Source organism: Pleurodeles waltl, chromosome 4_1 (genome assembly GCF_031143425.1).
Source record: "Pleurodeles waltl isolate 20211129_DDA chromosome 4_1, aPleWal1.hap1.20221129, whole genome shotgun sequence".
NCBI lineage: Eukaryota > Metazoa > Chordata > Amphibia > Caudata > Salamandridae > Pleurodeles > Pleurodeles waltl.
The window spans coordinates 88,878,498-89,022,676 of record NC_090442.1 but is presented as its reverse complement, the minus strand read 5'-3'; positions in this window follow the sequence as shown (position 1 = coordinate 89,022,676).

Here is a 144,179-nt window from a genome sequence, read left to right as displayed (position 1 = left end):
GTCGACCTCTGATGAGGTCAGCATGCCAACGTCATCAGATGTCACTGGGGATGTGCAGGGGGTGGGGTGGAAGGGGAAGCCACTCCCTCACGCTCCACTGTCAGGACATAATGCTTACATCCTCGGCACAGGAGCACTGTGCCGCGGGACGTAGCCATTACGTCCGCAGCACAGAACCGGTTAACTATATAAATGTTTATTTTTAAGTTTAAATATACATATTTTAAAAAGTAAATATATACATCAAATTCTATAAAAAAATGATAGATTTTCTTACAAACATACAAATAACTATTCTTATATTTCTAAACATGAACAATACAAATTAATTAAGACAAACTATTTCTAGTGCATACAAATAAAATGAAAACAAAGTATTTCAGACTCAAATTATAAAATTAAATATTCCCACTCCAACATATACTTTTTTTTTTTAAAAGCATAGGGGGGGGATATTTACTATTCCCACCCCAAACTGATTTGGAGAAGTGTTGGACACTAAACAGGTGACATTTACCATTCCTACTCCAATCTCAACCAATCTAAACTAATTTGGGAAAGGTGTTCGATACTGACAGGGTGTCATTTACCATTCCCACTCGATCCTATTCTGTTTGGAGAAGGTGTTAGATACTAATTAATGACATTTACTATTTCCACTCCAACGTAACTATATTTGGGGACCTTCATAGACATTAAAGGGGTGACAGTTACTATTTCCACTCCAATTTATGTCAATTTGAAGAAGGTGTTGGACACTAATGGGGTGAGAAATATTATCCCCACTCTAATTCAAAAACAATTTTGGAACAGTTATATTTAATATTCTCACTGTAATCTAGGCCAATTTGGAGAAGGTGTTCAGCACTAAACGGTTGTCATTTACTATTCCTACTCCAACCTATATCAATTTAAATAAAGTGTTGGACACTAAAAGGGTAACATTTACTATTGCCCCTCCAATTTATTGCAATTTGGCAAAGGAGTTGGGCACTACAAGAGTGACATTTGCTATTCCCACTCCAATTGAATTGTAATGGGAGAAGGTTTTGGACACTAAAAGGGAGAAATGTACTACTCCCACTACAATTTAACCATATTGAGGGAAGATATTGGATGTTAAAGGGGTGACATTCACTATTATAAATCCAATCTACCCTTATTCATTGAAGGTATTAGACACTGCAAGTGTGAAATTTACTACTGCCACTACAAATAACCATAATGGAGGAAGGTGCTGGACACTAAAGGGGTGGCATCTGCTATTCCTACTCTAGTGTGAGCCTATTTGAGGAAGTTGTTGGATGCTTAATGGGTGGCATTTACGTTTCCAATGCAATCTAAAACATTTTACACAAGGTAATACAAGTTAAATATTGGATATACATAATCAATACTCCATACTCACACACAATTGTGAAACTATAAAATAAAATAAAATGTAATCTAAAAACACACCAACTAAAGCTATCTATTCATGCTTAGCCTTTGTTTTAGGTGCATGTGCATAGTGTAATGTGTCTCAGTGCAGCATTCTTCCATGAGTGCTCATGATGCCCTCCTCCCCATTGTGCAGGTATTATTTGCAGTATGAGCTTTGTATATTTGTCTCTCAAAATATTGTGCATCCCATTGACCTTCCATTGTGCTGCAATGTAGGTGATGTTTGGGTCCAATGCAGGGCTCTTTCATGGGAGGGGTATTTGTGTTCCATGCAACATCCATACATAAGTGTCTTCAATCTGATGACATTCCCTGTCTTGTGTGCAGTGTGAGGGTGTCATTTGAATTATGTGTGATATTGATGTGGTGTTGCTGTTGTATGACATTTACACAGGAACTGGCCCCTCATGTATCTCAGGGACAAACAAAGCTTTAGCCTAATGACATGCCTATCTGCAAATTTGTAAGTGCAAGTCAAGAAAGCACATACAACAGCAACAGCAAGGCCATACATCTAGATGAAGTAGCTACAACGTACACACATCAAAACAGACATATGGTCAGTCAAATGCAAAGTAAGATAGCACAATTTAACACCCTCCATGTGTGGACAAACATAACTCTAGATTCCACACATGAGACAAATGTACAGTCTATATTAGGAGGACAAGTCTAACACTATACATGCTGACATTGGCCAGCACAAGATGAAATACTTACCATGGCAAACATAACACAATAAATTACACCCCAAATAGATTAACAAACATACGTCCATATAGTGGACGTTTCCCAACAACAAATGGATCAGAAATCAGGATGAAACACACAAAGCTATAGGAATGCAACATATGTAGCATATATAAAGGTCAAAAAGTAATTATAGGGCAAATGTGTACCCCACGAAACTACAACTTGGGTTTATTTGAGTTCAAATGTTTAAGAGCAAAGGCCATTGGCCAGACCACATGAGTTGATGCCCCACCAGAGTACCTCAATCAATCAACATTTATAATGCGTAGCTTATCACCCATGGGGTCTTATGGCTAACCCCCACAGGAAGGAGCATCAAGTGGGAAGGGGGCACCACAGGAATCATCCTTGGGTGGGGTCAGATTTTGGATGAGTAGGTTTGGGTTTGGGAGGGGGCTTTTTCTTTGGAGGGGTGGGCTTCTTCTTTGGGAGAGAGGTATGGGTGCTTGCAGGGTGACAGGTGTGACAGGGAAGGACTTAGATGTTAAAGGGATTAGTTGAGATGTGAGTGGGGGCCTCTTGGGTTTGGGAGGGGGCTTGGAGGTAACAGGGGAAAGAGGAAGTTTGAAAAGTAAACTCTCTTTGGGAAAATGGTTAGGGTAATCAGAATGGGTTGGGAATTTGGAGGTTGAGGGAGTGATGGGCGTGTCTGTGGGTATAGATGCCTTGAGTGTGTGAAGTAGGCTTGTGTTTACGTGGTGTTTGTTGGGTGTGTGAGTGCGGGTATTTGTGGGTGTTTGGGGCTGAGAGGTGGAGGTGCTGGGTGACGTGGGAATGGTGTGTGCATGGGTTGGGGTGGTGTCTGTGCGTATGGTAGATGTTATGGATGTGTGTGTTGGGGTTGTGTCTATGGGTATGATGGATGTGGGGGATGTGTCTGTGCATGTTGGAGTGATATCGGCGGGTATGGTTGATGTGGTGGATGTGTCTATTGGTGTTTTGCTGGTGTCTGCAGGTATGGTGTGTATAGTGGGTATGTCACTGTGCATTGTGGTGGTGTCTGCGGGTATGCTAGATGTAGTACATGGGTCAGTGGGGGTGCTGGGGTGGGATGTTGAGCTGGTGGCTGAAGTGGTGTCTGTGGCTGAATGTTGAGTGCCTGCATGCCGGTTTGTCTTGTGGTGTTTGTGTCGATGTGTGTTGCTTGTGTGTGTTGAGGAGGGTGCTTGCAGATGTGTCTGTGTGCTTGGGACAGGTTGGGGAATAGGGACTTTTAATCGGGAAGAGGGAGGTGATGGGGATGATTGTGGGAGCTGGATGGCTGCCATCAGTGAGGAGGCCAGAGCATGAAAATATCTCTGCATGCCAGACATGTCACTATGAATGCCTTCCAGGAAAACATTTGTCTTCTGAGGTTGGCTTGCCAATCCCTGGATGGGATTCACAAAGGCAGTCTGCCCCACAGAGATACTCCTCAAGAGGTCAATAGTGTTCTCACTCAGAGCAGCAAGGGTAACAGGGACTGGGGCTGAGGTGGGGCAAAGGAGATGCTCACCTTCGTGGGGGAGCTGGCACGGCCAACTGGATGTGGAGCAACAGGGTGAGTGGCTATAGAACTGGGCGTGGCGGACAAGGATGGTACAGGAGCACGTCCTGATGGGTCCGCCACCATTAGGGAGTAGCCCATGGAGGTAGAATCTGATGATGGCAAGGTTGATCCTATGTCTTCCATGGCACTCCCTTCACCCTGTGGGCCACTGGTTCCCTTTGCGTCAGTAGTGTCATGACTGGAGGTACCGGGGCCAGATGCTTCCCCGTTGTGCCCTGTCTCCTTCACTTGCCTGGGTTGATGCTGCAAATACAAAGAGGAAAAGGATCACCACATGTTCCTGATCACACAGTTGTGATTAGCAAATATTACCATGCCATCAAGTAGGTCCCAAAAACAAACTGCATCAGAGTGGCTCTTACATGTACCATCCTACATGCATGCATATCACATAATTGTCAACAGTTGCCCACAGGAAAATCAGGATCTCAGCCAACTCTAAATGCATGGGTGAAATTGTACAATCTCAGTAACCATTGAACAAGTAGGAGACCACAACACCTTCAATGATTTGTCTCATGGAGCATACATCAGTTATGTGTTGTCATACAATAGTAGGCCAATGCCAAGTTTCTTACCACAAACCCCACACATGCAGACATCTATTTGCCAAATACACAATAATACAACAGTAAGAAATTATGCTTCCAAATCCTACCATTTTGCTTACAGCACTACAGTAGCCTGAAGAATGTGACATGGAAATACTCATGTCACACCAGAAATATATCAGCAGTTCACCCTTCACCATTTGTAATTTGTCCTAATTTAGTCATGGAGGTAGCACTAACGTTGCTCAGAAATACTACACATTTGGCATGAAACTGTATACTGTAGACAATATATGCAAATTGACAGAGAAATATGTCTAATAAATCCACAACACAATGAATCAGCTAGCCCCAGGTTAATCACCACTACTGTATGGCATGCCTTACGATAGCATACTCTTATTGAATCAGTAGATGCCATTAGTCCTTTGTATAATAGGCCCAGACATTTGCAAGTACTTGTAGAAGGTCGTCAGCATATTGCCCAGTGGGAAGGTACATCACTGTCTCAATTTTGGTCCTGCAAACCCAGATGTCTGAGGATGAATGGGTGTACCCAACCACATGTCATTCCAACATAACTGCATATCACTCCATGATGCATGCTAACAGTCAGGTAGCAAACCTTCCATATTACACATGTGCAATGCACTTTTCAACATGCTGTGACATAAATGGCATGGGAATTCACATGGTTTGTAAAAACTATATTCCTACCTCTACCTGTCATGTCCCTCATTTATACTACAGTTGTACATTCCAAATGAGATGCAATGATGGGTGAGGGAATGTGTAAGCCAACAATCAATGATGATACACTCCTGTCTGCAGCACCACATGAAATTTAGCACCATTGCATATGTCCAACTCCAAACACAGGTTGTCATGCACATATATATGATGGAATACAGAGATCATCCCATGAACACCGGTAGGATATGCATGACACAGCAGTGTGCACATTTTGTCAAAAGAGAAAGAGACACATGCTAACCTGTCGGAACAAGGATGTTGGCAACAGTGATGGCTCATAAATCATGTCACTGGACATTCCCCACTTACCAAGGAAAAGTTTTGATCTGTAGCTGCACCCAAAGAACATTGTATGCTCTGTCACATGTATGATGCCCACTTTCACATGTCAGGCAGTAGTGAGGCACCAACACTCATGACACACTGCAGACAAGTGGCCTCTAGGGGGCAGATGCCAATTTACTTATTTGAACAGACACATGTCTGAGGACAGTGATCAATCACTTCTTTTTCTTTGCCCTGTAACATTACGGAGTAGTGCTCTGTTGTGCAGAATTTACACCCACTACAACAATAAACATTACTTGGTTGATTAATGTACACAGCAATGTGGTCTACCTGGAGAGCATTTTTTTTTGTGGATGGTACTCAGTTGTGTCCTAGGTACCTGGGTTAATAGGCAGGCACATCAGTATGCACCACATAGCATATCTACACAAACAGTTACTTATCTAGTGTATCACACATGGCCCATCCCCAGTTGTCAGGGGGAGATGTCAGAACCTAACACATCAACTTGGCTATGTGACAGGCAAGAATATGACCTGTACTTACCCCCTTGCGGCTGCTATGTTCCCCTCAAATGCCCATCATGGTCCGGGTACACCACAGCCCGAATGTGGGACATTAGGGGGAACAGGCTTTGACATGCACCCCACCCAGTTTGGGAGGACAGCCCCAGTTGGCCCTCTGTGATCTCCTGGACCCAGTGTCTCAAGTCTTTCCACCTCTTTCAACAGTGAACGCTCCAGGGTCAGCACCTTCCAGGCTCTTCAAATCTCCTTCTTCTGATGGGCATTTACCTGTATGGATGCGAGAGACAAATCAGGTGATTACAAACACAAGTATTTCCCCAAAAATTTGTGTCTCACACATGTCAGAACACCAAGCACACAACTGGCAATTTGTCAACGTACTACAATATGTACTGGGACATGACTTGTCGTTTTTGGCTTCATCCCCAGACTATCCCAATACCCTGCTCATGGTCTACAATGACTAAGCAAGCCTACTTACATCAGGTATCTCATGCTCCAGCAATATACTGTGATGTAAGCCACAAAGAAACACTTCACAACAATTTGACTTCTTAAGGGTAAACACCTTAGTCTTGTCTGACTTGACAAACACATTCACACTCTACAAGATTGACTCACTCTATACAGTCCCTACAGGCAACTACCATAGTACAGACTTCACCCTTACACTTGAGTGACAATGAAAGGTCTGACATGGTGGGCGCAGAAAGTGTCTTCCCTGTGAATGTGTGGACATGTTGTGGACCAAATGCATACTCATGCCACTTCAGGAGGGTTTCTATGATATGTACCTCTACCACAGAACACTCCTTTGGACAAATGTTTCTAATGTACAGTCCAATATACGAAGGTATATATTGTACAGTTTCTGCTATATAACCAATCTACTCATCAGATGTCATGACCTCCCAGGATTCCACACACTGTCTGCACTGTGGGTCATTCATTTGTGCAGTAAGCCTGTACAGGGCAAATATGACTTGTGTGAAGGTGACAACAGAGCTGTGGGAGTAAGTGACCTGTCATGAGTCAAAGACACACATTGACAATGATGCAAACTTCACATATGGACTAGTTCAGGGATTTACTTCAGTACCCATTCCTAATCCAGTCAATGGACAGAGGCATTCAGGGCAAGGCCACTAGAGCCTCATATTGGTAACCTGACAGGGTCTGCAGGTCTACAGGGAGAGGGCACAGTGCCACAGTTGCATAACCACAGTGACTCTTCCACAGCCTGTTCTATGTCCCATATCGGGAGATATATTTCAGGCCCTGGTCTTTGCAGGCTGAGCATACAGAACCTACACATTTCCATCACTTCCATGCATGACAGTACATCATGTGGCCACCAGCAATGTGGCTTGTGGCAACCTGAAGGGCACAGTGACTCATGATATACCTTCCAGAGAACAGTTTGGCAAGGTCAGATGTGGGGTCAAAGATCAGTGGTGCAACATATTGTTTCTAAGATCCTCAAATGGCTCAGACAAGGTGTATACACAGCTCATGCTGTCACGCACAAACGTTGTCTAACATTTACAATGATCATAAACAAAGAAATGTCATAGAATGGCAGTACAATCTCCTCACCTAGTTATATGCTTCTAACTCAAGGAGGATCTAGGACCCCAAAACAAATCACACAACATAATGTGAATGAACTCACCATACAGTCCTGATCACCAATACCTGTACTTCCCTGCTCCTCTGGTGAGGCGTAGAGCAGTTCATATAGTGAAGGACCTCACTCATAAGCCTCTCCAGCACCTCTTGAGGGAAGGCAAGGGCCCTTTCAACTGCTGGACATGACATGATTGCACCCAGAGGTGGCACACATCAGCTGAAGCGGTGGAGGTGTTGCTGGCAGCAGTGTCTGGAGTGATGTGACTGATTTTGCACAACGCAGCATACACGTCCACCATGTACTCAGTCATCACAACTGATGGACACAGCCACTGGTCTGCGACCGCTACAGGTAACAACGTTAGCCGATGGATGTGCCCACTGTGGTTTGAACTGCCTACTGCATAGATGAATTTCACCAGCGGCTGTGGTCAGTTGCTGATGTCCAGTGGAGTTGGTTCAGGCATGCTCCATTTCAGTGGCTTGGAATACTCTATATGGCCCTGTAAAATGTTTCACATTGACAAGGTAAGTTTAATATCTTCAGTCTGTCTTGTTGTGTAGGTCCGACTACACAACCACTAGTGTAGTGTGTTGCCTGCACAAATGGCATATGACGGCAGTGCATGGGCCACCATCTCTGATGGTATTTTTGGTGGTCAGAAAATACAGTCAGATTTCGAGGGGCAATTATGTAGCAGATAGTTGGGTGTTGCCCAAATCCATGTTGTAGACATGTTCACAACCATGGAGGTCAGATTTGACCCTTGTGTAGTTGCCAGCTGTGCTATGTACTAGGTGTCATGTCTATCCAGTCAGAAATGCTTTGTCACATGATATTGTTGGCATGCATCATCTATGTTGCTGTGGACACAGTGACGAATCTTCCAAATCATGTCTTTTCAAACATAGGTACCCTGGGAGAGGGAGGATGCAACAACCTCCTGTTTACTATCCATTGACAGACCTTCAGACCATGGAGGGATGCCACGTCATCCAGCTGTACCATCTGAATAGGCAAACAATGGTGGATTTATTCCATCAGTTGGATCCAGGTCCGATGTCAGATCACAGTAACCTATAGAGCATTCTACCCATTGTACAAGTCATATCAGTATTGCACTTTCTATCTACAGGGTCAATCCAACATACAGTGGTCCTATCTGCTGGTATGTCCCAATCTATGTTCAGTCTGGTTTTGAAAGATTTCCTATCAACTATGTTGACAGCATGTTGACAGCTATATCAGGTTCCCCCGATGTGAGGATTTAGCCAATGTGAAGGCTAACTTCTATGGTTTTGCCCACCTCCCACATGTGGTGGGGGTCATTGATTGCACACATGTTAGCTGGGTGCCACAGCAGGCCACTGAACAAGTCTATTGCAACAGAAAAATCTTCCATTCCATCAATGTGCAAGTTTCACATATGTGTGCTCGTTTTCCTTGAACAGCCCACGATTTCTTTATAATGCAGAACAGAATCATACCTGATGTCACAACTGCAACTAGAGAGGGCCTGGCTGGTTGGTAAGTCATGTTTGTCCTGTTTGTATGTGAGCAATGGCAGGTGCTACAATCATGAAGTAAGTGACTCATTGTTGCACTTATTTTCCTTTTCTTAACAGGAGACTCGGCATATCCAAACCATCCTTGGTTATTGAAGCCCGCTGAGGAATCCAACTATGCCAGGGGAAGTCCACTTCAATGAGGCCCATGGAAGAACACAGTGGGCGGTGGAGCAGGCTTGTGGGCTCCTGAAGGCCAGATTTTGCTGTCTGGACAGGACTGGTGAAGCCCTCCTCTACTCACCCGGGAAAGTATGTTAGATCACTGTGGCGTGCTCCATGCTCCACAATATGTATGGTTTCAATCTTATAATCCTTGTTTGCTGTACTCTGTACAGGTACCTTCACTATGACATCATCATGTGGGCATTTCAGAGTTGTTATATTGGCAGGTAGGTGATGCTGTTCTGACATACAAAGTGAACATGGATTGTTCCAGGTAATGTAGGTCACATAGTTTTGGTACAGTAGACGTGTCAAGATAGCTTGAACAGTGTTTGGATTGAAGTTCAGAAGTGCCCATTGGACTTGTTTTGTGTCCTGTGGTGGACCTGATGCATTATGTGTGTCATCATATGGTCATAAAATATATAGTCGTAGCTCAGTACCAAGATGTTTTCCATTAACATTGGCTAAACTCTCTTTTGTATGACCTGTATATAGCTGTAGATGTTTTTCATCATTGTAGACCACAGTGTCTGTTGCAAAACACTGACATTTGTTTGTGTCATACTACCTGATGCATGAGCATTGGATCATTATGGCCCTGTAATCAGGAACTGTTGTACTGACATCTGTCTGAATCTTGGATAATGTGATGTTGGATTACTTTGGTGTGGTATATTATAAGGCTCAAGCTGATGACATCAATCACTTCAATGCTTGCCTATTCTACAGGACAATGTCTTGCAAATCCCTTCCTTCCTTGGTCTGGAGGTCTGCATGAGACAATTGTTTAAGATTTCCAATAGTTCCAGACATATTGTCAACCCATGTGCTGAACACTGTAATATTTTTTTTTTTACTTTGACCAGACACTTCTATGTATGTGTTTGTATGATATAGTTGTAATCCTGAAGTGGAAACTGTACATGCAACATTTCCCATCTTAAACAAGTTCCTTGGATCATCATATCTACATGGCTAAATATGAACTCAAAATCAGCAGATAATGAATCAGTACTGGGTGATTTTATTGTGAAGCTATGAATAACATTAAATATATGTGACACGAATCAACCAAAAATATGTGAAGGAGTCAGTCATGGTGAATGAACTCATTGGAGTAGATGCCACACCAAAGTCCATAGAACTCCTCTCATATGAACTGGAATGTGGCTCAGGATCAGTCCACAGAGTGAATGTGGGGAACACAAAAGAGAGCATTAAGAAAGAGGGTTATTGCTGGCAGTGGTGGGTGTCTTACCATCCGCACCTCATGGATTCTTTTCTGGATGTCCCAGCTTACAGGGATGGGTGGGTGATCAGCTGCTGCAGGGGTGTCTGCCACTAGTTTTTCCTCTGGCAGGGCGTCCATACCTATGGCTGGCACTGACGTTAATGGGCTTGCTGTTGATAAGCCAAAGTGTAGGGTAGACTGGTTTTGAAAAGCCCTGCTCAGGGTGGTGTGTATATCCCTCAGCATCCCTAATAGGGAGGCCATGTTGGAATTGTGGGCCTCCATCTGTTCATGCATGTCCCTATGTATATCCCTCTGTAGCTGCTTGATTTCCTGGAGTTCGGTCAACACCTGGCCCATCATAGCTTGGAGCTCCTCATAGAACTACAAAATGTGGCTGATGGTGTCCTGGCCAAGTGGCCTCACCCTGCTGGCCCAAAACATCCCTCCCTTGCACTCTACCCCTATGGGCCTATGCCTTTGCCACAGGATGCCCTCTCCAACTTGTTCCAACTTGTTCCTGGACCCTCATTGTCTGAAGTGTTGCACTGCAACTCAGGATCTAGGACTGGGGGGCACAAGATGGTGGACACTGTTCTAGGGACACACTCTGGGGGGAGAAATGATTTCCTGTAACGTTGATGGAAGAGAGGTGGCAGGTGACATTGTGGGCACGGTGAGACTCACTGTTGCCGTCTAACCAGGTTGCCCAGATGGGCCAGAACTATCGTCCACGTCGCAAAGTCCAGGAGTGTTGTCATCACTGGGTGCTTCATTCAGGGGTGTAGTGATCCACCTGTTGATGAAAAACATACATTCTTACTGGTTGAATTGGGGCACCTACCTCCAAAGGTTTTGTTTTACTGTAAGCAGAGACCTTGGTCAAAGTTAAGTTGTAGGTACTCCAATTTTGACAAGTAACCATAGTATTTGGGGCCATATGTATGAACACATTTTCCCATAGACACAAAATGGGTAAAATCCTTTGATACATCTGGCCCTTGGTGATTTGACATGACTTGTGAAGCATGCCAACCCAATTTGACTCAAACAGCTGATGAGATGTGCAGATCAGTTGCACTTTGGATTTACCACCAATGCAGCCAACACAGTGGAGAGGCAAGATAAGCTTTTTACCATTTGGAGGCATAGGTGAGTAGGATGCAGACAAACCCAGGACTTTGTTATATAAGTCACTGGAGTCATCATGCGCACAGTGCTGTGTCAATGTGTCTGCTGCAGATTCCAATCTGATGGTACATCTTGAAGTCTTAGGAATATGTGTTGTACACACTGAGTAAGGTGTCATTCCTACTCACATTAGTTTCATCTTGGGTGAGCGAGTCAAGATGGAGCTTGGTAGACAGACATGTCTCTGATTTGAGCATGATCTGCATATTGATCACTCCCAGGTGAGTACACACACATTGAGATATTACAAACACATACATAGAGAGAGTACAGCACTGGGCTTGTGGTTCGAGTTACACAAACAGGGCCTATTGGGCTTTGCATTCAGGTTGCTCCCTCTACTTCCCAACATCTGACAAATGGTATTCTCCCAATTGAGTGAAGACCATTAAAGAGATTACAAAGGTGTATTTGGGCAAGTAACCAGTGGGCTGGTGGTTGGAGTTACAGACACAGGGTATCCTGGGAGTTGCTGTCATGTCATTCATTCTACTACACACTTTTGGTAAATAGTATCCTCCTAGGCGAGTAAACAGCATTTGAGAGTTAACAAACAGGTGGATTTGAGCAAGTAAACACTGGGCTTGTGGTTTGAGATACAGGAATAGGGCATATTGGGTGTTTCAGTCGGGTCACTCCCTCTACTTCCCAACACCTGACAAATGGTATCCTCCCAAGTGAGTAAAAAGCATTAACGATATTACAAACAGGTGTATTTGGGCAAGTGACCACTGGGCTAGTCTTTGCAGTTACAGATACAAGGCCTCCTGGGAGCTGTAGTCATGTCACTCCCTCACCTACACAAACTTGACAAATAGTATCCTCCGAGGTGAGTAAACTGCATTTGAGAGCTAACAAACAGGTGTATCTGGGCAAGTGACCAGTGAGCTGGAGTTTGGATTTACAGACACAAGACCTCCTGAGAGTTGCAGTCATGTCACTCCCTCTACTTTACATACTATACAAATGGTATCCTCTGGGATGAGAACACTCTATTGAGAGATTACAAACAGGGGTAATTGGACAAGTGAACACTGGGCTTGTGGTTGGAGTTTCAGAAACGAGGCCTGTTGGACTTGTTGTCAGGTTACTCCCTTTACTTGGCAACACTTGATAAATGGTATACTCCCAGGTGAGTGAAGAGCATTAGTGAGTCTACAAACAGGTGTATTGAGGCAAGTGACCACTGAGCTGGTGTTTGGAGTTACAGAGAAGGGCTCCTGGGAGTTGCAGTCAGGCCACTCCCTCTACTACATACAATTGACAAACAGTAACCTCACAGGTGAGTGAACAGCATTTGGGAGTTAACAAACGGGTATATTTGGGCAAGTGAACATGGAGCTGGTGTTTGGACTTACAGACACAGGTCCTCCTGAGTGTTGCTGGCAGGGAACTCTCTCTACTACACATACTAGACAAATTAGGAGTATTACGTATCTGTACTCAGACTGCACTTAGGTTTGGGCATACATTTACATGTTGAGATATACTATGAGTCCTGGTATTATGTTTTGATATTTAAAGACTTAGAGGCACCATTTGGACATATGGCATGTATTGGGTCTTCGTAGATGTGATGTTGGGTCCAACAATACACACTGACAGTGTTTACACTCAACTACTCTGGGTTTTGAGTGTTGGTTCAGTACGTGAGCAGGACAGAGGCAAAAGCTGATCTGTGAGTGTGCAGGACAGTTCAGTTTAATGACAGTTTTTGTGTTGTGACTTACCAGACTCCACTCCCTCAGGTATTCCTGTCAAGCCCTCAGAATGCAGGATGGCTAAGACCTTATCCTCCCAGGGAAAGAGTTATAATGGGGCACCCGGAGTCTTCTCATCCTGCAGCTGTTGTCTGGAGGTCAAGGCACACATCTTGCACCTCAGATCATTCCGCCTCTTCCTAATGTCCTCCTTGTGTGAAGGGTGTAAATTTGATGGTGAAAAAAGGGCTGCCTTATGACAAAAAATGTGTGGTCTGTCTTGCAGTGGAAATGAAAAGGATTGTAGTCTGTGGAGGGGTGTGTTTTATAGTGTGATTTGCAGGTGTCCACTGGACCCATGTGTGTCAGATGTGTTGTCTTTGAATTCATCCAATGTGCACTTTTCTGTTACTTTGGTGGATGCAGACTGCAGAGTTAAACTGTCATTGGCTGCCCGCCACGACGAGACCACTGTGTGTTTATAATATGTTCGGTGGTGGGTCATGTCACTGACAGCACTGGAGGTTGGACCACCTTGGTACAGGCCACCCGCTGCTAGCGGTCTGCATTTTTTGCTTGGCGGACCATGGTCCGGCCTGTATAACTCATTATACGGCAATCTGGGGACCTCCATCATGGCGGTCTTTTTAGGACTGCCAGCATGGCAGGCTGGCTGTCTGACCTCAATACTCGTAGTGAGGCCTATAGTATCAAACACACTACAATAAAAACTTACAAATAATATTACATTCAATAGTTTCTAAATCAATATTTTTTACAAGAATATAAAAAACGACATTTAAAGTGAAATCTTTTGATATTCCTGTTGATGATATTTATGATATCCCAAAATTCATGCTACAAATGCATCACAAGTATTTATTCCTGATATTTTGTCCAAATACCAAGTGTGAGCCTACAGTACAATCGGATTGTAACATACTGCCAAGAGTGAATTCAAAAATTGTTCATCACAATGCTTTCAGTAAAACAAGTAATTTATGCCAATATAAAATGCTATTTGTTGGAAAATGGGTTATTGGTAAGGGCAGGTAAGTACCTACACTTAGCAATAGGCCACTAACCTCCACTTAGGTCCAGTTAGGTCGCAGTAAATTAAACCCAGCTCAACCCTTGGTAGTTTGGCAAGGAGCGACACGGCTTAATTTAGGAGACAGAGTGTAAAGCATTCGAATATCACAAAACAGTAATTAAATAAAACACAGGAAACAGTTTAAAAATCCAAAATCAATTTACAAAAATAGGAAATATTTTAGCTTTAAAATGACACCAAGACGAGTAAAATCGGATAAGGGGAACAGGATATATGATTTTTTTAAAGAATAATTGCTTTCTAGCGCATAGAAACAAAAAGCGCCAATCTGGTCATCTGGTTGCACCTCGACCGGGGCAAAGTCAAAGTTTAAGGCTGACTGCGATGGAGCCCAGCTCGGCTACAGCCTGCGAGATGCCTTGGTCAAAAGTTTACCTTAGGACTTAGTCGTTTTTCTGGAGATTTTCTTCAGCGGGATGAACTTGCCAGTCCAATCCTACCTCCTGGAACTCTTTCTCGGATTTGCAGTGCGGGAGCCCTCGGTAGAGATCTTTACCTTCGGACGTAGTCATTTTTTCGAGGTAAAAATCCTTCGACCGAGGCAAACCTGAATCTTGATCCGACGTCCTTGGAGCCCTCTTCGGATACGCTGGCTGGGAGGTCCCGGTCAACTTCCTAAGTTTGGACGTAGGACTTTTTTGGAGATTTTCTTCACCGTGGACGAACCTGCAAGTCAGGCCGGGTCGCGGTTGAGGCAAGCCGGCTTGAGTTGCCGCGGCGGATCGGTCCCTCTATAGAGCTTTTTTCCAAAAGTTCTCCAAACTTCTCCAAACTTCTGGATCTTCTTCCAGATGTTCTTTTAAGGTTCTTTTGAGGTCCACAACTCACCCCAAGTTCCAGAAGCTCTGAGATGCTCCTTGAGGGTGTGGACTACAACTCCCAGAATGCACCTTGCACAAACTCCTTTTTGGCCACTGGACAGTGGTCAGCTGATTGGTTTCTTCAGGAGTTGGTGCAGGGTACTCTGGTTAGCAATTTTTCACCTGTAGCAAACAGGGAGTCCCTCCTTGAACCAGTTGAAGTCAGGCAAAGTCCTTCGTGTGGTGAAGCCCAAGTGTGCAGCTGGTGCAGTCCTCCAGAGTGCAGTGTCCAGGTGCAGGTCAGGGGTCCAGCAGGGCACTCCTTCTTCTTCTGTAGTTCTTCCTGGTCGGGATCTGATAGGGAACTGAGGTCTACCAGTTTTATCCTTGCTCCTGGGTAAAAAACAGTGGGGTCCTGGTTCTCCAATCAGGGGCAGGGTCCTCCCCACTGTGATGACCACTTCCTGGGAAGTGTGGCAAAAATCAATCCCAGGGAGCAACATTCCTCAAAAATCCATCATGCTGAAAGTGATTTTTGGAGGTTACATCTGGCTGAGCCCACCTACTGGTGGGGCTAAAAATCATAAACACACCCCTCTCCTGCCCTCTCCTAATCTAATCAAGGGGGCACCTAGTTGTCTGGGGTTGCAGGATGTGGCGGTGTATCTGGGTTGCTCCAAATGTCCTTCTCTGCCTTTGAAGACCAGTTTGGCAGCCCTCCCCCTTCCTGCCTTACCATCTGTTGAGGGGAGATCCCCTCCCACAGGCACATCTCTTTGTGTGAAGCCAGGCCACTTCACATGTCATCAATGCAGCCTGGCCAGGCTGCCAGAGGCTGGCCAATCAGAGCACAGCAGCAAAAACAATGCAGGGCTGAAGTTGGTAACTTTTCAGGTAATGTTTAAAACGCTTTACCTGAACAAGTTATATTAAATCCAACAACTGGAATTTGTGGGATTTATTATAATAATTAATTTAATCCCACATTTTTTGTATCTGTCACTTAAGGGGACTTTTAAAATTAAAATAAAGTCTCCCCATTCTAGCTTATGAAGTTCATTCACTTCAATGAGGTAAAAACTAATTTGGCTGTGTTTACCTCACCAGGGCTTACAAAACTATTTTTATAAGGTCTCTGCTTATAGTTACATGGCACACAGCCCTAGGGGCACATAGGGCACACCTTAGGGGTGATTTATATGTAAAAATAAGGTAGTTTAAGACTTTGGAACTACTTTTAATTCCAAAGTTGAATTTGCATATAACTTTAATTTAAAAGCAGCCAGCAAGGCAGGCCTGCCTTTAAAGTGACACTGGGAACCTCAGCATTGCACCTGCACTACCTATGCTGTGGTCCCTAAACCTACATGCCCTACCATATACTAGGGACTTATAGGTAGGTTGACTTAGCCAATTATAATTAGCCTAATTTGCATATTGATTTTACACAGAGTACAGGCCCCTGGACCGGTTAGCAGTACCCAGGGCACCGTCATAGTCAGGAAAACTCCAGAAAAAAGTGGAAAATGGGTGCAAAAAGTTAGGGGTTCTCTGCAATCAGTCCTGTTCTCTCACACTATTACACACGGACTACAACAAATTAGATAACCAATAGACATGTCCCAGCTGAAGAGATCTAGCGTTGCTTATTCCCTGTGACTCACCCACCCCTTTTTGTATTTTAGGGTCTGTTAATCAAGAAAATGTTCAGCGCTAATCTTCAGTTCTTACACAGTATATGTGATTGAATTTTTGCTACAGCCCCTCATCCAATCTGTGGGAATAAGCAGGCCATGGTGTCCCCTCTGCTTACAGTTTGCTGTTACTAGAAGTATGGTGTACCACATTTACTCCTGTACCACACTGGTTAGCAGGCTCTGGGCACTTTTCAGTGTCCTAGAGTGGCATACGTGTACATAACTTCTGACTTCAATGTAGATAGAGCTATGGATGTGGGATGTTTTAATTTAAATAAAGGTGAGTACTTCTTTCACTTTTCAAGCCAGCCATCTCATGTGTGTTAGTTGAGATGGCTGTAAAAAGGAAAACCCAGAACTGGATCAGTTTTATCCCAGTAACATGAATTAATCTAGTCACCCGCAAGTGGCTATTATTAATATGGCATTGTAGTGATTCCAGGCAGTCAATATGCACTATTTGAATATGAGAAAAATTAATAGACCTTACAGTGGAATGGATAACTTGATAAATGTTGATGTTCCATAGGTGAAACAAAAAGTCCAAGAGGGAGTCTACAGTTGTTTGAAAAGAGTTATGGAGGCAGGTGTCACAGATTGAGAAAATGTTAAATAATTTGTGAAAGTGACAGAGAGGTAGAGTGTGTAATTACATTCTCCACTTTGCATGGAATTTCAAGATTGGCTTCAGGAAGAATATGGACAATGTACACCCAGAGCATGGGGTCAAGGGGCCTGAAAGACTAATTACCAGTTTCAAGGGATTCTTGGTGTGCCTGGAAGTGAGACAACAGATGCACCCACAGAAGATGATTCGCTGATCGCGGATGTCGTCCTGTGAGCATCTGATATTGGAGACAACACAAACCTTGTCCATGAATCTGGCCCACATTTCCCTTCTCAGCTTCATTCATTTTCACTAGACCTGTGGTTCAAACAACTCGGGTTCAACCATAATTATTTCATCTACCATCACATTTAGCTCATTTTCTGATAATCTGTTTTTTTTCTTCCAGCCATGTTGGAATATTGTTGCCAAATAGATGATGCTGATAGGTGTGGTGAGTAGTAAATGTGATCTGAGGAGTGTTGTTTTAGTGGTAGCTGCAGGAGTTGTTCATTAGTTAATTTTGAGCAGGTGTATGTTGACAGATGCGTCCATCAACATTGATGGGTTTGTCTTTCATTAGAAATCACATCTGCAATTGCTGTTTTCCACCATGAGGAACACTCCATTCCAATGTGGCAACGTACAGCTCTAAACAATTCAGGATGGGAGAACCAACAATGGATGGCATCCAATGATCCTCCCACCTGTATGACTGATGGTGGTCCATCAGCCAAAACCCTACATATGACGAGTAGTAAACTTATGACCTGATAGACAAATCTGTTCTACCAAAACCGGAGTGCTAAGTCTTCTGTCAAACTCTAAGGCCCCAACTCAGAAAAGTAAAGTTAGACTATTGGTCTAAGTTTAGACCAAATGTCTAACTTTATGTCTTTTCGATATTCAGAAAGGTAACATACAAGCCATATCTTGGGGCAGAATCTCTGAACTTGGAGTGGAATCTGAACTTGGGGCAGAATCCACCCCAAGTTTGGGGATTTAGCCCCAAAGGCAGCTTTCTGCATACAGAAAAGTCATAAATTTAAACTTTTGGTCTAAACTTAGACCAAAAATCTTACTTTACCTTTGAGAAGTGGGCCCTAAATGTGGCCAATTGTCTTCTCATTCAATTAGTAGCAGTGTCAGGCAGCAACTATTGAATTTTATTGTATCATTATTGGTGTTGTCCCATGTAGAGTCACACTCCACCTGCAGCTTTTTCAAGGCTAAAAGAGGTTGAGGTGTATTGTAGAGTAGTGTTGTAATGATTTTGCAATTTAAAATGAAAGTAGTCTAAAGAGGAAAAGAAGCACATATTGGGCCAGATTTACAAGGACCTAGCGCCTCCTTGTGCCACACTAGCATAATTTCTTTTTACTCTAATGTGGCTCATCAAGCAGAAATCGCACCTCCATATTTTCAAAGTGGTGCATTGCACCACTTTGCGACCCCTTGGGCCACATTATGCATGGGCCAGGCATAATGTATGCAAGGGGGGCATTCAGGCATTAGGAGGCCCGCAAAAATGATGCAATGGAATTTTGTAGATTCTTGGCACCATTTTAATGCTTGCTCAAAGCAGACATTAAAAGGATGCACCCACTAAAGTCAATGGGCCTCCTTGCACCTTGCTGCACTAGCGGCAAAATTGTTGATGCTGGTGCAGCAAAGCACCACAATAGCATAAAAAAAATTGTTGGCCTAACATGAGCCATGGTGTGCAGTATTGTAAATACAGCTCACCCATGGTGTCGTTAGGTGGCGGTGGGGTGTGCGAGAACTCTGGCGCATCAGTACTGATGTGCCAGATTCTTGTAAGTGTGGCCCATAGTGTTTACAGCAACAATGTAAGAGTAAACATGTCTTGGTTTTGTGATGGGAAAATTGGAATAGGGTGCTATTCAAGGCAGTAGTAATGATAAAAAGATTACACAATGTACTTGCAGAGAACTAGATGCAGTTTGGCTGTTGGTATTTATTGGACCTGGCCCTTTCACAGGGTCATTCCCCAGACTTTTTACCTTTTGGCTCCTTATTTTACTGACCTTTGTTGGCTGACGTTATGACTCTGAACACTTTTTCATGCTAATCAGTGCTCAAGTGCACGTGCTCTCCCTTGTAAAATTGATATGATTGGCTTATACCTAATCGACTATAAGTCCCTTGTGAAGTGGTATCCCTATTCCCAGGGCCTGTAAATTAAATGCTACTAGTGGGCCTGCAGCGCTGCTTGCACAACTCACTGAAGTAGCCTTTCAAACCTATCTCAGGACAGCTGGAGCAGGGCCTGTGTGTGCAGTTTTTGGCCACAGGGACCTGGCATCTAAATTTACTTGCCAGGCCCAGAACTCCCCTTTTACTACATGTAAGTCACACCTAAGGTACTCCCTAGCAAGCCCTATGGGCAGGGTGCCATGTCTGTAGAAGGCAGGACATGTGCCAGGTTGCATGGCCTGTTCTGGTAGTGACAAACAGCTTAACTTGGTGTCTCACTGCTGTGAGTGCTGCCTTCTCATATGATTGCATTAGAATTGTTCTGCCTTATGTGTAAGTGGTGTTGTCTGATTTATGAGGGGTAACGTAGGCACGTTTAGTATGGTTGTAATGGTGGTAAGAAATGCTACTTACTTGTGTAAGTGTATTTTTTATTACTATTACAGAAATGCCACTTCTAGAAAGTGAGCATTTCTCTGTGCTTATGACTCTGGTGTTTTGCAGCTTGATTCCAATCCACGTCTGGGCAGACTTACTGTTGCGGCTTTGTGCATACTTTTCAGACAGCCTGTACACAGGGAAGGTAGAGGTGTCACAGAGGAGCATCTACATATTGTATGGTCTTCCTGTGCTGAGAGAAGGGAGAGGCGGGGCACACCTGCATTTGTTAAGGCTGTGCCCTTGCCTCGCACAATAGAGTGATTTACCCCCCACTGATGTTTGGAGCATGTGCTGGAGGAGAAAAGGGGCACACCCAGAACCAGTTGTAACTGGTTGAAAGCCCCTCTCCTCCTCATTGTAAGAGACACTGTAAACTGACTATAAGTACAGGGGATTTTTCCTACAATTTGGAAATTCTTGAATCTTGAAGAGACTTACCTGAAACTGGACACTGGACGCTGCTGGAAGGACTCACCAGGATCCTTGGACTGCTGCTGCTGTGCTGACCTCTGACCTGCTTGGTCACTAGGGGGAAATGTCACTATCTGCATCCCTGTGCTCCTTTTCACTCTTGTCCCCAGTGGCAGGGTGCCATGACCCCTGACCCCTGCAATTATCTCCTTCACGAGGAGTGTTGGTGTGGATGGGGAAAGCATCTAGAAGCACGCCTCCTTGTAGCCCTTGCTCCTCCTGCACACGGTTGCCGGGAAATCGAAACACCGCTTCGACCCGGGACCCAAGATGTTCCCCAGTGCTTTTCTGAAGCGCTCCGTTACTGCCTTATATCAGCCTGAGTGTTTTGAGTGCATCACGATCCATCCAGGGCACCAAAAGCAAGAAGACAGGAGCGAGCGCACTCTAATTGTGCCCCTGGGGTGAAGCGTGCTTCCAGACATGCCCCCGGGCACCAGCAGACACCGTCCTTGGTGCCTGCTCAGCGTTGCGGCCCAGGAAAAGGGCAGAAGAGCGGCTTGGTCACCGTGTCGGGTGCGGCCATGGAGGAGCAGGAGGGAAGCCTCATCGGAGGACCCTGCTCCACCTTACCTTTTTTTTTGCAGCCGCACCAAGGACAGGGGTGGCTGCCTGCACGACACAGGGCATGGAGCGGAAAGGGAGTTCCTTTCGCCCGGCCACTGCCTCAGGGGCGCGGTCGCCCCATTAACTTACTCTTGGCATTTTTGGTTGTCTCCCTTGGTAGTAGGGCCACTGGAGGCCTGGGATGGGGCCCAGAGAGCGTGGGCCCCAGCACGGGCCCATTAGGTGCAACGGAAAGGGTGCCGACTGCCCCTCTCCCCAGGAGGCAAACGCAGCCCCCGTTGAGCGCACAGGAGCGCTGGGGGCCCCACCTTACTCTTCCAGGTACTAGGAGTGCCTGTTTCTCAGGAACCCAGCACTTTTGGGGATACTGGGAGGGTAATCTGCTCCTGGCTTATCTTATTAATGCAATATATATTTGTTATATGTTCCTGTTAAAGGCATGACATGCAGATTTATGTTTTTTTTTTTTTTTTTGTCCTCATTCACCCTAAGCCTTATATAAACCTCCTTTTCTTTTCAACCAAGAGGAGAAGAGTTTTTCCTTGGCCAGGGGTTGCTCTTTCCTCTCAAACAATCCTCACACTGTCCCAGTTCCAGGAGGATTTCAGAGCAAGATATAAAATCATTGGACCAATAACAGAAATACACTTTCATTCAGTAATACTTAAACAAAAAAAAAAATTCTATACCTCAGTGTCCTGATTTCCAGTTCAATAATGGTGCCCAAAAGTTCCCCCATGTCCTACCCCACCCCCTGTCATTTGATCCAATTCTGCAGTACAAAAAAGGTCCCTAAGCCATTCTGAGTGGCCTGGAGGGGTCTTTGAAACCCATTTTCTGCATATTTCCCGCCTCCCCAACAGTATTGCGTAAAATATAAGCTTCTTATCTACAATTGTGTCTCGATCAGACCGTCCCTGCTGATCTTGATACTGACCAAAGATTATAAGCTGGAGAGAAGCTTCAATTTCCCGATCTAGTATACTCGAAATTGTTTCACATACTCTTTCCCAAAAATGTTGAATATCAGAACATTCCCAAAACATATGAATATCAGTTGCTTGGATTAACCCACACTTTGGACATCTTGCCTCCTGCCCTCCTTTCATTTTAGATAATTTCTCAGGGGAAATATAAACTCTATGTATCGTGAAATAATGATTTTTCCTAAGAGTGGCCGGTTTCACAATACAGAAAAGCATTTTTAGTGACTCTTCCCACCACCTCTTAACTTCCTCTTCTGAAAAAAAAATCCTCCACAAATCACTGGGAAGTACAAATTCGCCATCCACCCCTTCTAGGATCCCCCAGTACCAAGCAGACACTTCGTGGGAGCCTCCCAGTGGGCTCGGGGTGATCTCACTCAATGGATTGGACATACCAACACCTTCCTTAACTCCCTGAGCCCATTTTTTTATCTGTAAAAATTTCCACCTAGACAAGGAACCACCCGTCTTTAACTGCAATACTTCCCAAGGAAGAGGAACCCCCTCCGAATACAAATCTCCCCAGTGCTCTAATCCTGCTTGTTTTATCAGTAGAGCTAAAATATCTTTAAAGCATTCCGGGGTTCCCGGGGAGTCCCAAATAGGTGCATCGGCATTATAATAGGTAAGTTTTGCAGATTGTCTGATGTGGTACCAGCTTTCTGCCAGCCCCCGCATAATTTTCAGTTTTATCTTTTTGAAAAATTTGGGGTCTCCGAATTGAAACATAAAATTGGTTGAAGCGCTTTTGATATTAGAAGCCATTATCTTAAACATTAAACCTGTAGTCGTCGAGTCTGAGGCAAGAGACAATGTTCTAAAGTTTTTCAAAAGGAAGGCCCATGCATAATATTGCAGCTCAGGTAAAGCCAACCCGCCCTTATCCTTACACCGACGTAACTTCTTCCGAGAAATTCTAACACCTTTAGAACTCCAAATGAAGTCACTTATGAGGCGCTGCATTTTTTCTATGTATATTTTCTGCATTGGGAGTGGGGAAGTAGAGAACAAAAAATTCCACTTTGGAAGAATAGACATTTTTACCAAGTTAACTCTTCCGATAATCGTTAAGGGAAGGTGAATCCAGCTTTGTAGTAAACTCTTACATTCCAACATCAATTTTAACTGGTTCATCTCAGCTAGTTGATTAATATTTTGAGGTATCAAAATTCCCAAATATCTAATTTCCTTTTTACAGTAAACAGATTCATACTCCATATTCCAAGCCATAATTTCTGTTTTTTCCACATTCACTTGATAACCAGACACCTTACCGAACTCCTCAGCCAGCTTGAGAATCTCAGAGAATGCAGTTACTAGATTATCTGTGCACACCAGAAGATCGTCTGCATACAAAGCAAGTTTCCTCTCCCAGCCCTGACAACAGAAGGGAGAGATCATCCTGTTCTGCCGGATCTTCCTCGCAAATGGCTCCATATATAAGTTAAACAGTACAGGAGATAACGGACAGCCCTGTCTAGTGCCCCTTGCTATAGCTATAGGGCCAGTAAGATTCCCATTCACTAATATTCTAGCTGTTGGGGCCATGTATATCTGATTTATTACCCCACAGAGATTGTTTCCCAACTTAGCTTTTTTTAACAAGAGTTTCAAATAAGCCCAATTTACCTGATCGAAGGCTTTCGCTGCGTCAAGCGTGAAAATCCCTAAAGGGGAATCAAAGGATACTGCCATATCTATGGCCCCGACTAATTCATATGTCAACTCGTGCAAATATCTCCCTTTCGAGAAGTCCTTCTGGTCAGAATGTATTAAACTATTTGCTACTCTGCTTAGTCTGTCTGCCACTATTTTGGTAAACATTTTATAATCACTATTCAATAATGAGATAGGTCTGTAAGAAGAGCAATTAGTCGGATTTTTCCCGGGTTTCAAAATCAATGAAATCACTGCATCATTCCATGAAACAGGCATTCCTATCTCATTAGAAAAAATCTTACCAAATAGCTCGACCAAAATTGGAGTAATAACATCGCCTAATACTTTATACAGCTCCACCGGAATGCCATCAGGGCCCGGGGCTTTCCCTTCTTTATCCCCAACTAAAGCCGCCCTCACTTCCTCAACCGTAATAGGGCCATTAAGAAATTCCTGTGTCTGCTGCGAGATTTCCGGTAACACATCCTGAGCTAGCCAGTCCTCCACTGATTCTTCTCGCACCTCCAGGTGCTCCGAATACAGAGATGTAAAAAAATCCTGAAACCCTTGTTCAATATCCTCCCTACGGGATAGTTTTGTGCCAGTATCTCCCGCCACTATTTCCTTAACATGGCCCCTAACTTGATCTGATTTAGCTTTCCAAGCAAGCAGTTTCCCTGAACTCTCCCCATATTCAAAGTGTTTAAGTTTGCTAACCTCCCATCTCTTAACCGCTGATTTATGTTTTTCATGACTTGCCGTATAATTTTATAAGGTTCCTGATATAGGCCTTTATGATATTTTTTATAACACATGCATTTATGTATTTACTGTGATTCCTGACTACTGCCTATGTTGCAGAATCCTGAGTACTTACATGCTCTAATGTGGCAACTGCTTATTCTTGCAAAGTATTAGTAACTTGTGTAACGTTCTGACAACTGCTAAGGTAGCAGGGTATTACTGACGTGTGATGTTTGGTCTAATTATGTTTTGTGCAATACAGTTTATTTTTACATAGCTCTGTGTTATGTTTACTTTGTGGTGTATATCTTGCGCCACATGTGTTGTGTGTGTTGTGTAAACGCTTTACACATTGCCTCCGAGTTAGGCCTGACTGCTTGTGCAAGCTACCAAGGGGGTGAGCAGGGGTTATCTTGGATGTGTAACTCCCTTGCCCTGACTAGAGTGGGTGGATTCTACCTGGATTAGGTGCATACCCTAGCCAACCAGAAACCCAATTTCTAACAGTATTATTACACAAGTGCGCAAAGCTTGATGAGTAAAAAATAGTGGTTAATTTGTGGAGTCCCATGCAGTCTTCCTGTGTCTATGCCAGGCTGTGATCAGCTGCTGACTTCCACTGCTGAGTGTCCATATATACAAGGAAGGATTAACCAAAAATGATTAAGTGAAGGTCCATGAAGTCTGGTGAGACAGTGCTTGTCTTGTCTGTTGGTGAAAATGACAGTGGAAGCAGGGAGAGCACAGAAGCAATGCACTTATACATGATCCTATTGTCAGCCATATTGTAATTTCTTAGCATGAGAAAAGGTCAATAAAAATCAGTATATATAGATACCAAATATAACATTTGAAAGTTAGCTTGAAACTCACAAGATATTAGCTCCATTTGGGGCTTGTTGTAAGCATTGCAGAGGGATTTATCCTGCTCTTCTAAGTATCCTAGAGGACCTTTAATGAATGGTGGACAGATATGTAGTGAGTATTCTTATACTATTTGACCTGTCAATAGAGTTCAATATCTCCAGGAATGTCAATCTTCCTGTTTTCCCAACTATTCTTGAAGAACCATGTATCAATGGTACTACTAGTGAACAGAACATGGTTCTTTTGTAAAATGTCAACCAGCCTTGCTAAGACTCTATTTTGAATTCTAGTTCTTCAGTTATGCAGATGAAACTGAGGCAATGCTGCTTTTGTGTTCTTCGAAATTACGATGGTAATACCTAGCCATTGAAGGTAACAAACTATTTGGCAACACTGCTTTTCCTTCACTGAAAACATAAACATCATCTTCATCCCTTTGAACACAACCTGCTCTACACCAACTTTTATGTTCATCTTCGGTCACAAACCTCCTGTAATCTCTTAACCTCTTCCTAGGTGTCAGTCGGCACATTGATGTCACAATAAAGACAGCTGGTTGAGCTGGATTTTCTGAAACTCGTCCTATCAAAGACTGAGATCCTTTTAGCTGGCAAAACTTACATGGGCACTTTAATCTGCCTTCTTTGGTGCTTCCTCTTCCGCCATCAGCATAACAGAAAATCAATCTAGGATACATATTCACTGATCATGTTTGTTTTAGTTACCAAGTATTTGCATTTGTCAAAAAGGATTCTTCCAATCTAAGTGGATAAAAAACGCTTATCTTGATCAACTGCAAAAATCCCATTGTTTTTTGTTAGAAGGAACAATGTCAATGGTTTCTCCTTGGGCCTCCCCACATGCCTGATTAAAATACTCCAGTGACTGCAACATGCTGCAGGATGAGTGGATACAGTGACTCAACTGACATATGGCATTTTTTCAGTACAAACAACTAGCATTGCAAATATGTAGATATGCAAACTATATAATATTTCAAAATTAAACCATCATCGACTAGATAGCATGCTATAAACCTGGTTCTGATTAAAAATGATTTTACTCATTGATAAGTAGAATAATAATATTTCATTTTAGATCTTTTTTATTTTCTTATTATTTATTTATTGAGGTTAGCCTGATTCTGATTCCTTCTGCCTGAGGAGGATTTTTCTTCTCAGGAGGAAATAAAGTCCCTTTCTGAAGTGGGATTTAGATGCAGCTTCAAACCTTTTGACTTTTAAACTTTCACACGGACCAGTTTACTAGATGTATCTGACCCAGTCTCCATCATAGTCAGTCACAAATTGTGCCTCAGTACTGGTCTACCAGAGGTATTATCTTCATATCCACTTACTATGTTTTGGATTGTGTTGTGCTAATGTCATTTTGCTTACTATCTTTCCCCATTTTCATAAATTGGAGTGGAATTGCATTGTGCTGCAGTGGTTGATTATTAGCGATGCAGGACAGGATTAAGAGAAATGCTGTATGGATAACCCCTTGAAGAGCGCATGAAGTAGTACTGCTTCACAAACTCAGTGATGCGTTTGTGAACTGACCCCAACAAATTCAATTTAAGGATGTGAAATGCAAATGAGATGCTTCTGTCATTTGGTGTTGTGTATTGTTGTACCTATTGTCTTGTGTATCAAATTGATCCCGCTGTTGCTTTTGTCATATATAATAACTGTCCATCTTTTTTATAAGTTTAAGGATAGGTGGGCTAAGGGGTTTTGAAATTCCTCATCTTCCTGCCCTCTGTAATATCGATGGGTATTTGAGGCATGTTCGACTAAATGTGTAGTTCACAGATGGGTATTTGAGGCACGTTCTATTAAATGTGTGGTTCACATAGACCATCTTCCGTCTCCTCAGAGGATCTTTTAATAATACTAAGGCCCGTATTTATACTTTTTGACGCTAAACTGCGCTAACGCAGTTTAGCGTCAAAAAGTTTTGCGCCGGCTAACGCCATTCTGAAGCGCCATGCGGGCGCCGTATTTATTGAATGGCGTTAGCCGGCGCTAGCAGACCGGCGCTGCCTGGTGTGCGTGGAAAAAAACCACGTACACCAGGCAGCGCCGGCGTTGGGGAAAATGGCGTTAGGGCGTCTTAAAATGGTGCAAGTCAGGTTGACGCCAAAAAATCGCCTCCACCCGATTTGCGGCATTTTTAACGACGCCCAGACGCCATTTACATGACTCCTGTCTTAGTAAAGACAGGAGTCATGCCCCCTTGCCCAATGGCCATGCCCAGGGGACTTATGTCCCCTGGGCATGGTCATTGGGCATTGAGGCATGTAGGGGGGCACAAATCAGGCCCCCCTATGCCAAAAAAAAATATTAAAAAAATAAAAAATTATACTTACCTGAACTTACCTGAATGTCCCTGGGATGGGTCCCTCCATCCTTGGGTGTCCTCCTGGGTATGGGCTAGGGTGGCAGGGGGGTCCCTGGGGGCATGGGAGGGCAGCTGTGGGCTCATTTTGAGCCCACAGGTCCCTTAACGCCTGGCCAGACCCAGGCGCTAAAATCCGGCGCAAATGCGGGTTTTTTTGCCCCGCCCACTCCCGGGCGTGATTTTTGCCCGGGAGTATAAATACGACGCATTTGCGTCGCAGTCATTTTTTTAGACAGGAACGCCTACCTTGCATCTCATTAACGCAAGGAAGGCGTTCACGCAAAAAAATGACGCTCTTTCCTCATACTTTGGCGCTAGACGCGTCTAACGCCAAAGTATAAATATGGCGTTAGTTTTGCGCCGAATTTGCGTCGAAAAAAAGGACGCAAATTCGGCGCAAACAGAGTATAAATATGCCCCTAAGAGTTTGTCTAGATTAAAAGACACTTTCCTTTCCTTCCCAAACATCTAAGATAAAAAGAGGAGGGTGTTCATTACAGAATCAATTTACAGATATGTATAATACGTGAGCATGGCTATGTTCGAAAAAATGGCAGCACTTATGCAAAAAGATGCTTTAGGTCACCTGTGTTAATGGTCATGCAGAGTGACATTTTATTGAGAGGCCAGAGAACTGTGCTGCAGGGGCCCCCGTGAGCTTGAGGCTGTAGTGCTGTCCCCCCGGGTGGCACCATGTTAGAAGCAGAACCTGGGGGAGTCTATAGGTCCACCTCTCTGTCTAGTACCCCATTCGGCCATGCCGGACGTTGGGTGTGGATGAGGGGATATAAGAGCGGATGGACCAGAAAGGGCAGGGTCCGTTGAGGAGTGCATAAGGTGAAATAAAGATGTGTTACCATAAACTGAGGTCTGCGTCATCTTTCCCATTGTGGACTCTACTAAGGCCTCCCGGTACCGCGGGGGCAGCAGGGGCCATTGTTATACCACTGCTCTGTTCTATGACAAGTATTGCTTCCATATTTGTGGATGGAATGATAGTCTGGGATTCCTCCACCACTGGTAGTCAGCATTTGGGATCCAAGGCTGGTGCACGATCTGCATTGTGGGCTGTTCTTTGAGAATACATTTTCTTCTCTCACCTGGTCCTACGTTCGTCTCATCACCACAACTTTAGGTGACAATGTTGGGATCCCCTTGAGCCACGTAGCCCACCAATGTTAGAATTCTCCATTACAGTCTGACTTGTTTTGGCTCTTCTGAGACCAAGGTGGTGGCTCCCACTTCAGTTTTTACTTCGATGGAGAGAGTCAGAGGCAAGTGGTAGCCACTGGAGATAAATGGAGATCGCTGGAGTTTTTTTGGGCAATTTAGTTTGCCTGCCTTAAGCCTGACCAAGTTCACTGTCTCGTCCTGATATTCCCTCAACCCTACGCTTGAGCTTCAGTGAAACCTCAAACACAAGCGTCAGGAGCTCGTGCAAAATGGATTCTTGTGCTCCTGCACCTGAGAGGCAGTGACATCAGCAAGTTTTTGGTAACTAATATCAACACACACGCAGGCAAGCTGTATGCCGCGTAAGCAATTTTGGCTTTGGTGTTTCAGGTTACATGAACATGGTTTGTTGATTCTACTAACTGAAAGGTGATTGGATTCTCCAAGCAATCTATCTTGTGGCCGCTGGACTGGAAGCAAGGTACATCTTCCACTATAAACAGGTATTTAATTTAAAAAAAATAAAAAAAGGACAATATCCTAACCATCCACTGATGGATTCCCATCTTTCCCCATAGGTTGACCTATTCTAACTTTCTCAAAGGTTTCTCCCTCTGCAGTTGTGACTCCTGAAACTGTCTTGAGATTTCATGGCAAGTATTAAGCAAATCACACAACCACCACCTTTTTTATCTCAACCTGGTAAAATGCAAATAAGATGATCACAGTGGTTAAGGTTATTGGAAAACTATTTAGTGGCTATCAATGTGACTGAATATAGTCTAGCAAGAAAATGTGCCCTGTTGTTTGGCTTTTTAGGACAAGCTGCACAACAACTATTTCAAAACTTTCCCATCGCATCGCCACCTTAAGGTAATTCCAGTGATAGAAATTGGAATGTTTATGTTGCAGTAGTTGAAATATTCAGCAAACAGTACTCTGAAAAGCAGAACATCATACTTGAGAGACACAATTTATTCAAATGTAGGCAGTGTTCTGTGAAAAGCTAAAGAGCGTGTGTCTGCATTATGAGTCTTATCCTTTACATGTGGCTTTGGTGTGAATTTAGACACATACTTCAGGGATTCATTTGTGTTTACCTGCCATTCAAAGTAAATCAAGGAGAGATTACTGAGGTGTGGAAACTCATCATTTGAAGAAGTAATTGACTTTGCTAAGGCCATTGAGAGATTCATGGTTTCCACAATGATTTTAAATGCAGAGACAGTTTGTAAGACCCCAGCACCTGGATGATATTATGAGAGGTCAAAAGGGTTATAATACATCTGCAAGATGTCCTATTTTCTTGGATTTGGTCAGTCTTTCCACAGATAGGTGAGGGTCCTCAGGTGTAATGTGTTGTTTTTCTTTCCTTTCTAGGCCCAGGGCCAGGAGTCTTCCTACCAGTCCCTCAGAATAGAAGTAGTTCAAATGCAGGTAAGCTACCAACATATTATGGGGTAATTCTGTTATCCGCCACCTTCCCCATGCTTTATCGTGATGTAGCTCCCTTACTCAAGAACTGGGGAATAGTGCTCAAAAGTGCCTTGTAAATGTAGGAAAAATCCCACAAATAAAATAAAAATTAGCATTTATCTGCTCATGACCATCTTTATAGCCATCACCAAGTGTAAAGAACAAGAAGACAATAGTGTGATTATTGCGTAGTACTCAACTCCATAGTGCGAGGTCTCCCTTCCGCTTGCACCTCCCTCCCTTTTATTCCAAGCTCGAACCCAATCATTCACCTGCAGAGGCCATGCTCCTCCTTAAGCGTGGCTGGGACAGCATGCACACTGGCAGGTTTCTCCATTTGCAGGCTGAACGACGCCTGTTAATGTAGCACAACCAACTACTTCCTCTCTAGTGGACTTTGTCCATTGTCCTTTGCTACAGGGAAGCCGCCTCCAACCTCCAGGTTCCTTCCTTGTCAGTGTCATCTGGGCTTTCATCCAATGCACCTCATCCTCACACCTTCTCCCGTCAGTGACATGCTCCCTAGGTATCCACATGCCCTCTCAAACTGGTCCTGTCTCCTAGGCTAATAGTCAAACACCTGAGTTTCTGCCGCAATGCTCTTAAAGGTGCAGGGGTTAGCCTTTGGGAAAAAGGGTTTCTTTACTCGTAGGCTAGGTGTATGTGTCTTCCTCTCACACATTTGCAAGGGTAGTTACTTTGGTACTGAACAACACCTGGATGTGGTGTGCTCAATCAGTACAAGGAGTAAAAGTTGGAACAATACCAACAGAAAACGTACAACTACTTACTACTGATGTGGTTCCAAGAACATTATTATTAACCATCCAAGTTGTCTATCCATGGTTAAATGCTGTTTAGCTTGTGAAAAAACTGGTCATTTCCAGGCAGTGTGTAAAAACAACCAAACCTTCATGAAAATCAGCTGTGTTTATGTAGATGACATATGCAAAGAAAAACCGAGTAATGTAATTCAATTGTGGAATACAATTCTGTGTCAAATGTCACAGTTGTGAAAGGGACTGTGGCATGATGTAATGATTAAACACTTTCCTTTACAGGTGATTGCTGATTCAGGGTCAGAAATCACTATACTCAGTGACACTACATTCTTTGACAAATGGAAGGACATATTACTAAAACCAACTGATGTGAACGTCAAAGCATTCAGTAAAAAAGACATTGATATGCTGGTGTACTTTACTGCAAATTTGCAGTGTCTAGGCAGGGTAACATTTACCAAGGTTAAAAAAGCAATCAGTGGTGTAACAAAACTCCATGTGTTTTGCAGGAGCCCCCTGCAAAACACATAGAGGGCCCCCCCCCCAAGACTCACTCAGGCTAGGTGTTGTGCTGAGGGGGGTCCCACACACTGCAGGGGCTCCAGGGTTCTTTGCTATGTCACTGGTTGCAAATAAAGGAAGGGACATAATAGGTTGACAGGACTTAACTACAATGGGTCTATATCTTAAACCTGGTTCAGAAAGCCCTATATTTGTTGGTGAGATGCCAATTGCCTATATTGGCAGGAAATAAGAGATGATTGAAAATAGCTTATATGAGTTCAGTGATGTGTTCCAGGAACAGGTAGGCATAGTGAACGGATTGGAACATTACATTAAATCTAAACCTCAGACCTAACCTGTTTTACACATGGTCTGCCCTGTTCCTTTTAGTGTCAGGAACAAACTCAAGCAAGTTTTAGAAGATTTCCATGATCAGCATATTATTGCAACGTATTATTCTTCTCCATGTGTTGTACCTACAGTGGTACCTTGAAAGAAATCTGGCAAAATTAGGTTATGCACTGATTTTCTCACACCAAACAAAAAACTTGTGGTGAATTTTCACCCTCTGCCAAAGATTAAGGAATTGATTGCCAATTTGGCAGAGCAACATGGTTTTCCATAATTGACTTACGATGGGAGATGGATATTAGGCGCAATAAGTGCACATTTTCAACTGGAGAATTAGAGTACCTGGTCACAGTGTTGCCCGATCAGGACCATTAATGATACCAAACCAAGAAAGGGCAGAGTCACCCTTTGTTTGGTTCTCGGGCTAGAGGAATTCTATACATGGCTTGTGGAAGTTTATGCTCAAATTGCCGAACCACTAAGGGTTTTGCTGAGGAGGGCACAAAATGTTTATTGAAGAGTGAGTTGAATATTGCATTTGTTTAGACCTGTTGTTAGAAATTGGGTATTAGGTTGGCAGTCAGGTTGCCTTCTGTCCAAGCGGGGCCCTCACTCTAGTCAGGGTAAAGGAGAAACACACCTAGGATAACCCCTACTCATCCTCTTGGTCCCAAGCACTAATATCTCCAGACGATATGTGCAAAGTATTTGTACCAATACACACAGTAATACAGTGAAAACACTACAAAATTAACACCACACTAGTTTAGAAAAATAGTTATTATTCATTATATCAAACAAGACAAAAATGACAAAATCCAACATAAATAAAGCATTCAGAGTTTTACTCAATAGAAAACAAAGGAAAGTACCTGGTTAGTGTAAAAAGCAAAGCCGCAAGGGCGAGCGTGCATCTTAAAAGGCCAACGATGCATCCATTTCTGACTCACAAGCGGGACTGTGCGTCGTTCCTTTTCCGGTCTGGTCTGTGTGTGTCATTTTTCTCTCCCGCAGGAGAGCAATGCTTCAATTTCCCGATGGGCATCTCAGGTCCTGGCAGGCTTTGCATTGATTTTTCACACCCAGCGATGTTGCATTCAAAATACGGTTGCACGGTGTCAGGAATCCATGCTACATGAGGTTTGCATCATTTCTCCCAGCTGCGATGTGTGGAGCATCGATTTCAGCTGCGAAGCTGGTGGCGTGTCAATTATCATCCATGTTGCAGATGTTGCGACAGACTTTGTGTGGATTTTAGTCCTTTTCCAACAGTTCCTTTTTCAAGGGCCCAGAGACAGGTTAGGGCACCACTTGGCAGGGCAGGAGTCTCAGCAGAAAGTCCAGGTGCTGGCAGAGAGAAGTTTTCGATGTCCGTGAGATTTCAACAACAGGAGGCAAGCTCAGTTCAAGCCCTTGGAGATTCTTAACCAGTAATAAGTCCCACAAAAGTCAGTCTTTGTCTCCTCTTAGGCAGAGGCAGCTACTGCAGGCCAACCCAGCAAAGCACAGTCACAGACAAAGGGGTAGTACTCCTCCTCCAGCTCTTCAGCTCTTCTCCCAGGCAGAGGTTCCTCTTTTTTCCAGAAGTAACCTGAGTTTCAGGGATTTTGGGTCCAATACATATACCCCTTTCTGCATTTGAAGGTGGCAAACTTCAAAGGGAAGTCTCTCTTGTTTGCAAGATCCTGCTTTGCCCAGGCCAAGCCCCAGACACACATCAGGGGGTTGGAGTCTAAATCGTGTGAGGGCAGGCACAGCCCATTCGGGTGTAAGTGACCACCCCTCCCTTGCCCTGCAGCCCAGATGGCTCATCAGGATATGCAGGCTACACCCTAGCTCCCTTTGTGTCACTGTCTAGAGCAGATTCACAAACAGCCCAACTGTCATTCTGACCCAGACAGGCAATCCACAAACAGGCAGAGTCACAGAATGGTTTAAGTAAGAAAATGGCTAATTTTTAAAAGTGGTATTTCAAATACACAATCTAAAAAACAATTTAATGTATTTTTAAATTGTGAGCTCAGAGACCCCAAACTCCACATTTCGGTCTGCTCCCAAAGGGATACTGCACTTTAATTACATTTAAAGGCAGCCCCCCAAGTTAACCTATGAGAAAGATAGGCCTTGCAACAGTGAAAACCAAATTAGGCAGTATTCCACCTTTTAACACACACTGTACCTCTCCATGGGGCTACCTAAGGCCTACCTTAGGGGTGTCTTACATGCACACACAAACACTGGAGTGGCAGGTCTGAGACATGATTACAGGGCAACCTCTATGGTTGGCATAATCAGTGCTGCAGGCCCGCTAGTAGCATTTGATTTACAGGCCCTCGGCACCTCTACGCACTGTACCAGGGACTTACTAGTAAATCAAATATGCCAATCATGAAGAGCCAATTACACATACATTTTTACATATGAGTACTTGCACTTTAGTAATGGATAGCAGTAGTAATTTGCCCAGAGTATCTAAAAAAGCAAAAACAGAGTTAAGCCCACATCAACAACCTGGGGAACAGAGGCAAAAAGTTAGGGGAGACCACACAAGGGATGCAAAGCTCCCCCTAGCTGAAAATGGGGAGCAACTACCCAACCTCATGGGAGTTCTCATCACTAAGGCAGAAGAATCTGGACAGACCATCAGCATTGGCGTGTTCTGTGCCAGGGCGGTGTTCCACCGTAATGTCCATCCCCTGTAGGGAAATGGACCACCTCAACAGTTTTGTCTTCTCACCCCTAATCTGCATTAACCTTCTGAGTGGCCTGTGGTTGGTCTGAACCCGGAAGTGAGTCCCAAACAAGTAGGGTCTTAGCTTCTTCAGCGCCCAGACCACAGTAAAAGCTTTGCGCTCTATTGCACTCCGCCTACGTTTCCTGGGAAGTAACCTCCTGCTAATGAAAACTACAGGTTGATCTAGGCCCTCTTCATTAAGCTGTGAGAGTACTGCTCCTACATCATGCTCTGAGGCATCTGTTTGTACAACAAACTCCTTGGAGTAGTCAGGTGCCTTCAACACATGTGCTGTGCACATGGCAGCCTTCAGGGCTTCAAAAACGGTCTGTGGCATGCCTCTGTCCAGATCACCATCTTGGGTTGCTTCTTGGAAGTCAACTGATTCAAGGGTGCAACAATAGTGCCATATCCCTTAACAAACCTCCAGTAATAGCCAGTGAAACCTAAAAAGGCCCTCACCTCAGTCTGGGTCTTTGGTGGCTCCCAAGCCAGAATGGTGACACTTTGTGGCTATAGGGGTGCCACCTGTCCACTCCCTACCTGGTGTCCCACATACACCACTGAACATTGCCCTATTTGCCACTCACTGGCCTTAATAGAGAGGTCTGCCTTTTGCAGAAGTGCTGCAAGTGTTCCTTCCAAGTGGAACTGAACACTGCAATAAGCATGTTTCATCCCAAATGGCATCACTTTAAACTGGAAGTGTCCATCTGTGGTAGAAAATGCTGACCTCTCCTTGCCACCCTCAGTTAGGGCCATCTGCCAATACCCAGATGTCAAATGTGCTTAGGTATGCAGCAGCTCCCAATAGATTGATGAGCTCATCAGCTCAGGGGATGGAGGGCACGTCAGTTTTAGTAACCGCATTAAGACCCCAGTATTCCACACAGAACCGGAGTTCTGGGGTGGCACCAGGAGCAGCAGACTTTAGGACCAAGACCAAAAGGCTGGCCCAAGGACTGCCATAAAACTCAATTACACCTAGCGTTAACATTTTAGACACATCATCTTTGATGCTAGCCCTGACCTCATCAGTTACCCTGTAAACCTTCTGTTTAGTAGGCAAACTGTCCCCAGTGTCCACATCATGTGTACACAAGTGTGTGACCCCCCCCGGTTCAAGGAGAACAGGGAGGCAAACTGACACAGTGCCCTGTCCCTCGGTTGTTCCGAGGTCAGGGAAAGGTTCACTCCCTCCACCAACACATCTTTCTCTCCAGCAGAGAGGAGGTCAGGAAGAGGCTCACGCTCTTCCTCCACCCCATCATCCGTTGCTAGGAGCAGGGACAATTCAGTTCGCTCAAAGTCTGGCTTGAGGCGGTTCACATGTAAGACCCTTAAGGGGTTCCTGGGAGTCCGAAAGTTCAACAAGTAAGTGACTTTGCTCTTGAGCTCCACCATCTGAAATGGCCCAGTCCACTTGTCCTGGAGTGCCCTAGACTCCATTGGCACCATTAATCACACTTTTTTGGCCAGGCTGGTATTCAACCAGAGTGGCATTCTGGTTGTACCAGCGCTTCAAATCTTCCTGGCTTGTCTCCAGATTCTCTTGGGAGAGCTTCCTGAAGTGAGTTGTCTGGTTTCTAAAATCCAGCATGCAACTGAATACATCCTGGGGAGGTTTACTGGGGGCTTTCTCTAAGCCCTCCTTCACCAGACCCAATGATCCCCTGTCAGGGTTGCCATACAGTAACTCAAAAGGACTAAATCCAAGCTCTTTCTGAGGCACCTCCCTGTAGGCGAACAGAAGCCATGGCAAGAGAACGTCCTACTTCCACCTCAAGGGCTCTAACAGGCCCATGATCATGCCTTTTGAGGTGCAGTTGAATCTCTCCACCAAACCACTGCTTTTGGGGTGGTAAGGCATGGTGAACTTTTATGTTACCCCACACTCATGAGTTCATATAGGTAGATTTGAAATTGGTATCCCCTATCAGATACCACTTCCTTGGGGAACCTAATGCGGGTAAAAAACCCTCATCAATGCATGATCCACCACAGGGGAGGTGATTGATGTCAGAGGAATGGCTTCTGGGTACCGTGTATCATGGTCCACCAATACCAAGATGAACCTGTTGCCCATGACTGTTTTGGGGTCCAGAGGCCCACAATGTCAATACCAACAATTTCAAAGGGAGTACTAACCACTGGAAAAGGTTGGAGGGGAGCCTTGCACTTCCCCCCACTCTTGCCAAGACAAGTCTGGCAAGACCTGCAATGAGAATATGAGTGCCTGCGAATTAGGGGTCAGTACAAATCGGTGACAAGCCATTCAAAGGTCTTGTCCTGACCCAAATGTCCAGCTAAAAGCTCATCACAAGCCAAACCCAGTAGGAAGGCTCTGAGGTACCACCAGCACACGGGCTGACCCTGTCTCAGCAACCTTAGGCTCACTATACAGGAGGCCATCCTCCCAATAAATCAGGTGAGATCCTGGCTCCTTGCCAGCCACGAGTCTGCAGCCTGTTGCTGCAAACCAACTAGAGTAGGGAATGTCATATGTACCTCACAGAATTCATTCCTGGTGGGTTCCCCTTACTGCTGCCACTGCAACAGCTCAGGGACCTCCCCCAGCTCAGCCACTTGTTCCCCTGTAGACTCCGAGGCATCCCCCTCAGGCTCTGCCACCTCCCGGATGGTGGGAATTTCTGGGGCCAGATTCCTGCACCCCTTGCCCTTCCTCTTTTTGGTGGTCCCCTGGGCCACTGTTTCAGGCTCCAGGGGCTTCTGACCACCCTGACGGGCTGCCATTGACCGGGTAGATATGCATACCCTCCAAGGCAGACCCAACATATCCAAGTGTGAGCCGTGTTCCACCTCTTTTGAAGGGGAATCCGCCAGGTCATTGCCAAGCAAACGATCCACAAGCATGGTTGGACTCACAGCTACCTTCAAGGAACCTGAGACCCCTTCCCATTCAAAAGGAATCTGCGCCATTCTGCACATGTGCTCTGAGTTGTTCACTGCAACTACTTGGTGAAGTACATGGGGATCTATCTGCCCTTCAGACTCCTCACTTTAGTCACACTGGCTCCTGTGTCTCTTCACCCACTGCCTGTACTTCTTAATGTTCTCAGGCACTAGTGTTCTCTGGACATCTCACTGTCCCCTAGTGAGACAAGGGTCATCTCAGCTGGCTCCCACCCACCGGGAACCAACTTCTCCCCAAGCGCTACACTAGCCAGATACTGTGAATGAGAAGCAGTGTGTGCCTGAGCACCCCTGGGGCATTTGAGGTTCCCCCTCACATGACCCACCTGGTCACATGCATAACACTTGCAGGGACCCCCTCTGCAGGTTTCCCTTTGGAAAACCATGGATTCTTATCACTGGTAGGCTGGGAATCCTTACCCTAGGAACTAGTTTGGGGCCCTTTAGAGAACTCCCCCTGTTTACCCTTACCCCCTTCTTCTGAAAGGGACCCTGCCCACCATTGGTGTGGTCTCTCCCATACCTCTTTTGGAGCTGGGTGCTCTCCCATTGATTTGCTTCCTGCGCAAGCTTCCTCAGTTTAGTCAGCTTGCTGTCAATCAGGTGCTGCCGCAGCTCTGGAAAACATAAACTGTACAAGTGCTCACAAGCAATTACATTGTAAATCCCCTCATACGTGGTCACCTTACTGCCCTTCACCCAACCATCCAGTGACCCAAAAAAATAATCAATGTATTCCAACCATGTTTGGGATTCCTTCGTCTTATAGGACCTAAGCCTGTCCTTATACTGCTCAGGGGTGAGACCATACTTTGTGAGTAGGGCGTCTTTTAATATAGATTAAGTGAGCCCCTGAGCATCCCTTAAGGATGTCAGAGGAACCCTCCCCTCTACCTCAAAGTGCTTCCACAGACCCACCTCCCCAATGAGCTTCAGGGACAAGATTCATATGGGGAGCAGACCCACACCCCTTAAACCACAAGTGTGTGTCATCCTCCCTCTTGTAATCCTTCACTAGGTCTTCAGAAATGTGCACCCTCCTCTCGGGCTGTACTGTGGTACTGCTGCCACCATCCCTACAGGACGGGCTTTTATGATCCGGCTCCCACAAGCTGAGCTCATGAGCCAGCAGTAACTTATTCTCCTCTATTGCCAGCCTCCTTTCTACCATCCTAATCTTTTCCAACTCCAACTGGTGAGCCCATTCTGCCTGTCTGTCCTGTAACTCCTCCCCCTCTGTGTGCTCCTTAGCTTCCTTGGCTGTCATCCATGCCCACAGTGCCTTCTGCAGCTCCTCCTTCCTGGTGGAGTCCTTAATGGGACAGGCAAGATTTTTGCAGAAGTGCTTCAACTGAGCTACAGTGTAGCTCTCTAGTTTTTCTAAGTCAAAAGCAGACCAAGCTGATGTATCTCCAGTTTGTGACATGATGAGGATTCAACAAAAGTGCCAAGTTCCAAAGGCAGAAAAAGAGCTCCCAATGAAGTTCAAAAAGTCAATAAAGCAATCACCAGAAATATGGAAGTAGGGAAAAAGTCCAAAGTAGAGAAAAAGCAAAAAACTATGGCCCTCATTCTGACCTTGGCGGGCGGCGGAGGCCGCCCGCCAAAGTCCCGCCGTCAGGTTACCGTTCCGCGGTCAAAAGACCGCGGCGGTAATTCTGACATTCCCGCTGGGCTGGCGGGCGGCCGCCTTCAGGCCGCCCGCCAGCCCAGCGGGAAAGAGGCTTCCACGATGAAGCCGGCTCGGAATCGAGCCGGCGGAGTGAAAGCTGTGCGACGGGTGCAGTTGCACCCGTCGCGTATTTCACTGTCTGCGCAGCAGACAGTGAAATACATTTAGGGGCCCTCTTACGGGGGCCCCTGCAGTGCCCATGCCAGTGGCATGGGCACTGCAGGGGCCCCCAGGGGCCCCGCGACCCCCCCTACCGCCATCCGGTTCCCGGCGGGCGGACCGCCGGGAACTGGATGGCGGTAGGGGGGGTCGGAATCCCCTCGGCGGCGCAGCTAGCTGCGCCGCCTTGGAGGATTCCAATGGGCGGCGGTACACTGGCGGGTGACCGCCAGTGTTGCCGGTCCGACCGCGGCTTTACCGCCGCGGTCGGAATGCCCATTGGAGCACCGCCGGCCTGTCGGCGGTGCTCCCGCGGTCCTCCAACCCGGCGGTCATGGACCGCCAGGGTTGGAATGACCACCTATATGTGGTCACGTAATGGTCTGCACTGGAAACAGTGATGTACACTTAATCACTGTATGTCAAGTACAAATTCAAGTTCATATCCTCACTGCTGATAACCAATGTTAGAAATGGGGTCTTTGGTCAGCAGTCAGGTGACCTCATGTCCAAGCAAGGACCCTCACTCTAGTCAGAGCATAGAAGAATCACACTTAGCTAACCCCCGCTCATGCCCTTGGTAGCTTGGCACAAGCAGGCAGGCTTAACTTCAGAGATAATGTGTCAAGTATTTGTACAAACACAAACAATAATACAGTCAACCACTACAAAATGACACAACACAGATTTAGAAAAACAGTAAATATTTTATCTAAATAAACAAAACAAAATACTTTAAAAATCCACAATATACAATTAAAAATAGGAATTTAGCTCTTAAAAGTATTCTGCAAATTGGTATTATGTGGCCTCGTGACAGAGTGATTTCCTACAATACGATGCCAATGGCCCCATTTATGGAGTCATTTGACCCCCAGGTACATTACCTTAAGAAACAAGTAGAAAAAAGGCCACTGCACGGAGTAAGGGAGAGTGGTGTCGCTGGGCCCGATGTGGCATCGGTTCCAGTGCCACAGGGCAGAGGCATCGTGCAGCAGTGTTGGGTCTTTAGTGCAGGACGGTGGAGGTGAAGCTGCATCAGATGCGAAGTCGGTCCCTTGGTTCCGGCAGATGCGAAGTCCGGCAGAATCACGATGCTGGGGTGCAACCACATGAGGTCGCGATGATGTCACAGGGCCAAAGGTGCTGCAATGGCAATGGATCATCACCATCACAGACGTTGGACTTACATCACTCTAGTGTAAGTGAGGTCGGGCGGGATCAGCAGTTGTAGCGACGAGAGGCCTACAGGGTCATCAGACAAGCGTCCTTTGTGAAGTCACATGGTGGCATCCAGCATCGTTAGACTGTTTTTTCTCCAGGAATTCACTTCCAGGGGTCCAACTAGAATGGCACCCTCTGGCAAGCTAGAATCCACAGAGTTTGGATTCAGGTCTGCTTGGTGAAGCTTTTGCTGTCCCTGAGGCTTCAAAACAGGCTTCAAAACAGGAGGCAAGCTCTACTCCAAGCCCTTGGAGTTACTCATCAAGCAGGAATGCAACAAAGTCCAGTCTCTGTCCCCTTGCTCAGGCAGAAGCAGCAACTGCAGGATAGCCCAGCACAGCACAGTCACAGGCCAGGCAGCACTTCGCCTGAGCTCTTCAGCTCTTCTCCAGACAGAGGTTCCTCTTCAATACTTGAATTAATCTAAAGTCTGTGGCTTTGGGTCAAATACTTATACCCCTTTCTGACTTTGAAGTTGACAAACTTCAAAGTAAAGCCTCAAGTGTTTGTAAGATCCTTTCTTGTCCAGGCCAGACCCCAGCCACACACAGGGGGGTTACAGATTACATTGTGTGAAGGCATGATCAGCTCATTCAGGTGTGAGTGACCACTTCTCCCCTCCCTTCCAGAACAGATGGCTCATCAGGTTATGTGGGCTACACCCCAGCCCGCTTTGTGTCACTGTCTAACGACAGGTGCAAACAGCCCAACTGTCAAACTGATCCAGACAGGCAATCCTCAAACAGGCAGAGTAACGGAATAGCTTAAGCAAGAAAATGTCTACTTTCTAGAAATAAAGAAACGCAAATGATGGATGGAATGCGGAACCAACCAAACATTCACCCCCAGTCATAGATCTGGGTTTAATCCATCAATTATTTTTCTCGCCATGCCTTCCCAGTTTGGACCTAGTCATATGCAAATCAGTCTTGGCCCTGTTTCCCATTGGAGCAGTCCAGCCTGAACTGGCAGGCCAGGTCCTCCCTGGACCGAAAACAAGCATCCTGGAATTGGTTTCTGGATATCACTGATTTGCATATGGCTGAGCCCAAACTGGGATAGCATGGCAAGAAAAAAAACTGATGGATTAAACCCAGCTCTGTGACTGGGGCTGAATGTTTGATTTGTTCTGCATTAGGTCCATCATCTGTTGTTTTTGCTTTTGTCACCCCAAGTGGGAAGGGTAGGCGCAGACGTGGGCCCCGTGCTTGCTATGCCATCAGATTCAAGCTAGCCTGGCTGACGAAGGGTGATACTCTGAAACCGGTCCCAGGGTGCTTTTTTTCTGTTCTACTGAGCACCTGGTCTGACAGTTCGGGCTGGACTGTTCCCATGGGGAACATGGTCAAGACTGATTTGCTTAAACTAGTGTGACCCGATGGCTAGCTGCCATGTAGTGTGCCGGGTCAAACGTCCTGGGATGGAGTGAGACACTAGGCTGCTTCAGAAAAATTTGAGAGCATGTGTTTTACTTTTTTTAATTTCATAAAACCTTATGTGTGATGCAGAATTCTCTAAATTATAAAAACATTTTGAAACAAATCCCTAAAGCATCTGAATTGGCAAAATATGTTAGAATTAGTGAGATAGAAAAATAACAGCACATTATTAAATATTGTACTATTTGTGTGAACTTAATGATATAAAAGTCTGCAAGATGAGTGCAAGATAGTGTTCTAGTAAACGTTATTATTTGCACCTCTTGTCTCCTATCAAATGAACATGTATAGGGCCTCATTTACAAGGCCCTAGCAGCACAGTGCACCACCTGAGCTTCATTGTTTTGACACTCCAGTGGCGCAGTGTTCCAAACCATGTTTACAAGGCCACACAAAGCCACATAGCCTGGCTTTTCATGGCCTTGTAAATATGGACCCCTTTCATGCATTATGCTGCATGAAAGGGGCATTCCATGGGTGTTGTTGTGGGTGTTCCCACGCAACACCCATGGAACTCCGAAGGGATCGGATGTATTTTCAGATTTACAAGTATGGGAATGCGTTAGATTCTGACATCATCTCAGGGTTGGAATAAGAATGATGCAACAGGGACAAATATATTTATTTCTTCCCTTTGTTTTCTCTTTCTATGTGTGCTGCATTCTGCAGTACGCATAGAAAGAGAAACAAAAAACACCTCTTGTGAATGTTTTTGTTCAGGAAGGTTTCCCTTCCTGCACAAAAACAAGCATCCCCGCAACACAAGCATCTTTGCAATATGGTGTAACAGTGCCTGCATTGGTGCTAGGCAGCAGTTTGTGCACCAGCGCAGGGGGAGAGAACATAAATGCTCCATATCTTGCTGTGCCACCCTGCGGCATGAGCCTCGTAACTGAGGACCATAATGAGCTGATATCCGACATGGAAATCAAAGCTGTATCTGGTGCCTATGTAAGAAAGGCTCACAGTGTAACTGCCTGACATGTTTTCTCTAGGTTACATCATCATCCATTAGCAGCACAGATCAGGCACTGAAAAGAAATGTACATACTATGGGCCTCATTTACAAAGGCAGCATGCAAGCCTTTTTGCTGAGCTGCCCTGCATCAAAACAAAAGGGCATGAATGTGTTGCATCTTTAAGATGTGGCTCATTCCTGTCCTTGTCCCATGTGACACACAAATTGCTGCCATGCACCAATACAATCACCCTTACACCGTGGTGCATGGGTGCTTGCATTGCAGGGATGATTGTTTTTGTGCAGGAAGGGACACCTTCCTGCACAAAAACAATCACAAGAGGCGTTTTCCTTCTTCTATCTGTGCTGCAGAATAAAGAGGCAGAAATAATGTTATTTATCCCGGTTGCACCACCCTTACGCCACCCCTAGGGTGGTGTAGGAAACTGACGCATTCCCAGGTTTACAAATACTTGTAAATCTGGGAATGCATCAGATTCCATGGGTGCTGCATGGGAACACCCATAATAACACCCATGGAATGCCCCTTTATTGCAGAGTAATGCATGCAAGGAGGGTCATATCTAAACGGTCATGTAAAGATAAGCAAGATGTGGCCCAGCAGCCTGCGCTGCTGGTGAGTCAAAAAAAGTGACTCATCGGCGGCACAGGCCACCTGTAAATGATGCCCATGTGCTTTTATCTCACCTATTTATTATTTGTGGCTTCAACTGCTACATTCTTTTAACCTATGCAGAGAGAGAACACCCTCATCACCTTTATAGCTCCTCAAAGCATAGCCAGGAAATCAACTTTCTATTTACACAGCGAGGAGAAAGAATCTAGACGTTCCTCTGGATATCGAATGAGTCTGACGTAGAAGTTCTGTAAAACATTCAATTATTCATTTAAACTTGCTGGGTGTCCTATGGGTGCTGGTGTACACACTTCTCTGAGCAAAAAACCTCACCTGCTTAAATGCATCAGTGATTCACTAAAATATATACCCCATCAACGTGGTATTTATTGTATGTCTGCAACACTGTCAATACAAAGGGCCATATTTATACTTTTTGACGCAAAACTGCGCTAACGCAGTTTTGCATCAAAAAAATTTGCGCCGACTAACGCCATTCTGAAGCGCCATGCGGGCGCCGTATTTAATCAATGACGTTAGCCGCCGGCGCTGCCTGGTGTGCGTGGAAAAAAACGACGTACACCAGGCAGCGCCGGCGTATGGGGATATGGAGCTTGGGCGTGAAAAAATGGGGCAAGTCAGGCTGAGGCAAATTTTTCGCCTCAACCCGATTTGCGCCATTTTTTTCGACTCCCAACCCCCATAGAAATGACTCCTGTCTTAGCAAAGACAGGAGTCATGCCCCCTTGCCCAATGGCCATGCCCAGGGGACTTCTGTCCCCTGGGCATGGTCATTGGGCATAGTGGCATGTAGGGGGGCACAAATAAGGCACCCTTATGCCACAAAAAATAAATAAAAAAAATACTTACCTGAACTTACCTTAATGTCCCTGGGATGGGTCCCTCCAGCCTTGGGTGTCCTCCTGGGGTGGGCAAGGGTGACAGGGGGTGTCCCTGGGGGCATGGGAGGGCACCTCTGGGCTCCTTCCGAGCCCACAGGTCCCTTAACGCCTGCCTTTTCCAGGCGCTAAAAAACGGCGCAAAAGCGGCCGTACGTCATTTTTTTTGACCCGCCCACTCCCGGGCGTGAATTTTGTCCGGGAGTGTAAATACGGCGCACATGCCTCGGAGTCAATTTTTTAGACGGGAATGCCTACCTTGCATATAATTAACGCAAAGTAGGTGTCCACGCTAAAAAATGACGCAAACTCCATGGACTTTGGCGCTAGACGCGTCTAACGCCAAAGTATAAATATGGAGTTAGTTTTGCGTCGGAATTGCGTAAAAAAAAACGACGCAATTCCGGCGCAAACAGAGTATAAATATGCCCCAAAGTCTCTAAAGGCCTTCCATCTAGTTTCTCAGAATTATTCCCTTAGGGGAAACAGTGGCAAACAAAGCATGCTAGCTTCAGAGGAAAGTGTTATCATCTCCCAGGGCCAATAAAACATTTTTGACTGGTAAAACATGTGAAATGATTTCCCTCAATTGTATTTTAAACTAACTGACTGTACGTTTAAAAATAAAAATAAATGTTTCGCATTTTCTAATTCTAACACCTTTCACATATTTATTCATTTAAGTCTTAAGTTTATGATGCTGCCGTAGTGAAAAAAGCTCTAAACTGTAAATATTTTAGTAGGTTTGAAAGGTATTTCTGGGACAAAATTGCTGTAATGGCAATGAAACTACTTGGGTGGAGAAACCCAGCCTCGAACAGACTGGCAGCAGTTAACCTGCCAAAACGAGAGTTCTCTCCTCCATTAGCAGAACATTTGTGATGAAAGAGCTACCACAACATGTCAGGGTTGACTATGGTGAACATGCAATCAATCGAGGTAACACAAGGCATTGGTTGATGGACCTCAGGCTTGTGTGGTCCGATCAGACAGTCAGGCCCTCATTACGACTCTTTCGGTCTTTTGGAAAGACCGCCATCGTTGTGGGAGCCCAAAGACCACCAGTGTTAGCTGTCCAAAGACTACCATATTAGGACTTATCCAAGGATTTCTGCTCATTTAAGGGCGGAATTCTGACACTGTCGACCTGACTGATGACAGGTCAGAAGCGGTTCCACCGGCAGCACTGCCACACCAAAAGGACTCTACACACCGTATTACAAGATGAAATACAGCGCAGGGGTTCCTTCATGGCGGTAGCCGTGGAAACACAAACACTCATCCCCTCCTGGATGACCATCTTGCCCAGACAAGTAAGTAGACCATCCAAAAAAGGAGCATGAGCGGTGTTGTAGTGGTATGGGTGTGCATGAGTTCCTGTGTGTATGTATGTGTGCATGGGGGGTGTGTGTGTCTGAATGGAAGCGGAGGGGATGGGGGGTGTTGAGGTGCGAGTAAGTAGGTGTGTGTGTTGGGATGCATGCACATAAGGGCGTTTGTATGGGTGCCTGCGAGCAAATAGGGGTGTATGTTGGGAGTGTTGATGAGTGGGGGTGCATCCAGAAGGTGTGCGGATGAATGGGGGTGTGTGAATGAAGGTATGTGGGTGAGTGGGTGTACATGTATGAAGGTGTGCAGATGAGTGGGGGTACGTGTATGAAGGTGTGCGGATGAGTGGGGCTGCTCGTGCCTGGTGTGTTATCACCAGGGTTTTCGTGGAGGTGCTACCCCCAGGAAAAGCCTGGTGCTCTTCCGACTCGTAATACTGCCGGTGGTCTTAAGGCTGGAGGTGCTCACCGGCCGGTCCAGTGGTGTGATTGCCCTGGCGGTATTGGTAGCATTGTGCCTGTTTGGCTTCGGCCAAACCACTGCAGGCATAATATGGCGATCTTCACCACTGGCCCAGCCACCACACTTGTAAAGAGGGCCTCAGTGCTTTTTTAATGGATCGAGGTGTGTTATTTACCCAGTGCAATAAATACCCTCTATAATGAGTTGTTGGGGAATGAGGTCGATTTTCTTTTTAAAGCATCAAAATCCACATGAGGCAGCAAATACCCCATGGTTTTCCTTCATTAAATTTCAGCAGGTTTGACCTAAAACATTTTTATGTTGTTGAGTTGTTTAATGCATCTGATAAGTCTTGGATAAGTTAAATACCTAACAACTCATGCTTCCAACCAGTGCAACTCGTAATCAGGGCCAAGGAGTTTTAAAAGTCACTCCTTCTTTTACTTTGAGTCAGTGGGGGTACTTCAGGGCCAGTGTGATGTAATCATTTTTGACCAAACAGCAAATGAGCTAAATTGTGATAAACTCTCTTGTGTTTTGATAGAGATGTGTTCAGAGACATGTACACAGTTTAGTTTGTTTTAATAATTGAGACTTGGCATGACCATGATAAGGATAAAAGGCATTTCCTGACAGCCAAGATGCAAATTGTCCTTTTTGAGGCAGAGAGATTGCTTGTCCATTCCTTCCTGTCCAGCGTCTTGGATACATCCACTGGTGCCTTTGCTGACTCACCTTATTCAAATTCAGGAGTTACAGTGGATTATCTTTTTAAATGAAGGGCTCTGCTGTTATAACGCTTTATCTCCTCAACAGAAGTGAGAAAAAATCAGCTCAGTTTCAGAAGATCCTCCGATACCTACTGCAAACTCAAACTCTCTCCGTTCACCACAGGTTGCTACCCTCAGAGCTGGAAGCGTACATGTAGCAGTGCCGCATTCTACCTTGTGTGGCACTGCTGAACTGGCACCTCTGTGTGTGACCGGAATTGTTTTGTGCAACTCAAATATCATGCACCAGATGTTGTGCCTCATTTTTAGCCAGGTATGGAATTGGTCACTTCATATGTGACCAGAATTCTCTTGTGCAACTCAAGTTATGATGCTCCAGATGTGGTGCCTCATTTCAGCCAGGCACATAACTGGTAACTTTATATGTACCAAAATTCTCTGGTGCAACTCAAGTTATGATGCTCCAGATGTTGTGCCTCATTCCAGGGAGGTACAAAACTGATAACTCTTCATGTGTGATCGGGATTGTCTGGTGCAAATCAAGGCATTGCACACCAGACATTGTGCATCATTACAGAGAGGCATGGAATTGGCAACTCTTTGTGTGTGTTTGGAATTGTCTGGTGCAACCCAAGTCATTGCGCAACAGACATTGTGCCCCATTTCCGGGGGAGCGTGGAAGAGAAGGAGATTTGTGTACTGGAGTGCCTGGATTGGCTGGGTGCTATTGTAATTAGTGTGTGTTCTACGGTGACCCTTTCCTCATACTTGGTATAGCAGGCCCCATGCCACAACTGTAGGAGGCTGACATGGTTTGTAGTGGGTACCAGAGGTACTTAAACCTTATAACAGGTCCAGTCATCCCTTAATAGTGTGTGTAGTCAGTGTCGACAATCCAGTGCTCTCCAGTGGTAGTGTGGATGAGCAGCCAAGGCCTAACTAGGAGACATGCAAAGCTCATGCAAAATCACTACAGTCACACAGTTACTAACACATTAAAGAAAATACTCAGTGGTAAAAAAAATAAAGGTACTTTATTTGGGTGACACACTTGCCAAATATACCTTAGAGACTATAGTCCCTTAGGAGGTAAGTAATATACATAATATATACACCAGTATCCAAATCAGGTAAGTAAACAGTTAGAAAACACTGCAAACAGTGAAAATCACAATAGTTTGAAATAGGCATATAGGGAACAGAAACCATATACTAAGAAAGTGAAGTATGAATGCTGGTTTCCCACCTAGGCAAGTGTAATGTGTATAGGGGCGCTGGGAGTATTAGAAAACACCAAAGGTAAGTAATAGAACCCACCCCAGAGCCCAGGAAAGTTGGAGTTAACCACATGAACTTTCCTACTATATAGAAGAAAACATGAAAGACAATATTGCAAGAACCAGAAGAGACTGCAAGACATCAACAATGGATTCCTAGACCTGAAGACCTGTAAAAGAAGGTGACCAAGTCCAAGAAGCACAGAAGAGTCCAGGAAGAACAGGAGCCCTTGCTAACCCGGATGAAGGTGCAAAAGTGGAACCACAGGTGAAGAACAACATTCAGTACTGCACCCAAGAAGACAGTTATGAGTTCCTGGTTGGTGCAGATGATGTCCCATGCTGGATGGATGATTTCAGACTGGTTTGCTTCACTGGATTCTGCCAACAAGCCTTGGCAAATGCAAAGCTCGCAGTTGGAGGAAAATGGTGCTTCCTGGGACCAGGAAGGACCAGGTTGACTCTTCCCTGGAGCGGAAGTCAGAGGGGGCCCTTAGCAATCCAGAACCCTCAGAAGACCAGGCAGCATTACTAAGAGTCCCACAAGATGAGGACAAAGGAAGTACTAATGGAGGTCCATGCAGCACTACAACAAAGGGCCCTACACCGCTGGAGAACGTTACAGGAAGCTGTGCATTGCAGGAGTGAGTGCTGGGGGCTGGAGCTGTGCTGTGCATGAGGAACTCCATGGAAGGTCACACACAGGCCTTGGCAACTGCAAATCACTTGGTGCCAGGGTGTGCAGTCTTGCATGGGGAGGCAAGCTCTTACCTCCACCAAAGTTGGACAGCTGGACATCAGGACCACTGGGACCACTTCAGTCCACCACCCGTGTTGCTGAATCCACGCACTTCACCAGGAGAGAGGACCCAAGCCACTAGTCATCAATACAGTGGGTACCTGCTGGAGCAGGGAAGTGATACCTTCACTTCTAGGGAGATTCCTTCGCTCTTCTGGTGCAGGCTGAAGAATGGAAGCCCTCTGAGGATGCACAACCAGGAAACTGTTGCAGTTGTTGTCAGGAGCTGAAGATACAGTGTTGATGAAGTCGTCCTGGCTTCTTTGTTACAGTTTTGTATAGTTCCTGGAGGTCCAGATGCATTTTCTTTGGTGAGAAGGTGAAGCAACGGATGCTTAGGATTCCTGCTGGAGTCTTGCAATTCAAATCCGAAGAACCACCCAAAGGAGAGACCCTAAATATCCCTGAAGGGGGGATTGGTCACCTAAACAGGTAAGCACGTATCAGGGGTGGGCTCTGACATCACCTGCTGGCACTGCTCCCAGAGTTCCCCGCCCATCCTGAAAACAAGATGACAGAACCCAGGGAAACTCTGGAGGCGCTCTGAGCACCACCCCTGTGGTGGTGATGGACAAGGGAGTGGTCACTCCCATTTCCTTTGTCCATTTTCATATCAGAGCAGGGACTGGGGTTGCCTGAACCGGTGTAGACTGGATTGTGCAAGGAGAGCACCATATGTGCTATTCAAATCTTTTCCAGATGCTCTAGGAGGCTTCCCCTCCCATGCCTGTAAGTCCGGGTATGGATGGGTGCAGAAGGCTTGCCTCTGGCGCGTCCTTGAAGTGCCCACCATTAAGGGGAGGGGGAGGTGGGAGGGGGGAGCAGCTGGGAGATGGGAGGGAAGCGCGAATGGGCGCGTGAGGAGTGAAACGAAAGGAGAGGGCACACAATAAATGGATAAAAAATCATGGAGAAAGCTGTAAAAATGAGTGAAAAGCAAGGAGAGGGCATACAAATATGGGTGAAAAAGCAAGGTCAACACAGGGAAAACAAGTGAAAAGCAAGGAGCGGGCATACAAAATACAAGGAAAAAAAGCCAATTCAAAGCAGGGAGAATGAGGGAAAAGCAAGGCAAAGAGAAGACAACACAAAAAAAGAAGAATAAGGAGAAAGTAGTGAAAATAAGGGAATAGCAAGGAGGAGGCACACAAAAAAATAAGATGAAAAGCAAGGAGAAAGCTGGGAAATGAGGGAAAAGGAAAGACGGGGCACACAAAATATGGGTAAAAGGCAAGGAGAAAGCAGTGAGAATGAGTGAAAAGCAACAAGGAGACACACCAAATACAGCAACGTGAAAGCAGTGAGAATGAGGGAAAAGCAAGGAGATAGCACAAAAAATGGGCAACAAAGCAATGTGAAAGAGTCACAATGAGGAAAAGCAAGGAGAAGGCACACAAAATATGGGGCAAAAGCAAGGAAAAAGCATTGAGAATGATGGAAAAGCAGGGAGAAGGCACACAAAAAAGTATGGAAAAAGCAAGGAGAAAACAACAAAAATGAGGGAAAAGCAAGGAGAAAACACCCATAATATGGGGGAAAAGCAAGGAGAAGGCAGTGAGAATGAGGGGAAAGCAAGGAGAAGGTGCACAAAAAAGAGGGAATGAGCAAGGAGAAAGTAGTGATAACGAGAGAAAAACAGGCAAGGTGAAAGCGGTGAAAAGGAGTGAAACGAAATGAAAGGGCACACAAAAAATGGATAAAAAAGCATGGAGAAAGCTGTAAAAATGAGTGAAAAGCAAGGAGGGGGCATACAAATATGTGTGAAAAAGCAAGGTCAACACTTGGAAAACAAGTGAAAAGCAAGGAGCGGGCATACAAAACACAAGGAAAAAAGCCAATTCAAAGCAGGGAGAATGAGGGAAAAGCAAGGCAAAGGGAAGACAACACAAAAAAAGAGGGGCAAACAAGGAGAAAGTAGTGAAAATGAGGAAAAGCAAGGAGAAGGCATACAAAATATGGGGAAAAGCAAGGAGAAAGTGAAAATGAGGCAAAAGCAAGGAGTAGGTGCACAAAAATGGGGGAAAAACAGTAGGAGAAAGCAGTGAAAGAGAAGGAAAAGCAAGGAGAGGGCATGCAAAATAATGTATGAAAAAGAAAGGTGAAAGCAGTGAGAACTAAGGAAAAGGAAGGATATGGCACACAAAAACATTGGAAAAAAATGAGATGGCACTGAGAATGAGGGAAAAGCAAGAAGGGGACATACAAAATATGGGGGGAAATCAAGGTGAAAGTAGTGAGAGCAAGGGAATAGCAAGGAGAAGGCACACAAAAAAACAAGATGAAAAACAAAGAGAAAGCAGCCAGACCAAGAGCTACATTTCGCCAAATTAAGTGTAATTCTGTGTAGTGTAGTTGTGCTCAAATCCCTATGGAAATTAATACCCCCCTTTTTCTTGCTATAAATCAGGCCTGGAAGGTGTTCGCAGAGTCCTGCTACGCAGAACTCGGTGAAGTGCTGAAAAACCTCCACTGAGTTCAGCAAGTGGCAGAGTCTGAATAAGTCACACTGTTTGCGCTCCTATTCAGCGCCAGGAGTTTCTCATGTGCTGTAAAATCAGCACGAATAGCATCACGCAGAATGCCAGAGGGTGCTAAATTCCTCCTGCCATTCAAGTAGATTTTCTATTTGAGTGACAGCTTCCACAATGTGAGCCACAGCTTTCTCAATGCGGTGGGCCTGACCTGCTGCGACCACTCTCATTTGCCAACATACCGATTTCTCTCTCACGCTCACCAACTTAGCTTTGGCGAGCCACGCAGGAGAAGAAACTCTGTTTCATGCAACTTTGCTGAGTTTTGCAGAACTCTGTGCTCTAGGTGGAGCGCAGAGTGGGCAAAACTTTGCGATCTCTGCTGGCCTACTATATATATATATATATATATATATATATATTCACTGAAAAAAACAAAGTTTATAGGACTTTATAGTTAGGTTCTGAATTTACTCATACAAAGCCATAGAGTTATAGTTAAAGTAATTTCAAGTAACTATAACTTGCTCCCTAAGATTACTATAACTCGCGCCCTTGCCATGAACAGTTTTCTTATCAATAATTTTATTGCAAATGTTGCAGTGATAAAATCAAAGATGCAATACAAAATGTCATTATGATGTGGAATAATTAGCTGTGCATGGTGAAGCTGAGAGTTATAGTTACCTTACGACGCGAGTAATAGTTACTTGAAATAACTCTAACTATTTCTATGGTTAAATTCTGAACCTAACTATAACGTCCCTGTAACCTTTGGTTTTTCAGTGAATTTCTACTTTTTTTAATGTAAAGTAATTTTAATTATTATATGTTATTCCAACCACACCGCACATGGCAGGATTGGTCGCAGGGCCAGGCCCTCCATCCAAGCCCTTATAACCACTCAACCATGCCTCTTGCACAGCCTTTGGCTGTGCGCAGCAGAGGTTGGCTACAGGGCCAGTCTATTTCAGTGGATCTGTTAGGGGGTCTGTGAGTGTCTGAGTGAGTGAGTTTAAAAGTGGGTGTGCAGTTCAATGAGTGAGTCTGTGTGGGTGCATGAGTGCCTGAGTGGGGGTGTGAGTGAGCGAATGAGTCTCTGAGTGCATACATGATCGAAAGAATTAGTGTATGAATGAGTCTGTGAATGTTTTTTGTTTTTAATTTTTTGTGCATATTCTTGAATATCAGAGATCCTCAAATACTTGAGGATATTCAAAGATACGGGCACGTCATGACAAAAAATCATTTTAACCCCATAATTTGACCATACAACACCCCTTTTTCACACCCCTGGTGTCAGGTTACCTCCATCCAAACCCTTCTCATTTCTGTTTTCAGCCCCGGGCATCCTCTCTGATAACAAAAAATGTGGGCCGCAACTTTCTAGTCAGGTTGTGGCCAGCCAAATACAGTGCTTCTATTTGCACATGCATTTGCGTGAATTTGTGAATTCTCGTGATTTATGTAGCTTTACATTTATAATCTGAGAAATAGCATATTTCACTGATTTTGCTGTTTTGAGTCTGTAAGTTTTCAATTTTGTGATAAACAAAGAAAAACACTTTCCTTTATAAGATTGCATTCCAACTCATGATGGAAAAGAAATGATAAACCATGGATTCTGAAAAATAACCTGGTGTATTTTTCACATGGCAATCATTTCCTGCACATTGTTTCTGGTGAAATCACTAATCTCTTTTCCCTTTTGGGCTCTATATCATTAGGTTTTGCAATTAGTGTCTACCATGCACTAATATGTCCTTAGAACCTGCCATAGCGGGCTCTACCGGCCATTAAAGGCCCGCTCCCGCATTAAAGGCCCAAGCCGAAGGCGAGGGCCTTTAACAAGGGAGAGGGCCTTTAATGGCCGGTAGAGTCCGCTACGGCCGGTTCAAAGGCTATTAGAACATTCTGCCACTCAGGGCAGAATGTTCTATTAAATAAAACAAATCCCTCACGTGAGCTCCGTGAGGCTTTGTTCACAGCTCTTGCTGTGAACAAAGACAACATTGGAATGTTGGCGCTCAGGGCTTTTACCGGCCAGTAAAAGCCTGGAGCACTCCATTGTTTTCAATGGTGCTGCCAACGTTCCATTGTTCTAATACTTGATAACAATATTCTTCAACAATTAAGGGACATTCATGTAAACTTACTCCTTAGGTTTGTGCAGACCTGGTGTCCCACAGGTTACCAGAACTAAATTATATATTCATTCAATGAGGGGCTTATTTTTTCATTTGAAAAAAATCTGTTTATGGAGATGCAAAGGTTAGAGGAATTGAGTTTCAGAAGTAGCAGGATATGCAGCAGTGTTGATGAACACGCAATGTTGGGCAGTAGCATGCAAGAATAAACCAATGAGCCACCTAATACTGTCTGCCTTTACCTTTTCTATTTGCAAACAACACCACCATTGCAAAATCATCACCTACTGGGAAGGGTCCTGGTGGAAATGTTCACAAAGAAGGTACAGAGAAAAATGGCTTATTTTTCTGAGAAGCTGAAGAAAAAGAGAGGGAGCAATGCTTTCATGAATGTAGGCAAAAGCTAAGGATAGAACCTCCACTTCTTTATAGAAACAATAAACTGCAGGTGAATGTAGTGCTCGGATTCCTTAAACAAATACTGCAACAGTTTTAAAAGTAATTATTTTATTGACGGGTAGCCAGTGATGCTTTTTTTTAAAGATGAAGATGTATTGATTTTGGAGCCTAATGTGCTAATGTAAATTGGGCCATTTACAACCAGTAAAATGCATTTTGGCATGTACCACCCTACTTTGAGAACCTATTATCGACTCACAAAATAGGGTTTGTGACTCGCTATTAGGATGGGGCATGCCAAGGTCTTTATTTCCTAATAGCTAATCACAGTGGTATGTAGGAATGTGCTGCGACTGGGAATGCAGTTGCAAAACAATTGCAGTTACCACCAACTTCAAGTTTTTGTTAAGCCATTCGCAAACCTTTTTTAAGAGCAGGCAGTAGTCACACTACCTACTCCTAAAAATAAAACATTTCATTTTTCTCTTTGTAATGCATCCCATTTTCATTTAAGAAAAATGAGCTGCTTTATAGCAAAATAAATACTTTATTAACAAAGCAATCATAGACATGGTGGTCTGCTGACCCCAGCAGGCCACAATCCCTGTGATTGTAGCCATTAACAATGGATGGTAAATTGTGACCTGTCTCATATATATTTATGAGGCAGGTCCATTTGCAATCCACTGGGAATCGCTATGTTGTTAATCACTGTTTGAGATTTCCCAATAGCGAATCTCTAAAATTCACTATTAAGAAATCACAAACCTGCAATTTCATACATCTGACCCTTTGTCTCCATCATTTAACTACTAAGATCACTGAGACACATTAACCAGGTGTTTGTTTAGCTCTGTTTAGCTCACAAAAACGTGTAAATCAGTGCAGTTTTGCCTTTTGTCTCCCTGGGCTCCTCTCTTCAGTTGTTTTCCTGTTCAATATGATTTACTGTGCTGAAATGTGAAAAAACGCCCAGTGTTCAAACAAAGAAGTTCTATGTTGAACTTTTTGCACATTCTCCAAATCACTCGAGATTAGAGCGCTGGAAATTGACATCAAAACTCTAAGGCCCATATTTGTACTTTTATAGCGCTGCATTTGCGTCATTTTTTTATGCAAAAGCAGCGCAAACTTGCAAAATACAATTGTATTTTGTACGTTTGCGCCGTTTTTGCGTCAAAAAACGGCACCAATGCGGCGCTAAAAAAGTATAAATATGGGCCTAAGTTCAGGTAAACAAAAAGAAAATCACCTCAGTGTACTTAGATAGGAGATCTTAATGTCGAGCTTGGATACTTTCACGGGTGATTACAGCAGTATATAAATCAACATAACATCATATAATATGGTACCAGATTTCTCACACCTCGATGATAATGCAATATATGTCAATTGTAAGTATTTGTAGGTTTGTGAGATATCATTGTTGTTGCAATTCAGCTGAAGGCGGTACTGATGATGAGTGAGAACTTGGATAATTGTGTGTAGATACATTCATTGTGAGCATCTTGGACAGTCCAGCAGATGTACGGCACGTTTCCCTTGTATTATCCTCCATCTTTAAGAATGCCACTATTTGTCCATGGCTGAAGATTGGCACGAATCTGAGAGAGCGTAGCTTATATAATCTATATTAACATAAATGTTTATGAATTAATGTGTGATAAGGCCGCATAGAAACTGTAATAGTAATTTTGCTTAAACGTGCACCTGAAATGTGACCACGGGGAGTGGCCGTCAATGTATACGAGGACTAATAATGATGATTAAAATGTTTTATGTATTATTATATTGAATACGTTTATACTAATTATTAATAATTGTATTATTGAATTTGTGCTGAAATTCTTATGGGCCTTATTTTAGCATGAGTCGAAGCTTAGCTGCCTGGCTCTCATATTAAATGTATTTTTCCTATCTTGCAGTGTGCTGACTCACAAAAGGACACGACCTCTTGTTTTTCCTTCAAACTAGAAGACGAATGTAACCATGCTAGATCCGTTCCCATGCTTTTTTCATTGCTTGTAGAGTGATATTAAAACAAAATGAAACAGTGTAATGTAATGTACAAGGTCATTCAAACCGGTGAAGACAATGAAGTTACCGACCAAAAGATGTTACACAAGGAAGAAATCATACCGGACGTGCCACCTCTGAAGACGTCAATTATGGAGACAAATAAAATGTCTGTAAAATAATATGGGGTGAAACATAGGTGACCTAATGTGTTTTCTGATAGGTTAAAGATAGTGGGGGATAATCAACGACCAATAATATTTTAGGAGAATGTACAACGAAAAAGGGATAAAAACCCATGAAACAGAAAGCCATTTAGAATTAGGTAGGGAATGCTAATGATTTTATCCAGAAACTTTGCACTCTGTTTGGTGACTTATTGATTTGTTTAAAACCATCCTCGTCCTTACATTGCCCATTTTACACTTTGCCTCCTTATGAGGGAAGTGCCCTTTTGCCCCGGAGATGAGTCTTGACTGATGGCGTTTTGTCTGATGTCCTGAAGACGAAGACTAAACCTGTGCGCTGACTTAAACCTTGGAGGGTAACTATGACAATACTATTGTGATTTGTCTGTTTGCTTTTCCTTTCTAGGTACCAACTGCTTACTTTTGACAGGGACCATAGTTAGATGTTTTCCAAATTAGTGTTCTAAATCATTTTACATAAAGCCCAACATGCCAATGCTAATCAGTGGTTAGGACAGGCGTTCAATAAACTGATGCAAATAGACAAATGACTGAATCTATGCTTTGTTGAACTGACGCGCTAAGGACATTCTGCTAAGACTATTATATGTTCACGCCGTGTTATGTTCTGGTGTTCGTGATTTTTGCTTTGATGAAATCTTAACAGAGTTGCCATATTGTGACTATGCTACTTTGCTTCTTGGTTTTAAGATTAACACATTTATTCTTAGAATTGTAACAAATAGGGAATAAAACTCATAAAATTCTATTAATTTGGTGTGGTTATTCATGACTGACCGGTCATGGTGGTGTCTTGTATTGATTAATGTCTTTGACTAAGGTGAAATGCATTGTTGTGATAAATATTGATGACATTACTGACATATTGGTTGACATATTGATTAGCTATCTCGTCCTAAGGTGTCTCTCAACTGGGTCAAAAGATTCATTGGCCTAAAACGAGTCCTAATGTGTAATAAATTATCATAAAGGGACGCGTTAGCAAATCCAATAGCATCTCCAAACTCTGACATGCTTGAAAATACCTAATAGAAGTCATGAGCACAGAAACATTTTCTCATGACCTTCTAATATGTTTCACATAACCTAAAAAATTGGTGAAGTGGTAAAGTTCTAGGTGTTCACAAAAAATCTTTTCCACATTTGAAAAGCTTCGGTGAAAGCCTTTTTCAACACAGTGGTTCACATTGTATGTGTGTATATACATATAATTTTTTGTACTTTTCCTGCAGAAGCATAAGAATATCACCATTGACCTCGAAGGTATATTTACTAACATTTCACACAAAACAGCAAGACAACCTGCTGCACTGCATTGCGTGAAAGAGAGACAAAAAAATGCAACTGTATCTACTAAGCTATGGTTCATTTTCTCTGTCTCCTAGCACCGGAACATTTGTGCCAACATAGCGCCATGCTGCAAGGGTGCTTGAGCTACAAGCAGGCTTATTTTTGTGCAGAAATACACAACTTCCTGAGCAAAACAGTCCTTTGAGGTATTTCCCTCTTCCGTTGCAAATTCATATTGCAAATGGAGCAGAACATTCCAGTGTGTAGTCGACTATAAACCCTAAGCTGCATAGTGGTGTCAAAATTTGGGAAGTTACAAATTACGTTAGCCTCCAATCTTTGGAAACAATAGATAAAGGGCCATCCACAGCATCTGTTTTATCTGGGTTTGGTTTCAGGCAGATCTTTTTTTACCTAGGTCATCGCAGTCCATTCAATGCAGGAAATAGCTAATGACACTTCGTAAAAGAAAATTAAATCTTATTGCCTAATCAGACGTCTCTCCCTTGAACAATTCAAGAGCTGCCTTATACCTCTGTAAAAGATCAGTTTCTGCCTTTTCGCCAGGTCCATTTCCCCCATCTAGATTTGTATTCATAAATATTCCTGATCGATAAACACATGCATACATACAACTTCTTGCTTGAAAGGAGCAATGGAGCACCCACGACTTGAATCATGAAATAAAAGGAAGATGAAGCATGATTCTTGTGGGGAATGCCATTAAGGAGCACTGGGCCTTACAGGATTGTAAATGAGACATCTTAAGAGGATTTAGATTTGAATGTTATAATGTATTGTTGATTTGTTGAAACACATGGAAACACATAAAAATAAGATGCCTCTTTCTCTATTATCAACACAATTGTATTGGATTGATACTGCTGTTTTTTTTACACTGCTGACTAGGCCTCAAACCATATGTTCTGACCTCATTAACTTGTCAAAATTGGCAATACACCTAGGGCCCAATTCACAAAGGTAAATGTAGACCAAAAGTCTAAGTTTATGACTTCCAGTAGCTACAAAGATAAGTTACGAGTAGTGTGTTCATGTCCGCACTCACAATGGTATCTTTGCACTTGGGGCAGAATATCCACACTGAGGGTGGATATCCACCCCACAATGTGGAGATTCTACCCCGAATGCACAGACTCCACCCAAAGTGTGGACGTAAAGATACTACTCATAACTTACCTTTGTGAATACTGAAAAGTGGTAAAGGTAGACTTTAGAAAAGTTAAACTTTTATTCCAAACTTCTGAATCAGGCCCTCAATTTGCATATTTAATTCACTTATAATGACCAAGTATATGGTACCAAGTGAACCCGGGGCCTATTGTAACAATGGCTGCAGGCTTACCATTGCAGCCTGGCTGTATAGTTTTAAAATAAAATAACCCTCTTCACAGACCTAAACCTCCTTTTTAAATGTTAAAAAGTCACCCCTAAGTAGACCTCACTGCCCACAAGGCAGTGTGCATGGTACTTAAAAGTAGGACATGTAAAAGTTAAACTTGTTCTTGGAGTTAAAGGACCCTAAACGCTTTTCACTGCAGCAGTGTTGGGAGAGCCACAGGAAAGCACTTGGATACACTTTTACGGTAAATAATGTTATCTCCAACTATTAACACCTAAAAATATCATTATTGGAATTTTAAATATACTTATCGGGACCTAAAATGTTTTGTTGCTCTTTAATTTAAAAATTTAAATTATTTAAAATTTAAGAAAATCTCTGGGTTGTTTTGTTATTTTGGTGTCAATTTGTTCATTAAATTATTCTTTATTTTTATCTTTTCTTATAAATTGGAGTGCAATTCTATTGTGCTGTGTTTCCAACTTTTTAATTGTTTTGATACTTCTAAATGTTTGACATATTTCTTTAGGTTAAGCCTCCTTACACTATGGCATAGCTACCAGGGTGTGACTTCAGGTTTAAATTACTGAACCCTTTACTGGACCTAACAAGAATATTGAAATTATTTCTTGTTATGATCTATCATCCAGCTAAACTGATAATCCACTTTCTATCAACTTCCAGCATGTGATCAAACACTGTTATCATTAAAAATAACCTCTACAGGTGTAATGATGCCAGAGTTTTAGCAGAAGGGTATTATAGTATGTAGTGTTGTTCTTCAAAATCCTCTCATTCTGAATACTGACATTCTGAAATCGAAAACTAGTCTCTAACATTACCCGTCCTAATTCTAAACACCCTGGCAGGTCCTCTCCTTTAAAAGCTCTGTTTAAAACATTTTATCACCTGGGCCATACAATTTGTCAAATGCAGCAACAAATGTCAATGTTCCATGTTCAAACATACATGAACTGTGGAACCGTTGTTCATGTAGAAGGGGCCTGACTAATTTACATTGTTGAACTAATGCATGGCTACGTGCACTCAGTGATGGAAACTTTACAAAACTGGATTAGTATTTGGGTTGTGTGCAACTGCCCACCTCAAGGAATAATCACAACTCTTGTCAGAATGAACCCTGAAAGTCAAATAATTAACCTAAGCTCAACAACCCAGTAGGTATGGCACAGACAGACAGAATTAAAGTAGGGCAATGTGTATAGTATGTATGCAGTACTGAAACCGTAATAAGTGAACACACCAAACAATAAAATCTCAAACTGAATGTGAAAAACTGAGAAAACTGTAATGAACTGAATGGTGCCAAAACAACAAAAATCCAGTGATGGGAACTGGATATATGGATTTTTTTTTAAGTAGGTGAAAATTGCACCATAAGATTAGATTTTTATTATTAATTATTTTTATTATATATGTTTGAACTGACTCTATAGCTGAAGCAAGCTAAACATTATAGATTAAAATGTATAATTATGGGCTGTGCCAGAGGTTCTAGGACCCAAAATCCCTTACAAACCTCTAAATGTCTCTTTTCCCTCACATTTCGGTGCTGCAAAGTTCTGGAATCTGAGAGAAGCCACAAACTTCCTTCCATGTAGGATTTACCTAAGTCTCCTGATAAACATGGTAGCTCACTTGTGTGGCTAGCCTAGTGCCTGTGACAGGTAACGCCCCAAAATGCAACATGGACACATCAAATTTTTACATTAAAAACTGAAGTGGTTTTTGGAAAGTGCCTAGCTGTGGATTGTGGCCTGTAGCTTAGTTGGCACCTAGGAAAACCTACCAAACCTATGCATTTGTGAAAACTAGACACCTAGAGGAACCCAGGATGGGGTAACTTCTGGTGCTGTCACCAGACTCTGTTACCGAGAATCCTTTGCAAACCTTAAAATTTGTAAAAAAAAAAAACACTTTTCTTCACATTTTGGTGATGGACAGTTCTGGAATCTGAGAGGAGCCACAAACTTCCTTCCACCCAGCATTCTCTCAAGTCTCCCGATAGAAATGGTAACTCACTTGTGTTGGTAGGCATAGTGCCTGCAGCCGGAAATACCCCAAAATACAACGTGAACTCATCACATTTTTCTTAATGAAAACTGACCTGTTTTTTGCGATGTGCCTAGCTGTGGATTTAGGTCTCTAGCTCAGCCGGCTCATATGGAAACCTACCAAATCTATACATCTTTGAAAAACAGACACCTAGGGGAATCCAGGATGGGGTAGCTTGTGGGGCTTTCAATGGGTTCTGTTACACAGAATCCTTTGCAAAGCTCGAAATGTTACTAAAAAACACATTTTGGTGCTGCAAAGTTCTGGAATCTGAGGGGAGCCACAAACTTCCTTCCACCCATCATTCCCCCTCATCTCCTGATAAAAGTGGTACCTCGCTTGTGTGGTAGGCCTAATGCCCCCAACAGGGAAGGGCCCAAAACACAACATGGACACACCAAAGTTATCTATTACAAACTAACTGTTTTTTCAAGGGGGGCACCTGTGTTTTTGGTCCTGAGCTCAGCAGCCGTCTAGGGAAACCAACCAAACCAAGACATTTCTGAAAACTAGACACAGAGGGAGTCCAGGGAGGTGTGACTTGTGTGGATCTCCCAGTGTTTTCGTACCTAGAATCCTAAGCAAACCTCCAATTTAGCTAAAAAATCACATTTTCCTCACATTTCTATGTGGGATTACTACACCGGCTCAAGGTCTCCCGATAAAAATGATACCTCACTTGTGTAGATGGGCCAAGTGCCTGTGACAGGGAAGGGCCAAAAACATGTCCAAATTGAAGGTGAACCGAAACGGGTCCAAAAGGGCAGTCTGAAAAAAAAAAAAACATTTTTAGGCCGACAAGTGGGGTAGAATTTGTATCACTATAGATGCAACAGTGCTGGAATTTTGTGGATTTCTGCAGATTTTAGAAGATTCCATCACAAAAATATTGGGAAAATATGTGATTTCACACAAAGTTGGAGGTTTGCAGGGCATTGTGGGAAAGAAAATGTGTGGGGTGCATATGAAGCACACCACCCTGGATTGTTTAGTTTTCATATGTGTCTAGGTCTGGTAATCCAAAAAGTGCAGCTGCTCAACATTCCAATTGGGATGACATTGGGAGTCAGCCAAGCTCTCCTGGTACAAATGTAAAATCAGAAATCAGAAATAATCAAATGTCCTCTTGCTTGCCATTGGGATAAGATCCCCCAGTTTGCATGAGGGGGCTGAAAGAATGTTACCCCTTCAGTTAGGGTGGTGGACATAACCATGCCCATACTTGGTGGCAGCCCACACTTCTCTATTTTTTTGTAATTCCCTGGCATCTAGTAGGCTGTTTGCCCCCCCCCCCCCGGGAGAGGATCAAGGGTAATTACCCCATCTTCCCACTGGTGGGCAGAAACAACTGTGTCCACATTTAGTTGGGGTGGGGATATGGCCATACCCCACCCTCTATTAAAAATGTATATTCTTCCCTGGTGTCTAGGGGGCTTTCTGCCCCCCCTTGGACCTTACAAAAATAGGCTGATCCACCCCCGGGTGCACAAATACCCATCAGTAATGTGCACCCATGGGGATCAACCCTTGCCCAAAGGGCCAACCCCCAAACAAAACACACACCGATCCCTGGTGCCTAAGTTGTTTCTACCCCCCTTGGGGGCAGATGAGCCTAATTAAAAAAGGCTGATCTGGGCCCAATGGAGGCAGACATGATCAACAGTTATGTGCCCCGATGGGGAGCGACCCTTGCCCAAGGGGCCGTCCCCCAAACAAAACACACACACCGATCCCTGGTGCCTGTGTGGTTTCTGCCCCCCTTGGAGGCAGAAGGGCCTAATAAAAATAGGCATATCTGCCCCAAGGGGGGGCAGAAATGGCCAACTGTAATGTGCCCCCATGGGGAGCAGCCCATGCCCAAGGGCCCCCCCAAACAAAACACACACACAACAATCGTTGGTGCCTAAGTGCTTTCTGCCCCTTGGGAGCAGATGGGTCTAATAGAAATAGTGCGATTTTCAACTGGCTCTTCAGCTTGGGCAGATAGATGAGCAGGTTGGTCCCAGTCTCCTCCTGGTTCTCAGAGAAGTTTTTTGGTTACTGTTTTCAAAGTCATCACGTTTGTTTTTTGGCCATCTGGGCATCTTTAGCACCACAACCAAGGGGCCAGGACTGGTGGGATACCACTAGGTGTGTCCAAGACTCACTCATGCTAGGTACAGGTTCAACATGGTGGAAGCCTCTTGTATCCCTGTGGTTGTGAACAGTAGGATAGAAAATGAGCCTTTGGAGTCACTTTGGTAGTCCTGTGTTCAGGTGAGGATGTACAGCTCACCAGCAGGGTTGGTCTCTGAGGGTCAAGGCATGTCCAGGCAACAAAGCTGTCCTTCCAGGTACAGCAACGCAGTTTTGCAGCATGCATATCAGGTCACAGCTGCAGGCAGTCACTGAGAGTCTTTCCACAGTTCTAGGAGTGAACTGAAGAATAGTTGTGATGGTCCTTTTTTATAGCTTGTGCCCTTCCCTCTGGATGGTGGGACTAGCTTCTAGATGTTTCCTTGAAGTACGTGGAGTTTCCTGACTCCCCTGCCCTGGCTCCAGTGACAATGTGGAGGTGATAGGTCCTTTGTGTGAAAGCAGAGGACAACCCTTTCAGGTTCAAGTATGCCTGTGCTCAGCTCCGCCCCCCATCCTACAAACAGGTGGCCCAAACAGGTACAGCTAATCCCTCTATTCTGTCAATGTTTGGGAGGAATTTATAATGTCTAACTGTCAGTTACATCTAGTCATATTACCCAAGACTTAAAGGGCTAAGGGCAGGAAAATGCCAACTTTCTAAAGGTGACATTTTCAAAATTGTAATAAAATATCCAACTTTACCATTAAAAGTGATTTTACATTACAGTTTGCATAGATGCAGGACATGAGCAGACTACCTAGTCCCAATCAGCATATAATAAATGTAATAAGGTAACCCAATGTTATCATAGGGGGTAGGTAGGCCTCACAGTAATGAAAAACAAGGTTAGGCATTTTCACTGCGAGGACATGCTAAATTTGAAAGTACATGCCCAAACTTTTAGTTATGTTGCACCCTGCCCTGAGGGCTACTAAGGGCCTACATTAGGAGCGCTGTATATCAAATAGAAGGAAAGTTAAAGGCTTGGCAAGGGGATTTGAATTGGCAGTTCAAAACTGCATTCAGGCTACAATGGCAGGCCTGGGACATGTTTACGGTGCCACTTAAGAGGGTGGCACAATCAGTTCTTCGGAGAAGAATAGGAGAGGAGAGTTGAAGGCACAACGTTTGGAGGAAAAACACCAAGGACGCCAGCTCTAACATGTAGCAAATTCAGAAACTTGCCTATGGTATAAGGTGTGATTTCAAACGTCTCTATAAGGCTAGAGGGAACCACTGAAATGCATAGGCATCCACTTAAAATCATATTATGCAGCTCGAAGCAGCTCTTTGACCTAGTGGATGCCTGGAGTGCTCTACATCCAGACCTGGATGAATATGCATTTCATTCTCTTGTATAGGTGTGTGGCTTATTTCCTCGCAGTTGAAGGCAATGGTATGAGACATTAATATTGCATCTAGAACCTTATCTGACCACGTGCCAGCCATTTTGCTACGTAGAATACTACTCCTTATGCACAGTTCATTAGCTGCCACCTGAAGGACACAGAATTACCAATGTGGTATTTAGAACAGAAGTCGGCAACGTGGTTTTGGATTATTCAATCAAACAAATAAACTTTATTCGGCTGTTCACAAGCCATTAAAGCACCTAATAAAAATAAATACTCATAAAACTACACAAAAAGGGTAATAAAACATTAAAAACATGTCAAGTACAAGACAAATAGTCTCAGAAATTGATAAATTCATAAATTTGTGTGCATTCCTGCTCAACCCCAATAAACACATTTGAACATCTCTGCAGACCCCACAAAGTATGAAGTTACTACACAAAAGCCCAGATCGCACAGTTACTGGAGAAGAATAATGCATCCATCTAAATTCACATTTTAGCAAATATTAAAATGAGCTCATATGACTCCTCCTTGGACAAAAGTATAGTATAAAAATAAAGTGTAATACATGGAGTCTGCTGTCGAAAGCACCACAAGACGTTTTGTATTATTATAAATTTAACAATCACTCTGTCCCAGAGACCATAACACTATGGGAGTTATTTAAAGCATGTATCAGGGGAGTTTGCCTATCTAGCGTCCATTCAAAGTAGGCTGGAATGACTTAAGGAAGAACTGAAAATATTGGAAAATGACTATGCACACACCGAAAGCAAACCCATTCTTTCTAAGCTACACAAGATTTTGAGAGTTCTGAGAAGTGTTGGATTGTGAGGGACTCTATCTGGTAAGACAAGCCCTTCTCTAAATTTTTGGAGAGGGGTACATGACTGGCAAGACCTTACCATGAGTGGCTACATATAATAGTAACCATGGTCAAATGTCCTACTTTTGATCTGAGGAGAACAAAATATCCTCTTCACCAATGGACATTCTATATACTTAAACAAAAACTCTACAAACGTCTCCACTGCCCTAGACTGTGCATTGATATGGTAGATATATTGACATATTTAGAACATGTGGTGATTGCCTAGGTTGAAGGTGATGCCAGGGATTTGTTAATTTCCCCCAACCTTTGAGGATATCAAATGTGCCACCATGAGTCTTTCCAGTGGCAAGCCCCTTAAGGTTACAGCCTCCTGGTCTACTTCTATAAAGAACACATTCCTATTGCCACTCTGATTACTGGACTTGTATAATTTAGCCATTATTAACGGCTATCTGCAAATGTCCAAATCTTGATGTTAAGCCGAGAAGAATGTGAATTGTCACTGTTCGATTTTACCTACCAACTTCTTGTGTGGTTCGAAATGACTCCAATGTTCTTGAGTGCTAAGTTTTTTAATCCAAATTGTACAGTGATAAGAACCTGTTCAGGCTTCTTTCACTTCATCTACACCTTAGTCAAGGGGTAAGCATTACTAGTCCATAGCAATATGAGGTGTTTGTTATTAAACCCACCTGGAATACACTAGAAGAACCAGGGGCCAGATGCTGGTTGCAACAACTACTTGCATTTGTGATCAGTGTATTTGAAACCAGTGTGACATTTTTGCAAACCAATTTATGTACTAATTGGTTAGCTCATAAAAACTGAGTCATACTCTGATCACAAATTATGACTCATGCCACAGGAACGCAGGTGTTCGTAATTTCGCCAATATTTTGAGACCAGATTTCAGTCCCAAAACATTCATATGTCTTAAACACCCCCTTGTGAATAGCAATCTGATATGGAGTTACCAACCACTTTAGGAGATGTTAGAACTCTAATGACTTAAAGATACCATTATTACAAAGTAAATATAGTTTTGCTGTCACGAACAGTGATCCATACTGTTTGCAACTTTAAAAACGGTTAGAGCATCTTGTCTATAACATTTTATTTATGTAAATGTTTACAGATGAGGAAACTGGCATGATTTTAGACAGCATAGCCTCCGGTGTGTCTGCCACTTTTAAAACCAAGAATGATAAACATTCATCAGTTTGAATGATGTGGAGGAGCTCCTTTAATTAGGGCAGCTACTCCAATGGCATGTTACCTTATATGATGACTATGCAAGGAGGACTTAGGGACTGATTTAGATCTTGGCGGTAACGGCCCTGCCATTGACTTTTCAACTGTAAACCTCCCCGCTACCGCGATGGTCCATCCCCCACATTTAGAAGTTGACGGTTCCATAGGCTTTACCCACCAGAGTCCAGCCAACTACACCAAGGAATTCTATCTACCTCCACGGCACCATAGTAAAGAGTGGTTGAATGTGGGACTTCAGCCAAATTTACTCCCAAACACATTTTGATGTGCCATACCGCCAAGCAAAAAGTGGCTGTCCAACCTCCACTTCCTAGTTGGCAGATTGAGGGAAAAGGTGGTGAAAACTCACCTTTTCTCCCGATTCAACTTCCATTTCCAGCTGGACACAGCTGGACAGGACCTTCCCTCGCTACTATCATGGGACCACAGACAAAACATGACCCCCCATTGCTGGACTTGAAGATAGGCAACCCGCACTGGCTGTACACACTGGAGTGGGGGTCACTGCATATAGGTACAAGACCACTGTAGACATGTACATGTCACCGTCATTTTTTTAAATTACTGTGACAAGCACATGTCGGGGACATGGGTGGGCCAGAAACAGGTGGGGACACACTGGTACACAACTGTCATTATGACATCAGTATTCAATGCCAGTTAAATACTGGTACAACAAATTGAGACCATGCCCTGTGAAAGTGCAATTTTGAGGGGAGGCTCTGAGCTGGCATGTAAGAACTAGTAGTATGAGAAAGTGGTTTGTTAGCTGATATGGCACAAAGTAGTTTATTAGTTGGTGTGTATTTGTGTCCACTTCAAGTAATAAAGTCACTATTGTGTTAGGTTCAGTCAAATGGTTCAATAATTTAAATCTGAGTTCAAACCCTTGTAACTTTGACTCAGAGCAAACAGGAAAATTGAAAGGTACCAAAACAGGAAAAAAAGTTGAAAACAATCCATTCCAATTTATAGAAATAACAAAAACTGAATAAACAAAATGACACCAAAACAACAAAAACCAGAGGTATACATTTTTTAAGATTTGTGTAAACATAGCATCAAAAAGCACAGTAGGCCAGGACCTAAGCGAAATTTGAGACCAACTGCAATGTAGCAGATACACCAACTGTAAGTGGGTTGACCCTGCTTGGACCTTGAAATAGGAAGTTCAAAAGAGTCACAGTCCAAAAAGGGACTTTGTTATTTTAAAAGAAAAACTCTTCTCCATACGAGACAAAGCTGAATTCAGTCTGACAGCATGGAACTGCTGGTCGGATACTTTTTGATGCTGGTTCCCTGTAAGCTCTGGAGCAATAGTTCCCACACATGTTTTGAACAGCCAAACAACCACAGAAATTATGTTTGTTATATTCCTTACATTGCTAAGCACTCCGTCACCATCGGTTTCTTGGCACTAAACTGGTAACAGGAAGAATCTACAAGGAAGAGGAACAGTTAGGATGGGAATGCTTGTCTAAAAAGCCATTTTTTAAGATTTTTACAAAAGATCATCCAATTAGAATTGTGATGGATTTTGTTAAGAATAGTGTTTCAGGCTGAAATCATCTTCTCTGAGAAGGTGCTACCTTTTCTGTAATTTGGGAGGTTGAAGTGGACAAATCAAAGGGCATGACAGGGTGTGTATCTTTTGATTCTTTTTCCTAAGAATTGGAGGGCAATTCAGGCTATTCTTGTAGGTGAGACAGCATGATGCTTGGAAATCTTTCTGTCCTTGGGCTTGAAGAGGAGGGTTTCCAACCTCCTCAGGTTTTTCTCACAAGTCACACATCAGGTTCGGTCCGCTTGGCATTCTTTTGCAAGTCCATCACTGTTCTCATGGGGTGTCTAGGGGTGTCATATTCATGCCTGGTATTAGCTAGTGGGTAGGTATCACTCTGGGCACTCCCTAACCAATGGGGCAAAAATTCCTAGGGGCAACCCTACCCACTTTTTCAGTAGTACCTGTTTGTCTTGCTGAAAACAGGTCAAAAAGGCCAAGCGGCAAGATATTTTCAAGATGGTGAAAGTCTTCTGTCACAATAAACCTTGGTTCTGAGGGTTGTTGGTGTGTAGGGGAGTGCACTATAGTAGTCACAAAAGTCTTCCCAAAAGCTGGTCCCATTCCAGGGATACAGAAATTTATATTTTTAGTCTGTTCTCTGACTTTGTACATTGGAAAGCTAGACCTGTCACAGTGCAAACAGCTTGTAGAGCCTTATCTCTGTAGGGACATGGTAAAATTACTTTTCTACATTCCACACCTTTAAATACCATACACTCAATCTTGTTGACTGCAATGCTTACATAGGGTCTAATTACTAACGTTAAAAAAGGAGGCGTTTGCCTGTTTAAAGGGGCATTTTATCATGTCACACTATAGGATTTACATTGATTGAAGACATGTTTTTTGTTCTCACACTAGTAAATGACACACTGAGTGCTGAAATAAACAGGTGGCATTTTATCTTTCTATAGCATGGGTGCATTTTATACACCATGTACTATGTATTTATAGGCAAGTTAAAAATGCCATTCAGGGGTTAGCTAATTTCTACATATTTGGAGGGTCAGAGCACCTGAGCTTCACTTTTAGTGACACTCCGGTGGTGCTATGCACTGTGCCATATTTACAATGTGACGCCACCTTGTAAATATGGCACTTTCACATGCAGCACTTTGCATGGGAGGGGCATGCAATGGCTGTTGCTGTGGTGGTGCCACAGTAAAACGCATTGCATTTTGACGCTGCCCCAGGTTTACGAGTTTTCATAAGCCTGATGCAGTGCCAAAAAAAAACACCACCCAAGGGACGGTGTTAGCATGGCACAATGAGGAGAAATTATTTAATTTCTTCTAGTTTTTTGCATAGAAAGAGCGAGGGGCAGTGAAGATTGTTTTTGTGCAGGAAGATGCCCCTTCCTGCAAAAAAACTATCTCCCCTGCCTCACTGCCATCCTTGGACCATGGTGCAAGGGTGGCTGCATTGGCGCTCGTTAGCAAATTTAGTGCTAGCACATGGGGAAACACAGGGGTGCGCTGTATTCTATTAAATACAGTGCATCTCTGCATTTTTAAAATGATCGAGCATGGTGCTGCCAAATTTGGCTCAGAATCGCGCTCCGTCATTTTCTAGTAAATCTGGGCCTAAGTCTTGTTTGATGGCAGCCATCTTGTGGGTGGCTTAGTATTTAAGTTGGGCCTTGTTCCCCTGCCCTTGTTTGCTATTGAGGTTCTCCAAGCGAATGCTTCATCATAGAAGAGATTACTTGTAAATCATTTGCTCGTGCTAGGGGTGTCTCCTGCTTGCATCCTCACTATCTGAATAATAAGCTCAAGAGATTGCAAAGTAATATGCAGAATTATGGAAATCCAAAACCCAGTAGAAGGTAGTCATCTTCTTCTGAGTCATAATAGAATGCCATGGAAAAGAAAGCTAAGACTGTTATTGCCACTGTTCATTTTTAAAGACTACACCATAGCATTTTACATACTCCAGTTTAGCAAATACAATAACATGAAGCAAAACAAAACAGAGGTGTAAAACTGATGCAGATTTACAGATTGTTAGAAATGTGTCCAAGCAAGGACCCTCACTTTACTCAGGGTAAGTCACACACAATTCAAATTATCTTGTGCCCACCCTCTGGTAGCTTGGCACTGAGCAGTCAAGCTTAACTTAGAGGGCAATGTGTAAAGTATTTGTGCAATAAATCATACAATAACACCATATAGCACCACAAAAATACACCACACAGTGTTTAGTAAAATATATCATATTTATCTGATAAGATGCATGTCAAAACGATTTAAACGCAATAAATAAATGTTGAGATATCACTAAAAAGTGATAAAAGTGTCTCAAGTCTTTTTAAAAGCAAACAAAGGTGGTCATTAGAACCCTGGCGGTCGGTGTTAAAGCGGCAGTAAGACCGCCAACAGGCCGGTGGTAAAAAAATGTGCAATTACGACCGTGGCGTAAACCGCCAACAAAGACAGCCACTTTCACACTCCGACTGCCACGGCGGTACAAACAAACAGCGCATCGGTCACTGCCAACAGATAGGCGGGAGACAATGTACCGCCCACACTATTATGACAGGCCAATCTGCCACCTTTTCCGGGGCGCAAATAAAAACACGGTGGAAACAGGAATCTACACACCCCACGAGGAACGAGGACGCCAAATTCTACCTGCAATAGTCTTCCTGCTGCTCTACCAGGAGCACGATCGCCGGCGGCGAAGACCACAGTGAGTACTGCACCTACGACACAGGGGAGGGGGAGGCAAAAAACAGGGACACACACACGCAACACCCCCACCCTCAACCACTACAACACACACACTAATGCATATCAGTACATCACAGTTACACCCCCAAACCCCCCGGAATTATGCAGACAATAGAAAATGAGTGTAACCATTGTAATATATTAAAAGCAAGTAGGCAGAAATATATATACATCATGTACATAATATATACCAAGCATAGTAGTCCAGGTAGTGCTCTAAGAAAGTCTGTGGAACACTGGGACCACACGGTATGGGCGAGGCCCACACAAGATCCCCGACCATGACGGAGAGAACACTGCAGGGGCATCAGAGAACAACTAAACAGGCACCTCAGGGGGAGGGAAAGATGGGGCACCTCAGCCGCTTGAGTGCACAACGCCAAATCCACGAGGGGGCCACATGCCCACTGTTCCATCCTAAGGAATGCAAAGTCACAGTCTCTCAAGTCTCTACAGTGGGTGGTTTGCCCACTGTTCCATCCTTGGGAGTGCAAAGCCACAGTCTCTCAAGTCTCTACAGTGGGTGGGTTGCCCACTGCCATATCCTGGGGAGTGCAAAGCCACAGTCTCTCAAGTCTCTACAGTGGGAGGTTTGCCCACTGTTCAATCCTGGGGAGTGCAAAGCCACAGTCTCTCAAGTCTCTACAGTGGGTGGTTTGCCCACTGTTCAATCCTGGGGAGTGCAACGCCACAGTCTCTCAAGTCTCTACAGTGGGTGGGTTGCCCACTGCCATATCCTGGGGAGTGCAAAGCCACAGTCTCTCAAGTCTCTACAGTGGGTGGTTTGCCCACTGTTCAATCCTGGGGAGTGCAAAGCCACAGTCTCACACGTGGATGACAGACTCCACTGGTTCTGGAGGGGGCATGGTGCCCAGAGTGCTTTATCCTGCTAAGGACAGAGGTAGTGGATGTATCTCTCCACTGGTTCTGGAGGGGGTCTTGTGCCCAGAGTGCTTCATCCTGCTAAGGACAGAGATAGTGGATGACAGTCTCCACTGGTTCTGGAGGGGGCATGGTACCCACAGTGCTTCATCCTGCTAAGGACAGAGGTAGTGGGTGACCGTTTCCACTGGTTCTAGAGGGGGCATGGTGTCCAGAGTGCATCATTCACCCCGTGACGGACACAGTTGCGTCAGTGTCCTTGCCGCTCATGGGCCAGCGGTGCTTGAGATGATGGTGCCCTTTTCAGCGGTGCTTGAGATGGCGGTGCCCTGTTCAGCAGTGCTTCAGTTGGCGGTGCCCTGTGAAGTGGTGCTTGAGTTGGCGGTGCCCTGTTCAGCGGTGCTTGACACAGCGGTGCCCTGTTCAGTGGTGCTTGAGTTGGTGGTGCCCTGTTCAGCGTTGCTTGAGTTGCCGGTGCCCTGTGCAGCGGTGCTTGAGATGTCGGTGCCCTGTTCAGCGGTGCTTGAGTTGGCGGTGCCGTGTTCAGCGGTGCTTGATATGACGGTCTCCATTGCAGGGTCTCAGATGCTGGTGGTCCTTCATGGCCCAGCGGGGCTTTTGCTGGCGATCCTTCATGGCCCAGCGGGGCTTTTGCTGGCGGTCCTTCATGGCCCAGCGGGGTTTGTGCTGCCGGTCCTTCATGGCCCAGCGGGGCTTTTGCTGGCAGTCCTTCATGGCCCAGCGGGGCTTTTGCTGGCGGTCCTTTATGGCCCAGTGGGGCTTGTGCTGGCGGTCCTTCATGGCCCAACGGGGCTTTTACTGGCGGTCCTTTATGGCCCAGCGGGGCTTGTGCTGGTGGTCCTTCATGGCCCAGCGGGGCTTTTGCTGGTGGTCCTTCATGGCCCAGCGGGTCTTGTGCTGGCAGTCCTTCATGGACCAGCAGGACTTTTGCTGGCGGTCCTTCATGGCCCAGCAGGGCTTTGCTGGCGGTCCTTCATGGCCCAGCGGGGCTAGTGCTGGCGGTGGCCTCCTGGGCAGGTGGGCTGGTGCTGGCGGTGGCCTCCTGGACAGGTGGGCTGGTGCTGGCCTCCTGGGCAAGTGGGCTGTTGCTGGCGGTGGCCTCCTGGGCAGGTGGGCTAGTGCTGGCGGTCCTGTCCTGGGCAGCCGGGCTTGTGCTGGAGGTGGGCTCCGGGGCATCGGGGATGATGGTGGGCTTCTCCGCCATCCGTGCTGCTCTTCCCAGACTTGCCGGGTTTCTAGTGGCCCTTCCCCACCTTGGAAGGTGTCACAGCTGACTCCACACTCCCACCGGGACCCCTGGGAGCGGCTTTGGTGGCTGGAGTCGTCCCCCTCTCCCGTCGGGCACTGGCCAACTTCTGATGCTTCACAAGTGAGGGACTGTCTGTGCTGTGGCTCCGTGCCACACTGGCTGCCCTGGTGGCCGGTGCACTCCAGATTCCGGTGACTACAGGCACCACTGGTCCCGGAGATGTTGTGGCTGAGGTGCTAGTTCGGGACCTATGAGACGGACGGGGTGGGGGAGGTGTGGGAAAGAGGTCAAGGGTGGACAGGAAATGTTTTTTAGACACACTGGGACGGGTAGCTGTAGGGGGTTTGGGAGTGGAGGAAGAGGTGGTGTTTGTAGGAGGTGTATGTTTGGTGACTTTGGGTGAAGGTGCATGCACAGGAGGCTGTCGAGTGGTGGATGATTGTTGGGTGGATGTGTGCCTGAGTTTGTGTATCTTGGAGGGAGCGTCACAGACACACTGGGAGAGGACACAGGGGACGTGTGAATGGTAGTGGGGGTGGTGACTGCACGTGAGCGGGGTGTAGTGGTGGGTGTGCTTGAGAAGGACATAGTGGCTGTAGAGGTAGTGCATGCAGGTGTGAGTGTAGACGAGACTGGGAGGGAGACGAGGAGGAAGGGGACACAGTGGAGGCAGTGGATGTTGCTGTGTCTGCATGTGTGTGATGCTTGCATGAGTGCCTGTGGGATGCGTGGTGCTTATGTTTGCCAGAGCTTCCTTTGTGTGTTGACGTGTGTGCATGCTGGTCTGTAGGTGTGCTTGGGATAGGCTGAGGTACAGGGGATTGGGTCTGGGTGGAGGAAGTTGGAGGGAGGAGGCCGGGGACAATGGCTGCCATCAATGCTAAGGCCAAAGTCTGAAAAGCTTGCTAAAGGGCCGCCTGACCAGAATGAATGCCCTCCAGGAATGCATTTGTTTGTTGCAACTGCCTTTCTACACCCTGGATGGCATTCAAAATGGTAGACTGCCCAACAGTGAGGGACCTGAGGAGGTCAATGGCCTCCTCACTGAGGGCAGCAGGGGTGACTGGGGCAGGGCCTGAGGTGCCTGGGACGAAGGTGATTCCCACCCTCCTGGGTGAGCGGGCACGGGGCAAAGGCTGAGGGGCTGCTGGGAGGGCGGTGCTGGTAGGGGGGGTGGCGGCTGTACCTGTAGATGCGGGGGGCACAGATGTTGCCGCCACCACAAGGGAGCTCCCATCAGAGGACGAGTCTCTGTCGCTGGTGTCAGCTCCTGTCCCTGCCGTGGAGTTCCCTTCGCCCTCTGTCCCACTGGTGAACTCTGAGTCTGTAGTCTCGCCCTCCAGGGCCATGTGGGATGCAGCTCCCTCGTGCTCCCGTGCGACTGCTCCTCCGCCTGATGATGCTAATGCACACAAGAACAGGGAGACAACAAAAAGGGGGGGACGACAGAAGAAAGACATGTTGAGTGCATGCATTACCGCTACCGTTGGCGGACACAACAGACACAGAAGCCCCCTGCACTACGCAGCGCTCTTGGGGTCCACTGTTCAATTCCTGGGAAATGGCCTACTAGGCTATGGACGACATCTGCACACAAAGATGACACAGGTGCATGACTAGGTGTACTTGGCACTCTACAGAGGTGGGGTGGGGTGCCACATGGCCTGCCTTACAGAGGGGCCTTGCCTACGGAACTCGCCCTGGCCTAGGAAAACCCACAGCCCATCTCCCCCACCCAGACACCTCCACTGCGTGCAAAGTCAGCAGAATGAGAGTGTACTCACCCCCTTGTGGCTGCTGTGATGCCCTCAAGCACCCATCCAGCTCTGGGTAGGCCACTGCCAGGATCCTGAACATCAGCGGGGTCATGGTGCGATGGGCACCCCTCCTACGATAGGAGGCCATCCCCAGCTGAGCCTCTGCCATCTTCTTGCTCCAGCGGCGAATGTCCTACCATCTTTTCCGGCAGCGGGTGCTCCGTCTGTGGTAGACCCCCAGGGTCTGGACGTCCTTGGCGATGGCACGCCAAATATATTTTTTCTGGTGGGCGTTGACCTACATGAAATGTACAGGGGGAAAAAGAGAAGTTATTACCAACTGCACCGTCAAACTGATTGGCCCCCATCCCTACCCTTGCCATGTGGCACATGCATTCACCGTCTTTCATGCACGCAGCACTCTCCCCCCCTTCCTTCTTACATTCAGCCCTCTCCACACAGGCATAGCCCATACAACATGCTCCCTGTGTACTTACCTGTTTGTGTGGAGGACCGTAGAGTAGCGTGTACTGGGGGAGGACCCCAATCACAAGCTTCTCCAACTCCTCCTATGTGAAGGCAGGGGCCCTTTCCCCAGACACTCGAGCCATTGTCTCTTCTAGATCGAGGTCACAGCAGCACTTGCAGTGAAGGTCCTCTCCTGTCGAAGATCAGGTATCGAGTGATTGAACAGATAGAAAATGGCAGTCACGTCCGCAGCGGTGTGTACCGTCACCGCTGGTGTACATCGTCATTGGCTCCTGGGACCCATAGGGTCCAATGTTAACCAATGCAGCATTGCGCTGCGGTCTTCGACATGTGATTATCACATACAGGCTTGACCGTGCCACAATCCAGGAGCTGTGTACCCAGTTGGAGCCAGTCCTGATGTCAGCAATCCGCCATCCCACAGGAATCCCCCCTCAAGTGCAGGTGTTGTCAGTGCTCCATTTCCTTGCAGTGGGTCTTTTCAAACAACAGTGGCCATAGCATCAGGGATGTCCCAGCATATGTTTTCCAACGTATTGTCCAGAGTGCTGTCTGCCCTTCTGAAACACATGCGGAGCTACATCGTTTTTCCTCAGGTGGGGGATTTGCCTACAGTGAAAGGTGATTTCTATGCCCTGGGACACATCCCCAACATCATAGGTGACATTGATGGGACCCATGTGGCTTTGCCCCCCCCCACAGGAGTGAACAGGTGTACAGAAACTGGAAGAGTTATCATTCGATGAATGTACAGATGGTATGTTTGGCAGACCAGTACATCTCCCATGTGAATGCCATGTTCCCTGGTTCAGTGCATGACGTGTACATCCTGCGGACTAGCAGCATCCCTTATGTGATGGGTCAACTCCAGAGGCACCGTATGTGGCTATTAGGTGAGCACCTGGAAGCAAGTCAGTGGGAATGGTTGTCTGGGTCTTGGGATATCCCTCCAGGTTAGTGCATGTCTAACAGTTGTCCCTCACCATTTGCAGATGACTCTGTTTACCCCAACCTGTCATGGCTACTGACCCCAGTGAGGAATCCCAGGACAAGGGCAGAGGAACGCTACAATGAGGCCCATGGGCGAACTAGGAGGGTGATCGAGCGGACCTTAGGTCTCCTGAAGGCCAGGTTCAGGTGCCTACATATGACAGGTGGATCCCTATTCTACTCACCAAAGAAGGTGTGCCAGATCATCGTGGCCTGCTGTATGCTTCACAACTTGGCTTTGCGACAACAGGTGCCTTTTCTGCAGGAGGATGGTCCAGATGGCTGTGTTGTGGCAGCTGTGGAGCCTGTGGACAGTGAAGACGAGGAAGCAGAGGAAGAAGACATGAACAACAGGGACTCAGTGATCCAGCAATATTTCCAGTGAGACACAGGTAAGAGTTCAGACCTGCCTCCTACATGTACTTTAACACTACTACCTCTCTACTGTCTCTCGTTTTCACCCAGTGTATGGTCACTGAGTTGTCACTTTCCCTTACGATTTCACAGATGTGGGTCCCACTGTGTGACATCTGCTTAGATTCCTCATGGACTAGAGCTTTGTGACATAGGTATGTTGACATTACAATTGAAGGAGCATGTTGTCACTGTAATTGCTAATACACTATTTCAACATCACAGACAGACTCCAGATTGTTTTGTGCTTCAAGGGTGTTTATTTAAGTGCTCAATATTGGAGGGGGTAGTGAAATGGTGAGGGGTGATGGCGGAGGATTGTCCATGGCAGAGTCCAGTCTATTAGTCTCACAGGTGCATTGCCCATATGGGCATAGGAAGTGGAGCTGGGGCAGTTTAAGTATGGACAGGGTGACAAAGTGGGACAGTAGGATGACAATCAGGGTGGTCTCCTTTCTTGGCGGGGGTCTTGGCATCGTGCTCTGTCTTTGTCCTGGATCTCAGGGACCGTTTGCAGGGTGGTTCTCCCTCTGCAGGGGGTGGGGTTCTGGTGTGGTGGTCCTGTGATGGGGCGTCCTGTCCACTAGCGCTGGCGGAGGTGGTGGGCAGTTCATCGTCCATACTAGTGTCAGGGGCACCTTGTAGTGCCACAGTGTCCCTCCTGGTGTGGAGTACTTCCTTCAGCAACCCTACGGTGCCCAGGGTGGAGCTGATGGTTCTGAGTTCCTCCCTGAAGCGCATATACTGTTCCTCCTGCAGGCGCTGGGTCTCCTGAAACTTGGCCAGTACCGTTGCCATCGCCTCCTGGGAGTAGTGGTAGGCTTCCATGATGGAGGAGAGGGCCTCGGGAGAGTGGGTTCCCTTGGCCTGTCCGCCCCCCGTCGCACAGCAGCCCTCCCAGTTCCCCTGTGTTCCTGGGCCTCCGTCCCCTGGACCGTGTGCCCACTGCCAGTGCCCCCAGGTCCCTGTTGTTGTTTGGGTGGTGGGTCATCCTGGGTTCCCTGTAGTGGTGAACACACAGCTCATTGACGTGTCCTGGGGACGGAGGTATGGGCCCGCTGGGTGGGTGCTGTGCTGGTATTTCCAGAGGTGGGAAGGTCTGTGGTGGCCTGTGACTGGGTGAGGGGAACCGACTGTCCCGAGGTCCCCGATGGGCCGGGCTGGTCATCTAGATCCAGTTGGACAAAGCTGCTGTCATCACTGTGGGCCTCTTCTGTTGGTGGTGTGGACATGTGTGAACCCTCCTGTCCAGTGACGTTGGGTAGGGGTCCTGCAGGGGTATAAAAGGATGGTTATTACATCTGTGTGTGTCATGGTGTGCAATGGGTGGGTGACCATGTACCCCAGTGCTTCCATTCCTGTGTGGGACCTTGTGTGATGATTGTTTAGGGGGTTGTATGGGTATGTGAAGTGGGCATGCTTTAGTGATGTGTGTCCATGCTTTGTTGTTGCATGCAGGGCTTAATGTTGGGATGGGTGGTTTGTGATGTTGGGAGATATGTGAGGAGTTGGGGTGCTGGGGGTGAGGGTGGGGGTATGTGCTGGCATGCAGGTAGCGTTGGCGATGTAATAATTAAGATTTGTCTTACCATAGTCCATTCCTCCAGCTACTCCTGTGAGGCCCTCAGGATGCAGAATCGCCAAGGCCTGCTCCTCCCATGTTGTTAGTTGTGGGGGAGGAGGTGGGGGTCGCTGCCAGTCTGCTGAACCGCCAGGTGGTGTCTTGAGACCACGGAACGCACCTTCCCCGTAGGTCGTTCCACCTCTTCCTGATGTCCTCCCGATTTATTGGGTGCTGTCTCACTGCGTTGACCCTGTCCACTATTCTTCGCCATAGCTCCATCTTCCTTGCTATTGAGGTGTGATGCACCTGTGATCCGAATAGCTGTGGCTCTACAAGGACGATTTCCTCCACCATGACCCTGAGCTCCTCCTCTGAGAACCTGGGGTGTCTTTGACGTGCATGGGGTGGTGTAGGTGATGTGTGGGGTGGAGTGTGTGTTGATAAGTGTGCTGATATGTAGTGGGGTGTTGTGTGAGGTGCGTGGAAGTTCTGTGGGTGATGGTGTTGTGTGCCTGTGGATGCTGTTGTTCTTGCTGGTGCTGTCTCTCTCTGGCCCTCTTTTGGAATTTTTTATCTTAGGGGTTTGTGGGTGATGTGGGTGTGTGTTTTATATTGTAATGGGTGTGTGTGAGTGGTGTGTGTATGTGTATCAGGTGTATGTATTTCGAATTGTCCAATGTGGCTGTGTTTTGTAAGAGTGTGTGTATTTTGAGCGCTGCGTTGTGTACCGCCAATGGAATAACACGTTTGAAATACCGCCACGTGGATTTGTGTGTTGTGATAGTGTGGGCATTTTTCTGTTGGCGTGATGGTGGAGGTTTTGTTTTCACCAGTTTATCACTGACCTTTGGTGTGGCGGACTTGTGTGGGTGTCTGAATTTTGGTGGATTCCGAAATGTGGGTCATGATAGCTGTCGCGGAATTCCGCTGCCGCAGCGGTGTGTTGGCGGTCTTCTGCATGGCGGTAAGCGGCTTTTACCGCCAATGTTGTAATGAGGGCCAAAGTCTCTTTCAAGCACAAAGTACCTGGTTTTCGTGAAGAATCTCCCCAAGGAACCGCAGAGGAGGAGAAGCGTAGAAACAAAGGGGTTTGCGTTGATTTCTCAGGCCCCACACGGCGATGAGTCGTTTAGTTTTCATGCAGGGATGGCTGTGCATCGATTTCCGGTGTTCGGTCGTGGATCCGCTTTGGGTTGCTGGGTTTTCAGGCGCCCCGGGGATGGTGCATGGATTTCCTGTGCTGGCAGGATGAAGTCACAGGAGCTGCGTTGATCCAGTGGGTGTTGCGTTGAATTTTCTACCAAACGGCAGGTGCTACGTTGATTCCTCTCTGGAAGTCGGGCTGAGTCGTTCAAACTCGGCTGTGCGTCGATTCAGTGGGCTGTGCGTCGAATTTCCAGTTGCTCCGCTGGCACTGCGTCAATCTTCTCATTGTGAAGTCGGGCTACGTTGTTCTGGTTCGGTGTGCGGTGAAATTTTCACTGCGGTGCAGGCTGTGCTTCGTTTTTGGCAGGCTATGCATCAAATTTCACAGCACAAGGAATCCTTCTTGAAGAGATGAAGTAATTTTGGTCCTGAGACTTCAGGGAACTGGAGACAAGCTCTATCCAAGCCCTTGGGGAGCACTTCTTCACCACAGCCAGACATCAGCAAGGTAGCAGGGCAAGAGCAAGGCAGCAGTCCTTCACAGAAAGCAGAGAGGTGAGTCCTTTGGGCAGCCTGGCAGTTCTTCTTAGCAGAATGTAGGTTCGGATTCAGGTTTCTTCTCCAGGAAGTATCTGAGTTGGTAGGGGCAGAGGCCCTGTTTATATACCCAAATGTGCCTTTGGAATTGGGGGAGACTTCAAAGAGTGGCTTAGAAGTGCACCAGGTCCCCTTTCAGTTCAATCCTGTCTGCCAGGGTCCTTTTAGGGGGTGTGGCAGTCCTTTGTGTAAGGGTAGGCTACTGCCCTTTGACATGCAAGTGTCAGGCCCTCCACCCTCCCAGCCCAGGAAGACCCATTCAAAATGCAGACGTATGCAAGTGAGGCTGAGCATCCTGTGTTTGCGGAGTATCTGAGTGAATGCACAAGCAGCTGTCAACCAAACCCAGCCAGATGTGGATTGTAAGGCACAGAAAGATTTAAGTGCAGAGAAATGCTCACTTTCTAAAAGTGGCATTTCTAAAATGCTAATATTAAATCCAACTTCACCATTCAGCAGGATTTTATATCACCATTCTGTCCATACTAAATATGACATTCCTACTAATTTCAGATCAGCAGCTACACACAATCATTGTATGAGGGCAGCCCCAATGTTAGCCCATGAAGGGAGCAGGCCTCACAGCAGTGTAAAAACAAATTTAGGGGTTATACACTACCAGGACATGTAAACTACACAGGTGCATGTCCTGCCTTTTGCCTACAGCACCCTGCCCTATGGATTACTTAGGGCCTATCTTAGAGATGTCTTATACAGTATGTAGAAAAAGTGTTTTTTTTTTGCTTGGCAAGTACTTTTAAATGACAAGTCAAATTGGCAGTGAAACTTTACACACAGGCCTTGCAATGGCAGGCATGAGACAAGGTTAAGGGGCTACTTAAGTGGATGTCACAATCAGTGCTGCAGGCCCACTAGTAGCATTTAATATACAGGCCCTGGGCACATACAGTGCACTTTACTAGGGACTTATAAGTAAATTAAATAGTCAAATTGGGTATGATCCGATGTTACCATGTTTAAAGGGAGAGAGCATATACAGTTTAGCACTGATTAGCAGTGGGAAAGTGCACAGAGTCCTAAAGCCAGCAAACATGAGCTCAGAAAAAGGGAAGGAGGAAGGCAAAAAGTCAGGGGATGACCCTGCAGAAAGGCCATTTCCAACAAAGATATTCAAGGCTTTGCTTGGAGCTATCGCCTTCTGAAGAAACTGTTTTTGTGGGATTATTGTAGAGTAGGCACATAGTAGGTGGCAATGTCTCAATAGTGCTGTTATGGTCTTTTTCTAGTTAGACAACCTAACCAATGCTTTCCTACTGCAGGAAGTGAGAGAAATATTCAGGTACATACCTTTTACTAGGTGTAATACCAAATGGTCTATACTACTTGTTATGTTTGATTTTAATTTAAAAAGTATCCCTTTATATGCTTCAGTACAGTGCAATCACAAATAAAAGCGAGTTGACAAGTTTGTGACTTGAGGACTGAGGGAACATCTGTGTGGACATTTAGGGGCATATTTATACTCCGTCTGCGCCGATTGTGCGTCAATTTTTTTTTCGCACAATCAGCGCAAACGTTGCCCCGTATTTAAACTTTGACGCCCGAGCCCGCGGACGACAAAATTCCGCCATGTGTGTCATTTTTTTGGATGCGGCAACCCGCCTTGCGTTAATTATATGCAAGGAAGGCGTTCCTGTCCAAAAAATGGCTTCAACGGGCGTGCGTCGGATTTATGCTTTCGGGCAAAAATTACGCACGGCCGGGAGGCGGAGCCAGAAAATGACGCACATCCCGATTTGCATCAAAAATTAACGCCTGTGTCAGGACAGGTGTTAAAATGGGGCCAACACACCTGTATTTAATCAGAACACACAGAACAAACAGCAGAGCAGCAGAGCAGCAACAGGGAGCCATGGAGGTGATACTAATCCAGCGTTCACGCAGACGCAGAACCCAGCAGCAACAACAGCAGCTACAACACCAGCAGGGACCCCAAAGGCAGCGCAGAAGGCAGGAGAGGATATTCCCCCCAAGAACCACCCTTCAGGGCCTCAGGGAATACAACATCATACAGAGGTACCGGTTGAACTGGCAGGCCATTCAGCAGCTGCTGCGAAACATTGAACAGCAGTTGGCCCCCACTTTGGTGACACCCTGCACCATCCCAACAGAAACAAAGCTGCTTGCCGTACTTCATATGCTGGCAAGTGGCTCTTTCCAAACAACTGGTGCCCTGGTTGGCGGAATATCACAACCATCATTCTCCGCCTTTTTGCCCAAAGTACTGGATGTCATCATTCGACTGACACCCCGCCACATCTGCTTCCTTAACACACTGCAGAAGCAGCAGGAAACAAAACAGGGGTTCTACCTCATCAGTGGCTTCCCACACGTCCTTGGTGCAATCGACTGCACATATGTACGCCTTGTGCTACCAGCTGCAACTGAACACTTCTACCGCAACAGGAAGCACACACATTCCATCAACGTGCAGGCCATAGTCGATCACCAGGGATTGATCACCAACATCGTGGCTAAATATCCTGGGAGTGTAAATGACTCATTCATCTTCCGTCACTGCACCATCAATGAACACTTCCAGGATGGACGGTATGGCAATGGACTACTTGTTGGTGAGTACAAAAACCTACTTATATACACACTGCATAGCAACCCTCTAGGGCACACAACACATACACCACAACAGCAACATGTGAAGAGGAACGCACTGAGGTCGTGACATCACTAGCCATGTTTCTTAGGTCACCATTGAACCTGTCACACATCGGAAATTACTGTACAGCCTAATGTTGAGACGTCAATGAGTGTGGTTGCCTAAATGTCACCTTGCAAATTGTAAGTGTCCCAATGACCTTTACAAAAATCCATTGCATAAGTTTCAAGGTATGGGGTGTCCAGGGTACTTTGATATGAACGTGTTAACAACACTTTCAATTTTAACTGTGCATGGAACTATCATCTCACCACCAGTGAAGACACACGGACACCTGTATCACAAGTCACAATGCTAGGGATGGCACACTGTACTGCAAATCCCAAAACATACTGCTGACAAACGGTTAGCAGACAAACACTCGTTCAGCCAAGGAAACAACACAATGAAGATGGTACAGCCTACAAGCATAGGATGCCACATTAGTACACAAAAGAGCACAAGTGCCACACATATGACATGCATTGCGCACACGACATTCCATGTACATGTCAGCCCATTTCCTAACTCATGACACACCCATGCACCTGGTCACAACCCACCTGTCGAAAGAGGTCCCTGGAATACTAAGATGTGTACCCTGATAATACCTCCTCTACACACACAGACCAACATTAGCAAACCAGTGTGCTACACCCTTTCCTATGGTATGCCATTGTCATAGAACATCTGACTGCAAGGACGTCAGGTCAATTTATACACTGTCTTCTAGTTTCAAAGCCCTGTCAGCACATGTCGATTGCTTCCCCTTGTGAAAATGTCTGTTGGCCCTTAGAATGCACGTCTCACTTATAGGACTGGTGAGAAACAGATGCAGCCCACACCTGTGATCACCTCCATGCACACCACCCATTTCAAAAAGCACTGCTCCTGATGATGCCTGGAACAGCATAGGAGTTGCCATTATGTCAAATACACCGTAAAGCATTGATACTAATTAAGCCGTGTAACAAAGCCCTTGGGTTCATTTGTCACCTTCAAAAACACAGGACATACACAGTTTGACATGTCAACTGTCTAGTTTGTCCTCAAAACAGTCTCAGTCAGACCACTGATTACGTAACTTGTCAAGTAACTGGATCCTGAATCACCTTGCATTCTGTCAGCCTGACTGGCAACTGTCTGTGCGTCACACTAAAGTATCCCTGTGTCTACATATGTACCACACTTGCGTTAGCAAACCTCCCATTCATCAGGGGGCATTGGGCATGGGCTTCTTCCATGCATACCCAAATACATTGTATAGCATCATCTGCCTTTTAACTGTACCATTTGAGTTACATCCTCTTGGAAAAGCAAAATTCATGGCCCATCCCTTGTCTGGGTTGCATTTATGCATGAATGACAAAGTGTGACAGTGTCCCAGGGCCGTAGGCAGGGATTGGGTACGGGGCTTTCAGCACAACCAGCAACCTCTGATAATGTCTATGAATAATACACAAATGTGAGGACCATGACAGTTCACACACAGCATCACAGTGCGCACAACATAGTGATGGGCCGTGTGTGGTGAATAGCTGCGAGAATAATCAGCACAGAGTCTATGATGTTCCCAGATGCAGTGGGAAGTGCAGAGACCAACCTGTGTACAAATGTTGTAATGACACCTGCCGGAACATGACACCTGAGACATTATCTCACTCAGCACACCAAGGTTGCCCTGTTGACTGTCTCATTACACATCTTTAGTGACAGGGTGGGACCATCCACATGTTGGTTCAAATGTCCACATCTACTTTACTCACATTGATTAACCAAGGATACTCAGTGGATACAGGAATAGCTGCCACTGACTCATGATGAGTCCTGGACCGAACTGTGACAAATTACACCCCAAACAATCTACAGGATCATCATTGGACCACACACATGAACAAGACACTTATGTGCAATTGATCACTGGAAATAAGTGAACACGTGCTGTCTTGTATGCTGGTCCACCACAGCCACTTGATAGTTGTGGCTCACATCTATGGACTCAACTGTGGTGTCATCATACATATGAGATTCACCCTTGTCTGTCTGTGCAAACAACATGGTACCCACTTCCTCAATGCATGTGTATGACTCACTGTGGGATTCTCCAAGTAGTGCCTAGGAAGCTCTTACCAATACTCTAGGACATAGGATGTAGAAAATGTGGAAATTGACATGAACATGCGTCTGCCATCCATCTGGTGCATGCTATGTCACATGTGGTGTCTACGTGGCCCTAAAACTTGGAAGTACACATTATGGGTGTTGTTACATGTATGACTAACACATGCCCTTGCTCATTTTCAATTTGACTTGCATCTAAGGATTGGACACATGGATGTCACATTCATACAACCATATGTACAATTATGCTTCATGTGATACACACACACTTGGTCAACCAACACATTAGTTGTCAAAGCACACACTTTGAGCCAAAGGCTTTTAGGTATTGTACATATGTGCGTCACATTGCTATCCTCTCCTTATGCCAAACATGCACAATATGTGCAAAACATATATGTAGGCCACACTTATGACCATTTATTGTGTCAGCCAACTGTACAAATACTGTGAAGGGTGTAGTGGATCATGTTGCGCTGCAGTATGATGTCACACATGTGAACATACACCATCAACACCATACTGTCTTCAATTAGCCAATCTCTGATGTGTTCCAAATGTAAAATAACCAAAAAACAAGTACAAATGCCCCAAACCATTTAATGCACTGTAATTTTGACGTCGCTAGCGTTGTGCTTCATTTTTTGACAACCAAAACTGTATTTGCGTCATTTTTTTTTCGCACAGGAGTGAAATTTAGCCCGCATCAAGATACTTGTACAGTCCAGGTATCATTATATGGATGCGGGTTAATATTCACGTCTGTGCGTCAAAAAAATGACGCAAATACAGTTTTGGTAAACAAAAAATGACGCATAACGCAAGAAAGGCTGGACTTTTCATACAGAAAGTGATGTAATAGGATATCCTGTTTACAGATCATGTACAGTGGGTGTACTTTCACTTTCACTTTGCAGTCTATGATCCTTCTAGACTGTGTGGCTGTGTAGAGAGTGTTGTCCTGAGATTTTGTGCTGTTTTTGTCCTGTGTGCTATCTGTAAAGTCCTTTTTTGAAATAAATATAGTTTATATATACTGTACTACTGTGTTTTGTCTACATTTGTCCATTTATCTTGTGTTTTTCTTGTTTGTGGGAGGCTGTTGTGGGTAGTGTTAGTTTGGGGATAGTTGGGCTCTTTTAGTGTTTAGGTTTACTTTTTTTCTGTCTTTGTACCCCTACTTTCCCCCTTTTCCCCTTTCTATTTCTTTTACCCCTATTCCATATCATCACTTATAAGTATGTTGGGTAGGCCACGTCTTGGCAGGATGGGGGAAGAGGAGTTTGGGGGCTTCATCTGGCTGGTGACGCATTTCTTGCCGCTCATGATCCAGGCAGGGGGCAGGGTGATACATGGGTATCCGACAGAGGCGCGCAGAATCCGGTGGGGAAAGGTGCTGAATCACCTGCAGCGTGTGTATGCCAGCCAGAGGAGTGACCACCAGCTGAAGCACCGGTGGGCTGACCTCATCACCAGGGAGCAGGATCTCTTGGACCACCTGGGAATCATGATTGGTGGCACTGTTGGTGAGTACGAATTATGTTAATGTGCACGATTAAATTAAATGCTCTGTAGTCACATCAGGGGATTAGTGCAATTTCTGCCAGCTAACTTGTTGACTGTGTGTAATGATGGGGAAATATAAGGGGATCATTATTTGTAGGAGGCTGGACTGGCTTGTAGTGAGTACCAAGGGGGTACTTGCACTTTGCACCAGGCCCAGTTATCCCTTATTAGTGTATAGGGTGTCTAGCAGCTTAGGCTGATAGATAATGGTAGCTTAGCAGAGCAGCTCAGGCTGAACTAGGAGACGTGTGAAGCTACTACAGTACCACTTAGTGTCATATGCACAATATCATAAGAAAACACAATACACAGTTATACTAAAAATAAAGGTACTTTATTTTTATGACAATATGCCAAAGTATCTTAGAGTGTACCCTCAGTGAGAGGATAGGAAATATACACAAGATATATATACACAATAGCAAAAATATGCAGTATAGTCTTAGAAAACAGTGCAAACAATGTATAGTTACAATAGGATGCAATGGGGAAACATAGGGATAGGGGCAACACAAACCATATACTCCAAAAGTGGAATGCGAACCACGAATGGACCCCAAACCTATGTGACCTTGTAGAGGGTCGCTGGGACTATTAGAAAATAGTGAGAGTTAGAAAAATAACCCTCCCCAAGACCCTGAAAAGTGAGTGCAAAGTGCACCAAAGTTCCCCTAAGGACAAAATAGTCGTGTTAGAGGGAAAATGCAAGGAAAACACAAATCAGCAATGCAACAACGATGGATTCCTGACTGAGGGTACCTGTGGAACAAGGGGACCAAGTCCAAAAGTCACAAGCAGCTCGGAGATGGGCAGATGCCCAAGAAATGCCAGCGGTTGGTGCAAAGAACCTCTTACTAGGCTGAAGAACTGTGAATACTGCAGGAACGACAAGGGCTAGAGACTTCCCCTTTGGAGGATGGATCCCCCACGCCTTGGAGAGTCGTGCAGAAGTGTTTTCCCGCCGGATGGACGCCAACAAGCCTTGCTACACGCAAATCGTGTGTTTGGCGTTTTTGGACGCTGCTGGGGCCCAGGAGGGACCAGGAGGTCGCAAATTGGACCTGCAGAGAGAAGGGACGTCGTGCAAGACAAAGAGCCCTCACTGAAGCAGGTAGCCCCTGGAGAAGTGCCAGAAACAGGCACTACGAGGATGCGTGAAACGGTGCTCGCCGAAGTTGCACAAAGGAGTCCCACGTCGCCGGAGACCAACTTAGAAAGTCGTGCAATGCAGGTTAGAGTGCCGTGGACCCAGGCTTGGCTGTGCATGAAGGATTTCCGCCGGAAGTGCACAGGGGCCGGAGTAGCTTGCAAAGTCGCGGTTCCCAGCAATGCAGCCCAGCGAGGTGAGGCAAGGACTTACCTCCACCAAACTTGGGCTGAAGAGTCACTGGACTGTGGGGGTCACTTGGACGGTGTCGCTGGATTCGAGGGACCTCGCTCGTCGTGCTGAGAGGAGACCCAAGGGACCGGAAATGCAGCTTTTTGGTGCCTGCGGTTGCAGGGGGAAGATTCCGTCGACCCACGGGAGATTTCTTCGGAGCTTCTGGTGCAGAGAGGAGGCAGACTACCCCCACAGCATGCACAAGCAGGAAAACAGTCGAGAAGGCGGCAGGATCAGCGTTACAGAGTTGCAGTAGTCATCTTTGCTACTATGTTGCAGGTTTGCAGGCTTCCAGCGCGGTCAGCGGTCGATTCCTTATCAGAAGGTGAAGAGGGAGATGCAGAGGAACTCGGCTGAGCTCATGCATTCGTTATCTAAAGTTTCCCCAGAGACAGAGACCCTAAATAGCCAGAAAAGAGGGTTTGGCTACCTAGGAGAGAGGAAAGGCTACTAACACCTGAAGGAGCCTATCAGCAGGAGTCTCTGACGTCACCTGGTGGCACTGGCCACTCAGAGCAGTCCAGTGTGCCAGCAGCACCTCTGTTTACAAGATGGCAGAGGTCTGGAGCACACTGGAGGAGCTCTGGACACCTCCCAGGGGAGGTGCAGGTCAGGGGAGTGGTCACTCCCCTTTCCTTTGTCCAGTTTCACGCCAGAGCAGGGGCTAAGGGGTCCCTGAACCGGTGTAGACTGGCTTATGCAGAATTGGGCACATCTGTGCCCAACAAAGCATTTCCAGAGGCTGGGGGAGGCTACTCCTCCCCTGCCTTCACACCATTTTCCAAAGGGAGAGGGTGTCACACCCTCTCTCAGAGGAAGTCCTTTGTTCTGCCATCCTGGGCCAGGCCTGGCTGGACCCCAGGAGGGCAGCTGCCTGTCTGAGGGGTTGGCAGCAGCAGCAGCTGCAGTGAATCCCCAGGAAGGGCAGTCTGGCAGTACCAGGGTCTGTGCTACAGACCACTGGGATCATGGGATTGTGCCAACTATGCCAGGATGGCATAGAGGGGGCAATTCCATGATCATAGACATGTTACATGGCCATATTCGGAGTTACCATTGTGAAGCTACATATAGGTAGTGACCTATATGTAGTGCACGTGTGTAATGGTGTCCCCGCACTCACAAAGTTCAGGGAATTGGCTCTGAACAATGTGGGGGCACCTTGGCTAGTGCCAGGGTGCCCTCACACTAAGTAACTTTGCACCTAACCTTTACCAGGTAAAGGTTAGACATATAGGTGACTTATAAGTTACTTAAGTGCAGTGTAAAATGGCTGTGAAATAACGTGGACGTTATTTCACTCAGGCTGCAGTGGCAGGCCTGTGTAAGAATTGTCAGAGCTCCCTATGGGTGGCAAAAGAAATGCTGCAGCCCATAGGGATCTCCTGGAACCCCAATACCCTGGGTACCTCAGTACCATATACTAGGGGATTATAAGGGTGTTCCAGTAAGCCAATGTAAATTGGTAAAATTGGTCACTAGCCTGTTAGTGACAATTTGAAAGTAATGAGAGAGCATAACCACTGAGGTTCTGGTTAGCAGAGCCTCAGTGAGACAGTTAGGCACCACACAGGGAACATATACATGCACACCTATGAGCACTGGGGCCCTGTGTGACAGGGTCCCAGTGACACATACATATAGGCCACAAACCTATGAGCACTGGGGTCCTGACCAGCAGGATCCCAGTGACACATAACAAACATACTGAAACCATAGTGTTTTCACTATGAGCACTGAGGCCTGGCTATCAGGATCCCAGTGAGACAGTGAAAACAGTGACAAACACCCTGACATACACTCACAAACAGGCCAAAAGTGGGGGTAACAAGGCTAGAAAGAGGCTACCTTCTCACATTATTGCACTATGGCAAGGATCACAATTGCTAGCTGTCAGGTAGCACGTGCTCAGGAAACGTACAGGTTACTTTTCCATGAAGGAAATTGGTGCGGCCTTTTTGTCAGAACAGCTAACAAAATAGAAGCCAATCATGTCTATGTAGGGTACTATTGACAGAGAAATACAGATTTACCAACATTTAGGCCAACTAAGTTGACGCAATTGCTAGACTGACTTTAGAATCACTACATGATGCTTAAAATTAGTGCTGCCTTCACGTAAATTGATAATAGCAAAGTGGCTCAGACATATGTCTCATGTGAGTCTGGTGAGTGTGGAAGGAAAGAGTTCACAGAAGTACTATGAATGTGTGGGATTATTGTGTTCCTTGATCTTTTTGGATACATGTCAGTTCTTGATTTGAAAACATCGTGAAAAGGTGCCCTCAGCTAACATCTTAAGATAATTGTTGGAATTAGTTGAGCCACAATCCAAATATGGATGGCAGTCCAAGTGTATGCACATGGCCTCACATCTCCATGGTTGGTGCAAATCACCATAGCTGGGCCACATCAATTGACTATACTGTAACAACAGGATGGCTTACAAAAGTCCCTGCCCCTCCCTCTGTACATTGGGCCTATGTGCAATAAATGTGTCATGGCCACAAGGCATGTTTGACTGGTAATGCAGTCCTCAAGTAACCAGGCTTTGGATGTCTCTCTTGGATGCACATGATGAAACGATTACACTCCATATTTTTTAGTGCTCACCAATTATGGGGCATGTTTGCAACCACATGATAGTTAGGGCCAATGTATGTGTGCAGATATTTGTGTAACTGTCACAGGAGACCCATGCTATGTACAAGTTGGCCTTGATATATCAGATCCAGTACCATCATGTCTGAATGTTGCCATTTCATTATTAAGCCTACACATTGTAAATGTTTATGAAATTGTTGCACTGTGCACAGATTTTGAGCACATTTCCTCCTTCCATACCTTACAGATGGACCGGCACCCTACACTGTGGGAGAGGTGGTGACATTTGAGGACCCCGACCACTCCAGTGACTGTTGATATGTCTGTTATGGGTTGTGTTTGCTGGTTATGGACTCGTGTGAGTTGGACGCATAGCAAGGTGTGATGTGTTGGGAAAGCTTTTCTCTTGTTCCATGAGTGGGAATACAGTTCTCACATGTTTTGAGTTTGCCAATGCCTATCCAATGGTATCATGTAGGGATTGTAGGACATCCCTGTAGGCCCCACTGTGAGTACAGGGGATAGTCATGTGTCTGACACTTGTATCACCAAGAGTCGCAATGGAAGTCAGCCCCAATTTAGTCAGACCCACATTCTCTAAGATTGGTAGAGCTAATAGCTTTCCAATAGACATCTGCTTCCCTATTTACCTACGTAATTTTGAAACAGTAGGTAGAACCTCCTAGCAGCATATACTTCCACATGTAGTGCAACAAGTCTGTGGAACCTGAGTGCAATGGCCTAGGTGTGCATGCAATTCATTATCATGGGTGTTCTTGCAACGCTGTGTCTGATGTAAGTCAGGCCTCACTGGAAGTATATGTTGTGTACTAAGTTCTGCATTTCGTGACATGACTGACCCTATGAGTGCTCTAGGGTTTGCTGACTCCTAAATGTAGATAGACCTTACCTGTGGTGTGTCTGTAGAGACAAACATGTGTGGAGTTTCCTATACACTCCTCATTGTACATGTTGTTGGAAAATTATAGTTGTGTTTCCACCGCCCCCCTCAAACACGGCAATGGGTTTGTGAATGGGGTACCTAGTACTGATGCTACCAGTATGTTACACATACATGTGAATAAGTGACGGTTTGGTTGCATACTAGTATACACACTCAGGTTTGGCACTTGGTACTATACTGGCAAGTCCAGTTACAACTTGCAGACCATGTGGCTTTAGTTTTGCTTTCCGTACACTGACATTTGTAGCCCAGCTCTTGGCGGAGGATATGCAGCATGATTCTTAGATGATCACTGTCAGAACTCAGATTGCAACTCAAAGCCAGTTATTACCCATCTTGTAGGTTATGTATGTGCTTTGTGTGATGTGACCTTTGTAGTCTGGCCTGCCATATACTTCCTCAGGGACATTCAATGCTCTGTATTGTGATAAGAGCTGTTACAAGTACAGTAAATGTAATGTCTGATTAACTTGCTGTGCCATTTCACACAATGCAGTTACTAATGTAGAATATCTGCATTTGTCTTCACAGCTGCTAACATGACTCCAGACCAGGTCCATGAATTTCAGCGCCGGGCCATGCGATATCAGCACATCCTGCTGGTGAAGTCGGGGTTCCGGAGGATGGCCCGGCGATATCGCCATGAACGGGCCTCCGGGGCATGGAGAGCCTTCCCACAGGGTGGGCCTACTTTGCCCACCACAGCCACCACCAGCACAACCACCAATCAGAGCCAGGTGGCCCCACCCACAGCTGCCACTGTTGGTCCAACCTCTGCTGGACTTCATGGCCCCAGCATTGCCACCGGTGCAGGACAGCCCACTAGGCCTGGCACCACACCCACACAGACATCCTCCACCGGTAACCAGACTGCCACTGCTCCATCTGTTGACCCTGCAGCCTTCAACAGAATGGAACATAAGATGGACAAAGTGCTGCGCAAGTTGAGCCACCTGAGCCGAGACGTGCAGCACATTAAACGGCGGGTCAAGGACATTAAGAGGAAGCTCCAGAGGGCCAACCTCTAGACACCTTTTATTGATGGACATGATTCCCTCCCCTCCCTCCTCTTTCCTTATTCTTATAGTTAGTGGGCTTAGGGGGCTTAGTGTTAGGTTAGTATAGGCTATTACTTTAGTTAGTGTTGGTGTGGGGGGGTGGGGGTCCTCATTCTTTATATTTTTTCTTATTAAGTGTGCGGGTGGGTGGGTGGTGGTCTATGTTTGGGTTCTTGTGTGTTAAAAAAAAAAAAAAAAAAAATACAATGTTTAGGATAGTATAGTTTGTGTTTAGGTTAGTATGTGTTGTCCTCCATGTTTCCCGTCTCATAAGTGGTGTGGGGATAGATGTTTAAAACATTTCATTACATGTGATAAGTAAGTGTAGCTTAGGTTAGTTAGGGACAGTTGTGGGTAATGAGTAGTCAGGGTAGATTAGGGTAGGTAAGATTTTTCCCTCAGTTTCCTCATCTGTGGTTAGCATTTAATAAATATTTGGTTACCCCTTAATAGTATGTGTTGAATGGTACGTGATCATGGGTTTGGATTCAGTGTACATCAATTTGGTACTATAACATCTGTGGCCTATGCTACAAACAAATCCCAACTGAGCTGTACGATTGGCAGCTAGCCCAGAGCTACCTTGCAAAGTGTCGACCCTTTGTTGCAACCACCAATCACAGTTAATATGGATCCCAATGTGTTTCTGTTGATAAGTGTGTTTTCAAAGTCACTAATAGTGCTTCCAGACTTGATATTGGGGAAACAATTTTTGGTCTGACTGCAGTGTGATGATCATGCACACCCTTATAAGATGAGTTCTCATTGGCAATCTTGTATTCTTGTCTCCATGACCCTCATACATCATTTGTGACACAGTTCCGCATGATTACCTATTTGTATGTTAACTCAGACACCTTAATTTGTGCAGTTTTTGTAGTGTTTACTTAGATTAGTGTGGCATGTTTATTGTGTTATTTTTGTATGTTTACAACATCTTGCGACCACTATTTGATGACTTAGTTATCCCCTGAGGAAGCATTCTTCTGTCCAACACAGCATGGTGGTATATGGTTTCTCACTTCATCCGATTTGTCCCTCAGGAAGGGCAGAGTATGATGCAATCATGGGCACTGTGCAGAATTCTCTGACTACATATTTTCAGGACAGTTGTATTGACAAGCTACGTAATTTGACAGTAGGCACATTTCAGTTATCTACTTCACAGTTGATATGTCACATTACCCAGAGACAGATTTGTTGTGTAAGTGCTATTTATTGAAACGTGCTGTAGTGCTATCTGTACATTGTCCATGACTGTGAGTCCATTATAGTGACATTTTAAATTGGGATCCAACACAAGGGATTACGGAAATGCTTTTGACATGCTGGGGTTGATGTTTCAGACAGTGCAGAGGGACAGGATTTGGCAATGAGTAGGAGAGAGACAATCACTGGGCTGGGTGACACGATATACAGTGGTTTGCAGAACAGTGCTCGAGTAAAGTTGTTGCAAGACTGGCAAGTTACAATGCACAGGACCTTGGTAAGTGTGGGCCATGTGGCAGGGACTAGTGCTTCCAGGTCATTTTCCTTGTGAATGTGATCTGTTCCATGTCTTCTTCTTCTGATGTGTGTGTTGCCTCCACTGTTCTTGGTGGTGGTGGTTGTGAAGGGGCAACACACACCTCAGTGTTAGTCAGACATCCCGGTTGCTGCTCCCTGTGAAGGTCTTAAGGGCAGTACTGCAGCAAGGAGGTTCTTGAGAATAGCAGCCACATCACGATGGTAGGCAGCCAGGTCGGCCCTGAGGGAGTCATGATTGCATTTGTGCATGGAGTGGAAGGTTTGGGGTGCGGGGTGTTGTGGCAACTCCCTTACTGCAGTGGTGAATTCCTTGATAGTTTCTTGTAGTCCTTGCAGGATGGATGTTAGGGCTTGCAAAGCTGCTGCCTGATCTGCAGATGACATCATGCACGAACGCACCCCCTCAAGGCTGGCTGCCATAGTTTGCATCCCCACCTGCACCCCCTTGGGAAGCTCCCGCTGTACTCCAACTACAGTTCTCTCAAAGCTGGTGCCAGTGTCGGCAGAGTTCTCAGCTGTATTGGAGCTGGGAGGTCTTACAATTGGGGTGGTAGGTGGATCCTCTGCGATGGCTGCTTGTTCTGTGCTCCTCCTTATGACTGAAGGTGGGGTCTGGAGGGTTTTAAGGACCTTTTGGATAGTCTCCTGGGGAATGTTTATCGGCTCGTCATCCATGTCATCAGGGAAATCTGGGACAGGCATATCGACAGGAGATCCATCTTCCTCTACAATGAAACAGGGTACAATTAGTGTGTCTGTGTTGTGGCAATTTTGATGTGACGTGCCTGCCTTTTGATGAATTCACTTTGTGATTTTGTTTTGTGTTCATTTCTCCAGTCCTTCAGATGGGCATTCTTCCAGGCCTATGGCCCACCTGTGTGTCACATGTATGTTATTGAGTTATCAGACTTGTCAGCCTCATCGCCTCTAGGTGTTGATGTATGCCAAATAGACAATTGTCACCTTCTTTTCCTACTCGACCCTCCGTGTACATCCATTCTCATGGTGAGACCTTTCACTAGCTGTGGGTGTATTGATGGCCCTGGCAGCACACTTAACAATCTGGACCTGCCCCAATCTCTGATCGTTCACATCCACTTAAATGTCATTGACATGTGGCATATCCTATGCATGGCAATGTTATGATCCGATTTCCCTTTGCTCCATCGTTGGCATGACAGCCATGGGACTGTTGTTGGTGTTGTGTAATGGTGTGCCCCAGGTCTTCTCAGAACGGGCCATGCCCCCCTGCCGTGCCACTTTACCCATGCCACTCTATGTATTAGATGACTTCCATGCATTTAGTGGTCGGTATCCCCCCCCCGGTTGTAGATGACATTATTGCATTTTAATTCCCCATGCGACTTACCCTGCCTGAGCGTTGTCTCCTGGTAGTCTGCGCTGTCCTGTCCTTGAATCCCTGTGACTATCTCCTCAGGGATGATGGCTGCGACCGTCTCCTCCATGTGGTCCAGGGCCTCCTGGTGTGCTGGACTCTCCCCTCCAGTCTGCAGTGCTGCCTTCCTGTTCCTGGCCATTTTTCCAATGGTCCTGCGCTAGCAGTCATGCCAGCGTTTCTTGCACTCGATGACTGTTCTGCGTACTTCAGCCACACTGTTAATCTTGTCCACAATTTGTTGCCATACGGCTTCTCTCCTGCTGATTGGGAACTTTGATGTGACAAACAGTTGGTGCTGGTGTTCCGTCACCTCTTTAACCAGACTTTCCTGCTCCTCTGCACTAAAGCAACACTTTCTTTTCTTCTTAAAAGTGTCCTGGTTCTTGTGTGGGTCCTCCTGGCTAGTTCCTGGTCTGCTGTCATCTTCCTGCGGTCTGTAGTGGCATCTGGGATCCATTTTGGCTCTCCTCTGGTGAAATTGCTGTGTTTGCTGGTTTTTTTGACGCTATTGTGTAAAAAATAAAAGGCGCATATCCAGTTTGCGGTGTCGTAAATCGCCCCACAGTCATTTCCGCCGCGTTAACGTCGTTTTCATTTACGACTTGACGCCGCGGTTTGCGTCAAAAATAATGACTCCCACCTGTTGTTTGCGCCGCCGTGCGTCAAAGTATAAATATGACGCCCGCACAGCGCACCAAAATGGCGTTAGCCGGCGGTAATATTTTTGACGCAAAACTGCGCTGGCACAGTTTTGCGTCAAAAAGTATAAATATGGGCCTTAATTTTATCCACTTCTTAACTACTCTCTCTCTCCTTCTCTCTCTGTCTCTCTCTCTCTACCACTCTCTCTCTCTCCTCTTTCTCTCTCTCTATTCCCCCTGTTGTTCGCCATTTGCTTTGTCATGGTTACCGTCTTTCTGTTAAATAGGAGAGGGATGTGGGATCCAAACAACACAATATTTAGCTTACACAAAGTAACAGGCTTTTTCCATTTGTAAAACTAGGATGTTGAATGATATTTCCTCAGGTGTCCCTAAGGGCTGCCCCAAACCTACTCTAATTTAGGAAGGTGTTGAAGACACATTTCTTTAAAGAGTACTATTTTATTATTCAGTAAAAGTCCACTTCAAACTTTTGAAAATAGCTACGCCTCCAATCGCATGTTGACTATGTCTTTGCTTTTGACTATGTGCACGATTCCACTATAAAAGTACCACAAACATACATTTAGGTCTGACAATATTCTGACAATGATACTGTGACACCATATCTTTCAATAGACAATCAATACAGTGCCCATTACCTTTATTCCTGGAATGTGCACCTTAACTGTCTGGATGCATTTTGTTTAAGCACTAGAATCTCCTTGGGTAAGTGTCTTTTTTAAAATGATGTTGTGGTTGCATCAATGTACACTTTCTATGAATATCTCTCACCTCTGTTTGGTGCCCTTTCTGGGTCTTGACATCATACAGTGTGAGAAAACAGGGCTGATTGCAGAGACCCCCTAACTTTGTGCCCCCATTTTTATACTTTTTGCTGGTGTTTTCCTGACTCTGATGGAGCCTTGGGTTCTGTTAACCAGTCCCAGGGCCTGTGCTCTGTGTAAAATGGCTATATAAATTAGGCTATTTATAAGCCCCTAGTATATGGTAGGGCATATAGGTTTGCCCTGCAGGTAAAGGGTGCTAATGCTACACATTAGCACCCTTTACCTGCACCCACTGCTATTTCACCTGCTACAGCACACTTACCAGTCAACCACCCAGCCCCACCTATGACACCACCTGAACAAAAACACCAACTCACATGTGCCCTTCTCAACACATAATCACTATGCAAGCATTTCACCGAATTATGGGACCTCATTTCCACCCTCAAACCCGACATCATCTTCCTCACCAAGACCTGGCTCAACCCCACATCTGCCCCAGACATCGCCACAGCGATCCCTGTCAGATATAAAATCACTCACCAGGACTGCACCAACAGCCAGCATCCACAAAGAAACCATACAGTGCACCACTACTGCTGAAAACACAACCACCCCCAAGGAACATCTTAACTTCAAGCTCCACATGGGTGACAAAACAACAAATAAAAGCACCCCTGCTTACTGACCCCCAGGCCCGCACTCCAGCTTTTGCAACACAATTGCACACTTCCTTGTGCCCCTAGCCTTAGACTCCAAGGACTACATCTTCCTCTGGGACTTAAATTCCCATATCGACAATCCCAATAACAACAACACTTTACACCTCCCAGAGACCCATGCCCATAATACATCTTCAACCTTGAAAAGCAAAGGATCGTCCAGAAACTCACCACCTCGTTTAACACTTCTATCAACACTGCAACATTTCTCGATGCCTGAAAAAACGCTAAAGTAAGACCACTAATTAAAAAACCCTCCACTGAACCCAGCAACCCCAAAAACTACCGGCCATTCTACCGCTCCCATTCCCAGAGAAGGTATTGGAAAAGATCATCAGCAAGCAACTCCTGACATACCTGGAGTAGAACCAACTACTTGATGCCTTCCAATCCGGCTTCTGCAGCAATCACAGCACCGACACTGCCCTGATCACAACCACCTATGACATCCAAACCCTCCTTGACTGAAGACAAACAGCAGCTATGATCCTACTTAACCTCTCTGCAGCCTTCGACACCGTATCCTGTACATGCTGATCGAAAGACTCCAACACATCGGTATCCAAGCGGACGCGCTCAAATGGATCACCAACTTCCTCACCAGAAAAAAACAGAATATCTACCTCCCACCTTTCATCTCCAAAACCAAACTGATCACCTGCGGTGTACCCCAGAGCTCATCCCTCAGCCGATGATCCATCCATCACCAGAGCCAGCAGCCACAGATGCATGACAAGCATTGCAGATCGGATGAGGAACAACTGCCTGCAGCTGAACAGAGACTAGATGGATAGCAACATCAACAACACATGAAATGACTCCTGGTGGCCATCACAACCAGGACCCACACCCACTTCCTCTGATCATGCCAGAAGCCTCGGAATCATCATTGACAACAAGCTCACCATGGAATCCCAGATTAACGCTGTCTCCTCCACATGCTTCCTCAATTTGAGCATGCTACGTAAGATCTTCAAGGGGCGACCTATACACATGAGACACCATCATCATCAGCCAACTGGACTATGAAAACTCCCTCTACATAGGAATCGCCACTCACCTCCTACAGAGACTTCAGACCATAGAGAACGCTGCAGCCAGACTCAACCTTAGTATTCCAACAATGAACCAGGCAGGGCAGGAGGGAGGGGACAGGGGCCTGCATTTGGAAAAAGGAGGGCAAGGGGCAAGGATCATGGCAGGAGCAGCAAGTTGACCAGAGAGGGCAGGCGGTATGGGCACTGGAATCACAGCACACCATGGAGGGCAACAGTGAGACTATACTGGCATACACTCAGACAATGGACGAAAGGCAGGAGGGGTCAGGGGCAGCAAGCTGACCACACAGGACAGGTAGAGGGGGCTGTGGCAGCACAGAAGGGCATACATGGCAAGGCTGAGAGTCAGTAGTAGCACATCCACCATGGTGAGCAAGTGGGGGGGGGCAGGAACATGCACAACGGGCAATGGAGGTCATAAAGGATGGGTAGGGGCTGGATACAAACAACAGATGGCAGGCTAAGGGCCTTCACAACTGATCACATGGGGTACATAGGAGGAATAGTTGCAGCACAATAGAGCATAGAGGGCAGAAGTGAGTGGCAGCAAAATTGTCCATGGAGGACAGGAGATGGAGATTAGCGGCATGAAAATCGGACAGGCAGGGTGGAGGTGGCAGGAACAGAAGGCAGTCATCTGACCATGCTAGGCAGATGGGAGGGGCAGTGGCAGCTCAGCAGAGCACTCAGTGTGGATAGGAGGGGCCATGGCAGGTCCATGCAACATGGTAGACAGAAATGAGGGAACATCTGACATCAGAGGGCAGGGGGAAGGAAGGTAGGGGCAACAAGCTAAGCACAGACGCTAAGCAGGAGGGCAATTATGGGGCATAGAGTTGGGCAACAGAGGGCAGGGGGATTAGGCAGGGACATCAAGCTCAGTGGAAAACAGTGGCAGCACATCAGACCATGCAGGAGGGAGGGGGCAGGTGAATGGACTTGGACAACAGAGAATAGGGACGAGGTGGTTATGGCAGCAAACTAAATGTTTAGGGCAGGTGGAAAAGTCAGTGGCAGGGCAACAGCCACACAGGGCTATAATGAGGGAGCAGGGGCATGAACTTGAACAATGGATGGCAAGGAGGAGAAGGGGGAAGGAGAAGCAAGTATGGCTCAGGGCAGCACAATGTCAGGCCAGGTTCTGTGTCCTAATGCCCCCCCCCCCACAGTGCATTGTGGCAGTTTACTTAACAATAAAAAAATCTGAGAAATGTAATGAAAAAAACAATGGTAATAGGGATGTTATAGTTATGAAATAGAATTTGAAATATGCTTAGAAATTCACTATAAAAACAGAAGTTAAGTTCAGATTTTACACGAGAAAAGCCATATAAATTCAGCTGTTATAGTTAGAGTTATTTCAAGTAACTATAACTTATGGCCTAAGGTAATTATAACTCGTTCCCTCGCTATGCATTCCTAATTACCCCAGATATTGCATCACTCATGACATCTTCTATGACATAATTGATAATATCATTGAAACATTTGCAGTAAAATTATTGATGAGAAAACTGTGCATGACAAGGCCGTGAGGTACAATTGCCTAAGGGCATGACTTATAGTTACTGAATTCATATGGTTTTGGGCGCGTAAAGTCTGAACCTAAGAAGAACATCCCTGTAACATTTGTTTTTTTTAATAGGCCAGGGTAGATTTTATGGAGTTGTGCTATGCTGAACTCCGTGAAGTGATGAAAAAACACAGTCACGCTACATGGACAGTAAGTTGCGTTGTTCACAGTGATTTACAGTTCCAGAGGTTTCCCCCGTGCTGTAAAATCAGCATGAACAGCATCATGGGGAGAGTCAGAGGGCGCTAACTTCTTTTTCCCGCTTGAGTAGATTTTGTACTTGAGTGGCAGATTACTCAACACGAGCAGCAACTTTCTCAACGCGAGAGTCAGCGACCTGCTTTGACCAGACACATTCAGAAATCTTACTTGCGCTTGCCAACTTAGTAGTTTCTCTTGCTCGAACTTGCCAACTTAACATTGATGAACCGCGTCAGTGAAAAAACTCAGCTCTGTGTCACTTCGCAGACTTCCTTAGAACTGGGGAAAACTCCATCATCTCCGCTGGGGGAGCAGAATTTTTCATTTTTCACCCTCCATATGTATGATATACTGTAGATACATATATATATATATATATAGAGATATATATATATATATATATATATATATATATATGAATCTCCAAAGCAATGATGCTCCAAACACGGGCCCACTACCCGAGGGGGATGGACCGTGAACCGGTGTATCAACACCGGCAAATTAATGTCTGCAGTCACAAAAAGACAGTTCACTCAGGTTGCGAGGTAACACATGAATTTACTCCAAACAGATGCATTTTGGATGAGTCCGCAGCTTTGATCACATGACCAACACTACTGTAACACCCAGTGAAATACTAGTGAATGACATAGCAAACAGGCAAAAAAAAATCATCACTATCTTGAATTAGACAAAAGTAGGTCCAAACATATCCAAAACCAATATGTCCCAACCTAATATACTGTTACAACTGTTAGCAAAATGTAAGTTTTAAACATCTGTCAGTATCACAGCCTGTGTGCATTACGTTCTCTAATATCACAGTAGACGGGAATATGTGCATGTGATTTTGTTAACATTTTTAACAGCCACTTGGAGCTTGTCTCGATCTATCATAGACACTGTTGAACCTCAGTGGTTCTACGGTGGGATCCCAAGGACTACTAAAAAATATAGAAAATATGTTACATCAAGGTCACCATGATGTATGTCAAATTAACAAGAAAATGACTATTATAAAGTCCAGCACTCAATTCTTCTTTTACAAGCTTCTGACTTTATTTCCTTCTCCACTGCTGTGCCCTTCAAACAGTCCTCACTCCATCACCTCACCCAACATTCTATCGTGCCCTCCAGTTCCCAACCCCTTGACAAATCCATTCTCCTCTCCCTCAGAGGGGAGCAGAACATACCACTTTGAAAAATGAAATACTAATATTATTACTTTCCTAAATTATCTACAAACCTAATCTAACAACAACATTTATTAAACATTTATATATAACACTCCTAAACATAAACTTGATGCCTTTTGAATACAGAACTAGGTTATAACACATCTTCCCCTCACAATGAAATAAATAACAAAAGGTTATTTTGAACCAAAATTGATTATACACAAAAAGTTGTGAATGTTCAAGGAACAAGGTTGTGCTTCATTATCATTGCTTGTCTAGTTAATATAATCCTTGCACCATACTGGAGGTCTGGTCATACGGTCACTCGGAGGCCTTTGTAGAGTATTCCGGGACCCATTTTGTGATGTTTCATCTCTTATGGGATTTCCTCTTGAGTTCTCGGCTAAGACTGGTTTTATATGTTTCACAATTCTGTCCATGCTCCAGCATTGTCCATTTTCCAAAATAACAACATTATTTTTCACTTTAGAAATGTAAAAGGGGCCCATGAACTTGGTTTCTTTTATTCCTGTTCTTGAACATCCTACAGGTTTCCTGATCATCACCTGATCCCCTACCTTCCAGTGTTGTTTTTTTAGTCCAAATTTGGCATTATATCTTTCCCTATACATTTCTTGGTGCTTTGATATTTTTGTATTATTGTGTGAAATTGTATTTTTACTTTTTTTTCCCCCACCCAGCCAGGAAGGATAGAATTTGGTACAAGGTTCCCTACCTCGTAATGCTGAGAAAGGAGATACTTTTGTAACAGAATTGGGGGTGGTATGATAGGCCCACAACATTTCTCTAATAGCATTCTCAACATTCAATCGGTTAATGGTGGCTAATTGAATACAATCCTTTATCATTCGGTTGGCCCGTTCCGCTAAGCCATTGGCTCTGGGGCAATATAACGCGGTGGTGTAATGTTTTACCCCAACAGACTCCAGAAATTGTTTAATTGAACCAGAAGTTAATTGGACCCCATTATCAGTTATAAGAATTTAGTGAAACCCTTCTATGCTAAATATACTTTTCAGAAAGTTAATAACAGAATCGGTGGTGATTTGGTTAACCAGTTTGGTGGTAATCCAATGTGATTGATAATCGATAAGTATGATAGCAAATTTTGTTGAGAGCCCAGTGTAATTAAGGGGGCCAATGATGTCTAACGCCAATTTCACCCATGGCTTGTCAGGAATTTGTACTGGAGAAATAGGTGTTTTTGTGATTACTTTAGTTTTGTCACTTAGTGCACAGATGGAACACTCTTTGACTTCATTCTCAATCATGGAGTCCATATTGGGAAACCAAAATCTTTCTCTGACCCGGGCCTTAGTAAGACTTCTCCCTAGGTGACCCTCATGAGCAAGTTTTATAATTTTATGTCTCAGATTCTGAGGGGGAATAATTTTGTCATTCCTGAGAACGAAACTGTCCTTTTCATTAATTTCTAATCTCACCTCCCAAAAGTCTTTGATCATGTCCTCGAGGTCCTTTATCATTAATGGCCATCCTTCTTGGGCTTTCAATCTCAAAAGAGATAAGGTATCATCTAGTTGACATGCTGTTTTCCACTCTTCATCGCTAATTGAGGGTAAGTAAACTGATAAAATGGGGAATTCCGTAGTGTCAAAATTTTCCACGCAGTTAGGACTCTCGAGAGAAAGTCTGCTGTGTAATTTTTATTTTCTGACAGATAGTCAAGTTTGAAACAAAAAATTTCCAGTCCCAGTATCCATCTAGCTACAGTATTCTGGGTGTGTCATTGAACCCCTTAGTGGAAAACACATACACCAAAGGTTTGTGGTCCGTGCGTAAGGTGAACTGAGTGCCCCATAGGAAAAATTTGAAATGTTTTACTGCCCAGTAACATGCTATGGTCTCTCTCTCAATAACTGAATAATTAATTTCTGCTTGACTTAAGGTTCTAGACGCAAACGCCACTATTCTTTCCTTACCATCTATAATTTGGGATAGAGTAGCACCCAGACCTAGTTTGCTGGCATCAGTTGTAAGAAACGTTTTCCTATTGTGGTCGAAATTACAAAGGTAGGGAGCATCTACAATGGCTAATTTAATTTTCTTAAATGCGCGGTCATGGCAGTCGTTCCAATTGTAAGGAACATGATTTTTCAACAATTCCCTAAGGTCTGAAGAAACAGAAGAATTTTTTTTTTACATACTTTGCCATAAATTCGGCAAGGCCAAGAAAATACCTTAATTCATCCTTGTTTTTAGGTGCCTTGGCGTTCTTCACTGCGTCCACAAGGGAAATTTTGGGTTTGAAACCGTTTTTAGATATGACATGCCCTAAATACTCTACACGATTTACCTTCAAATGGCATTTCTCTTTTTTTAGAGTGATTCCTGCTGTTTTTAATTTTCCAAGGACAATTCTAAGAAGTTTGTCGAGTTCTTCTTCAGTTGCTCCATATATAAGTACATCATCCTGGAAACAGAGAGTATTTGACACATCACCCAAAATGTTTTGCATAATTTTTTGAAAGACTGCAGCTGTTGATTCAAGTCCAAAAGGCATCCTATTAAACATATAAGATCCAAATGGAGTGGTGAAAGCTGTAAGCCATTTGGAATCAGGATGCAATTCAACCTGATGATATGCACTTGAGAGGTCTAGAACTGAGAAGCATGATGCTTCCCCCATGGTGCTTAATATTTCGTGTATTCTGGGGAGCGGGTGCCTCTCGAACCAGATGTTTTTGTTTAGGTCCCTCAAATCTACGCAGATCCTGATCTCATTGCAATTACTTTTCTTGGCCACCACAATGGGGGCCAACCACTCCGAGCACTCAATGGGTTGAATAATCCCTAGTTATTCTAATTTCTCTAGCTCTTTTTTGACTGCCTGTTTTAGCAAATGTGGAATGGGCTGGTTTTATGTATAATGGGCTTGTTTTTGGGTTTGAGTTTGATTTTATGTTGACAATTTTTTAGTAGACCTAATCTCTCACAGAAAATTTCTGGGAACTCTTGAATGAAAGATTCACTAGAGCTAGAATTGTCAATACACAGTACTTGTTCTGGATTATTTGGGTCAAGTTTAATTCCAATTTCCTTTTGATGTTGCCAACCTAACAAGTTGGAACCTTCCTCCACTACATAGACCTTCCCAACAGTGGACCTATCTTTGAAAGAAATGATACCTTTAAACATTCCCTTCAAGATAATAGGATCCCTATTGTACCCCTTTGGGCTAATATCAGGATTTTGCAGCTCAATATTATTACCATTTTGTATCCTGTTAAAGTCTGCAGCACTTATTATAGTGAACGGTGAGCACGAGTCAGCATACACTCTTGTTCTTTCGTCATTAATCGATATTGTACACACCGGATATTGGGTGCTGATTCTTTCATCTGTGTTCACCTGTAGAATAATTTTTTTAATCAACTGTGGTAATTCTTCTGACTTTTTGCTATCCCCATATTTGGGAGTATCTTTACATACCCTTGCGAAATGGCCTCTTTTATTGCACTTTCTGCAAATTGCAGTCCTCGCTTGGCAAAAGGTGGAATTAGCCAGGTGATTGTTGCTCCCATAACGGAAGCATGTTAAATTCGTACGGTTATTACCATATCTTTGGGGCTGTTTCTCGTTACTTTTAATTTTGAGGATTTTCTCCTCTCTTACCTCCTCTGTGACCTCGTTTACATGTGCATCAGGAGGTGGGGAATTAATTTCTTATAGACAAATTGCAGTATGTTCTTTTGATTTTGCTAACTCAATTGCTTCTATTAAATCCAGTTGCTTCTGTAGAAGCTTTTCCTGTATTTTTATACTGTTAGTGCAACAAACGAATTGGTCTCTAATTAACGAATCATTTAAGTCCCCAAACTCACATAATGTACTTAATCCTCTTAGAGCAGCAATATAGGTGGTCATTCTAACCCTGGCGGTAAAAACCGCCAGGGCGAATGACCGCGGTAGCACCGCCAACAGGCTGGCGGTGCACCGCTGGGCATTCTGACCGCGGCGGTTCAGCCGCGGCCAGAAACGGAAAGTCGGCGGTGTACCGCTGACTTTCCGCTGCCCTTGAGAATCCTCCATGGCGGCGGAGCGCGCTCCGCCGCCATGGGGATTCTGACACCCCCTACCGCCATCCTGTTCCTGGCCAGGATGGCGGTAGGGGGTGCCGCGGGGCCCCCGTAAGAGGGCCCCAAAAAGAATTTCAGTGTCTGCCTAGCAGACACTGAAATTCGCGACGGGTGCTACTGCACCCGTCGCACTCCAGCAACTCCACCGGCTCCATTCGGAGCCGGCTTCATCGTTGCTGGGTCTTTCCCGCTGTGCTGGCGGGCGGCCTTTTGGCGGTCGCCCGCCAGCACAGCGGGAAAGCCAGAATGGCCGCCGCGGTCTTGTGACGGCGGTGCGGTCATTTGGCGGTAACCGCATGGCGGGCGGTGACCGCCGCCCGCCGCGGTTAGAATCACCGCCATAGTTTGTTACACTTTCCTGTTTGCCTTGGCAGCGGGAAAAAAAATTATGTTGTTCCAGTACCACGTTGATTCTGTCTCCAAATTGCTTTTCTAGTTTGGAATATGTAGTAACATACTCATCCTGAGCCTGACCATCAAGAACTTGTGGTTCAGGAAGAGATTCATATATTTTCCTCCCGTGAGTTCCCAAATTGTGAAGCAAAATATGTTGCTTCCTGATAGGGTTGAATTTATCCCCTCCAATTGCGATTAGGTAAGACTCGAACATTTTAAACCAATCCTTCCATGGGATGTTAGGTTCTAAAATCTCATTCAAGAAAGGAATTGGTTGGAACATCCCTGCTGCTGCCATTATACTAATTTAATTTGTAAAAACTTTAGTTTACTCTTTAGTCTGCAGTACAAAATACAATGCAATTAAATACAATTTATAATTCCGTGCTAGCAAAACACAGCTCATTACTTCAGTATAATACGTAGAATTGAAATGTAGGATAAGGTACAATGATACCCCTAAACGAACTTATTTTGTGCACAGCCAATTCCAAGCTCGCAGATTCAAATTAGTATTATCCTCAGGCAGGTAAAATTTGACAAACCCTTATATTATTACTAGGGTGGAAAGAGAAGAAGAACTGGAGTGTGACAATTGCTGTATTCAATAAAGGAAAACCTGACAATGTTTGTATTACACGTATTTGTTTGGGTAAAAATATGTCATAGATAGAAGCTGTGCTTGTCATCGTGATCCTTATGTGTTCATTGTGTGAATACTGACAAGCTGTTTAATCATGCATTGAAAATTATGCTTTGAATAAGCTGTGCCTGTCAGCGTGAATTCTGACAGGCTATAACGGCGGGAATAACAGAAATTATCGTTCAGCTATCAACAACCAACACGTTTGCTATGATTGTTTTGACGAAGTGCTGTGCCTGTCAGCGTGATTTCTGACAGGCGAGAGCTGCGGGGTACGCAGTGGAGTGGTCCTTGAGAGGTGAAAGATTGCTGTGCCTGTCAGCGTAAGTTCTGACAGGTGAGAACGGCGGCCTGAATGCGTCGCTGAGATGTGAAAGAATGCTGTCCCTGTCAGCGTAAGTTCTGACAGGCGAGAACGGCGGCCTGAATGCGTCGCTGAGATGTGAAAGAATGCTGTGCCTGTCAGCGTAAGTTCTGACAGGCGATAACGGCGGCGCCGCTTCTGCTCTCAGAAACCAATTGTCAATACCAGTCGCGCCGCTTCTGCTTAACCCCTTCGCTGCCAGGCCTTTTCCCCCTCAGGTGCCAAGCCTTTTTTTGACTATTTGGGGCAGTTCGCACTTAGGCCCTAATATCTTTTTGTTCACATAAGCCACCCACACCAAATTTGCGTCCTTTTTTTCCAACATTCTAGGGATTCTAGAGGTACCCAGACTTTGTGGGTTCCCCAGAAGGAGGCCAAGAAATTAGCCAAAATAAAGTGAAAATTTCGTTTTTTTCAAAAACATTTGAAAAATGGGCTGCAGAAGAAGGCTTGTGGTTTTTTCCCTGAAAAGGGCATCAACAAAGGGTTTGCGGTGCTAAAATCACCAGCTCCCCAGCTTTCTGGAACAGGCAGACTTGAATCAGAAAACCCAATTTTTCAACACAACTTTGGCATTTTACTGGGACATACCCGATTTTTACGGTTTTTTGTGCTAGTAGCCTCCTTCCAGTCAGTGACAGAAATGGGCATGAAACCAATGCTGGATCCCAGAAACCGCAACATTTCTGAATTTAGCAAGGGGTAATTTGTGTAGATCCTACAAGGGTTTCCTACAGAAAATAACAACTGAAAAATAAAAATATTGAAATTGAGGTGAAAAAAACATCAATTTTTCTCTACGTTTTACTCTGTAACTTTTTCCTGCAATGTCAGAGTTTCGAAAGCAATATACTGTTACGTCTGCTGGACTCTTCTGGTTGTGGGGATATATAGGGCTTCTAGGTTTATCAAGAACTCTAGGTACCCAGAGCCAATAAATGACCTGCACCCTGCAGTGGGTTTTCATTCTATACCGGGTATACAGCAATTAATTTGCTGAAATATAAAGAGTAAAAAATTGCTATCAAGAAAACCTTTGTATTTCCAAAATGGGCACAAGATAAGGTGTTAAGAAGCGGTGGTTATTTGCACATCTCTGAATTCCGGAGTGCCCATACTAGCATGTGAATTACAGGGCATTTCTCAAATAGATGTATTTTTTACACACTGTCTTACATTTGGAAGGGAGAAATGTAGAGAAACACAAGGGGTACTAACACTTGTTTTGCTATTCTATGTTCCCCCAAGTCTCCCGATAAAAATGATACCTCACTTGTGTGGGTAGACCTAGCGCCCGCGACAGGATATGCCCCAAAACACAACGTGGACACATCACAGAAAACAGAGCTGTTTTTTGCAAAGTGCCTACCTGTAGATTTTGGCCTCTAGCTCAGCCAGCACCTAGGGAAACCTACCAAACCTGTGCACTTTTTTAAACTAGAGACCTAGGGGAATCCACGATGGGGTGACTTGTGGGGCTCTGACCAGGTTCTGTTACCCAGAATCCTTTGCAAACCTCAAAATGTGGCTAAAAAAACAGATTTTCCTCACATTTCGGTGACAGAAAGTTCTGGAATCTGAGAGGAGCCACAAATTTCCTTCCACACAGCGTTCCCTCAATTCTCCCGATTAAAATTATACCTCACTTGTGTGGGTAGTCCTAGCGCCCGCGACAGGAAATGTCCCAAAACACAAAGTGGGCACATCCCATTTTTTGACAGAAAACAGAGCTATTTTTTGCAAAGTGCCTACCTGTAGATTTCGGCCTCTAGCTCAGCCGGCACCTAGGGAAACCTACCAAACCTGTGCATTTTTTAAAACTAGAGGCCTAGGGGAATCCAAGATGGGGTGACTTTTGGGGCTCTAACCAGGTTCTGTTACCCAGAATCCTTTGCAAACCTCAAAATTTGGCTAAAAAAACTGATTTTCCTCACATTTCGGTGACAGAAAGTTTTGGAATCTGAGAGGAGCCACAAATTTCCTTCCACCCAGCGTTCCCCCAAGTCTCCCGATAAAAATGGTACCTCACTTGTGTGGGTAGGCCTAGAGCCCGCGACAGGATATGCCCCAAAACACAACGTGGACACATCACAGAAAACAGAGCTGTTTTTTGCAAAGTGCCTACCTGTAGATTTTGGCCTCTAGCTCAGCCGGCACCTAGGGAAACCTACGAAACCTGTGCATTTTTTAAAACTAGAGACCTAGGGGAATCCAAGATGGGGTGACTTCTGGGGCTCTGACCAGGTTGTTTTACCTAGAATCCTTTGCAAACCTCAAAATTTGGCTAAAAAAACACATTTTCCTCACATTTCGGTGACAGAAAGTTCTGGAATGTGAGAGGAGCCACATATTTCCATCCACTTAGCGTTCCCCCAAGTCTCCCGATAAAAATGATACCTCACTTGTGTGGGTAGGCCTAGCGCCCGCGACAGGACATGACTCAAAACGCAACGTGGACACATCCCTTTTTTAAAAAGAAAACAGAGCTGTTTTTTGCAAAGTTCCTACCTGTAGATTTTGGCCTCTAGCTCAGCCGGCACCTAGGGAAACCTACCAAACCTGTGCATTTTTGAAAACTAGAGACCTAGGAAAATCCAAGATGGGGTGACTTGTGGGGCTCTGACCAGGTTCTGTTACCCAGAATCCTTTGCAAACCTCAAATTTTGGCTAAAACAACATATTTTCCTCACATTTCGGTGACAGAAAGTTCTGGAATCTCAGAGGAGCCACAAATTTCCTTCCACCCAGCGTTCCCCCAAGTCTCCCGATAAAAATGATACCTCACTTGTGTGGGTAGGCCTAGCGCCCGCGACAGGAAATGGCCCAAAACGCAACGTGGACACATCCCTTTTTGTTAAAGAAAACAGAGCTGTTTTTTGCGAACTGTCTACCTGTAGATTTTGGCCTCTAGCTCAGCCGGCACCTAGGGAAACCTGCCAAACCTGTGCATTTTCGAAAACTAGAGACCTAGGGGAATCCAAGATGGGGTGACTTGTGGGGTTCTTCCCAGGTTCTGTTACCCAGAATCCTTTGCAAACCTCAAAATTTGGCTAAAAAAACACGTTTTCCTCACATTTCGGTGACAGAAAGTTCTGGAATCTGAGAGGAGCCACAAATTTCCTTCCACCTAGCGTTCCCCCAAGTCTCCTGATAAAAATGATACCTCACTTGTGTGGGTAGGCCTAGCGCTCACGACAGGAAATTGCCCAAAGCACAACGTGGACACATCACATTTTTTCATAGAAAACAGTGCCTACCTGTGGCTTTTGGCCTCTAGCTCAGTCGGCCCCAGGGGGGGCAGAAATGGCCTAAAATAAATTTGTCCCCCACTCCCCAGCCCCCCCACCCCCCTTGGAACGACTCTTGACTATGGGGTCGCTCCCCCTGCGTGACATTGGCGTAAAAAAAAAAATCCCCAGTTCCTAGTGGTTTCTGCCCCCCTTGGGGGCAGATGGACCTTCAATCGGCCAATCTGCCCCCAAGGGGGGCAGAAATGGTCTAAATATAATTTGCCCCCAGGGGAGCGACCCTTGCCTAATGGGTCGCTCCCCATCTCTAAAAAAAACAACAACAAAAAATCCACAAAAGAACAATTTGCCCTGGCGCCTAGCGGTTTCTGCCCCCCCCCCCGGGGGCAGATCGGCCTAATACCAATAGGCCAATCTGCCCCCAGGGGGGGCAGAAATGGCCTAAAATAAATTTGCCCCCCAACCCCCCCAGGGAGCGACCCTTGCCTACAAGGTCACTCCCCTTGCGTGACGGCGCAAAAAAAAAGATCCCTGGTGCCTAGTGGTTTCTGCCCCCCTTGGGGGCAGATTGACCTACAATCGGCCAATCTGCCCCCAAGGGGGGCAGAAATGGTCTAAATACAATTTGCCCCCCAGGGGAGCGACCCTTGCCTAATGGGTCACTCCCCATCTCTAAAACAACAAACAACCCAAAAAAAAACCACAAAAAAACAATTTGCCCTGGCGCCTAGAGGTTTCTGCCCCCCCCCGGGGGCAGATCGGCCTAATACCAATAGGCCGATCTGCCCCAAGGGGGGGCAGAAATGGCCTAAAATAAATTTCCCCCCCCCGGGGAGCGACCCTTGCCTACAAGGTCGCTCCCCTTGCGGGACCGCGCAAAAAAAAAGATCCCTGGTGCCTAGTGCTTTCTGCCCCCTTGGCAGCAGATTGACCTACAATCGGCCAATCTGCCCTCAAGGGGGGCAGAAATGGTCTAAATACAATTTGCCCTCCAGGGGAGCGACCCTTGCCTAAAGGGTCGCTCCCCATCTCTAAAACAACAAACAAACAAAAAAAAAAACACAAAAAAACAATTTGCCCTGGTGCCTAGAGGTTTCTGCCCCCCCTGGGGCAGATCGGCCTAATACCAATAGGCCGACCTGCCCCCAGGTGGGGCAGAAATGGCCTAAAATAAATTTGCCCTCCAACCCCCCCGGGGAGCGACCCCTGCCTACAAGGTTGCTCCCCTTGCGTGACGGTGCAAAAAAAAGATCCCTGCTGCCTAGTGGTTTCTGCCCCCCTTGGGGACAGATGGACCTACAATCGGCCAATCTGCCCCCAAGTGCGGCAGAAATGGTCTAAATACAATTTGCCCCCAGGGGAGCGACCCTTGCCTAATGGGTCGCTCCCCATCTCTAAAAAAACAAACAAACAAACAAAAAAACCACAAAAAAACAATTTGCCCTGGCGCCTAGAGGTTTCTGTCCCCCCGGGGGCAGATTGGCCTAATACCAATAGGCCAATCTGCCCCCGGGGGGGGCAGAAATGGCCTAAAATAAATTTGCCCCCCCCCCCCCCGGGGAGCGACCCTTGCCTACAAGGTTGCTCCCCTTGCGTGGCGGCGCAAAAAAAAGATCCCTGGTGCCTAGTGGTTTCTGCCCCCCTTGGGGGCAGATGGACCTACAATCGGCCAATCTGCCCCCAAGGGGGGCAGAAATTGTCTAAATATAATTTTCCCCCCAGGGGAGTGACCCTTGCCTAATGGGTCGCTCCCCATCTCTAAAAAAACAAACAAAAAAAAAACACAAAAAGACAATTTGCCCTGGCGCCTAGAGGTTTCTGCCCCCCCCGGGGGCAGATCGGCCTAATACCAATAGGCCGATCTGCCCCCAGGGGGGGCAGAAATGGCCTAAAATAAATTTGCCCCCCAACCCCCCCGGGGAGCGACCCTTGCCTACAAGGTCGCTCCCCTTGCGTGACGGCGCAAAAAAAAGATCCCTGGTGCTTAGTGGTTTCTGCCCCCCTTGGGGAAGATTGACCTACAATCGGCCAATCTGCCCCCAAGGGGGGGCAGAAATGGTCTAAATACAATTTGCCCCCTAGGGGAGCGACCCTTGCCTAATGGGTCGCTCCCCATCTCTAAAAAAACAAACAAAAAAAAAAAAAACACAAAAAAACAATTTGCCCTAGCGCCTAGAGGTTTCTGCCCCCCCCCTGGGGCAGATAGGCCTAATACCAATAGGCCGATCTGCCCCAAGGGGGGGCAGAAATGGCCTAAAATAAATTTGCCCCCCCACCCCCCTGGGGAGCGACCCTTGCCTACAAGGTCGCTCCCCTTGTGGGACGGCGCAAAAAAAAAGATCCCTGGTGCCTAGTGGTTTCTGCCCCCCTTGGGGGCAGATTGACCTACAATCGGCCAATCTGCCCCCAAGGGGGGCAGAAATGGTCTAAATACAATTTGCCTAATGGGTCGCTCCCCATCTCTAAAAAAAAAAAAAAAAAAAAAAAAAAAACACAAAAAAACCATTTGCCCTGGCACCTAGACGTTTCGGCCCCCCCTTGGGGACAGATCGGCCTAATACCAATAGGCCGATCTGCCCCCAGGGGGGGCAGAAATGGCCTAAAATAAATTTCCCACCCCCCGGGTCGCGCCCCTTGCGTGACAGAGCAAACAAAAGATCCCTGGTGCCTAGTGGTTCCTGTCCCCCTTGGGGGCAGATTGACCTAAAATCGTCCGATCTGCCCCCAAAGCAGGCAGAAAGGGCCTAAATACAATTTGCCCTTCCAGGGGAGCGACCCTTGCCTAAGGGGACGCTCCCCATCTGTAAAACACAACAACAACAAAAATCCCTGGTGCCTAGTGGTTTCTGCCCCCGTGGGGGCAGATCGGCCTAATAAAAATAGGCTGATCTGCCCCCATGGGGGGCAGAAATGGCCTAAAATAAATTTCCCCCCAAGGGGAACGACCCTTGCCTAAGGGGTCGCTCCCCTTACGTGAAAAACAAACAAACAACAAAAAAACTCCCTGGTGTCTAGTGGTTTCTGCCCCCCTTGGGGGCAGATTGGCCTCATAAAAATAGGCCAATCTGCCCCCAATGGGGGCAGAAATGGCCTAAATATAACTTGCCCCCTATGGGAGCGACCCTTGCCTAAGGGGTCGCTCCCCACACCTAAAACACAAAAGAAAACAAAAAAAAACAAAAAAAAACAAAAGTATCCCTGGTGTCTAGAGGTTTCTGCCCCCAGGGGGGGCAGAAAAGGCCTTAAAGAAAAAAATGCCCCCCTGGGAGCGACCCTTGCCCAAGGGGTCGCTCCCTTTTTGTCAGTTTCCCCCCCCAAAAAAACATCCCTGGTGTCTAGTTGGGTTTCAAAAGCCGTATTGCAAGCAATCCGGCTTTTGAAACCCTGGGAGAGACTTCAAAGGGAAGGAAATACATTTCCTTCCCTTTGAAGCCTATTCTTGCCTCCCCCATGTGATCGAAAGAGAAATGCTCCGATGGGGGAGGTTTGCGCGCTGATGTTACGGGGGTGGGGGGGTCGGGGGTTGAAGGGGAAGGGATTCCCCTTTCAGCCCTGACCTGGGGGGGTGGGGGGTGGCCCTCGGGGGGAGCGCAAGTGCTTCTCCCGAGGGCAGCATGCAGGACGTAATGGTTACGTCCATGGCGCCACACGGGCGCTGCCATGGACATAACCATTACGTCCGTGGCGGGGAAGGGGTTAAAGAAGGAATCAAGATATTACGCCGCTTCCCGTCAGTGCCGCTTATGCTCAAAGAAGCTAATTGCCAATGCCAGCCGCGGTGAAGCTTTCCGTGTCCGCTGATCTTCGGATGAACTCCGATAGGCTGTGCCTGAACGTTTCACTCCGACTGAGCGAGCGTGACCATTAATTAGTGGGCACCCGCTTGCATACTAGTTACAACATCAATTAGGCAATGAATCTTTACGTGAAGCAAATTAAAGTGTCTGACTAGATTCAGTGACACATTTCGGGTGCATAAATAGATTAGCGCTTATTCGCCAGTATAATGCTGAAGAATTCGGCAATTTAAAAAATATGTGTATGCTGAAATGAATTAGAAGCAGTAGAAGGGCCGACTCAGAATAGGTGGCACAGCTACCAACCTGAAAAGGGGTGAAGAAGAATATGCCCCTGTAGGAGGCTGGACTGGCTTGTAGTGAGGACCAAGGGGTACTTACACCTTGCACCAGGCCCAGGTATCCCTTATTAGTGTATAGGGTGTCTAGCAGCTTAGGCTGATAGATAATGGTAGCTTAGCAGAGCAGCTTAGGCTGAACTAGGAGACGAGTGAAGCTCCTACAGTACCACTAGTGTCATATGCACAATATCATAAGAAAACACAATACACAGATATACTAAAAATAAAGGTACTTTATTTTTATGACAATATGCCAAAAGTATCTCAGTGAGTACCCTCCGTATGAGGATAGCAAATATACACAAGATATATGTACACTATACCAAAAATATGCAGTATAGTATTAGAAAACAGTGCAAACAATGTATAGTTACAATAGGATGCAATGGGGACACATAGGGATAGGGGCAACACAAACCATATACTCCAAAAGTGGAATGCGAACCATGAATGGACCCAAAACCTATGTGACCTTGTAGAGGGACCATTTACAATGGGATTATCACTGTGCACCACGGTGGATCCATGGATCTGAAGATTGGCCCCTAAAAATAAATTAGCAAATTGTTTTGCCCATGAAGGGTCCCTCAGAGACCCCCTCCATATGTCCTCAAGAGGTATCCTGACCTCTATGTGTATTTATACTTATGTTTTCTCCCAGGGGTCCAATAGAGAAACAAAATGGCAGTATTAACTTTCCGTTAAGGTTGTGGCCAGCTAATCAGGGCCATGCTTTTTTCGCCCAGATCCATGGGTACATGCTTCCCTAGATATCCATATTTTTTCCCTTGATAAAACCAAACCTGCTGAATAGATTTATATCAAATTACAAAAATGTCTATGACCAAAATCTATCTTTCTGCAAAAATTGGTGCAATCCTGTTCAGTGGTCGTGTCTAAAAATTGCCAAATCGCCATAGACATTGCATGGCAGAAAAGCATTTTGGGACCTTCCCTTTTTCTCAGTCCCGCTTGATGAATCATCCCGAAACTTCCAGAGAGCAGCTGAAGTAACTGGTACACTAGTTTTTTAAATTTTGTGGTGCTTTATCAAGCGATGCCACAGTTATTAGCAAAACAAAAAAGGCTTTGTCTATGGGAGAAGTTGGTCCTAACTATAAGTACCTACTGGTTATTACCAAGATGTACATATATGGCATACATTATGCAAAAAAGAAAACAGAGAACTTTGGATGGTTCTCAAGTTTAGATGGAGAGCAGCTCCCATGTTAGCACTATGCTATCCATGCCAAGCAAAGAAGGGAAAAGTATTTTGCCATTTAAAAAAATACATAAACTCATTATCCCAACACCACTGGAGTTGTGCCCTATGGTATGGTGGTTAGTTTGTAGTTTTTACATCCCATTCACACTTTTTACCAGGGGGTGACACACAGTAATCACTGGCCATTTGACTGCCCACTCTGAATTGGCTGGGCGGTTGAATGATCAAATCCCCAACAAATCTAAACCTATAATGCTGTCGGAGAAGTATGTCATTGTGGGAGACAGAGTAGTTTAAAGTTTGCCTATCTTAATCAGGCAGGAGGACCTTCAATTTAGTGAAGATTACAATTTATCCACTTTGCTAGTTTTCACTACATAACTAGAAAATAACATATGCATGTGAGTAATATATATTGGCTTACGGAACTATCAACATCCAGAGGGGTATATTTGGAATGTTGTGAAGAGGAGGCAGAAGAAGAAGCAGGAATGTAATCTTTCCTTCTCAACATTTACATTGAGAGTCATTACACCACAGGAGTTGAATCTGGAGTCGTTACATTTCAGTCCTTTACGCCAGTAACTCAGTAGTTCAATAAGACTTCTAGATAAAATCACAGCAGAAGAGAATAGAATAACTGTGAAAGGATATAATCACTGCAGTTAATAGGTGGCCCTTACTCGCAGACAAAAACAAATGATCATTCAGATCACCTGAAATCAAGCATTGATATGGTTAAATTCTTTTGAAGACTTAGGGGGTCATTCCGACCCTGGCGGTAAAACCCACCAGGGCCGTGAACGACGGAAAGCACCGCCAACAGGCTGGCGGTGCTTTCCTGCTCATTCTGACCGCGGCGGTAAAGCCGCGGTCAGAAAAGGGGATCCGGCGGTTTCCCGCCGGATTTCCCCTGGCTGGGCTGAACCTCCATGGTGGCGCTGCAAGCAGCGCCGCCATGGGGATTCCGACCCCCTTCCTGCCAGCCTGTTTCTGGCGGTTTTTACTGCCAGGAACAGGATGGCGGGAACGGGTGTCGTGGGGCCCCTGGGGACCCCTGCACTGCCCATGCCACTGGCATGGGCAGTGCAGGGGCCCCCTAACAGGGCCCCAGCATGATTTTCACTCTCTGCATAGCAGACAGTGAAAATCGCGACGGGTGAAACTGCACCCGTCGCACCCCTGCAACATCGCCGGCTCCATTCGGAGCCGGCTTCTGTGTTGCAGGGCCTTTCCCGCTGGGCGGGCGGGCGCTCCCTTGGCGGGCGCCCGGCGGCCCAGCGGGAAAGTCAGAATGGCCTCCGCGGTCTTTTGACCGCGGAGCGGCCAAGTGGCGGTTCCCGCCAGGCGGGCGGCGCCCGCCGCCCTCCGGGGTTGGCATGACCCCCATAGTGCTTACATGAGGATTTGGTTTCAGGGAGTGTACAGTGATTTAATTTAGAAAGGTATGTATCAATCAGTGCTGAAGCGACAATTCCTCCTGTGACAGTAAGCCAGTAGCTACTGAGTTTAATAATTGAAATAATATGTTTGATTATCATCATTCTGTTGATCTTAAGTGATCTTTATTTTTTTCAGGCCCTCAGACAGGGATGCCAACAGCCATGAGTTTTGAAAATAAAAGCAGTCTGACTGAATTCATTCTCAGGGGATTGACAACATACAAAGACTTCCAAATCTTCTTTTTCATAATCTTAATCTTAGTATATGTGTCAACCCTGCTGGGCAATGTGAGTATGCTGATGCTCATTTGCATGGATCCGCATCTTCATACAGCCATGTACTTCTTTCTCAGCTCCCTGACTGTTTTGGATTTAGGGCTTTCATCTACCTCTTCCCCCAAGATGCTTGTTGACATGCTTGTTGAGGGGAAGACTATCTCATTTTTTGGCTGCTTAACTCAGCTTTTTCAATGCAGGCTTCAGCAGCACTGAGTTTCCTTCTGTTGGCAATGATGGCATATGACCGGTATGTGGCTATATGTAACCCATTGCATTATACCTTGACAATGACAGAGTCTCACTATCCATTTGGTAGCTGTAGCATACTTTAGTGGTTTTCTGCATTCTCTGATTCACACAGGTTGCATTTGAAGGTTACCTTTTTGTAGCCCTGACAACATCGACCATTTCATGTGTGATTACCTTGTGATTTTGAAGCTCTCCTGCACCGACTTTACTATCGTGTATCGTGTTTGCGGCTTTTTTGATGCTCATATCCCTCCTCATTGTTGTCAACTCATATGACTATATTCTTGTTGCTGTTTTGACGATCCGTACTTCTGCAGAAAGACGCAGGGCTTGTTCAACTTGTAACTCACACTTTATTTATGTCTTTCTTTTTTATGGTACAGTTCCATTTATGGAACTTCGACCCAGCACCAACACTTCACATGAGCAAGCCAGGATGGTAGCAGTGCTCTCAACAGCTCTAATCCCTGTGCTAAATCCACTAATCTACAGTCTAGGGAACCAGGATATGAAAGAAGCCCTCAGGAAGATCCTAAACTGAGCCTTGCTGTTTCTATAATATATCCCCATGTCTTGAAAGTAAATGAAGCTCAATGTTTGGATCAAATGTACTAATATACATGCATTCAGCTATTTAAGTACAGTGCTGAATTAACATGAATAACAGTGTATTGCCTCACATATTGTATATAACAATAATTTTGCTCAGAAAAAAAATGACAGCCACAAGACCTCTTCATTGAGTAATCGAGCCCTGGCTTTGGTTAAATACCATTTGTTAAATCAGATGTGCATGACAAAATGTGTGACATAAACCATGAGTGTGATATGAGATTAATTCCCATTGTTGTTTCTTCATCTTTCTTGAATCATGTCCCCTCCTATGTACTGAACAATAGTAATTAATAGTACTACTATACTCTGCATATTGCACCATAATTATTTAAAAGAGTACTCTTCACTTTCCTATCAAAATATCCAATGTAAATATTGAAAGTGAATGAATGAAACAGTCTATATTTCAATTATAAAATAATCATAAAAGCACAAAATCACAAAAAGAACATTCACATTATACAATAAAATCACAACCTTAAAATCCATAAGTATTTTAAAAAAGAAACAGCTCAGAATAAAAAGTAGATAAAACACTCATGAAGCTAAATGAAAACCTCGCTCAATTACAATAAAAACCCATATTTCATTATGTTGTTCCAATAAAATGCGCTTTTCAAAAAATGTCACACCGCCATGGCCACAACATGTTCATTCAACATCTGTAGGTAATGAAAAGCAGGAAGGTATTGAAACCCTTGGCTTTAAGGAAAGGCAGCCCTTGGCTTTAAGCACAGACACCAAGAACCTCTTTCGGAGGGCATCGTAGTAACTGCAAAACAGAACCAGGTGTTCTAAGGTCTGAAGAGTAGCACTATCATAAGGACAGACCTTAATCGAGGATGGCTCATATTGCCTGGGCGGGAAAGCAAAGATTAAACCAGACAGAGCCTGACCTAAACCTGGTAAGTAAGTGATATCCCCCACAAGTTTCTGATGAAAGATAGATAGGGTTCCGGGCCTAGGATAGTTTTTAAAAGCAACAAGGCCCTTGTAGATTGACTACCCAAGGCCAGGTTATCTCTGCCCTCTGCAGGTTGCTGAAGAACTAACTCCTTTACAAGCTTTCTGTCTGACTGTTTCAGCGACTCCGGTTTATAAAATAATTCAGGGCGCCCAAAAGACAAAGCGGTAGATCTAATGTAATTTAACCATGGGATCATAAAGCCTTGCTTGCACCCAGAAAATCCTTAATATCTCCCTGTTGAGCACTGTGAACTCCCCACTCAACACTGCAATCCACAGCAACAAAAGGGCAACTTTAGCATGATCTTCTGCAAACTCCAAACCTAATTCCTCATGTACGAAGAGACTATGGGGGTCATTACGACCCTGGCGGAACAAGTCCGCCAGGGCCGTGGGACGCGGTGGCACCGCCGACAGGCCGGCGGTGCCCCGCGGGGCATTCTGACCGCGGCGGCTCAGCCGCGGTCAGAGAAGGGAAACCGGCGGTCTCCCGCCGGTTTCCCGCTGCCCCAAAGGAATCCTCCAAGCCGGCGCAGCATGCTGCGCCGGCATGGGGATTCCGACTCCCCCTCCCGCCATCCAGTTCCTGGCGGTTCTCCCGCCGGGAACCGGATGGCGGGAGGGGGAGTCGCGGGGCCCCCGTAAGAGGGCCCCTAAAAGTATTTCAGTGTCTGCAAAGCAGACACTGAAATACGCGACGGGTGCAACTGCACCCGTCGCACCTTCCCACTCCGCCGGCTCTATTACGAGCCGGCGTCATCGTGGGAAGGGAGTTCTCCCCTGGGCTGGCGGGCGGTCTTGTGAAGACCGCCCGCCAGCCCAGGGGAAAACTCGGAATACCCTCCGCGGTCTTACGACCGCGGAGCGGTATTTCGGAGGGGGGAAGCCTGGCGGGCGGCCTCCGCCGCCCGCCAGGCTCGGAATGAGGGCCTATAACTGTCAGGGCCCGCACCCAGTAATTTCCTGCAGCAGCAATTTGATTCACGTTTAATTTCCCTATAATTATACACCCAAATTGCTGCACCATATAATATGACCAGTAGGCACTTCATTTTGTATATCTGTAGCAGCAGCAGGATGGGTTTATCACCAACCATTCAAGCAAATCTAAAAAGGGACCCACACGATTGGCCAAAACACAGACAATGATTTGCTAGACATGGGGTCCAACTACACTACTAATCAAATTTGATGCCTATGTACAAAATTGAGGTCACCCTTGTCACTGCCTGCACCTTGATGGTAATAGGCCTGAGGTTTGGAGGCCTCGTCCCGCAAACCATAAAATGTGTTTTTGTAATGTTTACATGCAATACTAGTTACCCTATGAAATGTACAAACACATCCAGCAAAGGTTTAAGCTCATTTAGCATACGTGAGAGTAATACAGTATCATCATCATATAATAAAAAAGATACCAGGATGGTCATGCCCCTCAAGATGTTTTTGCCGTGCGTGGCCAAGTAAAAATTCAAGCCATTAATATATAACAAAGATACAATTGTCACCAAGGCACACACCTGTCTGACTCCCCTTGACTCATTAAAGGGGTCAGAGTACTCTACCTTCAGAGCCAAACCTTACTGAGGCATTGACACCCGTATGGAGAGCCTGAAGAAAATTAATCAAAGGTTGAGATAGCTCAAGACCCTCCAGAGTGGTCCAAAGCTTTGAACTGTTGACCCTATCGAATGCACAGCTCAAGTCCATGAGGGCAAGGTATACAGCTCTCTATTTTGAAACCACATATTTGTCCACCAGCAGGTTTAGGTTAAAACATTGTTCCATCATCCCCTTACCCACTCTAAATCCAAACTAGGCTGGGAAAAGAACATTATTCACTTAGATCTACTCTTCAATGCGGAGCAGAATGATATGTCCCACAGTCTTTACCTTAGAGTCAAGTAAGGAAATTTGGTGTTAACAGCCTGGGTCTTGCCTACACCTCTTTATAAAAAACGGAACTATAACTGTAGACTTCTTGGGAATACTGGTTTGTGCAGCAGCATTCAGCACATTTGCCAATAATGGCGCCCACAGAATTAATGTTTTCCTTGTTCAAGTCCATAGGGGCACCATCTAGACCTGGGGCCTTGTTGGATAGGCTACCCATAATGGCCTGAAGACCTCTTCCAAATCAAAGTGTACATCCAAGGGGAAAGGCACTATGTTTTCTCCCTCAGTCAATTGTTCTGCATTATCTAAGGAGTATACCCTCTCCAAGATAACAACCCATTTCTGGGCAGTGATATTAGACCATACAGTATATCCTTAGGGTAGACTAAATATGCAGGTTTACCATCTACTATTTTCCCGAAGCCTCTCATATTCCCCGTGTACAGTAACTACTCCCACCTTTTTTCCTTAAGGCGTTGCTTTTTATTTGTGACTGCTTCTTTGTAGGTTGTCCTAGCTGCTCTAATAAGCTGCTGGTCTCTCAGCTTAACCTTAAGGGCTTCATGCAGACGCTTGCTCTCCACTCTACAGTTTTTGTCAAACCATCCCTCCTTAGAAAACCCTGAAGGTCCGGATAAATCCAGCATGAGAGTACTACACAATATCTGGAAATCTACAAGACGGTTGCTGGAGAAGCCTCATACGATAAGAGAGAACTTAGAAACATATTCATGCAAGTCCTAACTAAGCTTGCCAATAAATTCTACGCCAACTAGCCCTCCTGCCCTTGTCCCTTGGTGTCAATCCAACCACTCCTGAGGTCATGGTTGAAGGGCCAGAAAATGGGGTTACCATCTAAACTTCAAGGGCATTGTGGTCGCTCTGCAGTGAATCGTGGACTTGCCCACTAATGAAGAAATCTCCAAATCTATTGGAGGTAAAAATACAATCTATGGTGGTCCCCTTACAGCACACTACAAATGTAGGTTTATTTGAGCCAGGACTAGCCACCCGTCCCATAAAATTATCAAAGCCAGCCTGTCCCAGTTCTTTAATCAATAAAGTCAGGCAGTTCAGCACGCAGAGCCCCATCTCCCAGTACAAAAGAGTTTAAAGTAGTGGAAATCGTTTCCAATTTAGCATTAAAATTCCCCACAAGGAAGACATTAAAGCAGCCCAATTTGAAAGCGGTCCTTTTCTCCAAAGTTGATAATTCTTGAAATAGGGTTTCAATCTGACATCCAGGATCACGCACTGAGTTATAAAAATTCACTAAGAAGTATTGAAATTAACACACAAAACCTGAATGCCCCTGTGTCCAAGAAGGCCCAGTACAACCCGTAACTGTGCAGAGATTTGAACCATGATGGCCAGCCTCCCCTAGATCTATGGCCTAGAGGAGGGGTTGCTGGGGCAACATAAGTCTCAAATCCCTTCACAGAAAACATCTCCTGTGCCCACGTTTCCTGGAGCAATATGGCTTCAAACTGAGAGAAAAACGTAACCCATTGAGGATTGAGGAGCTTAACCCTAAGACCCGCACAGATTCAGGAAAGAATAGTGAGTTCCCTACCAGCATGTGTACCAGTCCCAGCCATTGGGCAGTCATCATGTTGTTTTTATTATCTCCAATAGAAACTCTGGTGGACACAATTCTCAACTGTCAGTCATTGTTATCCTGCTCAGCCAAATGAGAGAATCTATTCCTTGTCAGGATGCAAAAGCCCTCTATGCTCTGTGGAAGATAAATAGGGCCAACATTAGGTTGCAGCAGTAAGGGCTTATAAAAGAAATCCAGCAACAGGATCCTAATGCCCATACCCGAGCTGAATGTTTGCCTAGCTGCAATATTGGCCATATTAGGCGATCTGCAATTTATTACCACACAATCACCCTCAATCTTCTTATTCGCATCTAATCCACTCTTCTCACAAATAATATATTCCTTGATTCCCTAGGGCTAAAACCAGCATTATGACTCAGCCAGTGGCAGACTTTGTTCAGAAGGTCTCCGGTGATCTCAACCCGGGATGCCTCAGGAAGGGGGACCCCCACTAAAACTGCTACATACAGATAGCTTTTGGTGGCAAGTTAAAATAGGGCATCTTTTGGGACTGAGAATAGAAGGCTTCCTCACCCAAACACCTCGGGACACCACAGTCAACTGGCTTAGTCTGTTCTTTTGCCCCAAGTTCAATCCGGGAATGGGCAAACCTAGTTGACAAGATTAGAGGAACTTGCTCCCCTGGCACTGGAATCTCTGGGTACCTCCCCCCAATACATAAGACTCCTCACTCATCATACCACCCGAGGTGGGATTGCTAGCATCAGTAACTGTGGAGGCTGAATTACATAGGGCAAAAACAGTCGACTGTACGGCTCTCTATCAAACGGGCCACACGTTGCTCAACCACAAGCTTGAATTTAGTCCCAGCCCAAGGAGGCCACTTACTGAATAGAATTTACACCCCTTTAGCCCACCCTGTCATTATTTACTGTACTTTTCGTCTGAAGCTTCCTTTTAACCACCAGTGCATAGTCGCTAATTATGTGGGAATCCTGGGCTAGCATTTCTTCAAAAAGGTCACCCTCAGCTACCACCACCCTTAGGGGAATAAGTGGGATGGTAAGGTCAAGATGGGCCCCTGGGGTCTGATTATAAGGGAACAGTAAAGGATGAAGATCCGATGAAGGAAAATCTTTCTTTTGCAGAGCAGCAATTGGGCCCTCCACAGGTTCCATTGACAACTGTCTCTCAGCCATGTCAATTTCTTTAGTGATCACACCAAGGTCCCAGGTTAAAAAGTAGTCAATCATACATCATTGATGAGTCTTTATGGGTGACCCCCCTCATTTTCCTGCAGTTTGCACTTACCCATGGTAAATTACACAAGAGACAAATTCGCAGGTCAAGGACCCAAAATATTGTACAGGGGGTAGATCCTACAAAAAGAAAGACAAACTCACCACCAGCTGCTCAATTGTGGCAAACTAAAGACACGGGCCCAGTCCAGTCTCCTTCGGTCAATGACTGGTGAAGACGGGTACGGTCCTGGCCCAGTCCTGGGTCAGGCAAGGGTCTGGGGTCCTCCCACACAGTGGGAACCCTGCGACAATAAAAGAGCTCCCGGGCACAAGTGATGAGGTTTGAAGGGAGGTGCCTCCTGGCCGCAATGTAGTCTGGGCCCTGTAGTCAGGCCCCGGAGTCAGGCTCCCCTGAGTCCTTTGCTCAACTGTGTACAGACAGTAATTCTGACTTCTAAAAACACAGCTGACATACTAGATCCTCAACCAGGAACTATTTTAAGTGACACACAATTATATGTGATAAAATGACGAATATTCTTTCAGAAGAAGAACTGAGTATTCCTTCCACTTATATTTTGATCACGACAGGAAGTGGGGTTTTCTCTTAGATATATGCACATAATAGATGACATGGTGGGTGAATGATGAGCAAGGCTCTTGTCAAGCCAAAATGTGTCATTTGTTGGCGATGATGTTTTTTTAATCAAATAAAACCTGTTGACAATGTACGTGTCATCTTGCACCTGTGTATTCACTGCCAAAACAACATTGGTGACAAATCACCTGTGTGAGGGTTGGATATCAATGGGGGAGATAGACAGAGGGCTTGGCTGGAGATAAGTTATGCTGCCAAACACCCGTAATGCACAACTGCTAACCATGTGCTTCCGGGGTCACTGGCTGCAGTTTGCCTGAAGGGGTTGGGCACCTGCTCCACTTTATATATGGTTACAAAAACATAGAAGTTCCCTAAAAAACAAACAAAAGTTATAGTGACATTATAGGTAGATATGATCATAAGATCTTACCTTGTGTTAATGCACCCTCAGAAATTCACAAACAAAAAAACAAGAGTTAACGTGTTAAATGAGATAAGAACTAACATTGAAGAACAGAACACTGAAACTTGCCAGTTAGAGTTTAGTGAACTTACTATATCTAGCATGTCCATCATGCACTAGTTATGATCTCACATATTTCATCACTCATAATATTTTGAATAACATCACTGATGACATTACAAATAATAATATCTACGATAACTTCATTGACATTACTCCATAGGCCCTATATCAATTTAAATAAGATAATTGTTAGTAAAGGATGTGTAGTGTATATAGCATAGAGTTACTGTTGATACGCATGTGAGCACATGGAATGGAAATAGCACAATTCCTGGAATCAAGTGTGCTTGTGCATGTTGAAAGGCACATAGTGCACCATTTACAAACAAGTAAAGTTGGTGGTGCAACTAGTAAGCTATGTTAAACAAGATAAAAGCTGAGGGTACTTGATGTGAAGATTTACCTGTGCTGGTTGTGAAAAATCTTCAAATTCATTTACACGGCTGGCTCTCCCATAGAAAAGCACTGGGTTACCTTTTATTACATTATAATGCATGACTAGAGTTTGGGACTAGACAGAATAATGATTCAAAGACTCATTGCAATACCAGCGTAAAGCCCAACCTAAGGTTCGTGTCAGAATTTAAATTACTATTTTGAAAATTCCACTATTAGAATCATTGCATTCTCAATCAATCAATCAATCATTTGTAGAGCGCAGAGCAGTCACCCTTGTAAGAGCTAGGTCGTGAGTCACTTCCTGAAGTCTGTCCTGAGTGAGGTGCAGTTTGGAAGGGGAGAGGTAGGGCATTCCAGGCCTTGGCAGTGATGTAGGAGAAAATGCAGCCATGGCTATGACTGCCATTGATTCTGAATGCACGTGCAAGGACCAGAGAGGAGCTTCCCATGTTTTGACTGTGTGCTGGACTCTGTTTTTGCTGTTTTTAGTTACTCTGGGCACTTTACCACAGCTGACCAGTGCTGAAGCGCTACTGCTCCCTGTGTAAAATGCATGTGTAATTGGCTTTTCTACGATTACCACATTTGGGCCCAGATTTATACTTTTTGCAGCAAAACTGTACTAATGCAGTTTTGGAGCAAAAAGTTTAGCGCCGGCTTGCATCATTGTACAAAGTCAGCCGGGCGCCATATTTATAGACTGGAGCAAGCCGGTGCTAAGTTTGGACTAGCGTCTTAAAAAAAAGACAATAGTTGGGTAGGGGTGGCGGTAAGGGTGAAGGTTGTTTTACATCTAAAAATGACACTAGGCTGGCTAGAGGCAAAGAAAATGCCACTAACCAGCCTTGCGTCATTTCCAGACGCACAACCATCCAAAAACATGACTTCTGTCTTAGCAAAGACAGGAGTCATGCCCACCACACCGATGGCCAGCACAGGGGACCAGTGTCACCTGGGCATGGCCATTGCACCCAGTGACATGTAGGGGGCCCCATGTTAGGGCCACAATAGCATATAATAAAAAAAATCCCCTAATCCTTACCCATAGTTACCCTACTTACCTGGGATGGGGTCCCCCATCCTCTGGTGTCCCTCTGGTATGGGTTGAGGTGTTCCTGTGGTTTGGGGAGGGCACCTGTGGGCCCATTCTATGGTGTTTGACCATGGAAACTGATCCACAGGTCCCCTAATGCCTGGTCTGACCCAAGCATCAAATAATGGCATTAAGCAAGCTTAACACCATTATTTGGGGCCGCATCCCACCCGTGCATCATTTTTGCAGGGGGGATAAATATGGCACTATGGGGATAGCGCCACTTTTTGGATGGGAACACTTACCTTCCATCTCATTGAAGTCACACATTCAAAAAATATAAATTCATAAATGATGCAAATTTGGTGCAAACAGTGCATAAATATGCCCCTAGATTTGCTAGTAGGTCTCTAGTAATGTGCACTAGAGGTGCCCAAGCCTGTAAATCGAATGCTACTAGTGGGCCTGCAGCATTGGATTTTCTACCCACATGAGTAGCCCTGTAAACATGGCTCAGACCTGCCACTGCAGTATCTGTATGTGCAGTTGTAACCTGTCAATTCGACCTGGCAAGTGTACCCACTTGTCAGGTTCAAATCTTTCCTTTTTATACATGTGAGGGACCCCTAAGGTAGGCCCTAGGTAGCCCCATGGGCAGGGTGCAGTGTATGTTTAAGGTGGGACATGTACTGATGTGTTTTACATGTCCTCACAGTGAAATACTGCCAAATTCAGATTTTACTGTTGCAAGGCCTATATGTCTCATAGGTTAACACGGGGGCTGCCTTTAAATATCTTTTAAGTGTAGTTTCCCTTTGGGAGCATAAAGAAATGTGGAGTTTGGTGTCTCTGAACTCACAATTTAAAAATACATCTTCTGGTAAAGTTAGTTTTTAAATTGGCAGTTAGAAAGTGGGCATTTTCTTGCTTAAACCATTCTGTGACTCTGCCTGCTTGTGTATTTGCTGTCTGGGTCAGACTGACAGTTGGGCTGATTGTGAATCCCCTCTAGACAGTGACACAGTGGGAGCTGGGGTATAGCCTGCATATCCTGATAAGCAATCTTAGCTAGAGTGGAGGAAGGAGTGGTCATTTAAACCTGAATGGGCTGTGCCTGCTCTCACACAATGCAGTCTCCACCCCCCTGGTGTGAGCCTGGAGCCAGGCCTGGACAAGGCAGGATCTTGTGAACAACAGAGACTTTCCTTTCAAGTTTGACTACTTCAAAGGCAAAAAGGGTTATAAGTAGTGGACCCAAAACCCCCATATTGTTAGATTATTTTTGGAATCAAGAGGAACTTCTGCCAAGGAGAAGAGCTAAAGAGGTGGAGGAGGAGTACTTCTCCTTTGCCTGTGACTGTCCTTTGCTGGGTTGGATTGCAGTTACTGCTTCTGCCTGGAAGGGGACAAAGACTAGACTTTGTGGTATATTCCTGCTTGTGAAGAATCTCCAAGGGCTTGGACTGAGCTTGCCTCCTGTTTTGACATCTCAATGCCATCAAAGAATTCCTCTGCCAACACCTGGACTTTCTGCTGAGACTCCTGCCCTGCCAAGTGATACCCTTTACAGTTCCTGGACCTTAAGAGGTGAAGTTGGCAGAACAAGGACTGAAATCCAAGCATAGGATGCCTTGCGAGGCAAATTTTGATGCACCACCTGCAACATGGCTGAAAAACGACACGTCACGTGCTCAGAGGCTAAAATCGACGCTCCACCTGCATCTTGCCTGGAAAAACGACATAACACCCGCTTGCGGTTGCTGATAGGGACGCAAACCCTATGCAGCATGGTTTTCCAACACGTGTGACCAGATTTCCCATGCATCATCGCTGGTTGTCAAAAATCAACGCAAGTCTACGCAGATCCAAGGTGCCTCGTCTAGAAATCAATGGACTGTCCTCTTGCAGGAGGGAAAAACAACACATCCCTGACCCGACCAGAGAAGAAATGACTCACGGCCTCACTTGTGAGTACAGAATCAACACATTGCTGACTTTTGTCGATGCACACTCGTCCATGAAGTTTTATTTTTTATGCAAACCAGGTACTTTGTGTAACAACGTTTCCATTGTTTTCTGTAGAGTAAGACTAAAATTCATTTCTTGACTTGTGTATGTTGGATTTATGTCATTATGATCTTGTTTGATTTAGATAAATATTGCCTATTTTTCTAAACTAGTGTGGTGCCCATTTTGCTGGGTTTTCACTGTATCACTGTGTGTGTTGGTACAAATACTTTAGACATTGCCTTTGAGATAAGCCTGACTGCTTGTGCCAAGCTACCAAGGGGGTGAGCACGGGTTATCTTAAGTGTGTTTCTCCATTGCCCTGACTAGAGTGAGGCTCCCTGCGTGCAAACTGATTGGCAACCAGAGACCCAATTTCTAACAGATGGAAATGTAGTTAGTGTTTGATGTACTCTGGTCCTTTATAGTTATGAGTGAGGAGCTTAAAAAGGCATCTCTTCTGGAAGGTAACTAGTGGAGGTATCTGAGGTAGAGGGTGATGTGGGTATGCTTGGCAAGGTCCAGGATGAGTCTGGCTTCTGTGTTATGTGTGGTCTGGACTCTTTTTAGGAGCATGGAGGAGATACCGGCATAGAGGGCATTGCTGTTGTCAAGGTGGCTGGTGATGAGGCCCTGAGGGATGGTTTTCCTCCTGTTGGCTCGGTCCCAACTGAAGACTCTGCGGAGCATGCAGAGGGTGTGGAAGCAAGATGAGGTGACCACATTGAAGCACCGCTTCAAGGTCAGTTCACTGTTGAGGATGATGCCGAAGTTGCACATGTGCTCCATGCGCATAGGAGGAAGCTCGGTCTCTGCTGATCACCAGCAGTGATCCCATATGGATATGTTTTTTTCTGAAGATCAGAAATTCCGTTTGAGGCAGTTAGTTTTCCTTCAATCTACTATATTGGTCACGACATTGCAGAAGTTATTTCTGGTGGTTAAGGGTCTTCCATGATTGAGAGGATGAGCTGAGGATCATCTGCATAGGAGAGGATGTTCAGTCTGTGGGATCTGATGGTGTTGTTAATACTGGAATGATCAATGCTGATGCATACAATACCTTAACAAATAACAAATAAGTCGCACCACCATTGTTAAATTCATTCATCCTGAACTCTCCATCAACCCAGGCACAAAAGTATGTGTTCAAGTATGCTCTGAGACCTAGCTGGCAGACAAACATATGAACAGGAATCCTACATCAATCCCAAAGATGGTCCAAGAAAATTGCCTCCAATAAAACATACATGGCCAGAGGGGTGTGCATGTTCCTCAACACACCATAAACTCAGATGCCACAAGAAGTTAGGAACACTTAGCCAATCAGAACACAGCATACACAGCAACATGCAGTGACCATGCGCCCCTCAGGCCGGACATCCAGACACGTACTCACTGGCCCACATTGTATCTACTCAAGCTCAAGGCCCACATGTATGTGTTATCAGGACCTTATTTATGACTCCATTCTTCACCCCAAAAAGGAATGTTGTAATTGTTGTATGATACCCAGTGAGTTGTATAAAACGTCTCTTAGAACCATTGTCTTTTGAGACAGTCTTCAGACCCCGTTCTGTAACTCATCTCTCAGCCATAATCCTTAAACACACTGTACCTGCTTTGCCAGACACATCTTGTCTTTTGTTTTTTTAAGGTAACTTCATATTTGGACAAAATTGTGGTATTCCAGCTTGGAGTTCATTGGTTCCTTGTACCCAACTGCAGTCAAAGAAAGAGGACCTTGCCCGGATGGTTTCACATTTTCGCAACAAGGAAAGTGAGAAGACGTCGCAATTGATTGTAAGTTCAGCTGAATCCACGGGGAAGAGGTCCATCCTGAAGTTGCTGTCAGAAGGATAAGAGACAACATCAGAGCTTTGGCATATTCCAAACTAGGAAAAAATTCAACCCAGCGAAAGTCACCTTTATTCTATAGTCAGTGTGCTAGGAAAGGTGAATGTTGTTTGATTATTATTTTCTTTGTTTTCCCTGATGCCTGTTCTTCCTGCATCAGATTACACCAACCTGCCAGTTGAGGAAGCCAAATGGGCCCCTACTGAACAATGAGCTATTAGGTCTTGCCCTGACAGACTAATAGGCCAGCAGGCCCATGCAATGCCAGCACCACCCCAGCCCAGTGCTAGAACTCCCTGACGTTCGACTGCCCATCCATCGCGGTCAGCCTTTCAGACCCCCCATGGAATAGAGAATACGTACTCCCATGGGTTACAGTGAATGTACTCGAGTGACAGGGAGATTCATAGCAGTCCTGTGCAGTAAGATAACTAGCAGGGGTGAGGAATATGGTCCCAGTCCTCCAGGATCCATTGGTGAGGGAGGATCCACAGGGTGTGCTCAGGTAGCTGAGAAAAAAACAGGAAGTCAGTTTGAGGGGAGGTCCCGACCAATAAGAACAGCTCATAGCTCAGAACGAAGGAGGAAATCTAGGTGGGATTTAGAGGAAAGGCACTAACTATGGAGGGAGAGAGACAGAGAACTCGCACCCCAGAATCACAATGAGAGAGGAGAGTAGCACATTATCCACCAGAAGTGAGCAGGGGTAGATAAGGATCCCCATTTGAGGAAGAACCCAAGATAGACGTAGAGGAGAAGCTTCTGACTGGGGTCCGAGTCTCACCAGACCATCAATGTAGGAACAGGGATGACCAGGAAATAAGAGACCAAGGTAGCCTGCTGAAAACTCAACTTAGATGCAGGAGAACAAAGATGGCAACTTTGCGTGCACATGAGGAGAGAAATGACGAAGATGTGCACTGCTCCTCCGGAACGCACAGGTCAGGAAACTAACCCCAAGCGAGATAGTGGCTTGAGAGGAAGGTGAGATCTTTTGTGCAAACATTTAGTCACCAGTTACCACAATTGACCATAGGAAGTGACCAGTACAATAGACGCTAGCCAGAGGAGGGATTCTTCGAAGCAGACAACATAGTTGTTGCTTCCGGCATGAAGGAGGAGATCCCTAGCGGAACTTTCCCTAAATGCAGAATTGTCTAAGGAGATGGTAATGCTAGCTGAGGAGAAACTAGTAGAGCTGCCAAATCGAGAATATGCCAGCTACTGAAGAAGGGTATATCAGGGACCATCTACGTGCCATTGGCTCAGATGGATAAAGAAGGGCTGAGGACCAAATTGCCACTGTTGTTGGATGGGGCGGGGAAATGGATCTCATGTTTGGAGAACACCACAGTGGGAATAAACAAGACAGGCAATGGCTAAAGTCTGCTAAGTAGTTTTATGTGAGAACAGTACATCACAGCGCTCACCTGAGCTTGCATCAAAGCAGTCATGCTAAAAAACACCATGCATGATGGAGCCACATGTATTTTGCACAGACACCAAATATGGACGGCCCTGAGGGAAATGTTCCCTGGCTACCCATATATAGGAAGGCTAATGGCAGAAAATTTGAAACCTAAGGAGACCATAAGAGAATTTCTGGATAGGATGATCGAACAATGGGGACAAGGCACGGGCCAGCCATGGACCGATACCAGCCCCCAGGTTGCATTCTTTTTCAGTAGCCTCAAAAAGAACTTCCCACTGAAATACAAGGTGGTTTGGATAGCGTAGTAGGGCTAGACACCAAACCCTGGCAGGAGATACAAGCTCACATATTACATTATCACAAAGAGACAAAAGAAAAGGACAGGGAAAGATAGGAGCAAACTCAGAGGGAAACCTCAAAGTTGGTACAAGACAAATTAAAATAGACGCCCTCGAGGGGGCTGCATTGGCCACAAGCATGCAAATGGTGCCAGTTCTGAAGGGAACTTCTCCACAAAACCCCAGAGGGTTTACACCCAGCTATAACAACAGAAACCAGGAAGGTTGGCAGCAGCCAGACCTTATAGAATGTTACTATAGCCACAGAGTGGGCCACATGTCTGAAAGATGCTAGCTAAACGCATGTCACAAGCAGAAGTCGATGAGCCAGGGCCTGCACCCCATACAATTTCCATACACAAAACCGAGACCAGGGAAACCTGAATGCACCATACACTCACCCACAGGGAAGTCATTTTCACTGGGGCACCATTGCAACAGGGGTCAGGTAATTGGACAAACACACAGCAACAACAACCGCAGACTAAGAACTCAGCCCAGCAAGAGCCATTGTCACAACCATGGCAGAGAGGGGGAACTGGCTGCAGAAGCAATGCCTTCATTCAATCATAAAACTGAAATCTGCAGTAAGCTAAAATCCCAATGCAAAGCTTCCATATCATGCACACCTCAAAATTCACTGCACCCAAAACTCAAAAGAAGGACCAATGAGATAACATTAGAAATTCAAAACTTTACTTGCATTCAGAAACTCAGGGCTGATGTACACGTTCTGTCAATTAGTTATCCTCAATAGGGTCCACCATTAAGGGTGCCTGCGGGAGCCTAAGCCCCACTCTGCTCCTGATCCTCCAAGGTGGGGTCAGTTGGAGACATCCCTGGGGAAGGACAGTCTGACAAAGGGGGCAAGGTGGCTCCCCAAGCAGTGCTTAAAAAGCAGGCACACAGGTCACTGCACCCACAAGTCAAATGGGACAGGTTCCAATTACCAAGTCAAAAGGTCCCCATTCTAAGGGACCCAGCCTGGGACCAAAATGTTTTCATTATGTGGGGCCCCAACAGTGCCCCCAGAAAACTAATGGCCTCCAGCCAAATGGCAGGCTGCTTTTAGTTACAAAATGACACTGTCTTTCAATGTTAGGAGTCAGGTTTCCCATACACTTGGGACAGTGAAGACCTCATAATTTCCACAGAACATGCATGAAATTCAACAGATTGCGAAGCACCACAGAGGGCCAAGTCAGTACAGGAGGTTTCACCTGACAAACCATCCGTCCACATCCATTTTCAACATTTGGGCGAAATCCGTTGAGTTCTTGGTCTTGCTCTAAACTCTTCTTGCAGCACTTTTGCCTCTTCCTTTCCCTCAAAGTTCTCCAAATAAGAGCTAGGAGCCACAGGTCCAAATAAGAAATGGTCCAAGGGGTAGATGGGTGCAGAGGAAAAGAGTCCAAAGAGATCCATCACAGCTCAGAGCAGAGTAGAATGATGAAATATGCTCATATCATATCAGGCCTAGAAATCAGCCAACACACACACAAGAGCTTTCACACACCGTCTGCAGGGATCCATTGTCCCAATGTTGGACACAGCAATGTCAGAGGCACACGGGGCCACAGAACAACCCTTCGACCCCCTCTGCTTCTTAACTATTAAGATAACAGATCATTCAAGGGTCTAAGGAGGTGCCCAATGACCCATAAAAAGAAGCCAAAGCCATCAAAAAAGAAGTCGCTTGAAAGATAGAGTAGTCAAGACACCTGGCACCATTGGGTAAGGTCACTGTGCATGCCATATGCTGGGACTAGAGGAGTTTACACATGACTTCAGGGCATGTCGCAATCACCAAAAATGTTCAGTGTGACACGCTTTCTCTTTACACATCTCCCCATGCACTTGTAGGTAAAAAAAACCACTGCCCGCATTGATGACATCCCAATGCACACTAGGGTACTGGAGAGCTGGTGGCACCCACAAAGTGCCAGTTAATATATTACCCACAGGCTCACAAGATCACCTTGTAAAAAATGCTCTACCACCATACACCATGGCCTTCATTATGACATTGGCTGTAAATGCCACTTACTGCCACCCTGACGGCCGCCAACATACTGCTGCGATGGCGGATATCCGTTAACCATATTATGACACACACACACCAATCCAACAGAATACAGCCACATACACAAATCCACCAGACCAAAGGTCAGTGATAAAGTAGAGGTCCCAAAACCCATACCGTTAAGCCAACAAAACAATGCCCACCACATTATGACCCATGAATCATCATGGCGGACATTCAATGGAGGTAAACCACTGGCGGTACATGCCACCACACACAGAATGGACACCCACATACAAAACAACACAACATTGGCCAATACCAAATACACACACCTGACACCCATACACATACCACACCCAGACCACTATAAAACACATTCCCACTGTACCCACAACCACTTACGAACACCAATTGCCACCAGGAGACTGAGAAGAATATCACAGAGACAACTAGACACATACACCACTTACACGCATACAACCCTCACGCACTCCACATCACACACACCACCACATTACCTAACACACCCTTACCAACACAAACACCCATGGCACCACAAAGGCCCCCCCGTTTCACTGAGGAGGAATTAAGGGTCATGGTGGAGGAAATTGTCAGGGTAGAGCCACAGCTGTTTGGAGCACAGGTACAGCAGATTTCCATTGCAAGAAAGATCGAGTTATGGTGGAGAATCGTAGACAGGGTCAACGCCATGGGACAGCACACATCAACAAGGGACAACATCAGGAAGAGGTGGAACGACCTACGGGGAAGGTACGTTCCATTGCAGCAAGACACCAGCTCACCATACAGAGGACTGGCGGTGGACCCCAACCTTCTCTCCCACAGCTCACAGCATGCGAGGAGCAAGTACTGGCAATACTGCATCCTGAGGGACTAGCTGGAATAGCTGGAGGACTGGACACAGTTAAGTCAACATTTACTACTTATCACCTCCCACACTTACACCCTCACTCCCATCAGTCCACTTCAACCCCCACACTGCACCTACATATCTTACCAATCCCAACTTGAAGCACTGCATGCCATACCAATGCATGGACACCCCTCCCAGCCCTGCATGGACACCCATCAAAAAAGCAAGCACAGCATCGGGAAACTAACATACCCAAAATACATCACCATATATAAGCAAAAGCTGGCATGGCAACACCAACGATAGAGGGGAAGCCAGTGATGTACAAATGTCAAACACTTGATGCATAATACATCACTGACATTCCCACAGGTACCCCAGCCAATGTCAGGGGAGAGGAGGTGCCACCACTATCCAGTCCCCCAACAGAGGATGCCCCCAGTGATGACAGTAACTCTGGACTTCAGGATCTGGATGACCTATGTGGCCCATCAGGGACCACTGAATAGCTAGTCACCCAAGCCCACTCACAGATCACCACAGAGCCTCCCCCATCAGGATCCAACACCACAGCATCCACCCAGCATACCCACACCTCTGTCCCCAGGACACATCAATCAGAAGTGTGCCCACCTGTACAGGGACCTCAGGCCACACTTCGCCCCCAAGACAATCAGAGACCTGGGGTCAGTGGCGGTGGGCACACCATTCAGGGGACAGAGGCACAGGCCAACAGGGACACTGGGAGGACTGCTGTGCACCAGGAGAAGGACAGGAGCAGGGAACCGGTTCTCCATGAGGATGGTAAGCTCTCCTGCACTTATTCAGCATGGGTTTGCTACCATCCACTTTACCCCTTTGTGTTGCACAGTTTGCCACTTTTATTTTTGCTTGATTGACATGATTGTGCAGTCATTATGACGACAAATTGGTGGTGAATAAACTATGCATTGTTAACCTTTTTTCTATATATCTCTAGGGTGACTAATAGGAACAGCAAGTCCGGGTCAAGGTGGACTCGTGTAAGTGACTGTTGACATTTTGACTGATAGTATCAGATTGCAGGAGCCTATTTTGTCCTTTTTTGTTGGAGAAGTGTAATGGTATACTAGGTCCTGAAGAAGCGTCATAGGATCCTTGTGGACCAAAAGAGACGCGAAACATGTCGCGTGGAAATTGCTGACTTCCTCCACGCCTTATCAAGTTTCTAGTGAGTGTTTTGAGCATTATCTCAATCTCACTCCCTTGTTATATTTTTTTAATCTTGGCCATTACCAAACATCAACGAATAAGTGAATTTTTAATGAGGGTTCTGAGCCAATTTTAATCTCTATCGATCTCACCTCTCCCTTCGGAGCCACATTTGGGCTCTGTGGCATCATCAAGAAAAGATCTCCGGCAAAGAGCCCCCCTTCGGGGGGAGCCCATCAGACATTGCAGTGCCGGTCTGACGAGGAGCCGTCCGATGATTTAGCATGACACCCAATAGGGTGTGTGAGGACTCTTGCTCCTATTAATTATGACTCCCTAGTATTCTCTTTTTTCTTTCTGTGTCTTTTTTGGAACAGTGTATTGTATTATATAACGGCACTCTCCGAGATCCTGGGAGCCTACCAACATTTCCAGGACACAATGTGACAGATCCTTGACAACATGCAGGAGAACAGGCGGCTGCAGGAGGGACAGTATCAGGGGATCAGGTAGGACTTGCAGGTCATCAACACCACCCTGATCTCCATAGCAGTGGTACTGGCATACATGGGCAACATCATGAGGGAGGTGGAAGCACAGCAGCAGGCGCCTACCACTAGCCAGTCCATTGACCAGCCCTCCACTTCTGCTGCCACTGGTGGGTAGGAGGCCCCACCACAGGACCCATAGGCCACCAGCACCCCTCCCCCTGCAGAAGGTGAACCACCCCACAAATGTTCCCTGCGACCCAGACAGTAGCCAGAGACACTTGCCAAGACCACCGCCAGGAAATTAGACTCTCTTGATTGTCCCCCTTGTGTCCCACCCTGTCACCTTGTCCACTTTGAACTTCCTTTGCTCCCCTTCCTATGGCCTTTGGACACTGGACCTGTGCTACAAACAGACTGGAACAATAACCTGGACTTTCCTCCGCCATCAACCCATTCCATTGTACTTCCCCTAAATTGCAAAGCACTACAATAAACACCCTTGGAAAAAACTCAACTACTAGTATTTCATGTACTGCAAATCTGTATTGATAGAAACAGTTACATCCATTACAAATGAAATGTACATATTGAGAGCATAGAAATATTGACCTGTAGCTGGCTGTACTGATCACATCAGGACATTGTTGCCATATCACCAACATCTGTAAAATTGTAATCCATAGGTGACAGTAAGTAGAGGTATAAAGTGGGTTATGCCAGCTAGCCAGAGCCCACTGAATACACCAATAGTCATATAAATGTGAAATTGTACTGTCTCAACTGTGTGTCATTGGAAGTACTGACGGATAACTGATGTTCAGTTATCCACATCCCCATCCTCTGCCTTCTCATCCTCACTGTCCTCAGGGTCCCCTGCTGCAACAGGGGCATCTCCAGTCTCTTCCTCCTGCAGAAAAGGTACATGCCGTCTGAGGGCCAGGTTATGCAACATGCAACATGCCACTACTATCTGGGAGACCTTCTCGGTGAGTATCACATGGATCCACCTGTCAGATGTAGGCACCTGAACCTGGCTTTTAGGAGGCCAAAGGTCCTCTCAATTATCCTTTTTGTTCACCCATGTACCTCATTGTAATGTTCTTCAGCTCTTGGCCTGGCATTGCCCTGGCATTCCTCATTATAACGTTCTTCAGGCCTTGCCCTAGCCACGATAGGTTTGGGTAGCCAGAGTCACCTGCAGGTATTGAGGGACAACATTTAGCCACACACTATCCTATTAGGTGAACATCAAAGGCATACACTAACATACATCTGGTGGGGACCAAGGTTCACCTGTAAGCCTCACCCTGTGCCTCTGTAGTTGGCCCATCACATTTGGGATGCTGCTATTCCCTAGGACAAAGGCATCATGCACCGACCCAGGATATTTAGCACTGACAAGGGAGATGTACTGGTCTGCCACGCACAACATTTGCACTTTAATGGAGTGGAAACTTTTACGATTCCTGTACACCTGTTCATTCTGGCAAGGGGGGGCAAACACAATATGTGTCCCGTCCATTGCACCCATAATATCGGTGATATGTCCCATTGCATAGAATCCGGCCTTCACTGTGGCCAGATCTTCCACCTCGGGGAAAGCAATGCAGCTGCACATGTTACCAGGGCAGACAAGACTCTTGCCAGCACGGGTGAGAACATTAGCTGTGACATTCCTGCTGCCAAGCCCACTGTCACTTGGAAAGAACCAGTTGCCAGGAAATTGAGCACTGATAGCACTTGCACAAGAGGGGGGATCCCAGTCGAATGACGGATGGATGAGATCAGGTCAGGCTCCAACTGGGCACATAGCTCTGTGATTGTGGCCTTGTCCAGCCTATAGGTGAGTATAACGTGCCTGTCCTCCAGTGTAGCTAAGTCCACCAGAGGTCTGTACAGAGGGGTATGTCTTGATCTCCTGTTCATACACAGTGGTTGGTATCTAAGGGACACAAGAGTGAGTAGGCTGTCACAATTTGAACTATGGAACCACAACAGCTGTCCACATCGTGCAATTACGTATTGGGACAGTGTAAATTTCTGTGTATGTGCCTATTTATCCTGTGACGCAGCAATTATCGATAGGCCTGTTCACCCCCCTGAAATGGGGACCGCCTGTCCTGTGTGGAGGGACAGGTAGAAGTGAGGTTATTCCGCTGACATTGGGCGTGAACCTCCGTGCAATTCCTCATTGTATAATATTGGGGCCAATGGGGTACAGCGGCCAATGGGGATCTACGCTGATGGTGTACACCGCCGCAGACGTAACTGCCATTTTCTAACTCAATTCTCACTTGTTTCCTGACCTTCAACAGGAGAAGACCTACACTGCATGTGGTGCTGTGACTTGTGCTGGAACCTACTACGGCCCGTGTGACTGGGGAAAGGGCCCCAGCCTTCATGTCGGAGGACTTGGAGTGACTCGTGAATGGGGTCCTACCCCAGTACGGACTGCTGTGTGGGCCTCTAGACCAACAGGTGAGTACACTGTGGGCACGATGCATGTGGCATGGATGCATGGAGATATGTGTGAAGGCATTATCTATTGTTGTGGTACATGTTGTGCACCGGACAATGTGTGTGCCAATGGTGATAGAAACAGGTATGGTGGGCCATGTGTATAAGAAGCTGGACTGTTTAATGGTGTTCTCTTGTCTTTATTGCCTCTACAGGTCAGCACCCATCAAAAGGGAATATGACGTGCCATCGCGAAGGAGGTGTGGACCCTGGGGTTCTATGGCAGGCAGAGCACCCACTGTGGCAAACGGTAGGAGTACCTGAGACGCTGGGCACGGAAGAAAGCAGATGCCCAGTTGGGGATGGCCTCCCAACTAGGAAGTGGTGCCTGTCGGACCCTGACACCTCTGATAGCCTGCATACTGGTGGTGGCGTACCCTGAGCTGGATGGGTGCTTGAGGGAATCACAGCAGCCACAAGGGCATGAGTACAGTGGGTATCATTACATATATTTGCTGGTGTGGTGGTATCCGGGTGGTGTTTGTGTGTTAGTGGGTGCTCCTAAGGCCAGGCTAGACATAGCAGTGTGTGTCCTCTGGAGGGTAATGGTTGCATGGCAAATACATGTAACCTAGCTTATTAGTAGTCCCTTTCTCGCAGGGCATCGTGGGTTTCAGGCTAATTGTGTGTATTGTGTGTGTGTGTCGGGTGTGTGTTGTGCTTGTGTGTGTCACTTTCATTTCCCTCCCACCCTCCCTTGTGTGCTAGGCAGCTGTACTCACCATCGTCATCTTCGTCTTGGTCGGCGTTGGTGTTCCAGGTGGAGCATAACGTAGAACATCATCAGAAGGACTTGCAGTTCGGGTTCCATGGCTGCGTGGTTCTTCCCTGTGTCTCCAATGGTGAGTTATTTTACTTCTGAGCTCCGTTTCCGCCAGGCTTTTGTTGGCATTGGTACTGCACCGGAAAAGGTGGCGGTTTTGTGTAATATGATATGGTGGGCGGTATGGCTCCCGTCTGGCTGTTGGCGGCTAAAGTCATGGTGACTGTTGTTTCTGCTGTGGCGGTTGGTGTAGTACATTGGCTGCCTATGGGAGTTAACTCTGCCATGGTCATAATTTGGCGGTACTTACCGCCAGCCTTTTGTTTGTAATGAGGGCCTCAGTCAGGCACTGAGGGGGGGAGGCCCAACAACCTATAAAAATTAATACGCTCATGAATAATAACCCATTTCTTTCCAAATGAGGTACCCGAGTGGGGCCACCTTCCATTGCCTTACTAAAATTACAAAAGAAGGTAGGAATTCGTAGAAAATAATTTGCAACAACACGTAAGGAAGCAATGTTTTCTAAAAAAATAACAAACCAAAACTACCTATTATTATTTTAAAAGTCTGCAATCAATCCTCCACGTACACCATCTTCTTATCGTGCCCACACCTCTTTCTTCAGTGACCACATAATCTCAACAGGGCCACCTTATTGCTTCCTGCATCATTAACTTTTTTCTGAACTGTACCACATCAACAATCCCCAAGGAAGAACTATGAATTGCACCATAAACTTTTTTGAACTGTCAAAACTAAGACGCTCCAACCACCAGAGGGCTACAGACATTCACCCTGGATTTGTCCTAAGATTTTTAAAAAGGTATATATTTTTGCACAAGTGTACATTTGCTGCCTATTATGGGTACTGCTGAATCCATTCATTGCTAAGGAACAGCCTAGTCTAATGGAGTCCATGTAAAAAACATGGTATCAGCACATGAATTCTGTGGACTTCAAGACATCAGCCAGGACATGTTAAGTCTGTTCACTGATACCACATGCAGTTGGTGCAGACAGGTTTTACTTGTCCCAAAAGGTAGCCCCTGAAAAAGTAAAATGCCTTCTCCACTCATACCTTTGTGAGATTAGGGCACCTGATTAGGAAGTAAACAATCTGACCCGATACAAGACCAATCCAACAGCACTGTACCTTCTCACTGAGTCTAGAGATATCCAAAATGAGCTAAATAGGGAGCACAGGACAGACACCAAAAGCACCAAAAGGGAGGATACTGTTTGGCCTCAACGACTTTCCCAGAAAGAGATTCTTGGTGGTGGCAAAACCACTGAGCCGTTTGTACAAATACGTCCCACTTCCAACTGTGGTCCCAGGATTGCCCTTAGTGTACCTGGGGCTTAGTGGACCCCAGACTTGGAGTCTTAATGTAGAGCCATCCACCTCGATGATACAAAATGGAATGAGCCTCATAGGGGAGGGTTAAATAACAGCATAGACACCCTAGTCGGGAAATCTGGGTTACTGAGATTGCAAGGCATTTGTGGATAGAAGGAAAGGGACAACTCTAATTGTACAGAAACTCAAACTGTATTCCTTATGTTTCAGAGGCAAATTAACCATTCCACTGAGTACGAATGATAACTGAGGCACAATCTTCCACATTCCAGACATGTAATTGTGAACCTCCATGCTGATAGACACTTACTAGCAATGTGGAGAGTTTGCCTACACACAGCTCATCGCTGGATGGTGTGGCCTCTGCTCTCTCATCACCATACACATCCCTACCCCGGTCATTTGTCAGAATTATACCGACACCTGCTAAGGAAGAAGACAACTCCATTGCTTCAGGTTTGAGAGAAAAGAACTGCTGATTATTTTGGCTGAACTCGGTACAAGGGAGATTCCAGAGGAATTCAGACTGCTCTCCAGTGCACAGATATCAGCAGGAGGGTCCGTACCCTTCTTTACTGTGCAGACAATTAATCACAATATCAATCAATCAAGAGCTTGTAAAGCACAGCACTCACCCATAGTGTTGCAAGGTGCTGAGGGCTGACCTCAGAGATCAGTCGAAGAACCAGGTCTTGAGGTCTAACCTGTCTGGCAGTGGCGTTCTTGATCTGTCGCAGTTTGTTCAGGTTCTTCTTGAAGGTTCCAGCGTAGAGGGCCTTGGCGTAGTCAAGTCTGCAGGTGACAAGGGTGTATGTCACAGTTTTCCAGCTGTCAGTGGGTATCCATCTGACGATCTTTCGTAGGAGTCAGAGGATGTAGAAGCAGGAGGAGGTGATGGAGTTGACCCCGCTTGGTCATGGTGAGTGTAGAGTCGAGGATGATTCTGAGGTTGCATGCATGGTCTGTTGGGGAGGGGAGTTTGCTGAGTGTGAAAGGGCCACCAGGAGTTGTCCCAGGTCAACGGTGAGGGTCCCATGACGAGGATCTTAGTTTTATCAGAGTTCAGTTTGAGGAAGCTTTCCCTCATCCAAGTGGCCATAGCTTCTATCCCATCTCTGAAATTCTTCCTGCCTGTTAATGCCTGTTAATGGGTTCTTGATCAGGGAGGTGATCAGCTGGGTGTTATCAGCATAGGAGCATCCAGAAGTTCCTTGTGATGGTGGTGAGTGGGATCATATAGATGTTGAACAGCGTGGGGCCCAGCGATGATCCTCGGGGTACTCCACAGCTGATGTTGGTGGGCTCTGATTGGTGAGGTGGGAGACTGACTCTCTGTGTTATTGCAGCTAGGAAGGAGTGAATCCATTGAAGTGATTTGCTATGTATGCCCGCTGCATGTAGTCTGGTGCATAGTGTACACTGAGATACTTTATCGAAGACGGCTAATCGAGGAGGATGAGGGCTGCTACCTGTCCTTGGTCAGGGAGAGAGCGTATGTAATCTGTGGCTGCGAGCATGGCGGTTTCGGTACTGTGGTTGGTTATTAATCCTGATTGGAAAATGTCTGGGATTTTTTCCTCGATGTGTTGGCATAGCTGAGTTTTGATTACTTTCTCAGCGACTTTAGCTGGGAAATGTGGTAGTAGACGGGGCGGTAGTTCTTAAGGTCAGTCGGGTCAGCTATGGGTTTCTTTAGAAGTGGGCTAATCTCATCGTGCTTCCAGTCTTCAGGGTAGGTTGCTACTTCAAGGGAGCAGATGATGGTCTTGCAGAGTTCTGTTGCAATCCCAGCGCTGGCCTTGTTCAAGCTATAGGTGGTCATTACAACCCTGGCGGACGGAGTTAAAGCGGCGGTAAGACCGGCAACAGGCCGGCGGTAAAAAAAATGGAATTACAAACATGGTGGAAACCGCCAACAAAGACAGCCACTTTAACACTCAGACCGCCACGGCGATACAGACAAACAGCTTGGCGGTCACCGCCAACAGACAGGCGGAAGTCAAAGTACCGCCCACAGTATCACAACCTACCAATCCTCCACCTTTTCTGGGGCGTATTCACTGTGGACAAAAACATGGCGGAAACAGGACTTCGAAGGGAAAAAGCTCACCTCTACACACCCCACGAGGAATCCGGATGCCATGGAACCAGAGCTGCACATTTTTCCAGCCCTCATCTTCTTGCTCCTCTACCAGGAGCACGAACGCTGGCGGCGAAGACAATGGTGAGTACTGCACCTATGACAAAGGGGAGGGGGGAGGGAAAAAACAGGGATACACACACGCAACAGCCCCACCCCCACCCTCACCCACTACAACACACACACTAATACAGCATGACACATTACAGTTACACCCCCCAACCCCCCGGAAGAATGCAAAGACAAAACCAAATCAGTGTAACCATTGTAATATATTAAAATCAAGTACACAAAAATATATATATACACCATAAACAAAATATACACCAAGTTTAGTAGTCCAGGTAGTGCTCCAATGAAGTCCGTGGA